This window comes from Dipodomys spectabilis, unplaced genomic scaffold, assembly GCF_019054845.1.
Source record: "Dipodomys spectabilis isolate Male_0828 unplaced genomic scaffold, ASM1905484v1 ptg000018l, whole genome shotgun sequence".
NCBI classification, from domain to species: domain Eukaryota; kingdom Metazoa; phylum Chordata; class Mammalia; order Rodentia; family Heteromyidae; genus Dipodomys; species Dipodomys spectabilis.
Genome location: NW_024870695.1, coordinates 2181784 through 2289852, shown reverse-complemented (window position 1 = coordinate 2289852; position 108069 = coordinate 2181784). Strand labels below are relative to the sequence as shown.

Sequence of the window (108069 nt, the reverse complement as noted above, 5' to 3'; positions counted from 1 at the left end):
ACAAAATATAAACATCGGAAAACTGGAAGTAGAAAACTGATCCCTGACAGAAAAGAAACAGAGATGACAAGGTCAGTGACTTGATAACTCACTACCTTGAATGAGCTTGCTGGCTCCAGACCTGGGATAGGAAACCAAAGGGAACTACCTGGGACTTCCCAGTCTTTGCACTTACACTTCTAACACCAAGACTCCATGAGTCCTGAATACACAGGGAAGCCCTGCCCACTCTTCCAACTAGAGACCCATACTCTCCATGCATTGAAAATATAGTGAGGTAGGGCTGGGAATGTGGCTTAGTGGTAGAGTGCTTGCCTAGCATGCATGATGCCCTGGGTTTGATTCCTCAGTACCACATACACAGAAAAAGCTGCAAGTGGCCCTGTGGCTCAAGTAGTAGAACACTAGCCTTGAACAAAAAGAAGCTCAGGGACAGTACTCGGGCCCTGAGTTCAAGCAAGCCCCAGGACTGGCAAAAGAAGAAAAAAAGAAAATATAGGGAGGTGACAGTGGCTACAAGTCAAAGGACTGGTGACCAGAAAAGAGAGCTTCACAGAAGAACATTCCAAAAACATGCTTCTCAGCTCAGTGGTCAGTGTAGGCATTCAAGTAGTCTACCCGAGCAAATCAGGGAAACATTGCCAAACATCTCCTAACGCTCAGGTATCACAAGCTACTCAGCTAGAAAGGACTCGTTTTTGAGAGGACAGCCAGGGTGAAAAAACCTTATCATACATGAGTCTCTACTCAGAAGGGCATTGGCTTAGTTAGTAGGAGCAAAGTAGCCCAAGAATGAGGCTTTTCTGACCACTCCTCACAAAGCATAAATGTCTGAAAGATTAAAGTGTTTGAAATTGCTTTATAAAATGGTTGTTTGGGGGAGAGGAAAAGCCCTAAACATGGTAAACTTTTCAATGTCTAATGTCTGATAAAAAAAGAAATTACCAAGCATGTAGCTGGATGTCACTGCCTCATTACTGTAATTCTAGCTACTCAGGAGGCTGAGATCTGAGGATCATAATTCAAAACCATACTGGGATAACTTTGTTCCAATTACCAGAAGAAAGAAAAGGGAGGGGGGTGGGAATATGGCTTAGTGGTAGAGTGCTTGCCTAGCATGCCTGAAGTTCTGGGTTCTATTCCTCAAGTACCAAATATTCAGAAAAAGCTGGAAGTGGCGCTGTGGCTCAAGTGGTAGAGCTCTAGCCTTGAGCTAAAGACTGAGGGACAGTGCCCAGGCTCAGAGATCAAGCCCCTCAACCAAACAAAAAAAAAAGGGAAGGAAAAGAAATCAATTGTGCCTTATTAGTCATTTATGTCATTTATTCATTAATGGTTTGTGACTGTTGCTCCTGACATTTACCTATATTCATTGTTTTTTGAAATTCATTAATCTTTTTTATTTTGTCGGGCATGGGGCTTGAACTCTGGGCCTGAACGCTGTCTCAGACTTTCCTACCAAGGCTGGCTTTGAACTAGGATCCTCAGATCTCAGCCTCCTGAGAAGCTAGGTTTACAGGCATAAGCCACTGATGTCCAGCAAATTCATTAATCTTTAACTATACTTTTTTTTCCCTTAAGCATTTCTTTTTTTTCTGATATTGAGGTTTGAATTTGGCTTGGCTTTCTGGGCTGTGCTCTACTACTTGAGCCATATCACCAACTCTGCATTTTGGTCATCATTTTGGACATAGAGTCTCACAGACTTTTCTGCCTGGGCTAGCCTTGAATTTCAATAATCTAGATCTCAGCCTCCCAAACAGCTGATATTATAGGCAAGAGACACTGGTACTTCGCTAGACAATTTTTTTCTTTCTTTCCTTCTTTTTTTTCTCTTTTCTTCTCTCTCTCTCTCTCTCTTTTTTGGGTCATGGAGCCTGAACTCTGGGCCTGGGCACTGTCCCTCTTCAACTCAAGGCTAGCATTCTACCACTTGAGCCATAGTGCCACTTCTGGCTTTTTTCTCCTTATGTGATACTGAGGAATCAAACCCAGGGCTTCATGCATGGAAGGCAAGCACACAACTACTAAGCCACATTCCCAGCCACTTTCTTTCTTTTCTTCTTTCCATCTTCTTTCCTTTCTTCCTTCCTTTCTTTTCTTCCTTTCTTTCCCCCTTTGTCTTCCTTTTCCTCTTCCTCCTCGTTTTTCTTCTCTGGGGTCAGGAATCAGCACCTTGTTAGGTGCTGATAGCTCACACCTATAATCCTAGCTACTCAGGAGGCTGAGATCTGAGAATCAGATCGTAGTTCAAAGCCAGCCTGGGCAGAAAAAGTCCCTGAGACTCTTATCTTCAATAAACCACCAGAAAACCAGAAATGGCACTGTTGCTCAAATGGTAGAGCACTAGCCTTGAGCTGAAGAGCTCAGGGACAGCATCTAGGCCCAAAGTTCAAAGAAAGCAAGAAAGGAAGGAAGGAAGGAAGGAAAGAAAAAAGAAATCAGGGACTTGTACCCTGCCCTACAGAAGCCTTGCCTCCAGCCCAACTTAATCCTGTTTTTTTTAAACACAAGTAAACTGAGCCTCAGGGTACTTAAGACTACCACAGATGCAGAGCTATAGAGGCTGTCATCTCCTGGAATGTACAGTGATGACACTCTGAAGTCACAGACAATGTGGATCTGGCCACAATTAACACCTCTGCCTCTTTCCCTTGCCTTCTTGTTTTTGACTTGTTTGGTTGTTTTTTTGTTTTGTTTTGCTGGCTCAAGTGGTAGAATGCCAGCCTTGAGCAAAAGAAGCTCAGGGACAGTGCCCAGGCCTTGAGTTCAAGGCCTTAGGCTGGGTGCTGGTGGCTCACGCCTATAACCTAGCTACTCAATGAAGAACTTGCTTCTCCCCTCTTGGTCCTATTATTTTATGTATCTAAAGACGGAATATGAAGGATTGACCCCCACCCTATTGTCCCAGGCCCATATAGACTCCGGGCAAAATCCTAGGTCTGTCGTTTGAAGTGCAGGCAGGGCAATCCACCTAAGCCCAGCTGTAAACATCCCATTGTGGGTCCAACTGAAAGGCCCCCACCTTCCTTGACCTAGTGGCTTTTTCATTAACCTCTGCCTCCTTGCTTGGACCTCCTATAAAAACCTAGCTCCTGTCCCAACTCTCAGGCACAACCTCCAAACCTGGGGGAAGGTCTGTGCCCCTCCCTGTTCCTCAATAAACAGTCCTCGCCGGTTGACCGAGTCCTGCCTATTGCTTTTCTGATCTCCATTATCCTAACACTCAAGAGGCTGAGATTTGAGGATCATGGTTCAAAGCCACATGGGTAGAAAAGTCTCCTTGAAACTTCTATCTCCAATTAACCACTCAAAAAGGAAGTAGAGGGGCTGCAAAGGCAGCTCAATGGTAGAGTGCTTGCCTTGCATGTATGAGGCCTTGGGTTCGATTCTTCAGCACCACATAAGCAGAAAAAGCCAAAGTGGCACTGTGACTCAAGTGGTAAAGTCCTATCCTTGAGCTGAAGAGCTGAGGGACAGCACCCAAGCCCAGAGTTCAAGCCCCAGGACTGGCAAAAAACTAAAATAAAATAATAAAAATAAGCTGGGCACCAGAGGCTCCCACCTATAATCCTAGCTACTCAGGAGGCTGAGATCTGAGGATCAAGGTTCAAAGTTCAAAGCCAGCCAAGGTAGGAAAGTCTAGGAGATTCTTTTTTTTTTTTTTTTGGGTCCGGTTGTGGGGCCTGAACTCTGGGCCTGGGCGCTGTCCCTCAGCTCTTCAGCTCAAGGCTAGCCCTCTACCACTTGAGCCACAGCGCAACTTCCGGCTTTTTTTTTTCCTGCTTATGTGGTGCTGAGGAATTGAGCCTAGGGCCTCATGCATGCAATGCAAGTGCTCTACCACTGAGCCACCTTCCCAGCCCCAAGTCTAGGAGATTCTTATCTCCAATAAACCGCCAGAAAACTGGAAGTGGCACTGTGGCTCAAGTGGTAGAGAGCTAGTCTTGAGCTGAAGAGCACAGGGACAGTGCCCAGGCCCAGAATTCAAGCCCCAACATCGACAAAAAAATAAATAATAAAAATTTAAAAATAAAAAAACAAGCCAGATGCTGGTGGTTTATGCCTGTAATTCTAGATATTTAGGAGGCTGAGATATAAGGAGAAAAATCTATATGAGACTGTTTATCTCCAATTACCCACCAAAAAGCCAGAAGTGGAATGAATTGTGGCTCAAGTGGTGGAGTGGTAAACTTGATCACAAAAGCTCATAGACAGCTAGGCACATTGGGTTACACCTATAATCCTCGCTATTCACAAGGGTGAGATTGTAGATCATGGTTTGAAGACAGCCAGGGCAGCAAAGGTCTGAAAGGCTCTTATCTCCAATTAACCACAAAAAGCCAGAAGTGGAGCTGTGGCTCAAGTGGTAGAGGGCTGACCTTGAGTAAAATTGCTTAGGAATAACATGCAGTCCCTGAATTCAAGCTCCAGAATCAGCACAAAAAAAAAAAAAGAAAAGCAAAAAATTCATAGCATCTAGACCCTGAGTTTAAACTTGGGACTTTTTGGACTTGCACCAAAAAATAAAAAATAAAATTTTGTGTGTGTGTGTGTGTGTGTGTGTGTGTGTGTGTGTGTGTGTGTATAATGACAACATAGGACTGCAACATCACAATGGGGCACCTTTCCAGGACTAAATGATTCAATTTGTTTAACAAATAAGTGAGAAGGAAGGCAAAGTCAGGGGCTGAGACAGCAATGCTTTAAAGATCCTGTGGGCTGTACATCTGATTTTCAGAGCAAGCAGAGTGAATAGTAGTATTTTGAGAGTAGTCACAAAAATCCCATTCTGCACACAATGGAGAGTGATGTGGGCATTTAGAACCACCCACGGTGATCAAAATAAATCTTCCCTTGCAAATGTTTTGTGAATATAGAAGATTGTTTCAACCATGATAATTAGGCTAGGAATGTAAGCTCAGAGGTAGAACACTTGCCTAGCAGGCTTAAAGCCTGCTATATAGCTGGGCACAGTAGTACATGCCTGTCATCCCTAGCAACATGGGAATGCTGTGCCAATCATAGATGTGTGCCAGAGAACAGGAACATCTGATCTAAACAGAACAAATGAGCCCAATGAGCCCAAGAAACCAGAATGAACAAAAGCCAGCAGCTTTGGAGGATAGTCAACACCTGGGAGAAGGGCCAGCTGGGAATAAATTTACCATTTTCATAGCTGCTAGCCTGAGAGCAAACCAAAGCCGGTATGACATGGGTCGATGAAACTCTAGAAGATTCCAGTTCAGTCTTTCTGACCAGACAAGTTAATAAGTCAGAATTCAGGTGATCTGTAGCAGAAATTGAAGGAAGAATCTGGAAAAGATGAGCACGAGGCACAAACTCTGTGCTCAGACTATTCCTCAGTGGCTGGGAATCAAGCATACACAGGAAGATTCAAAGCAATCCAGCAGAGAAGATGTGATATTTGACCTACCACCCAAAAGACAGACCTAAAGTTTATGTTCAACTATGTACAAAGCTGGTGCCTACTAATGTAAGACCAATTAAAAGCCAAAAAATAAAAACAAACACTAACACCAACACCAAAAATGGTATCACGCAGAGTTTGTTAAAGAGTTTAAGTTCCCCAAACATAATATTAACTACAGGGGCTGGGAAGGTGGCTCAGCGGTAGAGCGCTTGCCTTGCATGCATGAGGCCCTGGGTTCGATTCCTCAGCAACACATAAGCAAAAAGAAAAAAAGCCGGAAGTGGCACTGTGGCTTAAGTGGTAGAGTGCTAGCCTTGAGCTGAAGAGCTGAGGGACGGCGCCAGACCCAGAGTTCAGGCCCCACAACCGGACCCATAAAATAAAATAAATATTTTAGGCTTTATAGGTCACACGCAATCTCTGTTGCTGTTACTCAATACGGATGTAGTGTAAAAGTAGCTGTACTCACATACAAACAAATACTGTGACTGTGTTTCATTAAAACCTTAGGCTCTTTCTGGGTACTGGTGGCTCACACCTGTAACCCTATCAAGAGGCTGAGATCTGAGGATTAGCCAGCCCAGGCAGAAAAAAAAGGCTTTTTTTTTTTGTCGGTAGTGGGGCTTGAACTTTGGGCCTGGGTGCTGTCCCAAAGCTCTTCAGCTCAAGGTGAGTGCTCTACCATTTAAGTCACAGCACCACTTCTGGTTTTCTGTGGTTAACTGGAGATAAGGGTTTCATGGACTTTCCTGGCTGGCTTTGAACCATGATCCTCAGATCTTAGCCTCCAGAGTAGCTAGGATTACAGGTGTGAGCCACCAGCACCCGGCCAGTGAGACTCTTATTTCCCATAAGTTACAAAACAAAACAAAAAACAACAACCTGGAATTGGAGCTGTGGCCCAAGTGGTAGAAAACTAGTCTTTTTGTTGTTGTTGTTGTTGGTCATGGGGCTTGAACTCTGGGCTTGGGTGCTATCCTTGGGCTCTTCAGCTCAAGGCTAGTGCTCTACCGCTTGAGCCACAGTGACACCTCCGGTTTTCTAGTAGTTTATTGGAGATAAGAGTTTCACGAACTCTCCTGCCTTGGCTAGCTTTGAACCTTGATCCTCATATCTCAGCCTGGTGAGTAGCTAGGATTACAGGAGCGAGCCACCGGCACCTGACTGAGAACTAGTCTTAAACAAAAGAATCTCAGGGATAAGCAGCCAGGCCCTGATTTCAAGCCCCAGGGCCAGCAAAAAAAAAAAGTGTTTTTGGTTATTTACTGCTGAATAAAAAAAAAAAAAGGGCTGGGAATGTGGCTCAGTGGTAGAGCACTTGCCTTGCATGCAGGAGGCCCTGGGTTCGATTCCTCAACACCACATAAGCAAAAAGAAAAAAAGCCGGAAGTGGTGCTGTGGCTCAAGTGGTAGAGTGCTAGCCTTGAGCTGAAGAGCTGAGGGACAGTGCCCAGACCCAGAGTTCAGGCCCCACCACTGGACCCCCCAAAAAAATCACCCCAGAATTGAATGGCTTAAAACAGCAACCACTTTGTTATATTTTGTCATAGTTTGGAGAGCTGTTCTGTCTGGTTCATTTGTTCCATTCCTCAGCACCACATAAGCAGAAAAAGCCAGAAGTGGCGCTGTGGCTCAAGTGGTAGAGTGCTGGCCTTGAGCTGAAGAGCTGAGGGACAGCACCGAAGCCCAGAGTTCAGGCCCCAGGACTGACAAAGAAAAGAAAAAAAGAAATGACATAGCCCCACTTTCTCCATAGTCACAGTTGTCCCTAAGCATCAAGTCCCATTGAAAGATGAGGATGTGAGATGAAAGAGACCAACAGAGCCATTTTGGACTAGTAAATTCCTAAATAATAGAGATTAAACTCACCTGTGAGCTAGCTGCTACTTATCAATATGGACTTCCATATTCTTTCATGTTTCTTTTCCATGCTTTTTTAGGGATGGGGGTGGGTGCCAATCAAAAATTGTGTCAAGTACATTCTGGCTGTCTCTCTCAGTCTCTGTCTGTCTGTCTGTCTGTCTCTCTCTGCCAGTCCTGGGTCTGGTCTTGAACTTGGGGCCTAGGCACTGTCCCTGAGCTTCTTTTGCTCAAGGCTAGCACTCTACCACTTGAGCCACAGTGCTACTTCTGGCTTTTTCTGTGTAAGGGGTGCTGAGGAATAGAACCCAGGGCTTGGGGCATGCTAGACAAGCACTCTACCACTAAGCCACACTCCCATCCAACTTCTGTTAGCAAGGCCTGACAAATTGCATTACTTTATGTAATTTCACTGTAATTTTTTTGTAATTCCTGCCCCCTCCTACCCCCTGCATCACCATTCCACAAAACAGGGAGTGACAGAGGCCAAAGCCCAGGGATCTGTACATAGTCTCAGCACACAAAACCAAGGCTTCCGCCCACAAGGACGTGGGAAGCTGTCCCAGCAGGATCTCCAAGCAAGCTGGGAGGCTGGGCCTTTTGTTAGGGAGCCATTTGTTAGAAAGCCAGGTCTTTTTCCAATAGTGTTGATAGATGTTTCTTCCTGTTGCAGTAACAACAAAAAAAAAGGATGTTACAGGAAAGAAAGGACAGAGAAATCAGGATCAGAGCACGGGTGCACCGGAAGGTCTGCTAGAAAACACCAACCTCTCCCACTCCTCCCCCCCTCCCTTTTCTTCCCCCTCGGCCTCTCACGCAAATGCCCTAGAGACAGGGCCTGATTGGCCAAGAGCCTATTTGTGCTCAGCCATTGGTCGAGATTTCTTGATTGACGTGCTACTCTTAGAGACCGACTGGCTTTGTATTCTGGACTGTGTGGAAGCAGTACGAGACAATGGTCATGGAAGGAAAAAAAGTCTCGAAAACCCAAATACCCATCCCCAAGTCCCCAAAGGTTTGGCTTCTGCTGTGTGCTTCCTTAAAACTCTTCAGGCATTTTAAAAGTCATTGGCTGGCAAGTGGAGCTGTCTCTTCTTAATATAAAGTGGGGAAAAAAAGAAGAGAAATCAAATCACTCATTGTCATCAAAATGTGACATCTGGTCCCTAATAGTTATGGAGGACGGTACTGTCATATAGAGATAGTAAACCCACCCGGAGAAAGGAAAAGTAGTTTAATTCTCAGCATAAGCATTTTCTGTCCCTCAGGTAGGGAGCCTGCCTCCATCTGTCTGCATTATAGTAATGCACTAAATTACATTGGGGGTGGGAGGTGGGGTGGAATCACCATTAATAACAGAACTGGGCATTTTGCAATCTTTATGGCAGATAAATATCATCCAGATTGACTTTATAGGTAAAAAAAAAATCCTATGTCTTCAAAGATCAGTACCTAAATTACTAGAGAAATTACTAGAGGAAATTAAATAATCCTACACTGCATAACACCTAGGTAAATGATTTACCATGTAGAATGTACTTGCTTAAGATATGGCCTAAGGACATGCTCATCTTCTTAGTTTGTGAACAGATTCTCAGTAATATTTATACAATATGAACTGACCTAATGAGGCATTTCTCAGAATGCACCCCATCTTTTCATTGCTATTATTTTGTTGGTGGTGGTGGTCAGGGGTCTTGAACTTAGGTAGTGTGCCCTGTCCCTGAGCTCTTTCCCACAAGGCTAGCTAGCGCTCTACCACTCTGATCCACAACTTCATTTCTGGTTTTCTGGTGATTAACTGGAGATAAGAGTCTCATCAGCTTTTATACCTGGGCTAGCTTTGAACCACAATCCTTAAGTCCCAGCCTTTTGAATAGCTAGGATTACAGGTGTAAGCCAACAATGCTCAGCTCCATAGCTCTTTTTTTTTTTTTTTTTGCTGGTCCTGGGGATTGAACTCAGGTCCTGGGCTCTGTCCCTGAGCCCGTCTGTGCTCAAGGCTAGCACTCTACCACTTGAGTCACAGCTCCAATTCTTTCTTTCTTTTTTGTCCGGTCGTGGGCCCTGAACTCTGGGCTTGGGTGCTGTTCCTCAGATCTTCAGCTCAAGGCTAGAGCTCTACCACTTAAGTCACAGCACCACTTCCGGCTTTTTTCTTTTTGCTTATGTGGTGCTGAGGAATCGAACCCAGGGCCTCAGGCTTGCAAGGCAAGTGCTCTACCACTGAGCCACCTTCCCAGCCCAATTCTGACTTTTTTGGTGCTTAATTGTAGATATGACTCTCACATCCTTTCCTGCCCTGGCTGGCTTTGAACTGTGAGTCTTAAGAGCTACCAGCATACCCAGCATTAAGATGGTTCTATGTTTAGTTTTTTTAGGAATCTTCAAATGGCCTTCCAGAGTGGTAGTACTGGTTTCCATTCCTACCAACAGTGTAATAGGTATCCTTTCCCCACATCCTCACCAGCATTTATTATTGTTTGATGGTGGCTACTCTTGCTGGGATGAAATGAAATCTCATTGTTTTGATTTGCATTTCCTTTATAACCAGGATCATTGAGCATTTCCTCATGTGCTTATTGGCCATTCTTCTTCTGAGTAGTCTCTATTTAACTGTGTTGCCCGTTTATTGGTTTGGCTATTAATTTGAGGGAGTTTGTTTCTTGAGAATTTAGGGTATTAGACACTTGTTGGATGTATTGCTGGTAACGATCTTCTCCCAATCTGCTGGCTGTCTTTCTGGTTTAGTAACATCCTTTGGTGTTTTGTTTTGCCAATCCTGGGGCTTGAACTCAGGGCCTAGGCACTGTCCCTGAGCTTTTTCCTCTAGCACTCTACCACTTGAGCCACAGTACCACTTCTGGCTTTTTCTGTTTATGTGGTACTGAAGAATTGAACCCAAAGCTTCATGCATACTAGGCAAGCCACATTCCCAGCCCCAGAAATTTTTTAGTTGGATATAATTTCATTTATCAAGTCTCTCTCCTATTTGCTGTGCCTTGGGACTCTTTTCAGAAAGTTCCTGCCTATGCCAGTAAGTTCTAATGTATGCCATCTTTAAGTGAACTGTGACTGCTCTTAAACACAAAAGAAGGTAATAGGCTGTGTGTGTGTGTGTGTGTGTGTGCTGATATTTGGGCTTGAACTCAGGGCCCTCAAAATCAATCTAGCTTGGCTTTTTTGTTTAAGGCTGATATTCTACCACTTGAGCCACACCTCCACTTTTGGCTTTTAAAAAATATTTTATTTGAAGGGGAAAAACAAGTCGTTTAAGGATACAGGTGGACCCGTTGCAACAATGAGAAGTACAAGTTGTCATGTCGAAAACAAACTTTACAACTTTGGTGGGGGGGGGGATTAAATGGGAGGGCGGGTGGAGGCTGGGAAGGGATGTGAAGGGTAAACAAAGGAGGAGGCTGCAATGCTTGATAAGAAATGTACTCATTATCTTGCCCATGTAATTGTAACCCCTCTGTACAGTATGTTCACAATAAAAAAAAAATTTATTTGCTTTTTGTTTATGTGGTACAAAGGACTCAGGGCTATGAAGCCCTATGCTAGGCAAGCACTCTACCACTAAACCACATTCCCAGTTGTTTTTTTTTTTTTTGGTGCTGATCTAGGGGCTTGAACTCAGGACTTATGTGCTGTCACTGAGCTTTTCTGCTCAACGCTAGTGCTCTCATTTGAGCCACAGCTCCCCTTCTGGCTTTTTTTTTTTTTTGGCAGCTAATTAGAGTTAAGAGTCTCATGGGTTTTCCTGACTGCGGTGGCTTCAAACCATGATCCTCAGATCTCAGTCTTCTGAGTAGCTAGGATTAGAGGGGTGAACCATTAGCATCTGGCTATTATTAATGTTTAATTGGTGTCCTTTTACCAGTGTTTGTGAATATGCACTAGCTGGGACACAAAGCAGACAGGACACCTATATTTTCAAACACAGTTGCAGCAGGTCTAATCAGTATTCTTCTGAGCTCTTACAGTAACTGAGCCGAGGCCTGAAATCCCTGACTCCCAGTATCTGCTTGCCTTACATTCCCAGGCTTTCTACTAACTGTTTCAAGGATTGAATCCAGGACCTTGCACGTGCTAGGCAAGCTATCTTCCACTTGAGCCATGCTTCCAGCATAAGGCCATTCTTTTTTCAAAAATCCAAAATACCTTCTCACTGGCAGAGTATCTCTTAGTTGCTAAATGGCAGGTGCTGCAACCTCCTGAGTCCCCACAACTCAATTCCTTCCTCGGATAAACCTTCTTCTTATCAAAGCTCAGTCAGAGTTTTCCTGCCTCAGAGAATATGATCACCTCAGGAATGCAAAAGACACTAAGAAACCCATGTCCCCACCCGCTTTATTGGTGAAGCTGGGATCTGTGGGAATATAAAACTTTGAATTAGCTGGGCATCAGTGGTTCACACCTGTAATCCTAGCTACTCAGGAGGCTGAGAGCTGAGGATCACGGCTCAAAGCCAGCCCAGGCAGGAAACTCTGTGAGACTCTTACCTCCAATAAACCACCCAGATAACCGGAAGTGGCACAGTGGCTCAAGTGGTAGAGCACTGGCCTTGAGCTGAAATGCTGAGGCACAGCGCTCAGGCCCAGAGTTCAACCCCATGACAAAAAAATAAAAGATAAAAACAAAAACAAAAAAAACTTCTGACTGTGGGGAGATAGCTTTTCCTTCACTATAAAGAAAAGACACTCAATTCAACTTTTTTGTTGTTGTTGTTGTTGTGGGACTTGAACTTGGGCCTGGGCACTGTCCCTCAGCTCTTCAGCTCAAGGCGATTTCTCTACCAGTAGAGCCACAGCACCACTTCTGGTTATCTGATGGTTTTATTGGAGATAAAGAGTCTCATGGGCTTTCCTGCTCAGGCTGGCTTTGAACCTTGATCCTCAGATCTGAGTCTTCTGAGTAGCTAGGATTATAGACATGAGCCACCATTGCGCTGTGAGTCAGAAGTTTTTATACACAATACTAGAAGGGGCTTGAAAGGTGGGACTTCGGGCAAAGAGAGCCAAGGGAGAATCAAGGTTAGTCACTTCCCTGAAGTGCTCAGCGCCACCTACTGGACGAATTTAGAGCATGCCTTTCTGCCAGGACCCATTGGAAATTGCAGGCATTTATTCTGGCATTTGAATTTTAAAAGGCTCTAAGCCCGCAACAGTGGCTCACACCTGTAATCCTAGCTATTGAGGATCGCAGTTCAAAGCCAGCCTGTGAAGGAAAAGCTGGGAGACTCTTATCTCCAATAAACCACCAGAAAACAGGAAGTGACACTGTGGCTCAAGTGATAGAGAGCACTAGCCTTGAGCTAAAGAGCTCAGGGACCTCACTCAGGCCAAGTTCAAGCCCCCGACCCACAAACAAACAAAAAGGCTCTAAACTGGACACCTGTGGCTCATGCTTGTAACTCTAGCTACTGAGATCTGCAATCCTACTGACTTCTGAAGATATGGTTCAATGCCTACTTGGGCAGGAAACTCTCAGAGACTCAAAAGATGGAAGTGGAGCTGTGGCTGAAGTGGTAGAGTTCCAGCCTTTCATGGAAAACTGAAGGACAGCACCCATGCTCTGAGTTCAAGGCCCAGTATCCCTAGTACTGGCACACCCTCCCCTCATCTCCCCCACACAAGGCTTTCATGCTGGGCGCCAGTGACTCACACCTGTAATCCTAGTTGTCCCTCACTATTTTGGGTTCACTAATTGCAGCTTCGCTGTATCACGGACTACTACTACTACTACTACTATTATTATTATTATTTTGTCTGTCATGGGACTTGAACTTGGCCTAGGCACTGTCCCTCAGCTTTTCAGCTCAAGGCTAGAGCTCTACTACTTGAGCCACAGGGTCATTGCCGGTTTTCTGGTGGTTAATTGGAGAAAAGAGGCTCATGGACTTTCCTGCCCAGGCTGGCTTTGAACTGATCCTCAGATCTCAGCCTCCTGAGTAGCTAGGATTACAGGCGTAAGCCACCAGTGCCCAGCTATCATGAGTGTTAAAAAAAAAATCTAATTCGGTATCATGGAATTTTCGCTATATTGCAGGATTTTTGCGGTGTATAGGTATTTATATGATATTTATCATTTTAATTATTTTTGCCTAAAAATTTAAAAACATTAAAATATAAAAGATGTAAATTCAAACATATTAAAATAATATTAATTTGAAATAAAATGCAATATGCATTTTATCAACGGATGAATACTGTACTGTACACAATGGAAATGCAGTACAACACTACTGCTTATGCAAGTTTGCCAAGGTGAGATTGTACACAGCACACTATTGGCTGATGGAATGGAAGGAGACCAACCACAGCACTATGTTCTGTATACTGGGCGCTGATTGGCTCAGTGACCGTAGCACCGGTCTGTTTGCTCTCCCACATTGTGCCCACAAGTTCAGCATCTCTCCTTGTCTATTACACATCGACATCTGATCATTGTGTGTAGTGTTGCTTTGCGAGGTGTTTTTGTGAAATTTCTGTAAAAGTTTGAATTTAGCCGGGCGCTGGTGGCTCACGCCTGTAATCCTAGCTACTCAGGAGGCTGAGATCTGAGGATCGCGGTTCAAAGCCAGCCCGGGCAGGAGAGACCGTGAGACTCCTATCTCCAATAAACCACCAGAAAACCGGAAGTGGCGCCGTAGCTCAAGTGGTAGAGTGCTCGCCTTGAGCTGAAGAGCTGAGGGACAGCGCCCAGGCCCAGAGTTCAAGCCCCACGACCGACAAAAAAAAAAAAGTTTGAATTTATTTCAAGCCCCATGATGCCACCCAAATGTTCTGCACCTTCTAAGGCTTCTGGAAGTGAATGCAAGCACCAGAGAAAGATGCTTACCATCAACAAAAATGTGGAACTTCTCGACATGCTAAAGGAAGGCAAAAGCTACTACTCAGCTGTAGGCTATCATTATAGGATCAATGAATCTACTGTTTGAGCTACCTAAAGAGGAGAAGAATATTAGGTCTATGGTGACTTTTTAACAACACTGCAAAGAGGGTGGATACTTCCTGCAATAAGGCCATTGTGAGGATAGAGTATGCATTGGACCTGTGGATAAATGACTGCAGGAAGAAACACATCTCCCTGGATATCAACATCGTCTGAACGAAGACCAAGAAACTGTATAATAGTTTTTGGAAAGCATGGATGTGAGGATGAAGATAAGGACAACACACAGACCAACCCCATTCAGTGCCAGCAAGGGCTGGTTTGACAAATTTCAAAGACACTTTGGACCCCAGAGCATTTCTCTGCATGAAGCAGCTCACTCCGTGGATAGAGCTGGAGCCAAGGAGTATGGGAATGATATGTTCAAATCCATCATCGAGGTAGGAGGCTGTAAGCCTGAACAAGTTTTTAACATGGATGAGACGAAGTTAGCAAGTGAAGAAGATAAGGAACAAGACACACTACGGGTTGGAGAAGAGAAAGAGGTTGGCCAAACACTCCATTGCCTTGCAACCATGGTCAAAATGGCCAAAGAACTTCAGTGAGTGGTTGAAGAATGAGACTCCCAGATGCTTCGTTCATTGTACTTCATAAATACGATGGAGAATGGCATGTGAGTTTATAAAAACCTTCTGATTCAGAAGAAAAAGCAGCACCAGCAACTCACCATAAATGTTCATCACTTGGATGAAGCCATCAGTTATGCTTATGCTTTTAGTGGAAATAGAAGTTATGGTCCAGGGCTGGGAAGGTGACTCAGTGGTAGAGCGCTTGCCTTGCATGCCTGAGGCCCTGGGTTCAATTCCTCAGCACCACACAAGCAAAAAGAAAAAAGCCAGAAGTAGCACTGTGGCTCAAGTGGTAGAGTGCTAGCCTTGAGCTGAAGAGCTGAGGGACAGTGCCCAGGCCCAGAGTTCAGGCCCCACGACCGGACCCCCCCCCCCCGAAAAAAAGTAGAAGTTATGGTCCAGGATAAAGATACTGCACCACCTGATGAAGCCCCTGAGGAAGTGGTGCCTTCAGAAGAGCTGTAACGCTCGTCTTGGCTGTGAAGTACGTACACCTCATCATCATCGCCTTCATTACCATCAGTACTACACAGCTACATAATTCATGATCTTCATTGTTCAAGTTGTAGTACACTTCACTGGTGAGTACCCATATAGAATTTTATCTGTTGTTAAAAATATGTAGGTTTAAGAGTATAGAGAGGACTGGGAAGGTGGCTCAGTAGTAGAGTGCTTGCCTTGCATGCATGTGGCCCGGGGTTCAATTCATAAGCAAAAAAGGCCGGAAGTGGCGCTGTGGCTAAAATGGTAGAGCGCTAGCCTTGAGTTGAAGAGCTGAGGGACAGCACCCTGGCCCAGAGTTCAGGCCCCATGACCAACAACAACAACAAAAAAAGATTGTAGAAAGTGTTTTAGAGCATGTTGTGTTTATAAGAGCTGAGTGCTAGTGGCTCACGCCTGTAATCCTAGCTACTCAGAAGGCTGAGATCTGAGGATCACAGTTCAAAGCCAGTCCAGGAAGGAAAGTTTGTGAGACTCTTTATCTCCAATTAGCCATCAGAAAACTGGAAGTGGTTCTGTGGCTCAAGTGCTAGAGCACTAGCCTTGAGCTGAAGAGTTCAAGGACAGTACCCAGGCCCAGAATTCAAGCCCTACAACCAACAACAACAAAAAAAGAGAAGTGTTTATGAGAATGTGGAAAAAGTTAATAAGAGACTGGGAAAGGTATAGGAGAATGGGAAAAATTTATAAGGCCTTAATATTATATATATATATTTTTTCTTTATATATCTATATCTATCTATCTATATCTTTTTATTTATTTTTATTTTATTTTATTTTATTTTTTTGGGTCCGGTTGTGGGGCCTGAACTCTGGGCCTGGGTGCTGCCCCTCAGCTCTTCAGCTCAAGGCTAGCGCTCTACCACTTGAGCCACAGCGCCACTTCCGGCTTTTTTCTTTTTGCTTATGTGGTGCTGGGGAATCGAACCCAGGGCCTCATGCATTGCAAGGCAAGCGCTCTACCACTGAGCCACCTTCCCAGCCCCTCTATATCTTTTTATAGGGGTTGGGAATGTGGCTTAGGGGTAGGGCGCTTGCCTAGCATGCAAGCACTGGGTTCGATTCTTCAGACCACATACACAGAAAAAGCCAGAAGTCACGCTGTGGCTCAAGTGGTAGAATGCTAGCCTTGAGCAAATGAAACTCAGGGACAGTGCCCAGGCCTGAGTTCAAGGCCCAGGACTGGCATATATATATAAAACACTTCTACTTTGTGGATTTTCACCTATCATGGCAGGGGATACTCTGGAATGTAATTCCTGTGATAGGTTTGTTCAACAGTGATTTGTTCAACATAGATTTGTTCAACAGTGATTTGTTCAACAGAAATGTCATGAACATTCCACAGACAGCTTTATGCTGAGTAACATAAGCCAGGTATAGAAAGATAGATTCTGCATGTTTTCATAAATTTATGAAATCTAAAACAACTGAATGATCCATGCAGACAGTACCTCTTCCCAATTCATGCCAGTGCTGCATAACAAACCTCCCTTCTCTGTCCTTTACTACTTATCTCTTTATTTGGTGTATTAGTGGTGAAGGCTGGGTCTGACATGTGGAACTTCTAGAGTTGGGCCTTTGGCCTGGAAATCCAGTTAGGGTGGCTAAATAAATGTGTAAATATCTATTGTATAAATGAGAGGGAAAGAGGGAACAGCTGACACTAAGCAAAAGGAAAGAAATGTAAATATCACCTGATGTGAAAGAAATAATTGTATTGTCAAAGCTCATAGAATTCACAAACTTTATAGACCATGATAATGACAATTTGCCTTGTGAAGGTTAAAATGTGTTGATTTTAACTAAGTTTGACTATTCCACAATACTGTGAAATGTGTGAAATTTATGTAATCACCTAATCTCAATTTTTTAAGAAAAAAGTGAGAGAAGGGATGCGTTAGGAGCAATGGGTGACAATGTTGTCAGACACCTTGTATTCATATACTGTTTTGTAGAATGGGAACTTCTTTGTACAACTACTTAAAGATAATAAAAAATATCTATTTCATAGTAAGTGTAGTTAATAATAGTACATACATTTCAAAATGGTTGAAAGCTAGGTGCTGGTGGCTTATACCTATAATCCTAGCTACTTAGAAGGCTGAGATCTGAGGATCAAGATTCAGAGCCAGGGCAGGGAAGGTGGCTCAGTGGTAGAGCGCTTGCCTTGCATGCATGAGGCCCTGGGTTCGATTCCTCAGCACCACATAAGCAAAAAGAAAAAAAAAGCCGGAAGTGGCACTGTGGCTCAAGTGGTAGAGTGCTAGCCTTGAGCTGAAGAGCTGAGGGACAGCGCCCAGGCACAGATTTCAGGCACCACGACCGGACCCTCCCCCCCTCCCCCCCAAAAAAAGATTCAGAGCCAACCTGGACAGGAAAGTCCATTGGAGACTCTTATCTCCAATTAACCACCAGAAAACCGGAAGTGGCACTGTGGCTCAAAGTGCTAGATGAAAGAGCTCAGGGACAGTGTCCAGGCCCTGAGTTCAAGCCTCAGGACTGGCAAAAAAAAGTTGAAAGACAGGTTAGGTAAGAGGGTGCAGCCAGGTTGGAGTGGTGACACTGGCGTTAGAGCCTGCAGTGAGTGCCAATAATATTTCAATGTGAACAGAACCTTCCAATTGGCACTGCTGGTAGAGCACCTGTTGAAGTGGCTGCCCCCAGGACAATCAGAGAGTGGGCCTTTTCTGGAGGTGGTATTCCATCTGCTGACGTTCTTCCATTGCCCAAGGTCCCCAGCGTTATGCTCATCAAGACAGGTGTTTGCGGCATCACAAACATGAAAGCTAAGTGCAACACCCACTTGGCCAAATTTCCAACCTTATGGAACATCCTGGGGTTGGAGGAGATGTACAGAACAGAATGGCCCAAACAGGGGCCACATTGCCACTGATGTGGCCCAAAACAGGTTTGTGCTTGACTGAGGTCTTCCTCAAGAGCATCAGAGATGCAATGAGGATCAACCAGATCCATTGGTGTCCATTCCACCAAAGCCTCAGGAAGGACCTTGCCGGATTGGTCAGAAGACCCTCCAGTGTTGCAGGCAGGACCCTTGCAGCTCCACTTCCTAGAAATCCCTTTCCATAGGAAAGGTGTGATGTGAGGAGGTGTGAGCCCTTGGAGACCTTTTTCCTCGTTACTCAGCCACCATTGATGTCCTCTACAAGCTCTACTCTCAAGATGAACACCTCAGAACTACTTCCAACACATAGCTACTCTCATAAGCAAACCCAGTCACTATGAGTCAAGCCAGTGAACTCTGGGGTGTGCAAAAGATGCTTTTTTGTTTAACTTTCTCTGTGCTTGCTTGCTTGCTTTCCCGCTTTCCCTCTTTCCCTTTGTTTTTTTTTTTTTTTGTCGGTCATGGCACTTGAACTCTGGGCCTGGGCGCTGTCCTTCAGCTCTTCAGCTCAAGGCAAGTGCTCTACCACTTGAGCTACAGCGCCACTTCCGGTTTTCTAGTGGTTTATTGGAGATAGGAGTCTCACGTCTTTCCTGCCCGGGCTGGCTTTAAACCGTGATCCTCAGATCTCAGCCTCCTGAGTAGTTAGGATTACAGGCCTGAGCCACTGGTGCCTGGCTTAGACCTCACTCTGGGCCTGGGCACTGTCTCTCAGCTCTTCAGCTCAAGGCTAGCGCTCTACCACTTAGAGTCACAGTGCCAGTTCTGGCTTTTTCTGCTTATGTGGTGCTGAGGAATCGAACCCAGAGCCTCAGGCATGCACGGCAAGAGCTCTACCACTGAGCCACCTTCCCAGCCCTCTCATCACTTTTATCTCGCCTTTTCCTTCCCAAATCAATCTCAGCAAGCCTCCTTGTGCTATTTTCACACGTGCACATAAAGTATTTTGACCATACTCACCATTTCCATTTTCCTTTGCAATTAGCACCTCTAGCACTTCCACCCCATTTGTTATGTAATTGTATTGTAATCATTTGAAGACATTTCACCTTATTTCACACTGTATGACTCCTTGCTCACTTACTTTCCCAGTACCTACTGCCTTTGTCATTCAATAGCTCTGTTAAGTTTATATATATATAAATATATATATTTATATATATAAATATACTATATATATAGTATATTTATATATATAAATATACTATATGTATATATAGTAAAGGATGGAGAATAGAAATTACAATGCAAGCTATCTCCCCACAGTCAGAAGTTTTTTTGTTTTGTTTTCGTTTCTGTAGGTCGTGGGTCTTGAACTCTGGGCCTGGGCACTATCCCTGAGGTCTTCAGCTCAAAGCTAACACTTTAGCCGGGCGCTGGTGGCTCATACCTGTAATCCTAGCTACTCAGGAGGCTGAGATCTGAGGATCGCGGTTCAAAGCCAGCCCGGGCAGGAGACTGTGAGACTCCTATCTCCAATAAACCACCAGAAAACCGGAAGTGGCGCTGTAGCTCAAGTGGTAGAGTGCTCGCCTTGAGCTGAAGAGCTGAGGGACAGTGCCCAGGCCCAGAGTTCAAGCCCCACAACCGACAAAAAAAAAAAAAAAAAGTTAACACTTTACCACTTGAGCCACAACTCCACTTCCAGTTTTCTGGTGGTTAATTGGAGATAAGACTCTCATGGATGGGCTGGGAAGGTGGCTCAGTGGTAGAGTGCTTGCCTTGCATGCATGAGGCCCTGGGTTTGATTCCTCAGCACCACATAAGCAAAAAGCCGGAAGTGGTGCTGTGGCTCAAGTGGTAGAGCACTAGCCTTGAGCTGAAGAGCTGAGGGACAGTGTCCAGGCCCCACGACTGGACCCCCCCCCCAAAAAAAAAAAAAAAGACTCTCATGGACTTTCCTGCCCTCGGTGGCTTTGAACCATGATCCCCAGATCTCAGCCTCTTGAGTAGCTAGTATTACAGGCGTGAGCCACCAGCACCTAGTTTTTTTTTGTTGTTTTGTTTTTTGGTGCCAGTCCTGGGGCTTAAATTCTAGGTGCTGTCCCTGAGGTCTTTTTTTTTTCTCTTTTTTTCCTCAAGGCTAGTGCTCTACCTCTTGAGCCGTATCTCCACTTCTGGCTTTTTGCTTTTTAGTTGGAGATCAGAGTCTCATGGAGTTTCTTGTCTGGACTGGCTTCAAACCTCTTAGAAATCTCAGCCTCCTGAGTAGCTAGAATTACAGGAATGATCTCAGTGAGTTTTGTTTTGTCATCTTCATTTACAAATATAATATTTTCCTCCACCTCCTCAAACAGTTCTACCATTAAAAACATATATATGTAATCCAACATACATATGCATGCTGGACGCCAGTGGCTCATGCCTGTTTTCCTAGCTACTCAGGAGGCTGAGATCTGAGGACCAAGGTTCAAAGCCAGCCAGGGCAACAAAGTCCATAGAGTCTTATCTCCAATAAATCACCAGAAAGCCAGAAGTGGCGCTGTGGCTCAAGTGGTAAAGTGTTAGCCTTGAGCTGAAGAGCTCAGGGATAGCGCCAGGCCCAGAGTTCAAGACAAAAAGAACCCCAAAACAATATATACTCATATATGTGTATAAAATCCTGTGTGTGTGTGTGTATGCATGTGTCTGTTTACCTATTCCCTGGAGCCCAATCCATTGTCTCCTGAATTTCCCTTGGGAACCTGAAAGGGGTCTCCTAGGTCTTTCTTGCCCCGACCTACAGGCGCATGCGCATATTGAGCCCTGTGATTGGATGGAGTCTAGTCGGCTGGGTCGCGTCACTTCCGAGGCGGGAGGATGAAGTTGGTCCACCATGGTTTCTTTCAAGTCCAGGTAGAGGCCGCGGGGGGCGTCCTTGTGTGGGGGACGGAGTCAGACTGTGAGCTGAGGGTTCACTTGAGGCGTGGCTTGCCCGGGTGAGGGGCGGGAAGCGGCGTGGAGGCTGAGCGCAGGCTGCGGACCCCGCGGGGCCCGCTGCGTCCTCGGGGGCCTTCCGGTTCCCCGCGACGCCCCCCCACTTCGAAGGAGGCTGAGCCCAGCTCTGGAGGCCGGAGCGCCGGCTCGGGCGCCGAGGCCCTCCTGGCCTGCGCTGTCGTGGCTGGAAACCCGAGTGGCGGTGCGGCGGTTTTCCCCCACCCCCCTCCCTCGAGGCTGGGCGGTGCCTGTCGGAGGCTGCGACGCCCCAAGTTCGCACGCGCGCGCCGGTCGGGCCTCAGTTCCGTCGCGGGAGCCGCCTGCAGCTGAGCGGGAAGGTGTGGGTGGACTGACCCGGACCGGGGCTCTGAGACCCGTGGCACACCTTAGCTTGGTGACAGGTACCAAGACCATACCGTTTTTCGGAAGGCAGGGGAGGGTACTGATGGTTAGTTGACTGAATCTCCAACCCTTGTCAACTTGGGCAAATATCTTAAGTCCTTAGCGTCTGTTTCCCCCCCCCCCCCCCCAGCGGCAACTTTGCGAAATAATCCACCCACCCGTAAAGCTGTAGATGAATATAAAGGAGATACGATTCTGTTAGGTTCTTAAGCATTTGCTATAGTGATTTGAGTTTATTCTGAGAACCAGAAGTGGCGCTGTGGCTCCAGGGGTAGAGTGTTAGCCTTTAGCTGAAGAGCTGAGGGACAGCGCCCAGGTCCCCCCCCCCAAAAAAAATAAATAAATAAAAGACTGATGTCTGAAGATGTACCTCAATGTAGAACATTAGCTTAGTGTGTGAATCTGGGGTTCCATCTCTAACCTGCCCCCCCAGGCATGTTTGGCACACATCTGTAGTAGTCCTAGTTACTCTGAACTCCGGGAGCCGACACAAGAGAGTCACTTGAAGTCAGGAGCTCAAGGCCAACCTAGTGAGATACCATATATGATAATTTTTAAAAATGAAAAAAAAAAATGGAGTCTTGCTGTAACCTGATCCATCTATGGAGGCCCTCAATTTTGTCCTTAGATAATGCTTTTGTGTTTATCCTGAGCCTTATGCTAGGAGCAAGTGGAAATGGAAGAGTCTATGGCTAGAATTTGGTCAGGGGTGACTACTCCGGGATTTCCCTAGAGTGGCGTTACAACAGCTTCAAAAGCAGCGTGGTAGCGGAGCACTGGTGGCTCACCCTGTAATCCTAGCTACCAAGGGGGCTGCGACCTGAGGATCGCGGTTCAAAGCTAACCTGGGCAGAAAAGTCCATTAGACTCTTACCACCAATTAATCACAGAAAAATCTGGAAGTAGCGTCGTGGCTCAGATGGTAGAGCACTAGCCTTGAATAAAAGGAGCCCAGGGAGATAGCACCCAGGCCCAGAGTTAAAGCCCCAGGACTGGCAAAAAAAAAAAAAAAAAAAAGCAATGTAGTGAGGCTTGATTAATAGCTGACTGAAAGTTATGTAGTACAAAATATTCAGCAGTGAGTGACTATTGAGATAAGTGTTACAAAGTTGCATGTCAAAGCCAGTTCCAAGGAGCTTGGGAAAAGAAATATGGCCTAACATACTTATTGAAAAAACACTACATCAGCTCTAGTCCACTAGTGATGGCTGTCACTTGTACACAACTGTTCTAGAGCAGACAGATGCCTGTCCATTTAGCGGGAAATTCAGGGCTTCAGTTCAGTAATATGGGTAGCCCATTATTATTAGAGGCTATTTTACCATCAGAAGAGAAGCCAGCCTGAAGGCAAGACTGTGAGGTTGATAATATCTCATTGAAATCATAGTAATCATAACTTGCATCATTTCTGCATTTTCTGATTAGATAAAACAACAGATTCCTTTTTGTTCTTAAAAGATTTCTTTGGCTGGGAATGTGGCTTAGTGGTAGAGTGCTTGCCTAGCATGCATGAAGCCCTGGATTTGATTCCTCAGTACCACATAAACTGGAAAAACCAGAAGTGGCACTGTGGTTCAAGCAGTAGAGTGCTAGCCTTGAGCAAAAGCAGCTCAGGGACAGTGCCCGGGCCCAGAGTTCAAGCCTCATGACTGGCAAAAAAAAAAAAGGGATTTGTTTTACTCAAACATGTAACAGAGTGTTTGCAGGAAGGGAGCTGTTTATGTCCTCCCTACCATGTTTCTGTCCTCTGCTTCATAATAATAGAGATCAGAAGCATTTATTTATTTTGCCAGTCCTGAGACTTGAACTCAGGGCCAAGGCTCTGTCCGTGAGCATTTTTTGCTCAAGGCTAGTGCTCTGCCACTTGAGCTACAATGCCACTTCTGGCTTTTTCTGTGTATGTGGTTCCGAGGAATCGAACCCAGGACTTCATACATCCTAGGCAAGCACTCTACCACTGAGCCACATTCCCAGTCCCTGAAAGTAATTTTTTTTGGTTGTGGGGCTTGAACTCTGGGCCTGGACACTATCCCTCAGCTCTTCAGCTCAAGGCTAGCGCTCTACCACTTGAGGCACAGCTCCACTTCAGATTTTCTGGTGGTTAATTGGAGCTAAGAGTCTCATGGACTTTCCTGCCCAGGCTGATTTTGAGCTGTGATCCTCAGATCTCAGCCTCCTCAGTAGCTAGTATTACAAGCATGAGCCACCGGCGCCCAGCTTGAAAGTAATTTTACAAAGTATTTTTAGTGAACCTTCATTTTTATGTGGCTGTTTATACAAGTCAGGTGTGTATTTTTCACTGTGGTAGTGTCAGTTTTGCTCCTCAAGGTCTAGATTAGAGCCAGGTGTGGTGGCTCATACCTTCACACCTGTAATCCTAGTTACTCAGGAGGTTAAGACCTGGAAGATAATGGTACAAAACCAGCCAGGTCAGAAAACTCTGAGAGATTGCATCTCCAATGAATCAGCAACAAACTAGATTAGAGATACTGGTTCAGGTGGTAGTCAGCTGAGAAAGCAACCCCATACCAGTAAGATAAAAATAAAAAGTTTGGATTTGTGGGTCACTTGGATTTTCAGATTAGGGCCACTCAGCCTGTAAGAGTTAATATTTGATCCACTTAGGCCCTCTGGCTAGAGGGAACTGGCTGCTTGGAAACACAGCCTAGATGGGAAAAGCTATGCGAGGAACACATAGCTCATGTGTGTAGTCATAGTTACTGAGATTTGAGGATTGGGGTTCAAAGCCAGTTTAGGCAGGAAAGTCCATCACACTCTTACGTCCAGTTAACCACCAACAAACTGGAAGCGGAACTGTGGCTCAAGTGGTAGAGCAAAAAAAGCTCAGAGACCGCACCCAGGCCTTGATTGTAAACCTCAGGACCAGCACTCCCTCCCCCAAAATGTTAATATATGTAATAGTTTATTGAGCATTTGTGATTTGCTATGCTAAGAACTTCATTATAGCCGGGAGTCAGTGGCTCAGGTCTGTAATCCTAGCTACTCAGGAGGCTGAGATCTGAGGATCACAGATCAAAGCCAGCTTGGGCAGGAAAATCCATGAGACTCTTATCTCCAATAAACCACTCAGAAAACCAGAAGTAGTACTGTGGCTCGCCTTGAGCTGAAGAGCTGAGGGATAGTGCCCAGGCCAAGTTCAAGCCACATGACCAAAAAAAAAAAAGAACTTCATTATAGGTTTTCAAGACAGTAAGCTACTGTATTTATTTATGTAGGAATAAATGGCCTGCAAGATGGTAAGAATTTTATGCACAGGCACACAACTATAAAAGAACAGAGCCAGGTTCATGTCACTCCCAAGCTCAGTGCTTACCTACATATCACGTTCATTTCTCTTCTTCCTCCTCCTGCTCCTCCTCCACCTCTTTTTCCCAGGCAAGTGCACTGCCACTGAGCTACACTTCAGCCCACCATTCCTTCATTTAACAGGTATTTATTGAATTCCTATTGTGTACCTACAATGTGCTAGCTCTTTGGGGAAATAATAGTGACCAAAAGAGATACAGCCATTGTCCTCAAGTTGTAAATAGATCACAAAGGTAAACATTAATTTCAATTGTGATGTGTGGTGTGGAGGATTGTAGAGTGTGCTATGAGGATACTTGATGGGGTCAGTGATAGGGGAGGGAATAGGGAGAGGCTGTCTCCAGCGGTCTTGGAGTAATTGGGCAAAGAGTTACAAGGCTGTCTTGGAGTTAATTGGGCAAAGAGCTACCAGTGGCCATGTGGGAAGCCTTGAGACCTTGACACAAGCAGGAGCTTGAGTATTATACTGTATTACAGTGACTGGGGGTGGGGAAATTGGGTGAGGTAAAATCCTGTACTGCTCCTTGACTAGTTTGCTTTTCAGAACATGCAATCAGCTCCATAGTTTGCATCTTATTTTCTAGCTGTGCGTCAGAGCCCAGTTTCCTGTCTTCAAATATATGGCTAGACTACTTGGTACCCACAGGATGGGATATGGGGATAGGAATGGGATAAATATCTAAGTATGAGACCTTATCAGCATGTGGTAATTTGCAGTGGGCAGTCAATTCAATGCCAAGTGCCAATATTGTATCTCATCATGTGTGTCTCTGGTTTAACATTGTTTCATCCTTCCCTGCTTCAAGCCTGTTGTTAGCTTCCAAGGATACAAACATGTATAGACTCTTTACTTCCACTGTGGTACTTCAGTATGTCACTTGCCTGCTACTTAAGATGCTACAGAGGTTAGTTTTGTTTTTCAGCTGTGGGGCTTGAACTCAGGGCCTGGGCTGTTTTGCTCAAGGCTAGTGCTCTACCACTTTGTTTTTTGTTTTTTGTTTTTTTTGGGTCCAGTCATGGGGCCTGAACTCTGGGCCTGGGCACTGTCCCTCAGCTCTTCAGCTCAAGGCTAGCGCTCTACCACTTGAACCACAGCACCACTTCTGGCTTTTTTCTTTTTTCTTATGTGGTGCTAAGGAATTGAACCCAGGGCCTCTGGCATGCAAGGCATGCGCTCTATCACTGGAACCACCTTCCCAGCCCTTCTCTACCACTTTGATCCACAGTGCTACTTCTGGTTTACTGGCAGTTCTTTGGAAATAAGTCTCTCACAGCCTTTTCTGCCAGGGCTGGCTTTGAACTGAGATTCTCAGATCTCAGCCTCCTGAGCAGCTAGGATCACAGGCATGAGCCACCGGCACCCAGCCAGTATTTTTTATTTAGCATGTGCTAGGGTTACAGTGGTGAAAAAGTAGGGGCATGATCTCTGCCCTCTTTAGCTTAAACTCCCAGAGAAGGGAGAAAGGGTTGGGACTGTGAGACTCTTAACAGTAGAGGCCAGGGGTATTGGTCTGGTGGGCCATGCCAAGGACTTGGGTTTTTCTGAGAGTGGGAAGCCATAGGAGATTTTCAGTGAGGGAATGGTCTCATTAGGTTTGTGTAGGAAAGATCTGGCTCTTCAGTGGGGACCCAAGATATGGATTGAGTGCTATTTACCAGGTAGGATTGCCAAACAAGGAAGAAGGGGATTCTCCTCACTTCTCAGTTTCCTTGCAAATCACAGATACTTGAAATCCACAGTGGAAAACATTTTTAGGAAGGAGCTTCACAAAATGGGGAGTCTCCCAAGGTAGAAGTTTAGCAAAGATTTAGTACTGGAGGGAAAGTAGGAAAGGGAGAAAAATAGATCCTGCTTCCCACACTGGAAATGGGAGTAGATGGTCAAAATGGTAGTTCTTATCTGGAATTTGAGCTGGGGGGGAGGGGGCTATACTTGGTCATGTGGTCTAGCCACTCCTAGTTATTAAACATAATGGAAAACATGAGCTGGGCACAAGTGGCTCATGCCTGTAATCCTAGCTAGTCAGAAGGTTGGAATCTGAGGACCGTGGTTCAAGGCCAACCCGGGCAGGGAGTTCATGAAGCTCTTATCTCCAATTAAACAGCAAAAAGCCAGAGTGGAGCTGTGGCTCAAGTTGTAGAGCATAGCTTTGGGCATAAAAGCTCAGAGACAGTGTACAGGCCCAGAGTTCAAGCCCTAGACCTGGTACAAACGTGAAGAAGTGATATTAGGCTTACCCAAACAAAACAGAGGTATTATTAGTGTAAATATCAGAACATGCATTTGCCAGCATTCCCTCCAATTTTGTCTCTACCTCTTTTTTTTTTAATTTTTTTAATTTTTTTTAATTTTTGTCCGGTCATGGGGCCTGAACTCTGGGCCTGGGCGCTGTTCCTCAGCTCTTCAGCTCAAGGCTAGCGCTCTACCACTTGAGTCACAGCACCACTTCCGGCTTTTTTCTTTTTTCGTATGTGGTGCTAAGGAATCGAACCCAGGGCTTCATGCATGCAAGGCAAGCGCTCTACCACTGAGCCAACTTCCCAGCCCTTGTCTCTACCTCTTATAGTTCTTTTTTTGGTTGATCTTGGAGCTTGAACTCTGGGCTTGGGCGCTGTCCCTCAGCTCTTCAGCTCAAGGAGAGCACGCTACTGCTTGAGCCATAGTGCCACTTCCGGTTTTCTAGTGGTTTATTGGAGATAAGAGTCTCATGGACTTTCCTTGCCTGTGCTGGCTTTGAACCGTGATCCTCAGATCTCAGCCTCCTGAGTAGCTAGGATTACAGGCGTGAGTCACTGGCACCCCGCTTTCTTTCTTTTCCTTTTTTTTTTTTTTTGGTCGGTCATGGGGCTTGAACTCTGGCCCTGGGCACTGTCCCTTAGCTATTCAGCTCAAGGCAAGTGCTCTACCTTGAGCCACAGTGCCACTTCAGGTTTTCTGGAGGTTAATTGGTAGAGTCTCATGGATTTTTCTGCCCAGGCTGGCTTTGAACTGTGATCCTCAGATCTCAGCCTTCTGAGTAGCTAGGATTACAGGTTTGAGCCACTGGTGCCCAGCTATAGTTATTATAACTTAACATCTGAGGAGAAGATGGTAGGTAGGGAATTTCTGTTCAGCTTACTTCCTGGTTTGAATTTCTTAGTCTAGTGCTGTTTAAAAAATTGACATAATTTGGGGCTGGGAAGGTGGCTCAGTGGTAGAGTGCTTCCTTGCATGCCTGAGGCCCTGGGTTCAATTCCTCAGTACCACATAAGCAAAAAGAAAAAAGCCGGAAGTGGCGCTGTGGCTCAAGTGGTAGAGCGCTAGCCTTGAGCTGAAGAGCTGAGGGACAGCACTCAGACCCAGAGTTCAGGCCCCATGACCAGACCCAAAAAAAAAAAAAAATTGACATAATTTATCATATCAACAGGCTAGAGAAAAAAATTCACATGATCATATTAATAGATGTAGAAGAAGTATTTAACAAGTTCCAACACTGTTCATAAGGACAATTCTCAGCAAATTGGGAATATAAGACAGTTATCTCAACTATAGCTAAAATCTTTTTTCTTTTTTTTTTTTTTTTTGCTTTGTGCCACTACTCTGTATCCAAGAGTTGTCCCTTTGCTTATTCTCTCAAGACTGGTGCTCTACCTTCTTTCAGTCTGTTGGAGGTTAATTGGAGATAAGAGACTCACAGACTTTCCTATCTGGACTGGCCTTGAACTTTGTTCCTCAGATCTCAGTCTAGCTTCCTGAGGAGTTAGGATTACAGGAATGAACCACAGACAACTGGCTTCATAATACCTTTTTTTTTTTTTTTTGGTCGGTCATGGGGCTTGAACTCTGGGCCTGAGCACTGTTCCTAGGCTCTTAAGCTCAAGGCTAGCTCTCTACCACTTGAGCTACAGCGCCACTTCTGGTTTTCTGGTGGCTTATTGGAGATAAGAATTTCACAGCCTTTCCTTCTCAGGCTACCTTTGAACCGAGACCCTTAGATCTCAGCCTCCTGAATAGCTAGGGTGGCAGATTTGAGCCACCGGTGCCCAGTTTTTTTTTTTTTTTTTTTTTTTAAATCAGTCTAGGCTTTAACTCAGTGCTTGGGTACTGTCCCTGAGCTTCTGTGCTCAAGGCTAGCGTTCTACCACTTGAGCCACAGCTCTATGTCCAGCTTTTTTTTTTTGGGTCCGGTTGTGGGGCCTGAACTCTGGGCCTGGGCGCTGTCCCTCAGCTCTTCAGCTCAAGGCTAGTGCTCTACCACTTGAGCCACAGTGCCACTTCTGACTTTTTTCTTTTTGCTTATGCGGTGCTGAGGAATCGAACCCAGGGCCTCATGCATGCAAGGCAAGCACTCTACCACTGAGCCACCTTCCCAGCCCCCTATGTCCAGCTTTTTGCTGGTTAATTGGAAATAAGAGTTTTCTGCCTTGGCTGGCTCAGTGCTCCTCAGATCTCAGCTTCCTAAGTAGCTAGGATTACAGGCATGAGCCACTTGTGCCCATCCTTTGTGTGCACGGGCGTGTATGTGTGTGCTGGTACTGGAGTTTGAACTTAAGGTTGGCATTCCACCAGTTGAACCACAGCTCCACTTCTGCCTTTTTGCCGGTTCATTGGAGATAAGAAGTAAATGAAGAGATATTCCATGTTCATGACTAGCCACCTCATTAATGTCTCTGGTAATGATAAGATCATAAGTGAGCATGGTAGTGAGTGGCTGAAGTATGATGCAAGACAGGATGATAGGGGACAGGAGGTCAAGGAACTGAGAGGGCAGGGTACTGGAAGAAGTATCCATATCAATACAAATTACTAAGAATTATGACAACAGGGGAAGTTCAGGAGAGAGGAACTCAAAGTCTCCAGATAATGGATGGCAAAGGGGGTGGCCAGGGGGAAGATGCATGATTTGAATGAAGGGTAGTGGGCAGTAGAGCCTGACTGGTTATAGGAGCCATCATGTAGGGGTGTGGAGAGTACACAGCCACCACTGCACAGGACTGCAGGAGAGCCTGTCCTCAGGAAGCACCAGGCATTGTTGGAGCAAGAGGAGTAAAGGTACCATTCTGAGTAGAGGCTGAAAATGAAAAGGATCTTTCTGGGAATAGACCACAAGGGCTCAGAATAACGGGGTTGAGAGATGGGGTAGTAAAGGTTATATACAAAGTGGTTTGGGATTCAGGAGCCAGAAGATATCCTAAAATTTTTGGTCTGCTAATAGTGACTGATGTAAGGGCCTGGTGAGATTGGTCCCAGTTGTTTCCAAGCATTTGGAGTGGTGGGGTGCAGGTAGGAGGCCTGGGGGAGCTGCCACCAGACTCCTGACTGAGGCTAGAAGAGAGGCAATGTCAAATCCTGTCGGTGGAAGTCAGCAGATCATCCTGGCTAATAGCTACAGAGATATTCAGGGTCTCCAAAGTTTAGTGTTCATCAAGCCCACCAGAGGAGGACCTTGAGAGCCAGATTCCCAGATCTCAACTCTTCTGTATTAGTGGTCTTCAGTCTGAGTAGGGTCCTGGATCTATATTTTAACATGCTTCTGAAGCAGGTAGTGATTGGACTACATTGATGCAGTGTGACTCTGAGCTCTCTGGTGCATAAAATGTATCAGGAACTGAATGAAGTGTGGAAATCTGATGATATACTCTGTAGTCACCTGTCTCAGGTCCCACCTAAAGTCCTGTTTAAGACCCTACCCACCATGCTACTCACTATTGATGTCATAGTAACTTGACATTGGTCAGTTTGTTCCTTTTAGTGTTCTAAATTTCATAGAGCTGATTATGGACACTAGCATCATTTGAGTGAAATTGAACATGAGAAATGGAAATGGCTGAGGTACACAAAAGAACAGTACAGTAAAACTCCACATATCCATCATCCCACCTCAACAACCTTCAGCATTTTTCCATATGACAGAAAAGACACTCAGATCCTGCCTTTTCTGACTCAAATGCGCTCCCCCCCCCCCCCCCCCCGGGTTGTGGGGCCTGAATTCTGGGCCTGGGTGCTGTCCCTCAGCTCTTCAGCTCAAGGCTAGCACTCTACCACTTGAGCCACAGTGCTACTTCTGTTTTTTTTTCTGCTTATGTGGTGAAGGCAAGCTCAATGGTAGAGTGCTTGCCTTGCATGCGTGAGGCCCTGGGTTCGATTCCTCAGCACCACATAAGCAGAAAAAAAGCCGGAAGTAAGTGGTGCTGTGGCTCAAGTAGTAGAGCGCTAGCCTTGAGTTGAAGAGCTGAGGAACAGGATCCAGGCCCAGAGTTCAAGCCCCACAACTGACAAAAAAAAAAGTCTAGCTGGGTGATGGTGGCTCATGCCACCATCTAGTTTCTCAGGAGGCTGATATATAAGGATCCAAGTTCTAAGCCAGTCCAGGTAGACAAATCCAGAGATTCCTTTTTTTTTCTTCTGGTCCTGGGGCTTGAACTCAGCCTGGGCGCTGTCCCTGAGCCTCTCTGTGCTCCTGAGTCTCTGTGCTCAAGGCTAATGCTCTACCACTTAAGCCACAGCGCCACTTCCAGCTTTTTCTGTTTATGTGGTACTGAGAAATCAAATCCAGGGCTTCATGCATGCTAGGCAAGCACTTTACCACAAGCCACATTCCTGGCCCCCTCCCTGCCTTTTTTTGGCTGGTTCTGGGGCTTGAATTCTGGGCCTGGGTGCTATTCCTGAGTCTTTTGCTCAAGGCTAGCATTCTACCACTTGAGTCACAGCACCACTTCCAGCTTTTTCTGAGTATTTTATTGGAGATAATAGTCTTATGGACTTACCTGCTCAGGCTGGCTTCAAACTGATCAGATCTCAGCTTCCTGAATAGCTAGTATTGCAGGCATGAGCTACCAGTGTCTGGCTAGGTAAGGCTATTTTTAAACATAAGTGTAGATGTTGGCAATGGCAGCACTATTTCAGGTTATCATGTGTTCCTTCAATTAAGTGGGTCTCTGCTTTCCTGTGTATTTCCTGGCATTAAAGTCAGTATAGTATAGATTTTAAGTAGAATCATCATATACTTTTTCTTTAAAGTGCTGCTTCAGAGTAAAGGGCACTTCCCAGTTAAATTTCACAATTGTGTTTTTCAGTTCCAAAAATAACTTGGAATTCAGGGTGAAACATGGTCCTAGATAAATTACAGTAAGGCAGATTGAGAGAGACAGTGGGCAGCGGCAGATTGTGTATCTAAATCTGCCACTGTTTAGATATAGTTTATTGCATTCCAAAATAATCAAGAATCCAACCCTGAGACTACTTGAAGCAACATTTAATTCTTCCTGGATTGTAACTTGGCTTTTATTTGTTTAAGTAATCTTTCCCAGAAATGAAGCTGCAGGGACTCGTTACTGAGAGAGTATAGGCATTATTTTCTAATTTTTATTTATTGTTGGCTTGTTTTATTTTTTTGTTGGTAATGGGGCTTGAACTCTGGGCCTGGGTGCTATCCCTGAGCTTTTCAGTTCAAGGTGAATGCTCTACCACTTGATGCACACACAGCACCACTTCTGGTTTTCTGGTGGTTAATTGGAGATAAAAATCTCACAGACCTTTCAGCCTGGGCTGGCTTTGAACCATGATCCTCAGATCTCAGCCTCCTGAGTAGCTAGAATTTACAGGTGTGAGCCAGTAGCCCCTGGCTTGCCTGTTTTATTAACACATCTTGGCCCCGGGTTTTCTGTTATCCAAGAGGACTGGAGTGGTTTATCTTCATGGTTCAGTTTCATGCAAGAAACCTGTATAAGATTCTCTCCACAGAAAAGGTGTGGGAGGAGGGAGGTGTGCCACATTCTCTTCTCAGAGAACTGCCTTATCTAAGGAGGAGGCAACTGTGTGAAAGGTCGTGGTGGAGAGGTGAGGGAAAAAGGCTGAATAGGAACCAGGAAAGCAAACAGACAGCCATTGGCCTCCATAGACCCAGGTTTCCCCCTATTTTAATTTTTTGGTGCTAGTACTGGGGCTTGAAGTCAGAGCCTGGACATTGTTCCTGAGCTTTTTTGCTCAAGGCTAGTCCTCTACCATTTGAGCTAAAGCTCCACTTCCCAGATTTTTTGGTGATTAATTGGCCCAGGTTGGCTTCAGACTGTAATCCTCAGATTTCAGCCTCCTGAATAGCTAGGATTATAGGCGTGAGCCACTGGTTCCTGTCTCCTCTACCTTTTACTAAAATATTTATCATTGCAGGTAGGTTTCCTATAGCACTCTTTTTTTTTTTTTTATTTTTTTTATTTTTTTATTTTTGTCGGTCGTGGGGCTTGAACTCTGGGCCTGGGCGCTGTCCCTCAGCTCTTCAGCTCAAGGCGAGCGCTCTACCACTTGAGCTACAGCGCCACTTCCGGTTTTCTGGTGGTTTATTAGAGATAAGAGTCTCATGGTCTCTCCTGCCTGGGCTGGCTTTGAACCGCGATCCTCAGATCTCAGCCTCCTGAGTAGCTAGGATTACAGGCGTGAGCCACCAGCGCCCGGCTTCCTATAGCATTCTTAAAGTATCATTTCCTATTCTTGAATATTCTCAGCATATTTAATGTAAATATGGAGTTATGGGTTTGTTAATCTGCCAGGACAAAGATAGGATATTGACTCTGAGTTGTCAGTTCTGAGTCTTTTTGCTGACCACTGTTATATATTTTAAATAGCATCTTTTTAGTTAGCCTAGGCTGGCATTTGAACTTGTGGTCTTCCTGCCCTTTCAGTCCTGAGTGCTAGACTTGCCAGGTATGCTACCATACCCAGCTTCCAACTTCATTTTAAAAAGCATATTAGCCAGGTGCCAGTGGCTCATGGAAATAATCTTAGTCACTCAGAAAATTGAGATCTGAGAATCTAGATTCAGAGCCAACCTGGGCAGACAAATCTGCAATATACTTATTTCCAATTACCTACCAGAAAACTGGAAGTGCCAAATGTGGCTCAAATGGTAGAGCTCCAGCCTTGAGTTAAAAAGCCAGGTGAAGGGCTGGGAAGGTGGCTCAGTGGTAGAGTGCTTGCCTTGCATGCCGGAGGACCTGGGTTTGATTCCTCAGCACCACATAAGCAAAAAGAAAAAAAAAACCAGAAGTGGCACTGTTGCTCAAGTGGCAGAGTGCTAGCCTTGAGCTGAAGAGCTGAGGGACAGCGCCCAGGCTCAGAGTTCAGGCCCCACGACCGGCCCCCCCCCCCCCCAAAAAAAAAAAAAAAAAAGCCAGGTGAAAGCACAAGGCCTAGAGTTTGAGCCCTAGTACCAGCAGGAAAATAACAATCAAAAAAATAAATCGGGCTGGGAAGGTGGCTCAGTGATAAGAGTGTTTGACTGACATGTATGAAGCCCTGGGTTTGATTCCTCAGTACCACATACACAGAAAAAGCCAGAAGTGGAGCTGTGGCTCAAGTGGTAGAGCACTAGCGGTGAGCAAAAGAAGATCAAGGACAGTGTCCATGCCCTGAGTTCAAGCCCCAGGATTGACAAATCAAAAAACAGGCCCAGAGTTTAAGCACTCAGTATTGACACAAAAACAGCATAAATCAGTTAGTGGCACAGTGCGTGTAGTCCTAGCTATTCAGCAGGCTGAGATTTGAGAATCATGATTTAAAGCTTGCCCAGGAAGGAAAGTCTATGAGATTCTTTTTTTTTTTTGGGGGGGGGGTCAGTTGTGGGGCCTGAACTCTGGGCCTGGGCCTGTCCCTTAGTTCTTCAGCTCAAGGACAGCACTCTACCACTTGAGCCACGGTGCCACTTCCAGCCTTTTCTGCTTATGTGGTGCTGAGGAATTAAACCCAGGGCCCTCATGCATCCAAGGCAAGCACTCTACCACTGAGCCACCTGCCCAGCCCATCTGTGAGACTCTTACCTCCAGTTAATCAGCAAAAAGCCAGAAATAGCTAGGTGCTGGTGGCTCATGTCTGTAATCTTAGCTACTCAGGAGGCTGAGATCTGAGAATCGCTGTTCAAAACTAGCCTTGGGAAGAAAAGCCATGAGACTTTTATCTTCAATTAACCACCAGAAAATGGCAAGTGGAGCTGTGGCTCAAAGTGGTAGAGCACTAGCCTTTTTTTTTTTTGTCAGTTGTGGGGTTTTGTTGTGCTTCTGTTCCTGCTGCAAATCTCCCTGATTCTGCCTATTGTAAAGTTTAATGCTGAACTTCCTCCTTTCTCCCACTTCCAGCAGACCCCTGTGAACAGGTTCCTGGGTATTTTAGTAGAAGGAAAGAGCAATCAAATAGCCAGGTTTGCTAAATGCTTAAAATAGCATTGGCTGGCCATCTTGTAGTTCTTGTTGCATGGTAATCAAGCGTTTGTTTACTAGTCGTGCTCTTCCCTGTCACAGTCCCAAAACCCTGTAACAGCAGAGTTTGTTTATTCACAATGTGGCCCTGGCTTCACATCCTCAATGGGTACTCAATATTTGTTGGCTGATGGCAAAAAGAAAGAAATATAAATATATAATTATATACTATATAATATTTATTTATTTTTGGTCAGTCATGGGGCCTGAACTCTGGGCCTGGGCGCTGTCCCTCAGCTCTTCAGCTCAAGGCTAGCACTCTACCACTTGAGCATCAGCCCCACTTCCGGCTTTTTCTGCTTATGTGGTGCTGAAGAATCGAACCCAGGGCCTCATGCATGCAAGGCAAGCACTCTAGCACTGAGCCACCTTCCCAGCCCTATAATGTTTAAATGAATGGGATCTATTTGAAACAAATACTGACTCAGAATTACATTCATCAGCTAGAACTTCCTACAGGTCTTCCCCTGCTGGCTTAACTTTTGCCCTTACTTGCAGTCTTCAGGTTATATTTATTTATTTATTTATTTATTGGGTCCGGTCATGGGGCCTGAACTCTGGGCCTGGGTACTGTCCCTCAGCTCTTCAGCTCAAGGCTAGCACTCTACCACTTGAGTCACAGCGCCACTTCCGGCTTTTTTTTTTTCTTCTGCTTATGTGGTGCTGAGGAATCGAACCCAGGGCCTCATGCATGCAAGGCAAGCGCTCTACCACTGAGCTACCTTCCCAGACCTATTTATTTATTTATTTAGTCCAGTTGTTGGGCCTGAACTCTGAGCCTGGGTGCTGTCCCTCAGCTCTTCAGCTCAAGGCTAGCGCTCTACCTCGAGCCACAGTACCACTTCCGACTTTTTTCTTTTTGCTTATATGGTGCTGAGGAATCGAACCCAGGGCCTCAGGCATGCAAGGCAAGCACTCTACCACTGAGCCACCCTCCAAGCCCTTCAGGTTATATTTAAAATGGACATTTTATTTGTCTTTGTTGCTTATCTCTCCTGTTATTTCATGTCTACTCCTTTATTTTTTATTTATTTTTTATTTTTATTTTTATTTTTTATTGTGAGAATACCATACAGAGGGGTTACAATTACATGGGCAAGATAACGAGTACATTTCTTATCAAGCATTGTTGCCTCCTGTTTGTTTCCCCTTCCCATCCCTTCCCATGCTCCCCCCTCCCCCCCAGACTCCCCTCACCCCCAACCAAAGTTGTAAAGTTCCTTTTTCGACATAATAACTTGTACATCTCATTGTTGCAATGGGTCCACCTGTATCCCTAATTAAATGATTTGTTTTTTCCCTTCCCCTCCACAAATTATACCAACATACTCATTTATTTTGTTTTTGCCCTGAGTCTGGAATAGCTGGTACATGGTAGGTGCTCAGTAAATATTGAACAAGTATCTGCTATGGCCACTCTATTGTGTAATTGTGTTTAGTCTCTAGTGCAGGTGTCATAAGTTGCTATATTTCATTCTTGGCTTTTTTTTTTGTTTTGTTTTTGGTTATGGGGATTGAACTCTGGGCCTGGGCACTGTCCCTCAGCTCTTCAGCTCAAGGCTAACAAACTACCACTGAAGCCACAGTGCCACTTCTGGGTTTTGTTTTTTTTTTTGCCGGTCGTGGGGCTTGAACTCTGGGCCTGGGCGCTGTCCCTCAGCTCTTCAGCTCAAGGCGAGCGCTCTACCACTTGAGCTACAGTGCCACTTCTGGTTTTCTGGTGGTTTATTGGAGATAAGAGTCTCACGGTCTCTCCTGCCCGGGCTGGCTTTGAACCGAGATCCTCAGATCTCAGCCTCCTGAGTAGCTAGGATTACAGGCGTGAGCCACCAGTGCCCGGCTTGGGTTTTTTTTTTCTGCTTACGTGGTGCTGAGGAATCAAACCCAGGGCCTCATGCATGCAAGGCAAGCGCTGTACCACTGAGTCACCTTCCCAGCCTTCCTGTTTTTGAAACCCATCCTTGCACCCAGTTACTGTTACTCTAGTTTAGGTTCTGGCCACTTCTTTATTTTTGGTTGGTCATGGGGCCTGAACTCTGGGTCTGGGCACTGTCCCTCAGCTCTTCAGTGCTCTACTTGAGCCACGTGCCACTTCCAGCATTTTCTGCTTATGTGGTACTGAGGAATCCAACTCAGAGCTTCATGCATACAAGGTAAGCACTCTAACACTGAGCCACCTTCCTAGCTCTGACCACTTCTTTTAAGCATGGTTTACATTGGCACCTTGTCTGTCTTGTTGCTGATGTTGTCTAATTTTTTTAATTTTTATTTTTTTGTCGGTCATGGGGCTTGAACGCTGTCCCTGCACTCTTCAGCTTAAGGCAAGTGCTCTACCGCTTGAGTCACAGCGCCACTTCCACCACTGAGCCACCTTCCCAGCCCTAGTACTCTACCACTTTAGCCACAGTACCACTTCCAGTTTTTTCTATTTATGTGGTACTGAGGAATCGAACCCAGGGCTTCATGCATGCTAGGCAACAACTTTACCACTAGGCCACATTCCCAGCACCTAGACTGGTTATTTGATAATGATGATTTCTTTCATCACAATTTTTTTTGGGGGGGGGTCGGTCGTGGGGCCTGAACTCTGGGCCTGGATGCTGTCCCTCAGCTTTTCAGCTCAAGGCTAGCATTCTACCACTTGAGCCACAGCGCCACTTCTGGCTTTTTCTGCTTATGTGGTGCTGAGGACCCCGCCCCTCTCATCACAATTATTATAATTTTTGTTTGTGTTTCCTTGTTTGTTGTTAGTCTCGTCAAGGCTCTGAATGCCCCTGAGGCCAAGCAGCAATCAGGAAGCATGTCTTGTTCACTGCCTTACAGGGATCCTACCCTGGGACACTTAGGTGAACAAGTGCGTGCCCTCCTGGACCAAGTCATAGAGTTGGTGTGTGTGTGTGTGTATATGTGTATGTATGGTTGGGGTTTGAACTCAAGGCCTTGTGCTTGCTAGAGACACTGTACTACTTGATCCACATCTCTAGACTGTTTTGCTTAGGTAAATTTTTTTTACTTTATTGTTGTTATAAAGATGATGTACAGAGGGATTACAGTTACATAAGTCAGGTAATAGGTACATTTCCTTTCATACAGGATCATCCTTTCCCTCACTCCCAGTCTTTCCCTCCTGTCTCCACCTGCAAGTTGTATAGTTCACTTTCAACACAGTGTCTAGTGAGCATGCTTAGGTAATTTTTGAGATTAGGTCTTATGTTTATGCCTGAGATAACTTGATCTGTGATCCTCCTATTTATGTTTCCTGTGTAATGAGAATGACAGGTGTATACTACCATATCAGGTTCTTATTTGGTTGAGTGGGGCTCTTTGCTGGCCTGGGCTGCCCTCAAACTGCAGTCCTCCCAATATCCACCTTCCTAGTAGTTAGGATTATAGGCATGAGTCACTGTACTAGGTTTAGAATTTGTGTTCCTACCATACTTATACTCTGAAAGTCTCCAGGTTGTCTGCTCAGAATTCTTCTAAAGCCGGACGCTGGTGGCTCACGCCTGTAATCCTAGCTACTCAGGAGGCTGAGATCTGAGGATCGCGGTTCAAAGCCAGCCCGGGCAGGAGAGACCGTGAGACTCCTATCTCCAATAAACTGCCAGAAAACCGGAAGTGGCGCTATAGCTCAAGTGGTAGAGCGCTCGCCTTGAGCTGAAGAGCTGAGGGACAGCGCCCAGGCCCAGAGTTCAAGCCCCACGGCCGACAAAAAAAAAAAATTCTTCTAAAATCCTGTGGGAGTTTACTTTTTTAGTTGAGACAAGTTAGTAGCATGAATTCAGGATATACACATTAAGGGTGCTTTCCCATGTGATTCCTCATTGACATGGACAGTTAGTCATGGGTAGAGGATACATTTGCCTATATTCCACATGGAGCAAGTGCATACCAGTGGCCTTAAACGCAGCTCACCAATGTTGATCAGGTCCTTTTTCTTTTTCACCCCTCTGTTCAGAGAGGTCTGGGCTGCTTGTGTGTTTTCCAGATTGTTTCAGCATCTTCAATAGCATGAAATTCACATTGTGCCCAAGGCTAGCGCTCTACCATTTGACTCTTCTTTTTTTTTTTGTCGTTGGTCGTGGGGCTTGAACTCTGGGCCTGGGCGCTGTCCCTCAGCTCTTCAGCTCAAGGCAAGCGCTCTACCACTTGAGCTATAGCGTCACTTCCGGTTTTCTGGTGGTTTATTAGAGATAGGAGCCTCATGGTCTCTCCTGCCCGGGCTGGCTTTGAACCGAGATCCTCAGATCTCAGCCTCCTGAGTATCTAGGATTACAGGCGTGAGCCACCAGTGCCCGGCTACCGTTTGACTCTTAGCACCACTTCCAGCCTTTTCTGAGTAGTTTATTGGAGATAAGAGTCACAAATTTTCCTGCCCAGGCTCGCTTTGAACTGTGATAATCAGATCTCAGCCTCCTGAGTAGCTAGGATTACAGATGTACCAGTGCCTGTCTCTAAAGTCACTTTAAAAAGCACATTTGAAACCCATGTTTTCATAGTGCCAGTTCTGACAGCTGATACTTTGGACTAAAGCAAGGAGGAGCTCATTGAGTACTCTGCCTCCTCTTGGACACCATGCTTCCAGGAGGCCATTTGGCAGGGCTGAGGCTAAGCCCCCTCCTCCTTCTCCGACAGAGGTTGTTGGAAAGCACTGGCTTCGTGTTTTACTGTAGAGCAGAGCTTGCCTCATGTGAAAGTAATCTTGAGCCTTCCTTCCAGGGTTTTTTGTTTTTGTTTTTGCCAGTCCTGGGGCTTGAACTCTAAGCCTGGGCATTGTTCCTGAACTACTTTTGCTCAAGGTGAGTGCTCTACCACTTGAGCCACAGTGCCACTTCTGGCTTTTTTGAGTAGTTTGTTGGTGATAAGAGTCTCACTGAAGCTGAGCTCTGGTTGCTTATGCCTATTATACTAGCTACTTAGGAGTCTGAGATCTGAGGATCAAGGTTCAAAGCCAGCCTGGGCAGAAATGTCCATGAGCTTCTTATCTCCAATTAACCACCAGAAAACTGGAAGTGGCACTGTGGCTCAAGTGGTAGAGCACTTGCCTTGAGCTGAAGAGCTAAGGGACAGTGCCCAGGCCCTGAGTTCAAGCCCCATGACTGATTAAAAAAAAAAAAGTCTCACTGAGTTTCCTGCCTGGGCTGGCTTTGAACTATGATCCTCAGATCTCAGCCTCCTGAGTAGCTAGGATGACAGGCATGAGCCACTGGTGACCAGTTTCCAGGGTTTTACCTGACACCAACCTCATTCTTTAAACTAGGGGTCCTCAGGCTGGCATCCCCAAATACACTCCATAGCACATTGTTACAGCATTCCACAGTGGTCCTGCTGAAGATTTCTTCTGGCCCCTAACGCCAGTCACTCTGCCATGGGAAGATGCTAACACTAGAACAGCTAGAGGCAAAGTAGCTGCCTCTGAGGCAGGTGATTATTTTTTCCAGTCAAAGACAACATTGACTGTCGCATCTCAGACACTTGAGACCAGAGAAAAGCATCTTTACTCTTGCTTTCTGAAAATAGCTGTGAATTTTCAGAGAGCTGTTCAGATATGACTCATAACTTACGTCACTCTACATAGAGTTGGGTAATCTGGTTGGAACAGATTATCTATGCAATAGAAGAGGAAGCAGAGGCTGGGGAACAGAACTTCACCAGAACATGACCACACCAGTGCTTTCTGTTCCTAAGCCACTCCTTGCCTGGAGATTTCAGCATCCTGGCTTCCATTTGGAACCCTCTCTGCCCTTTAGCCTGATTCTCTCCAGTTTTAAACTGAAGGGTTCTTAGATCCCTTCCTTTGATTCTCAGAAAAAATTGTTTTAATTTATGTGTGTAGTTTTCTGAGTAGCCGTCAACTACTTACTTTTCTTGGTGATTTTTTTTTTTTTTTTAACACGTCTTGGGTCTTAAACTCAGGGCCTGGACACTGTCCCTGAGCTTCCTTCCCCCCCGCCCCCCTCGCCAAGGCTAGTGCTCTACCACTTGAGTCACAGCTCTACTCCTGGCCTTTTGGTGGTTAATTGGAGATAAGAATATCACAGACTTACCTAGGATCACAGGTGTGAACCACTGGTGCCTGGCTGATTTGTTGTTTTTCATTGCTTGAGAGAAGGAAGGAGTCTTAGGAACATTGTATCTGTGCATCACAAAGGAGAATTTTGACTGAAGTATGAATGGAGTAGATGTCATAAAGGGTGACATTTCTGTTCAGATTTCACTTGGGGGTGATAATTCATTACTAAGCTGAGATTCTGGAAGGCATTGAAAAGAACCTCTTGAAGGAAAATATGGAAGGAACTAAGATTGAGGACCTGTGAATCTCTGGCTACTGGGGCCTTGAACCACTCTTGAAGGGACTTTGCTTCCTATATACTCTTGTAATGTATATCTCAACCTCATTAATATATGAGATACAAGTAGAGAGCTGTGCTGTGTGACCTCTGAGCTCTCTTGCTTCTTTGTGCCAATTTATGTGGCTCAATAGTGCAAGTCCACATCTCCAGTCCCTCCCCCGCAGTGAAGAACATGCATCTCTCGTGCAAGCGGTATGTTCTTACTTCCTGATGATGTGTGATCTGTGGTTTCTAGTAAGGAGGTCTTCTCCTCCCTTCTCTGTCTCTCTGTCTCTCTCTGTCTCTGTCTCTCTCTCACTCTCTCTCTCTCTCTGTGCAGGTCTTGGGGCTTGAATTCAGTGCCTGGGTACTGTCCCTGAGCTTCTTCAAGGCTAGTGCGCTCCTTGTCTCTGTCTTGCTGCCCACTATGGTGCAAAAAGTCCAGGTAGACTGGACTTTTCATCCAACTATCTCCAAATGCTAGAAATCACAAACAAGATACTTCTCACTCCTTTCCATGCTGTCACTCTTACCATCCAGGTCCATGATCTGGTCATAAACTGAAACCCAGAGTTAAGTATTTTGGTATGAAATGCATAATTTATATGTGTATTAGTTTTTCTTACAAGCCATTTTCAAAGAAAATAGGCCTCGCTTAGATTTTTGCTACATGTAGAAAATGTCTAGAGTTTCCAGCTAGAAATGTAGCCACAAGGGCAGTTTCTTTTTTTTTTTTTTTTTTTTATTCTTTTGTCGGTAGTGGGGCCTGAACTGGGCCTGGGTGCTATCCCTGTACTCTTTAGCTCAAGGCTAGCCACAGCACCACTTGCTGCTTTTTCTGCTTATGTGGTACTGAGGAATTGAACCTAGGGTCTCATGCATGCAAGGAAAACACTCTACCACTGAGCCACCTTCCCAGCCCCACAAGGGCAATTTCTTTATTTTACTTTATAGCAGTCTCCCTTGCTGGAGGAGTCCTGGATGCCATAGCGAGGCAGTAGAGCTGCCTCATCTGCGTCTTTGGACACCTTGGTGCATCTGTTTCTGAGAGCAGTAGCCTACCAGTCCATTATTTTGGCCATATACACTGCTGAGGGGGAAAAGTTGGGAAGTTCAAGAACTTAAAAACTTTTCAGCTCCATGTAGTCAGGAACATGATGCTGAAATTGACACCTGATTCTTAAGTAAATGGCTGGCTGTGAGTGTGATTCCTACCATCACCCTGGGTTGGGTGGGAGGATTGGTGCTGCTATTTCCCATGCTGTGCAACTGGTTCTCCTACCAGTTTCCAGACTGAACGCTGCTGTGCACTCTCCTCACAGATTGGGGCTGCAGGCTGAGAATGGATTCCATTAACCCTGTCCCATGCCTACCCCAGGCAACATGGGTCTCAGGGCCTGGGGATGGAAACTGGCCTGTAGTATTAGGTCAGTGGCTCAAGGAATCCCAAAAAACTACAAGGTGTGTAGTTTTCTCTCTTTGCTTCATGTGCTGGCATGATTTAAGTTGCATGAAAAATGGAATTTACTGAGAGTACGATGGTATCTTTTACTGGGAGTCTTGCTGAACCTGTTTGCTTTTATCCTGCTTTTCTCTGGGTGTGGTACAGTTTGGAGACAGCTAAGTGTCTATGTTCTTTCTGTTTTGCTGACCTTGGTGACATTTTCTGACACAAAAATTAAGACATGGGATAACTGACTTCTAACATTGGGTTTTCCTGTTTATTAATTAAACTAAAGGTTTATGATTGATTTTTATAACGAGGTCCTATTTTTTTTTTTTTTTTTTTGTCGGTCATGGGGCTTGAACTCTGGGCTTGGGCGCTGTCCCTCAGATCTTCAGCTCAAGGTGAGCACTCCTACTGCTTGAGCCACAGTGCCACTTCCGATTTTCTGGTGGTTTATTGGAGATAAGAGTCTCATGGACTTTCCTTGCCCAGGCTGGCTTTGAACCTCAATCCTCAGATCTCAGCCTCCTCAGTAGCTAGGATTACAAGAGTGAGCCACTGGTGCCCGGCTAACGTCCTATTTTTTAATGAGTTTCTTTTTTCTTTCTTTTTTTTTTTTTTTTTTTTTTGGTCGGTCGTAGGGGCTTGAACTCTGGGGCCTGGGCACTGTCCTTCAGGTCTTCAGCTCAAGGCGAGCGCTCTACCACTTGAGCCACAGTGCCACTTCCGGTTTTCGAGTGGTTTATTGGAGATAAGAGTCTCACAGACTTTCCTGCCCACGCTGGCTGGCTTTGAACCGAGATCCTCAGATCTCAGCCTCCTGAGTAGCTAGGATTACAGGCGTGAGCCACCGGTGCCTGGCAGAGAGTTTCTTTTATTTGGAAACAACCAGTGTTGATAAACCAGGGACTTCCTGAAACCTTGTAAAGCCACTTACATGGGTCAGGATCCTGCCCAACTGTTAGTGCTACTGCCATTGTCACATTCCCTATGACTTAATCTGTGGACACAGATTAATTAATTTTGGAAGCTGGTATTCAGTACTTGACCTTCAACTCCATTTGATAGAATTGGGGCTCAGCTCTAGGTTGTAGGTTTTAAACAGACCAACTGCTGGCTCCCATAGGAGACCCTAGTGGACCTAGGGCATCTCTGGTCCTGGCCCAGATGCTGAGCCCTGCTGTCCTTCCCTGAGCAGTTTCCCTTCCCCCTGTCTTCTTCCTCATCCTGGGAAGTGGCTGGATCCCAGACCATTTGGGGTGGGCCCAGTCTGAATGCCTGGAATAAGGACCTGGAGTTGTGGTGAGAGAAGACCTTTTTCCAAGTAACCTTGTGGCTGGATTGACATCCCATTATGTAAACATTCTGAGCAGTGCTTACCGGGGGTCCAAATGCAAGCTTTCTGTCATTTGCTGTAATGATCTAATGAAGCAATCTTACTCTTGGCACTGGACCTGTGAAGGATTATGGAACCTGAGTATGACATGGGCACTGAGGCCTGCTCTGATCTTTACCAAGGTTTGGATCTGGACACTTCCCAAGTCCCAGCATTTGATTAAGACTTAGCTTGGCCTGTAGAATGGAACTTGGAACTTATTTCTGACAGCAGGGATGGTGCCAGCAAGACCCAGGTAAAGAGCATGGGGCTTCACATGCCTCTGATCACAGTTCATCCAGCATAAACCTGGAACAGTGTGGGTAAAAAGGAGACATAATCACTTATCAGATGAGAGCTAAGGCTTTTTCAGAAATGGATAAAGTGGTATGGATCAGAAAGTAATTTTTTTTTCTTTTGTGCAAGTACTGGGACTTCAACTAAGAGTCTTGTGCTCTAACTTGGCCTTTTTGCTCAAGTCTAGCACTCTACTACTAAAGTCACACCTCTATTTCTGCTTTCTGCTGGCTAATTGGAGATGAGTCTTATGGACTTTGCTCTCCAGGCTGACTTTGAACCATAATCCTCAGATCTCAGTCTCCTGAATAGCTAGGACTATAGGTGTGAGCCACGGATTAAGTTTTTTGATTAAGTGTAGTTTAGTTGAAGTGACAGTTAAAGTTCAAGCAGAATCCTTCTTCACTGGGGGAGTTTAGTTTAGAACAGCCACCTGATCATGATATGGATGTGTGCTGGTAGTCCTCTCAGTATTCCTGGTTTCTTTTTTTTTTTTTTTTTTTTTGTGAATTGTGGGGCTTGAACTCTGGGTCTGGGCACTGTCCCTCAGCTCTTCAGCTCAAGGCTAGCACTCTACCACTTGAGCCACTGCACCACTTCCGGTTTTCTGGTGGTTTATTGGAGATAAGTGTCTCATGGACATTCTTGCCCGGGCTGGCTTTGAACCATGATCCTCAGATCTCAGCCTCCTGAGTAGCTAGGATGACAGGCGTGAGCTACGGATGCCCCGAAATACTCATGGTTTCTTAACATCTGTATAGTTACTGTCATCTTGGGAAAGGTAGAACAAGGTTTGTGTGTGTGTGTGTGGCACGCGAGCGCGTGCATGCATGTGCACGGGGGTGGGGGGGGGGAGGGAGGGAGGGTAGGGTGGGGAGAGGGCTTGAACTCAGGGCCTGGGCACTATCCCTGAGCCTCTTTTGCTCAAGGCTAGCACTCTACCATTTGAGCCACGGCACCACTTCTGGCTTTTCTGTTTACGTGGTACTGAGGAATCAAACCCAAGGCTTCATGCATGTTAGGCAAGCACTCTCCCACTAAGTCATATTCCCAGCCCCAATGTTTTTAATATGTATGTTGTGAGGTGGGGGACATAAGTAGTGGGGTGAAAGCTTTGCACAGTTACTGTTTCATTTCTAGCATCTTCTGCACACACAGCACCACAGTCATAAAGGTGGGCTGTGTGGACCTTTCACAGGCTCTGTCTTTTTAAGTGGCCTCAGACATTTCTTTCCCAATGAGAGAATACTAGCCCACCATCAGCCACTTTTACCTCCATATCTCTCTTAGCTGGTGCCTTGAGCAGACACTTGTGTAAGTGGCAAAGAGCAGGGGAGGCTGGGAAAGTAAAGAATTAAGAACAGTTGTGGACAATAGGGAGGTGTTTCCTGTGGATTCACAACATACTGTTGCACAAATGGGGGCCTTCTCATTTCATGTAGCCAGCTGTGGCTCACTAGAGAATGCTGATTTAGAAAATGTCAATGGTAGGTTAGGATGCTTACCAACCTCTTGGCCAGAACAGCTCTGTACTCTATTGCATTTCCATAAGATGTTTGTGAGGCCTGTGGTCATATATTTGTGGCCATTCTGATACCATCCAGGGGCTTCTCCACCCAGAAACATCCATCTCCAGTGTCCTCTTGAAAAAGTATAAGAATTGGTGTAATTTCCTTTTTCCTGTTCTTAAAACAAAAACAGAAACAAAACTTAGTTGTTTTGCAAATATTCAGGGCAGGAAAATAATAAATGGCACAATGTAAGTTCCCCAGAACAGATTTCCCAAGAAGAATCAGGTAAGTGCTGGCAAATTCAACTGCCTGTGACACTGGCCAGGTCATTGGGTCCTAAGCTGACTAACACTGTCTGCTTGTTCTCAGGGGTATTGTGGCTTGCCATCAGCCATGTCAGTGCAGAGAAGAAAAAATAAACAAGTGCTAACCTGCTGAACAATGTAGCATGCAGGCCCTGGACACACACGTGCTATGGCTGGGCTTAGAGCTGAGGTCCACAGAGGGAGAGGGATTTGCATGCAACAGTCAGGGCATATTGCTGAGTTCTCCTCCTGTATCACTAACTGATTTGGTTTTGTTCTTCCAGGAGGAATCTGATGAGGGGGCGGGTCATGGACTGGGTCACCTGTCCATTCATGCTGCCCGTGATGTTTAGCTGCATGGGCATCTTCGGCCTCCTCAAGCTTCTGCAGTGGATTCGCATGAAGGCCTACGTGCGGAACTCTGTGGTGGTGATTACAGGCGCTACCTCCGGGCTGGGGAAAGGTAGGTTGTAAGGGATGCCCTGCACGGGGCGGTGGGGGGGGGGGGTGGGGGTGGACAGCTAGTTAGGCATGAGGAGATACTGGTGGTACAGGGACTATAAAACATTCAAAAGGAGATGCCACTGTTCTTGATCCAGTTGGAAAAGCCCTTATGAAATAGTCAGTCCTCAGTGTCAGTTCCATGTTGAAAGAAGAATGAGGGGCTGGGAAGGTGGCTCAGTGGTTGAGTGCTTGCCTTGCATGCCTAAGGCCTTGGGTTTAATTCTTCAGCACCATATAAGCAGAAAAAGCCAGAAGTGGCATTGTGGCTCAAGTGGTAGAGCACTAGCCTTGAGCTGAAGAGCTGAGGGATAGCGCCCAGGCCCAGAGTTCAGGCTCCACAACTGACCAAAAAAAAAAAAAGAAGAAGAAGAATGAGATATGAAAGCTCTTAGTTTTCAGATATGGACAACTAGTTTAACATGTTTTTAACCTCTTTGAGGACCAAATGAGGGATGCTTTTCTCTGGATTAAGCAGTACCCCTACCCCCTTCCTGAGGCCTCGGCACATGGCCTGGATGCTTGCTGTCCCCATGCCTACCCCTCCTAGGGCTTGACAGGGGATAGGATTATTGGGGTCTCAGCTGCTCTTTAACCAGTCTTTAATTCTGTTCCCCCTCAGTGACACTTTGAGCTTTGAAGCCCAGGATGGTGTGCCAGGGATACAGTGGCATCCATCAAGTTCTGACTCCCTTTTTTTCCTAGACGCTTACACAAATAAGTTGCATTGGCTGGCAGTCTAAATGCAGGACTAATGCAGACACATGGTATGGAGCCCCTATCCTGTTTCCATCAGGCTACACCCACCACACTGCTGCGCACTTTCAGGAAGAGGAGGACAAGCTCCCAGAACCTAACTTCCTGCTTCTACGTATTGGTTGGTGGAAGCATGGCTAGCACCCCACTCTAAGCATCTGCTCAGAGTGAGGCTCTGGGCCAAGTGCTAACCCCACAGAAGACACTTCGACAGGTCCCTTTCCTTGGTGAGGTTACAGTCTCCTGGCAGAAGGCCAGGCCTATCTCTATATAAGGCCACTTCAGTTGTGGATGTTCTCAACCAGGCCAGATAAAAGAGGCATCTCCCCCATATATGTGTTTATTTATATATGCCTTTGCATCGATGTTAGACATGCTTTTTGTGCTGATCATTTCTGGTATGTGAGCTCATTGCATCTCACAGCTGTAAGGCCTAGGCATGAATTGCCTAGGACTTCAGCAAAAAGCACAAAGCTAAGTGTCAAACCTGTGTTCTCTGAACCCAGAACTCAATCTTTTTTTGTGTGTATGTCAGTACTGGTGTTTGAACTCAGGGCCTGGGCACTGTCCCTTAGTTATTTTTTTTTTTTTTTGGTCCGGTCGTGGGGCTTGAACTCTGGGCCTGGGCGCTGTCCTTCAACTCTTCAGCTCAAGGCTAGAGCTCTACCACTTGAGCCACAGCATCACTTCCGGCTTTTTTTCTTTTTTGCTTATGTGGTGCTGAGGAATCAAACCCATGGCCTCATGCATGCAAGGCAGGCGCTCTACCACTGAGCCACCTTCCCAGCCCCTGTCCCTTAGTTTTTTTTGCTCAAGGCTAGAGCTCTACCACTTGAACCACAGCTCCACTTCCCCAGAACTCAGTTTTATGACCTTATCTGAGGGGGAAATTGTCCTGAAGTGGTGTGGGACGTAGGGACAGCATTCTAGATGGGTGTAGATGTAGATCTTTGGAACACAAAGGAGCAGACAGGGCCATCTCTAGGGTAAGAGGCCTGAAGTCAGCCAGGGAAGGCTTTAGAGTGTGGAGTCATTTGTACAGCTAATGTCATGGCTGTTGCTTGAGGTCTCTGATGGTGAACTTAGTGTCTGCCATTGGATATCCAGATCCTTGCAGCAGCAGCTGCCTCTCTAGGCCTTTTGCCATCACTCAGTCCTCTGACCTTACCCAGCTGCTATAATTAGAATGGTCAGGAGCCGCTTCTCTTAATCTCAGAGCTCTCTCTGAGGTTTTGGTTTTTTTTTTTTTTTTGGGTCCGGTCGTGGGGCCTGGGCGCTGTCCCTCAGCTCTTCAGCTCAAGGCTAGCACTCTACCACTTGAGCCACAGCACCACTTCCAGCTTTTTTCTTTTTGCTTATGTGGTGCTGAGGAATAGAACCCAGGGCCTCATGCATGCAAGGCAAGCGCTTTACCACTGAGCCACCTTCCCAGCCCAAGAAGCAGTTTTTTAAAGTCCTTGAAGAGCATTTGGGAGTTGGCTGGTGGGGTGGCAGGTACACTGCTGGTGCGTGTGGGATATGTGGATGTCTCAGAAGGACACTGTCCTTTGTCATTATTCTGCATCTCCTCTCCTGACACCTAGACTGAGTCAATAGGAAGTGTCTGGAGGGAACCATGCCTATGTGTGTACTGTATGTTGGCAGGTCATTTCAGGTCCCAGTCACCCTGCTTGTATGCTGTCCCATTTACCTACCTAGGGACAGGAGTCTCTCCTTCCAGATAAAGCAGGAACAGTTGTAACCTGCAACATCCTCAGTTGTCATTGCCAAAGAAATGCTGCTGTCTCTAGCTTTCTGGGGAAGAAGTGCTACATTGTCTTTAGTGGCCTGCCATGGCCAGCCACCCTGCTCAGAGGTTACGTGAGAGTCTTCAAACAGCTTTCTGTATTCTGTTGTCCTCTACTTTGACCTTGAAGAACAGTAGTTTCATTGACTAAACAGAATGTTCTGGATGCCTACTTCAGCCTGAAGCAAGGCTGAACACAGCTGTTTTGATTGACAGCCCAGGTGTGCTGGCAGTGCTGGGGCCCTGTCTGCAGCTCTGACACAGCCTTTTCAATTTGACCCTCCTCTCTCCCTGTGTCAGCTCCTGAGAGGTGAAGACAGAACGCCTTGTAACTTGTTTTCAGTTCTGTTACTCCCTTATACAAACTTTAATTTCCTCCTTTTGGCTTTGCTAAGAAGCAGAGCTTAACCTTTTGTACAGAAGCTGTTTGTATAACAGTATAACCCTCACCTTTGATCCTGTGTGTCTATCATGTCCACCACAAAATTTCCTGTATGTTAGTAAGGGTAGGCCAGGAAAGAATAGGGTGAAGAAACCAGGAAGGTTTGGGGATCATCTTTGGGGATGATTCAGTAAACCAGAGAAGTAATTCTAGCCTCAGGAATGCTGGCAACTGGTTTGGTGTACAGAGGTAGGCCTGCCCATCCTACCTACACAGTGGTGACCTTTGCCACCCTTCTATCAGAGCCAGGCAGAAGCAATGGCTTCAGCTTTCTTGGTGTGTCTGTCCTTCATTAGAATGAGCCAACCAAACCTTCAAAGGTGTTGGGCATTTTATTTTTTTTGGTCCAGTCATGGGGCCTGACCTCTGGGCCTGGGCGCTGTCCCTCAGCTCTTCAGCTCAAGGTGAGTGCTCTACCACTTGAGCTACAGCGCCACTTCCGGTTTTCTGGTGGTTTATTGGAGATAGGAGTCTCATGGTCTCTCCTGCCCGGGCTGGCTTTGAACCGCGATCCTCAGATCTCAGCCTCCTGAGTAGCTAGGATTACAGGCGTGAGCCACCAGCGCCCGGCTGGTGTTGGGCATTTTAACGCAATAGTGGCTAGTGCCTGTAATCCTATCTTCTGGGGAGGCTGGGAAGGAAGAAGCAAGATGTAGGATTCTCCACATCCCCTCTGCCTTCTGTCCTCCCTTCCACTTTGCTGCCTGAACCCCACCTCCATCTACCTTCTGTCCCAGTATCGCCTGCTTTAGCTCTGGAGAACTTTGTTCAAAGGTCCCTTTGCCTCCAGCACTTTGTGGGAGCCAGCCCCTTGAGCCCCAGAACTTGTGGGAGAGCTCTGATGCCCTCTCACACAGAGTCCACTATCCTGATTTTCTGCAGGACGGCACCAGTCCCCTGTAGTTCTGTGCTGATTGCACTTGTACAGCCTGAGGAACAGGTCAGGTAGTGTTGGATACAGCCTCTGGGGCCATAGTATCACAACACTTGGCTCCACCTGACTCTCCCAATTGGGGCTGGCTGAGCCTCAGGAACCTTACTTAACCTTGCTGGGCCTCCTAGTCATGAATGTGGGGGTGATGCTGAAAGGATTATTAAATAAGAGAACCATAGAAAGTTGTGACACTAGTACTTCACAGATCTGTCCACCTCTGTCATCTTCCTCTTTGCTGGGCAGATGTATGTCACATATCTAGACAGGGGCTTGCTACAGTGGGCCCTGACACCCAGATCCAGCCTTAGAGTCACACCTTGTAATATTGGGTAAACTGGAACTGAACTGCTTGAGGTAGTATAGTGTTGGTATCTTCAATATCAAGGTTCTTTTCTCTTCCCTTAGAATGTGCAAAAGTCTTCTATGCTGCGGGGGCGAAGCTGGTGCTCTGTGGCCGGAACATAAGGGCCCTGGATGACCTCACCAAAGAGCTTGCTTCTTCTGCCTCTCAGGTAAGTCCAAGGCAGGTTTTCTGTGAGAAAGGAAGGGTCATTGCTGCCTGTCAGTCATGGGCAGCTGAAGAGACAGTGGCCTATAACTGGGCTGCTGAACAGGACATCCACATGGTTATACCATGCCAGGGAAGGATGCAAGGCTCCAAGTGAAGTGAGCCACAGGCAAGCAGAAGGAAGAACCATCCTGTGGCTTAGCTATCCCCAGACCACCACTGGCAACTAGGCTGTGTTAAGGGAAGTCTGCTCAGGGAATGGACTCCCCTTCCTTTCTAATTGCTACTCACCTGGTTGACCAGGAGCGGGCAGTGGATGATGACTGTAAGGTTTTTGTCTTTGTTTTGCCAGTCCTGAGGCTTGAACTTTGGGCTTGGGCACTGTCCTGAGCTCCTTTTGCTTAAGGCTAGCATTCCGAGTCACAATGTCAATTCCAGTTTTTCTGTGATTTAATTGGAGATAAAAGTCTTAATAGCTGTGCGCCAGTGGCTCATGACTGTAATCCTAGCTACTCAGGAGGCTGAGATCTGAAGATCTCAGTTCAAAGCCAGCCCAGGCAGGAAAGTCCATGAGATTCTTTTTTTTTTTTTTTTTTTTTTGGTCGGTCGTGGGGCTTGAACTCTGGGCCTGGGCGCTGTCCCTCAGCTCTTCAGCTCAAGGCGAGCGCTCTACCACTTGAGCAACAGTGCCACTTCCGGTTTTCTGGTTGTTTATTGGAGATAGGAGTCTCACGGTCTCTCCTGCCCGGGCTGGCTTTGAACCGCAATCCTCAGATCTCAGCCTCCTGAGTAGCTAGGATTACAGGCATGAGCCACCACGCCCGGCTATCTCCATGAGATTCTTATCTCCAGTAAACCACCAGAAAGCTGGAAGTGGTACTGTGGCTCAAGTGCTAGAGTATTAGCCTTGAGCTGAAGAGCTGAGGGTCAGTTCCCAGGCTAAGAGTTCAAGCCCCACGACTGACACCCCCCCCCCCAAAAAAAAAGAACAAAACAAAACTCAAAGACTTTCCTGCCCAGACTAGCTTTGAACTTCGATCCTCAGATCTCAGCCTCTTGAGTAGCTAGGATTATAGGCATGAACCACTGGTGCTCAGTTGACTGTAAGATTTTTAATGGTTTTAAAATGATAGGAGCTGGGAAGGTGGCTCAGTGGTAGAGTGCTTGCCTTGCATGCATGATGCCCTGGGTTTGATTCCTCAGCACCACATAAGCAGAAAAAGCCGGAAGTGGTGCTGTGGCTGAAGAGGTAGAGAGCTAGCCTTGATCTGAAGAGCTGAGGGACAGTACCCAGGCCCAGAGTTCAGGCCCATGACCGATAAATAAATAAATGTGCATAATATTGATTGTTTTAACTATCTGTAAGTTTATAGCTCAGTGGTATTAATTGTATTTACAATGTAACTTTTACCACTGAGATGGGGATCTTGCTCTATAGTCCAGGCTAGTTTGAAATTCATCCTTCTCCTTCCTCAGTCTCCTGAAGGAAGAACCATCCTATGACTGCAGGCACACACCACCATGCCCAGCCCTAAAACTTAAAATGTTCCCAATAAAAGCTCTGTATTCATTAAACATCCCTCCCTTCCCTTAACCCCTAGAATCTTGTCTTCGGCTTTCTGTCTCTGAAGTTTGCCTGCCCTAGGGACCTCATATAAGGGAGATCATTACGGTATTTGCTCCCCTGGGCCTTATTTTATTTAGTGTTATGTCCTCAAGGCTTATCCAGGTTGACTACATACTGGCATTTCCTTCCTTTTAGAGGCTGGACAGGTTCTAGTGTGGGTGACTGCATTCTATCATTTATCTGTCACAGACATTGGGTTTGTTCCCTCCTTTTGGTGATTGTGAGGAATAATATGCAAGTCTGCTAGAGACCCTGCTTTTGATGCTTTTGGATGTGTAGCTGGGAGTGGCATTCCTAGATGATATAGTAGTTCAAATTAACCTTTTGAGAAGCTGCCAGACTGCTTTCTATAGCAGCTACCAGCAGTGCACAGGGCCCCACTTTCTCTACCGTTGATACTGGTTGTTTTTTCTTTCTTATCCAGGGAGGCAGGAAGTGAATCTTTTTTTGATTTTGAGCTTTTTTGGGAGAGGGGACGGAGGAGAAGGTCAGTCCTGGGCTTAAACTCAAGGGCTGGGCACTGTTCTTGAGCTAGCTAGCTAGCTAGCTTGTCTGCTTGCCTGCTTGCTTGCTTGCTTGCTTTCCTTCTTTTTTTCATGTTGGTCATGGGGCCTGAACTCTGGGCCTGGGCGCTGTCCCTCAGCTCTTCAGACCAAGACTAGCACTCTACCACTTGAGCCACAGCCCCACTTCCAGCTTTTTCTTCTTATGTGGTACTGAGGAATTGAACCCAGGGCCTCATTCATGCAAGGCAAGTACTTTACCACTGAGCCACTTTCCTAGCCCGTCTGTGAGCTTTTTTGCTCAAATCTTTTGCTCTGCCACTTGAGCCACAGCTAGACTTCTGGGTTTTTGTTGTTGTTGTTGTTGTTTCTTTCTTTTTTCTTTTTCTTTTCTTTTCTTTTTTTTGGTGTTGGTCCGGACTTGAACTCAGGATCTCACGATCTCCCATGGCTTTTTCTCTTTGTCTGAGAATGAGACTTGAACTCGGTATCTGGTGCTTTTGTTCATTGCTTGGTGCTTTACCATTTGAGCCACACCTCTACTTCTGTGGTTTTGGTGGACTTTCCTACCGATGCTGGCTTCAAACCATAATTTCTCAGATCTTACTTAGCCTCCTGAGTAACTGGGATTACAGGCATGAGCCACACAGGCCCAGCTTGTTGGGAGGTTTTTGACTAATGATTCCATATCTTTAGTTGATTTAGGTTTACTGAGATTTTCTTTCTTCTTGAGTCAGTTTGGATAATTTGTATTCCAAAGGATCTGCCCAATTCTCCTAGGAAATCTAATATGTTGATATATTGATTTATTCATAGTACTGTCTTATTTCGATCTTTGTTAGTTCAGCAGTACTTTTCATTGCAGATTGATAGTCGCATAGATTTGTTAAGCCAAATATGGTTTACTATCTTGTGCAAAAGCTCCATTTCCTGTTGATTTATCTGTTATTGAAATAGAGTATTTGGCTGGAGGCATAGCTCAGTTGGTAGAGTGCTAACCAGTGAGTGACAGTATCAGGTACTGAGTTTGAGTCCTGGTCCCAGACCTAAAAAAAATACAAATAAGATAGAGAAATATGAAAAAAAGCAAAAAAGAAAATACGGTGAATTCTTTGTTTCTCCCTCTAGTTCAGTTTTGCTTTATCTATTTTTATGTTTATGATTGTTGTGTTTTCTTTTTATTGTGAAAATACTGGTTGTGTTTTCTTTTTAATGTTTATTATATAATATCCTTTTTTCCTGGGATTTGAATTCAGGGCCTCTCCTTTCTTCAAGAAAGTTTTCCAGAGAATTGTGTGTAAATTTGGATGCTCTCCCCACCCAGTAAAAGCAGGCAAAGGTCCTTGACATCTACTGGAAGCTGCTTCAGTGGCTGAAACAGTGCTACCCCATCCTCATACTGCCACTTCAGTAATAGGAGTAGCAGATTACTCTTATCATTCACCCTGGCCCAGAAACTGCCTTTCCCATAGCTGACTGCTGGGCTGTGGATAGCCACCACAAACCTATGGCTAAAATGAACGGAAGTTAACTGCAGTTTGCCAGACAAGTCACAAGTTTCATTTCTCTCCACTTCATGCTGAATCTCACCAGCCTTTACAGATGCAAAATTTCTCTGTCTTCCCCTGCTAGACTGCTTCAGGGGTCAAGAACCTGCCTTATCCCAGTGCCTAGCATGTAAGGAATATGTAATAATGTCTCCTGAACAAATGAGTAGAAATGATTTAAGCTGGGAAGGATGGCAGCTGTCTATGGCATCACTGTTGAGCACCATTGTCATGGGCAGCAGAGGACAGAGGGGGGGTGGCTTTGGTTAACAGCTCCCTACCATGCATGACATAGCCTGTGGGATTTACAGTCTGCCTGGTGAAGGAAAGAGGGGCATGTGGTCACATCTGGGGTATAGTCACCTTCAATTCAGGAGAAGAGTTGCGCTTCCCCCTCCCCCCGGGCCAGCTGTGAGAACTAGAGCCAGGAAAACCCATGGCTGTATCCCTGGAAGAGGCTGGTAGTGGCTTATATCATTTGTGTCCACCAGGCCAGCCCTAGGACTCTGAAAAGCGAGGACACAGAGCTCAGATCACTGTTGCTCAGATTTACTTGTTGTCTTGTATTTGACCAGGGGCAGACATACAAGCCTTCCACAGTGGCCTTTGACCTCACAGACCCTCCATCCATCGCAGCTGCTGCATCTAAGATCCTGCAGAGCTTTGGCTATGTGGACATCCTTATCAACAATGCTGGGATCAGCTACCGTGGGACCATCGTTGATACCAAAATGGATGTAGACAGGAAGGTCATGGAGACAAACTATTTTGGCCCTATTGCTCTAACAAAAGGTAACTGGCTAGAGTTAAAAAGAGAAGAGCACTGGGGCTAGAAAGGTGGCTCAGTAATAGAGTGCTTGCCTTGCATGCATGAGGCCCTGGGTTTGATTCCTCAGCACCATATAAGCAAAAAGAAAAGGCCAGAAGTGGCGCTGTGGCTCAGCTAGCCTTGAGCTGAAGAGCTGAGGGACAGTGCCCAGGCCCAGAGTTCAGGCCCCACGACCGGACCCAAAAAAAAAAGAGAAGAGCACTCATCCATTGAGTGCTCACTTGGTTTCTTTCGAGTGAGATATCACCTGTCCCCATCCATCAGTTCATCCTGTGGTAGGTGCCATTACAGTTGGAGTGTTTGCTGTTTACTGTTTCCAGGCTGGTATTTGCATTTTATCTGCCTATGCGTTCCTATCAGTAACAGCCTCACTGGCACAGCATGGCCTGCATTTCAACCCTCCATGGTGTCTGTCACAGATTTCAAACTAGGAACTAGGCTTTCTCTGCAACAAAGGGCCTGGGCTGTGGAACTTGGTGGTTAGGCTGTCTGTTGGCTCCCTCTTGCCTTCTCCCCCTTGCATGGCTTTCCATGCTGAGGGGCCATGACTGGTCACCCCAGCAGTATCATGCTCCTTAAGTCCTTGCCCTTTTCCCTCAGCACTCCTGCCCTCCATGATCAAGAGGAAGAAAGGCCACATCGTTGCCATCAGCAGCATCCAGGGCAAATATAGCATTCCTTTCAGATCAGCCTGTGAGTACCTCACAAAATATTGTTGTATTTTCTTGATTATAAAAAGTAGTGTGTGAGGGGCTGGGAAGGTGGCTCAGTGGTAGAGCGCTTGCCTTGCATGCCTGAGGCCCTGAGTTTGATTCCTCAGCACCACATAAGCAAAAAGAAAAAAGCCTGAAGTGGTACTGTGGCTCAAGTAGTAGAGTGCTAGCCTTGAGCTGAAGAGCTGAGGGTCAGTGCCCAGGCCCAGAGTTCAAGCCCCATGACTGGACCAAAAAAAAAAAAAATAGTGTGTGGGGCTGGGAAGGTGGCTCAGTGATAGAGTGCTTGCCTTGCATGCATGAGGCCCTGGGTTCAATTCCTCAGCACAACATAAGCAGAAAAAAGCCGGAAGTGGTGCTGTGCCTCAAGTAGTAGAGCGCTAGCCTTGAGCTGAAGAGCTGAGGGACAGCACCTAGGCCCAGAGTTCAGGTCCCATGACTGACCAAAAAAAAAAAAAAAAAGATTTAAAAAGTAGTTTTGGCCAGATACTGGTTGGTCATAACTGTAATCCTAGATACTCAGAAGACTGAGATCTGAGAATTATGATTTAAAGCTAGCCCAGGCAGGAAAGTCCATGAAACTCTTATTCCAATTAACCAACCAAAAAAATGGTCCTTGAGCTGTGGCTCAAATAGAGAGTGCTATCCTTGAGCAGAAAAGCTCAGGGACAGTTCCCAGGCCCATTCAAGCCCCAGGACCAGCACACACACACAAAAATACAATTTTAGGGCTGGGAAGGTGGCTCAGTGGTAGAGCACTTGCCTTGCATGCTCGAGAACCTGGGTTTGATTCCTCAGCACCACATAAGCAAAAAGCCGGATGTGGCGCTGTGGCTCAAGTGGTAGAGTGCTAGCCTTGAGCTGAAGAGCTGAGGGACAGCGTCCAGGCCCAGAGTTCAGGCTCCACGACCGGACCCAAAAAAAAAAAAAATACAATTTTAGAAGTGGAGCTGTGGCTCAGTGGTAGAGTGCTAGCCTTGAGCAAAGAAGCTCAGGGACAATGCCCAGGCCCCCAGAGTTCAAGCTTCAAGACAGAAAGAGAGAGAGAGAGAGAGAGAACCAGCAAAAAAATCAGACACACAAAAATTAATTTCATGAGCTACTATAGTAAATTTTATCTTTATTTCATATTCTGAAAGGCAGCACCGACATGGGACAGTTGTATTTGCTGTCACTACCTCCAAGGCCTGACAGCATGGGCAGCCACAGCCTTGTCAATGAAGAGGAGCTGAGCTATTTCAGACAATTCCATGATAGTTGTAGCCAGCCATTGAATAAAAGCTTATTCTTACTCCCAGGTCTGACCCCAGCTCTTCTAATTGGTTTTGGTTGTGTCCTGGACTGTCCTTGGACCAGTCACTGAATTTTCCTGACCTGAGGTTTTTAGTGATCATCCATGCTTCCGAGGGTTAGTTCTAAGACAAAAGGAGGCAACTAAAGACCTTTGTAATCAGAAAGAATGCATCCGTGATTGTTTATCCAGTTATTTGTTTGTCAGTATTCTGTTTCAACTTAAGACAGCATAGGGTGCCATTGAAGACTGCTCAAATGGCTCAGGGAAAATAGTCCTGTGTATAATCACAAAAGACAAAGCAACTGAGGTGAACTGTTTACGAAATCAGATATGCAGAGTTCTTTGTACTATTTCCAATGACTAAATCCCACTGGTTTGGTTTGGTTTATCCCTGGCCAAATCCCCCATTGATTTTTATTCTCTCTTTTTTCCTTTTTTTTTTTTTTTTGGCTGGTCATGAGGCCTGAAACTCTGGGCCTGGGCACTGTCCCTCAGCTCTTCAGCTCAAGGCTAGCACTCTACCACTTGAGCCACAGCGCCACTTCCGGCTTTTTCTGCTTATGTGTTGCTGAGCAATCGAACCCAGGGCCTCATGCATACAAGGCAAGCGCTCTACCACTGAGCCACCTTCCCAGCCCCCACCCTCCCTTTTATTTTTTAATTTGTCAGTCATGGGTCTTGAACTCAGTTTGGGTGCTGTCCCTGAGCTCTTTAGCTCAAGGCTAGCACTCTACTACTTGAGCTACAGCGCCACTTCCAGTTTTCTGGTGGTTAATTGGAGATAAGAGTCTCAACAGACTTTCCTGCCCGGGCTGGCTTTGAACCATGATCCTCAGATTTTAGCCTCCTGAGGAGCTAGGATTATAGGCATGAGCCACCAGGGCCCGGCTGATATTTATTCTCTTAATTACTGATTGCAGTAGACATACGTAGATGATCCAGGTGGTGTGTGGTGACCAGAACAAATCTGGCTGAATCTCACCCAGTGAGCGGCAACCTTCTCACCCATTAACTCTGGAGAACAGCCTCATCTCCCTCTGGTGCTGCGTAGGGAGCCTATGTCTGAAGCCTTCTGCCCAGTCCTAGGGTGGGGCTCAGCCCCTGGAATCATGGCAGATAGAAGGTCTCCATCCACTTATCACCAGTTGCTCACTTAACCCAGGACCTCTGCCAGATGTATCCTGACTTGGATGATACTTCTTTTCTTTTTCCTTCCATATTTTCTTGGTTGATGAAGCATTTAGGACTCTCAGTTGGAGAAAACTTGTTTTGTGCAATGGCTGATTTGGTCCCCAAGGACATCACTAGAGAGTCTCCAGTTTCCATGTACCAGCTTGGGGAACTGTTGCTGAGGGCAGAGGTGGCTCTGCACTCTTACTCTATGGCCTTCTGTAATATTTGAGTGTTTTACTCAGTATACATTAAACTGTTGCTTTTGTAATTTTTTTTTTTATTGCTGTTGTTGGTCATGGGGCTTGAACTCTGGGCCTGGGCGCTGTCCCTCAGTTCTTCAACTCAAGGCTAGTGCTCTACCATTTGAGCTACAGCACTACTTCTGGTTTTCTGGTGGTTTATTGAAGATTAGACTTTACTGCTCGGGCTGGCTTTGAACTGTGATCCTTAGATCTCAGCCTCCTGAGTAGCTAGGATTATAGGTGTGAGCCACTGGCACCTGGCAATTTTTTAAAAAAATTTTGGTATTACTAGAGGTTTAAGTGCTTTGCATTTGCTAAGCAGGTGTTTTACCACTTGAGCCATTCCACCAGCCTTTTATTGGCTGGTCCTGGGGCTTTGAACTCAAGGCCTGGGCACTGTCCCTGAGCTTTTGTGCTCAAGGCTAGTTAGTGTTCTACCACTTCTAGCCACACCTCTACGTAAGACTTTTTGGTGGTTAATTCAAGATAAGAGTCTCATGGACATTCCTGCTCAGGCTAGCTTTGAACTGCAGTCCTCACATCTTTTTTTTCTTAAACTTGGAACAATTTTAGACTTAGAAGTTATAATAGGGCTGGGAATATAGCCTAGTTGTAGAGTGCTTGTCTAGCATGCATGAAACCCTGAGTTTGATTCCTCAGTACCACAGAAAAAGCCAGAAGTGGCACTGTGGCTCAAGTGATAGAGTGCTAGCCTTGAGCAAATGAAGCTCAGAGACTGCCCAGGCTCTGAGTTCAAGCCCTAGGACAAGCAAAAAAAAAAAAAAAGAAAGAAAGAAAGAAAGAAACAATTCCCATGTACCATTCATGCAGATTCCTCAGTAGCACATTCACTGTCTATGCATGTTGGTTGTGGGGCTTGAACTCTGGGCCTGGGCACTGTCTTTGAGCTCTTTAGCTCAAGGTGAGCGCTCTGCCACTTGAGCCAAAGTGCCATTTCTAATTTTCTGGTGGCTTATTGGAGATAAGAGTTTCACAGACTTTCCTGCCTGGGCTGGCTTTGCACCATGATCCTCAGGTCTTAGTCTCCTGAGTTGCTAGGATTACAGGTGTGAGCCACCAGCGTCCAGCTCTTTTTTTTTTTTTTACCCCTCTGAGCCATATGAGAGGAAGCTAGAGGCATGATGCTGTTTATCTCCTGACTAGAGTGTTTCCTAAGAACAAGTACACAGGAAAGCTATCAGTCAGGACGTGAACACTGCCATGATGCTGTAGTCTTAACTGCTAAGCCCAGGCTTTGGGCCTTATCATGCCAGAGCTCTCACTGGCTCTGTCCACATCTGCAGATGCAGCCTCCAAGCATGCCACCCAGGCATTCTTTGACTGTCTACGTGCAGAGACGGAGCATGACAAGATCGAGGTGACTGTCATCAGCCCCGGTTACATCCACACCAACCTCTCCTTAAATGCTATCACTGCTGATGGCTCCAAATATGGAGGTAAGGCTGGTTTCTTGCTTTTTTTTTGTCATTTGCGGGGCTTGAACTCTTGACCTGGGTACTGTCCTTGAGCTCTTCAGCTCAAGGTGAGTGCTCTACCACTTGCGCCACAGCACCATTTCCAGTTTTCTGGTGGTTAATTGGAGATCAAGAGTCTCATGGCCTTTCCTGCCCAGGCTGGCTTTGAACGGAGATCCTCAGATCTCAGCCTCCTGATTAGCTAGGATTACAGGTGTGAGTTACTGGCACTTGGCTGCTTTTTTCTTTTTTTAATGAAAAATTATTGGTTAGCCACAGAGACATGCTGCTCTTACCTCAGTTGTTGTTTACTTTTATTTGGAATATAATAGAGATTGGTTGACCAAGAACTGCCCTTACCTAAGCATCTCCACTATAGCTTTTATTCAGAATACTGTCTCTGTAGGCAGAGGACTGCAAGGCAGAGGACTTAAGATCAAATGCTACCCAACACATGTTAGCACATGTTAGCACAATTAGGACTAAGTTAATCTCATGGCAAGAGGGTGGAGTGGCTCATTAGATTGTCTTTATCCAGGGCCAGCCTTAAAAGGTGAGGCTGGGTATGGTGCAGTGCCTCTGAACCTCAATCTGAGGCAGCTCTGAGCTGACCTGCAGTTACCACTGTGGTTTTTGCCTCTCACATCAGCTGGCCAAGTGCTGCTGCTATTAGAGCCAGCTTTGACTTCCTAAGCTTGGTATGGGCCTGATGGTCTATACTGCAGTGACTGTCCAGAGCTGTCAGTCCTGCACCTGCCCAGTCAGGCTCAAACTAAGACTGTCGAGGCCTCGTTGGCAATGTCCCTGCCACAGAATGCTACAGAGGCAGGCCAGACAACTCCATGGCTGTTTATCCCTGGAAGATATTGCTGAAGCAGCTCTCTCTTTCTGGCACATAAGCAGCAATCAGAAACTTTCCATCGTTCTCTGTTAAACACAGTGAGAGGCAAACAGCAGTGAGGGAGCTCAGGTATCAGGACAGCTATGATGGTGTTCTGGGCTGCTGACTGATCCTGCTTTACTGGCAAAATTATTAGATCAATAGCAGAGAAAGCTGCTATCCTCATACTTCCTAACCCTCCCAGCTACCTCCTTCAGCACCTACAGCAAACCACATGTTTTTTCCCTGCCCCTCATTCAACTACAACCTGACATCAGGAGCTGAGACTGTCTATTACTGTTGACTTAGTGCACTGGTGGTCAAATGGTCTCCCTCTGAAGCCCAGCTACAACACATAGTAGATGGTACAGCATCCTCTACTCGTTGGTTCTCCTAGAGGCAAACATTTCCAAAGCCAGGAAGCTCCACAGAAATAGTATTAAGGGCTCACTCTTTGAGGGCCACCCACCTCTGCTAGCCTTCTGCTTTTGCCACAAACCACTAAACACCAACTGGGTCCCTACTCTGTCCTGTCCTCACATCCTGTCCACATCTCCACTCAGAATGGCAAAATAGTTCTGCATTTCCTCAAAGCATAAAAACCACTTGGGATGGGGCATGCTGCCTGTAAAACACCCAAACTCTGGAAGAGCTCTTGGTGGGACTGCAGCAAGCTGGCCTAGGGGTCATGTCATGTCAGCTCAAGTCCTCCAAGGGGATCTTTGTCTCCCAAGTTCACATGTCCCTTTTCTTTTGTTTACTGTAGTTATGGACAAAACCACAACCCAGGGCCAATGCCCTACAATGGTGGCCCGGAATGTTCTTGTTGCTGTGGGCAAGAAGAGGAAAGATGTGATACTGGCTGACTTACTGCCATCCTGGGCCATTTATCTTCGAACTCTGGTTCCTGAGCTCTTTTTCAGAATCATGGCCTCCAGAGCCAAAAAAGAGCAGAAAACTAAGACTTCCTGATGCTGGTCAGAGCCGACAGCTCCAGCCAGCCTGGCCAGGCCAAGCAGCACACCTCTGTGGGTGTGCTTGCTCCACAAGAATAGCATATTAGTGGAGGTCTGTCTCCCAGGTGGGAAGAGACACGTCTGCAGGACTCAGGCCTGCTGCAGAGAACTAGAAGCAAGAACCAGCAAGCTTCTTCCCGGGGTGAGTGGCAAACAAAGAATAAACATGGAGCTGTGCTTTAACACTAAAATACGAAATAAATGACTAGAATGTAAGAGTCAGTCCTCAAGGACTGTGTCCTTTGCATTCATGCCCCACCTGCACCTAGAAATGGGGTTTCAGGCTTGGCATCAGATGTGCTAGCAATGGACCCATTTTCTCATGTCTAACTTACCCAAGACCACCTTTTGTGCTCAGGGGAGACGGCCTTAGGCTTAGGAAATTATTATTCATGTTTCCAGGTTCTGTGATTACCCATTCACTGTGCAAAACTGGTAAATGCATAATGGAAGATTCTCCATCTCCTAATGAAGCTGGCCTTAGTACCAGGAGGAGTTCCCCATGTTTGTTTTGTTTTGGTCAGTCCTGAGCTGCTTTTACTCAAGGCTAGCATGCTACCACTTGAGCCACAGCACCACTTCTAGCTTTTTCTGCCTGTATGGTACTAAGGAATCAAACCCAGGGCTTCATGCATGCTAAGCAAGCACTCTACCAAGCTACCTTCCCAGCCCTGAAGACGAATTTATAGAGACAGTAGAGTCCCTGCCTGGATCTGTGCTTCCCCTAGAAAGTGAAGTCCACAGAAACTGGCCAAGCAGGCAGAGGTTCTGAGGTAGCACCTGGCTTCTTGGGGGGGGTGGGGGGGTAGGAGTGGGGCTGTGGAGAGATTCTGTAGTGGTTTTTTAGTTGGGGCAGAGATAGAACATGTTCCTTTTTCTTTTTTTGTGCCAGTCCTGGGGCTTAAATTCAGGACCTCCGAGCTCTCTCCTTTAGCTGTTTTTTGTTTTGGGTTGGTCGTGGGGCTTGAACTCTGGACTTGGGTGCTGTCCCTGCACTTTCCATCTCAAGGCGAGTGCTCTACCGCTTGAGCCACAGTGCCACTTCTGGTTTTCTAGTGGTTTGTTGAAGATAAGTCTCACGGACTTTCCTGCCTAGGCTGGCTTTGAACTGAGATCAGCCTCCTGAGCCACTGGTGCCCAGCTTCCCTTAGCCATTTTGCTCATGGCTAGCACTCTATAACTTGAGCCATAGTTTCAGTGGTTTTTTACTATTTAATTGGAGATAAGACTCCTAAATTTTCCTGCCCATGCTGGCACCAAATCTCAATCTTCCAGCTCTCAGCCTCCTGAGTAGATTAAAGTGTAAGCACCCAGCCATAACTTTTTTTGTTTTTTATGGATGTACAAAGGAATCAAATCCAGGGCTCATGCATGGTAGGCAGGCATTCTACCACTACACCATATTCCTAGCCCCTTAGATCTTAAAAGTGTGATTTTTAAAAAATTGGTTCTGCTTTCAGATACCTGATAAATTTTGTTTTCCACTTTGCTCTAGGGTCTGGTTTGTGGGCAGGAGCAAGGCACCTGTTTCCTGACTCAGAGCAACCCCTCAATAGCTTTCAGTGCAGTGTACAGTGCATGGAGAGTGCACACTTCCTAGGCTCACAGCACATGAGCCAGCTGTGAAATCTAAAGCCCAGAGGCAGAGGAGACACAAACGCAAAAGCTCACCAAGCTCAGCCCTTCCCAGTTCCTGTCAGCTGTCCTCTAATGCAGACCTCTTTGCTGCTCTGAAAGTGACTGGGGTAGGAAGTCTTGACCCGTGGGGTTACCTTCCCACAAGATAACCCAGATCATGTGGCCTTTATTTCTTCTCAACTGGAAAAAGCTGTATGAAGCCTTGTGGTCTGTCACCGAAAAGTAGAAGGTACTTACTAGAAACTATGTGGGGGTTGCTGGTTGTGGTGGGAGGTAGGCAGATGCACATTTGCTTCCCCTCCCACAACCTTGCCTCAAGCCATACCTACTGCTGTCCTGTTGTACTTGCCACCTGGCCCTGGCTAGATAACCAAGATAGCATCTAAGAATCTGGGTTAGTCCACACAAGCCTCTTTGTTTAGTGCAGCGTAGGGAATGGTGAACAAGCCGCTATTTGCGCCTGCTTACTATTTTGGATGAGGGCATTTGCCCAGCTGACTGCAGGTCTTTGCCCTGTCAGGCCCCAGCCACCTCCTCCATGAGATCTGATGTACAGAAAGAACAAGGCCAGGCCAGGTGAGACACAGAGCATTTGTTACAAAACCAGTTACCATGCTATATCTGCCCATAGGCTTGAAACCAGTGCTCAAGTACCAGAGGTCATGGGCACTAATTTCAACTCATCCTACACAAAGGAGATGGGGCCTTTTGGGACTACCTGTTGCCAGATCAGTTCATTGTTCCTAATGACCAATATGTCACATAAACAATAGGTACCCAATGTCTTCTTGCCAGCAAGCACTCAACTGAGCAATCAGCATTTCTAGACCCTTGGGATTAAGTTTAAGTTTCTTAAAACTTGCTGGGGTCATGAGCCACATTTTGTGTGTGTGTGTGCCAGTCCTGGGGTTTGAGCACAGGGGTTGGCTGCTGTCTCTGAGCTCTTTTGCTCAAGGCTAGCACTCTACTACTTGAGCCACAATCTTTTTAAAGCTCTGGATCTTCTCTACCAAAAATGCCTTCCTTCCTCTGCATCCCGGGTAAGCACCCCTTCATGACTTCTCATGTCTGTACAGTGGGTGAAAGTTAACTGGTGTGTCTTAAATTCTACCCTTTGGAAGTGCTACACTTCACCAGGCGCTAGTGGCAGCCAGTACCCATGTACACACCCTGCTACATGGCTCTTTGGAACAGCTGGAGATAAAGGGAGCATGCCAGACTACACAATCCACCTTTTGATAAGGGACAAGCACAGGAAGAACTGGGCTTCTGTGGACAAGGCAGCCCCCCAGCCAGGATGCTTCACAGACTGCTGTGAGGGCTCTTCCTGTGGCCTGGGACCAGGGAGTGAATTCTGTCTTCATCAGGAACTTTAGAAAAGGCAGAAATGTTAGCTGTGTCCTTGTAAATCAGACCTTTGGAGGAGGGCTGGACCCAAGGTCTCCAAGTAAACCAAAGGAAGCCAGCCCCTGTGGCATTTCTACCTTATTTACCTTGACTAAACAGCACATCAGCAGTGCTGGCAATGATGAGAGCAAGGCAAGCTGTGAGACTGGCGGGCCTCATTTGAGACCTAGGCCTGTCCTCACCACAAATGCTGACAAAGGATTGCAGCAATAAACAGGTCATGACCCATACATATATAGCAGCAGCTACAGGCATAGGCATAGAAAGAGAACAGCAAGAGTTGAAATTCTCATAATTTTAATGGTCAACAGCTTCTGGTTGGCTCTGAATGGTGCAGTTAAACAATACACTTAAAGACATCCCCCCACCCCCAAGCGCGTTCACACCCATCAGTAGCATTGGCCTCCATCCACACTCCACCACCTAGTCAGACTTCCACAGCCACGGACCCAGTCCTGGGTTACGGAAATCCATACCTTAGTGTAATGAGCTGAAAAAACCCTTGGTATACCCATGATCTGTGTTATTTTTAAAAAATAACAAGTATGAAACCAAACACCTTTCCAGGCTCTGCTGCCTCACAGAGCCCTAAGTGTTGCTGTGGCGATCTGAGTCCTCTCGTCTCTTGTGGGCTGTGTGGTTCTGCTCCGCGTCCTGCTCTCCTGCAGTCATACGGCGTAGAGCTCGTAAACCTTCTTTACACAGTACACCAGGGCGGCCAATGCTATCGTGTTATGCAGTCTCTTTCTGTGCAGGTCGTCCTTCCGGACCAGCACCACTGGGGTGGAGGAGGTGAGCGTGTGCAGAGGCAGGCGGGACAGTTTATAGGCGTCGTACTCCACCTGGTACTTGCAGCACGGGTCAAACTGCCAGGAGATCCCATAGAGGGTGCAACAGGCCAGGCTGAGCACACCGGCAGGCAGGGAGATGTAGTGGGAATAATCCCGGGGCAGTGCCAATGGGGTGAAGAGGCAGGTGGTGCCCGCCAGCACAGCCGTCTTGTGCAGGCAGTTGCCCACGGTGATCCAGCGCGCTGTCTCGTCACCAATGCGGGTGGGCTCTATCACAATGTACTTGTACTGGGCTTCCAGGGCCTGCTCCAGCTCGTACTCAAACTGGTCCTGGGCGTTCTCCCCATTGTAGATCTCGTGCACAATGTAGCAGTCCGTGGCCGACAAGCTTACCCTTTGGTGAAGGGAGAGAGACAAGGAACTTAGGGTGAGAAGCATGAATTGTGTTTGGTAAGGCTTGGGGACAGATGCCAGAGAGCATCTTGTCTGTTTATCTGCTTCAGAACCCAACACACAAGATCACTAAAGATTTTTTATGTGAAGGCAAGAAATAGTGAAACAGACACAGAAGAGCTGTAGTGTTGGAGATGACCAGCTACTGTACATGCACAGGGCATCAGCATGGGCTCAAAGGAAAGCCCTGTCCACAGTGCTACAGACATGGGAGCATAACAGAAGCACAGGCTCAACAGTGTTCCTGTTTCTCCAGATACCTACAAATGGGAGGAGGCTTTTAGTGAGAAGAGACTCCGGGACAACTAATGCTAACCCACCCTGCTCTTTGCCTACCACAGGCCACCCTTGGCCTGCAGAGCAAAAGGTAAAGAAGGAAAGCAGCTAAGGTGAGGAACTCTACAGAGCATAGCTGCTCATCACTGCAACAAGGGCCCTTTTGGGAGACCAGGAGAGGTGGTGGACCCAGCCACTTCAGAGGATACACAGCCCTGAGCAGTAGCTCTCAACTTAGGTGGGGAAAAAGGAAGAACCACCACCTGCCAGACCTCTCCACAAACAACCCAGGACTGTCATCTGGAGAGCTGCTATCACTCACACAAGGGCCCTGTAAACTGTGCATGGAGATCTACCCCAAGGCCAGTCTGATCCCAGCTTCTTCCTGGCACTTAGATGACATGAGCCTGACCAAGTGAAGATAGGGGTATCCAGTGCTGTGCCTTAGCCCCATCAATGATCATAGGCTGAAAGGTGTACTAGGCAATTTGAGGATTCCACTTGAGGCCTCACCAGTGTAGAATTCCCACTAACCCAGAATCTTCTCCACCTGTGTCAGGCAAACCTAAATGCAGAGCTGCACATTCCTTGACATGTGTTAAGACTGTGTTGCTCTGACAAAAGACCTGAGAGAAACAGTTATAGAGTAGGAAGGGTTTATTTTGGTTTAGTTCATGGTAAGCAGGTTCCATGTTTGTGGGCCTGTGTGAGGCAAGACATCATAGTGGAGATAGTGTGGTAGGTGAGAATGTTCACCCCACGGCATCCAAGAAGCAGAGGCAGACAGGAAAGGGACAGAGCAAGACAGACCCCTCAAAGACACTTCATCCCTTGACCTTCCACCCTGGCCCTACTTTCCAATCTTCCACTTTCCAATAAGTGTATTCAGCTCACAAGTCCATTCATCGACTAAGCAAACCACTAACATGCTGCTTTACTAATCTCCTAGGTAGCCCTCAATCCAGTCAAACTGACAAAATGAGCCATCATCATCATGAGGCTTGCTTCAGCCTGTCTGCATCTACTTCTAGTTTGATGTCACCAGTTGTCTGCCAGGAAACCTTCCTTTTCCAAGTCTCACAGGGATACTTGTATACCAGGCAGGATCAAACTTTAACCCACAAGGTCCCCATGTAGAACCATCTCTATGAAATGTTTCAGTGAAAAGCAGCCACAGGTCCTTAGCTAGTCAGACTGGCTCAGGGAGCTGGAATGTCACTGCTCCTCTACCCAAGTTCATGTACCTCAGAATTCTCTAGGAGAGAGTACACTAAGTCATAAAGATCACCTATATGTAGCTGATCATTGGCTAGTAGTAAGAGCCCAGAGACATAGAAAGTACAGCCACTTAGCCTGTCTTGGGCAAGCACACTACAGGAAACTGCTACACATCAGTGACCACAGCACAGAAATACCTAGTAAAGATGCTTAAAACAAGATCGTCACCAGTTCAGCCCAGGGTGATCCCAGTTCCCCAACTGTCCTTCAAAAATGGAAGAAATAAAATAGAGTCAGGAGGGTAACAATCAGACTAAGGGCAAACTTAGAAGATGGCTGGGAATGTGGCTTAGTAGAGTGCTTGCCTGCCATGCATGAAGCCCTGGGTTTGATTCCTCAGTATCACATAAACAGAAAGGGCCACAAGTGGCATTGTGGCTCAAGTGGTAGAGTGCTAGCCTTGAGCAAACGCAGCTCAGGGGCAGTGCCTAGGCCCTGAGTTCAAGCCCTAAGACTGCCCCCCGCCACCCCCCCCCTAAAAAAAACGGGCTCCTTACTGGACAATGTGATGAACAAATCCTTCTTCTTGTCATTTCTGGGCTAGAGCTGACACTTTTTAATGCCAGTCCTGGGGCTTGAACTCATGGCCTAAGTACTGTCCCTGAGCTTTTTTGCTCAAGGCTAGTGCCCTACTACTTGAGCCACAGCTCCACTTCCGGTTTTATGATAGTTTCATCAATTTTCCTTCTTGGGCTGGCTTTAAACCATGATCCTCAGATCTCAGCAACCTGAATATCTAGGCTAATAGGTATGAGTCATCAGCAGCAGCTAGCCTAATGCTTTACTTTTAATTTCACTTATTTATTTGGCATTGGTTTAGACTCAGACAATACCTTCTAATTAAATAACAAACCCTGATTTAACTGTGCACTAGGGAAAAAGCTGCTCCCTGGGGTCCCACCAGAAGCCTCAGCAAGGGGACTGGGTATACCTCAGTGGCAAAGCACTTGTCTACCATTTGTGAGGCCCTAGGCTCATCCACAGTACCATCAAATATACATATAAAATATAGAGAGGGGAGAGAGGAGGGAGGGAAAGTGAAGAGGAGAGCTCAGCCTGCAAGAAGTCCAAAGCAGCCAGGCATGCCCATCACAGACACAGGGTTTCCTATTAAGGCTCTTTGTGGAATTTCTCCCCTTGGAACAAGTTCAAAGGAGAGGAAGGTGAAAAGGAGGTCACTGCAGTTGTTTCTCCCAAGCAGGATCCAGCATTTTAAGACATCTTTAGGAAGCCCGAGGCTGCCTTTCCAGCAAGAGGCTGAATAATTCTCATACAATCACACAGAAATCAAAGTAAGTGCTAAAGCCAGGAATGGTGGTTTACACCTATAATCCCAGGAACTGTTAGTGGGAAGACCTTGAATTCAAGGCCAGCCTATACTACTTGGCCAGAAAATGCCACAAAAGGGAAAAAAGGAAGAAGAAGAAAAAAAAAGGCTGTGCTAAGTAACAGAGTGACTTCCCACCCCACCCCTGCCCAGATAGGAAGGGACAAAGGGCTCCACTCCCAAATGGGAGCGTCCCAGGAGAGATTTCCTTCATATCTCAAGTCCATCAGAGGCTGAGGGCCAATGGCACCCAGCCAGAGTAACCAAGCACATACCTGAGAAGCCACTGCTTCCAAGGCACTTTAGCCCTGCTGACTTTCAGGTAATCCCAGAACACCTTGCTGTGCAAAGTGTCAGAGGTGAGCACTCATCCCTATGGAACACTCAGCAAAACATGGTGTCAACTTGGGGTTACAGAGTGTTCTAATCAAAACGCTAGCTGACTGTGTGTCATCCCAGCCACTTCATCCCAGTAAAGAACAACCAGTTCAACAGACCACTCCATCTTGGAAACACATCAGCGAGCAGATGCTACCTCCCCTGACTCCTGACCAGTCTCTAGCTCCTTCTGTATGTCTAGCTGGCATCCACATCCACCCAGAGCCATGCTGCCCCAGCCACTCTGCAGAGCACCACCCCCAAGGCCTTGGGCAGGTTCCAGGAAAAAGATTTCTCCTGACATTTGTCAAGACAGATTAGTGGGTATGTGCCTAAGTCTCAGCATGCCTGGGACCCCTACAGGTTGGAGGTCAGTGGAAGACTCTGGCACCCTGTCCTCACTGCAGGAAGTCTTGGAATACTCGCTTAGTATGTGTACATCTAGGTGTGACCACCTAGTGCTCAAATTCCCAGAGAAGATTCTACCCACAAGCTCCCCAATGCCTGTTAAGGTCACCTCAGCTGTCTGGAGCCCCAGTATACCATATCTGCCATGGATGGACTTAGCCCAACTATAAAGAGTGAAAACGGGCAAGGCTGGGAATGTGGCTTAGTGACAGAGTGCTTGCCTAGCATGCATGAAGCCCTGAGTTCATTTCCTCAGTACCACATAAACAGAAAAGGCCAGAAGTGGCACTGTGGCTCAAAGTGGTAGAGCACGAGCCTTGAGTTGAAGAGCTCAGGGACAGAACCCAGGCCCAGAGTTCAAGCCCTAGGACTGACAAAACAAAATGTGAGCAAACCCAACCAAGCAAGCAAGAGCATCAATGGATAGACACTGAAGCTGCAGAACAAGCGGTTTCCTGCATATCTATCTGCCTGGTAGCAGGAACAACTCAGAGCCAGGTAAGGAAGAAGTCTCAGGCTCCACTAGGACAAGATAGAATCTTCAAGAGTAGATCTCTAGGATCTCATTCAAAACAGAAGGAAGGAGATGGCAATGGTCAAGCCAACACCAACAATGCATATGAAGCACAGGAACTCCTCTGTCCTGAAATAGACAAAGCTGTCAGGACCCCACTTCCTCCTACACCTGGGTGGAATGGTATGCTCTCTGCACTGCACACATAAGTTCTAGAGGGCATGGGTCTGTACCTAGAATGCTCATATAGACTCTGAACTATTCTACTTAAAAAACTGGTGGCTAACCTCCCCAGGAGAGCCAGCACCCAGCTCAAGTGGCTTGCTTTTGCTTCTGCAGCCTGGGCAAGAGCCAGTTAGAAAGAGGCCTTGAACTACTGAAGGCATCACAAGCTCACCGTAACTCCTAAGGGCATGCACTTTAGAACCTGAGTGGCCTGATGGTGTGGACATGGGGATTTTTTTTTTTTTAATGTTTTTGTGTGGGTACTGCAGCTCTGAATTCAGGATCTTTCCCTGGCTTTTTGATTCATGGCTGGCATTCTATCATGTAAGCCACACCTCCACTTCTGGCTTTTGGTGGTTAACTGGAAATAGAAATCTCACAAGCTTTCCTGCCTGGGCTAGCTTTGAACGTCATTCAATCCTCAGATCTTAGTGTGCTGAGTAGGTAGGTATGAGCCCCTAGTACCTTGCTGGAAGTATCTCTCTCTTTTTGAAAAGCAGTACAGGTTGAAGATTCTCTGATTTCCTTGATGAAGAAGTGTTTGATTTTGGTTTTTGATTTGGAGATAATTTCATATGCATATTTTGGGAGTGGAAGCCAAGTCAGGAGTTCATTTATGTACACTTATACCCAAAGGACCTCCTGGGGCTTGAACTCACTGTCCCTGAGTTGCTTTTGCTCAAGACTGGCACTCTACCACTTGAGCCATAGCACCACTTCAAGCTTTTTCTGTTTATGTGGTACTAAGGAATTGAACCCAGGGCTTCATGTATGCTAGGCAAGCATTCTACCACTAAGCTACATTCCCAGCCCTATCTTTTTTTAATTTTCATTGCATGTGTAAAATGACCTCAACTAAGAGTCTACATTGATGAGACTTTTATCTCCAAGAATGTTGAAAGAGGGACATTATCAAGATATACTGTATTCATAAACTGGTTTGTTAAATGGCAATTCCTTTGTAGAACTACTTAAATAAGTGAACTTAAAAAAAAAAGTCTGGCTGAGAATGTGGCTCAAGTGGTAGAGTACTAGCTTTGAGCAAAAGTAGCTCAGGGGCAGTGCCCAGGATCTGAGTACAAGTGCAAGGCCCAAGACTGGCAAAAAAAAAAAAGTATCAATGAATTTCCTGCCCCAGCTGGCTTTGAAACTCAATCCTTAGATCTCAGCCTCCTGAGTAACAAGGATTACAGAGGTGAGCCACTGGCACCCTTTTTTTTTAAAGATATGTATTTGCTTGTATATAAACCAAACATTTCTGGAAGGAGATACAGACCTGATAATGTGACTGTCACTAGAGATGGCACTAAGTGGCTAAAGAAAGAAAAAGGAGTCCCTTCTTAATGACCTTTGATCCTTTTAAACTTGCAATCTCTGAAACTTAAGGAACAGGGTCATTGTCCTGAAACACTACAACAACAACCTTGTTCAAGCACCTCAGTCCACTACTTGTGACTGGCCCTCAGCTTACCACTACACTACAATAAACTAGCTCAGGTGATAACTGGCAAAGGAATGCCCCAGCTCTAAGCATTCACACAGAGTAAAGTAAAGGAGGATACCCTCAGGGCAGGAACCCAAAGGTGTAATTCCTCTGAATATTTAAAATACTATTTATCAAAAAGAATTACAGCTGGGTACTGGTGGCTTATGCCTGTAAAACTAGCTACTCAGGAGGCTGAGATCTGAGGGTCGTGTTTCAAAACCAGCCAGGACAATAAAGTGTGTGAGACTCTTACCTCCAATAGACCACCAGAAAACAGGAAGTGGTGCTGTGGCTGAAGTAGTAGAGCGCTAGTCTTGAGCTAGTCTTCACAGTGCCCAGAACCAGAGTTCAAGCCCCACAAGTGACACACACACACACAAAAAAAGACTGGCTTCAATGGGTAACTATGAAGAACAAGAAGATGGGCTGGGAAGGTGGTTCAGTGGTAGAATGCTTGCCTTGCATGCATGAGGCCCTGGGTTCGATTCCTCAGCACCATGTAAGCAAAAAGAAAAAAGCCAGAAGTGGCGCTGTGGCTCAAGTGGTAGAGTGCTAGCCTTGAGCTGAAGAGCTGAGGGACAGCGCCCTGGCCCAGAGTTCAGGCCCCATGACCAGACCCCTCCCCCCCCCCCCCCCCCCCGCAAAAAAAAAAAAAAAAAAAAAACTTCACCAGTAAGGTGGTTTCTGACTGGGGGGAGCTCCTATGGGCCAAAGCAAGTAGTTTTCCACTTGAAAAGCTGCATGGCGAACACAAGCTTTTTATTTATCTAACTGTGGTAAAACCCACCAAGCAAAATTAACTACCTTAATCTTTTGAAGTGTACAGTAAGTAGTGTTAAGTACATTCACACCTATTGTGCCACCAATCTCTAGAACTTCATCTTGGCAAAACCAAAACTTTACTCATTGAACAATAACTCATTTTCCCACTCTAACCTCTGGCAGCCACATTCTACTATGTGACTACCATAGTGTGTCTTGTCTTTTTGTAACTGGTCATTTTATTTCCATAATATCTCCAAGGGCCAGTCATACTGTACCTTGTCCAAAATCTCCTTCCTTCCTTGTGGCTGAATGAAATGCCATTGTACAACTACTTCACATTTTGTTTATCCATCCATACATATGCCAATGGATACTTGGGTTGTTACTCCCTTTTGACTATTATGTAACACTGCTATAAACACAGGTGAACAAGAATCTATTCAATTCTTTTGGGTGTGTTTCTGAAAGAGGAATTGTTAGACTATACAATTCTATGTTTAATTTTCTGAGGACTCGATACACTGCTTTCCACAGCAGCTGTAATACTTTACTTCCCCACCAGCAGCGCACCAGGGTTCCAACATCTCCGCAGCCTTGACTATACTTGTTATTTCCTGCTGAACAGTAACTATCCTAATGTGGTCTTTTCACTGTAATCTGGATTTACATTTTTTCCCTTTTATTTTTTCTTCAAGGCTGGGCTGGAACCTAGGGCCTGACACATCTTAGGCAAGCCCTACTCCCACTGATTTGCACCTCTAACCCCTAGAGTGTGTGTGTGTGTGTGCACCTGTACATGCCAGTCTGGGGACTTGAACTCAGGGACTGGATGTTATCCCTGAGCTTTTTTGCTCAAGGCTAGCACTCTTAACATTTGAGCCACAGCTCTACTTCCTGCTTTTGGGTGATTAGTTATAGATAAGAGTCTCATAGGGTTTCCTGCCAAGTTTGGTTAGGGGTGTGTATGGGGGGTGGGGGGAAGTGTTGGTCATGGGGCCTGAACTCTGGGCCTGGGTAATGTCCCTCAGCTATTCAGCTCAAGGCTAGCACTCTACCACTTGAGCCACAGCACCACTTCGGCTTTTTCTGCTTATGTGGTACAGAGGAATCAAACCCAGGCTTATGCATGCAAGGCCAGCACTCTACTGCTGAGCCACTTTCCCAGCCCCCTTCTCTCTCTCTCTCTCTTTTTTTTTTTTGCCAGTCCTGGGACTTGAACAGGCCTGGGCACTGTTCCTGAGCTTCTTTTGCTCAAGGCTAGCACTCTACCATTTGAGCCACAATGCCATTTCTGGCTTGTTCTGTTTATGTGGTACTGAAGACAGGAACCTAGGGTTTCATGCATGCTAGGCAAGCACTCTACCACTAAGCCACATTTCCAGCCCCTCACTGCCTTCTTTCATTTAGCATATTTTTAAGAAATAAAATGTTATAAGTGGCGCTGTAGCTCAAGTGGTAGAGCGCTCGCCTTGAGTTGAAGAGCTGAGGGACAACGCCCAGGCCCAGAGTTCAAGCCCCACGACCGACAAAAAACAACAACAACAAAAAAAAACTATATAGAGCACTCAGAAATAAATGTTATAGTACGTTTACTCTGTCACATTAGAAACCTAACTTGTGTGTTTAACATACAGTTTTTCACAACCCAATGTAGATATATGAGAAAATATCAATGGTGTTATACACCAAAAAGCTTTTCTGTTTAAAAAAATAACAAAAACAAAACAACTGCCAGTTGTCAGTAGCTAATGTCTATAGTCCTGGCTACTCAGGAGGCTGAGACCTGCTGACAGGATATGAGATGACAGGATAGAACTCTGCACTATTACATCTCTAGTTAACTAGCAAAAAGCTGTGTAGCTCAAGTAGTAGAGCACCAGCCAGGAGCAACAAAACAAAGCTTGAGGCCCTGAATTCAAAAACAGTGATTTTTCTAATGGAGGAAAAAAAGAATTATAGCTGGGCATCAGTGGCTCACATTGGTAATCCTAGCTATTCAGGAGGCTGAGATCTGAGAATCACAGTTCAAAGCCAGCTTGGGCAGGAAAATCTGTAGACACTTCTCTCCAATAAACTACTCAGAAAATGCTGAAAGTGGCACTGTAGCTCAATTGGTAGAGCACAATGAGCACAGAAAGGCTCAGTGACAGAGCCTAGGCCCTGAGTTCAAGCCCCAGAACCGGCAAAAAAAGAGTTTAATTGTGTGCAGTGGCACACACCTGCAGTGCCAGATACTTAGGAAGATCACTTGAGCTAGGGAACTTGAGATCAGCCTGGGGAACATAGCAGCAATCCTCTCGAATAAGAAAAAAGAAAAATCCCACTTGATAACCTGTATCTCTTGGAGTGACCAGATACTTGGGGCCTCCACTTCCAAGGACAGGAGGAGGTGGCTCACTTGTGCTTTGGGTTCTTCCCAGTATCTGTGGGGAAGCCACAGGGAAGATGCCCAACCCAGCATAATGAGAAGGGTCTTTTTGTTTGTTTGTTTTTTTGGGTCTGGTCGTGGGGCCTGAACTCTGGGCCTGGGCGCTATCCCTCAGCTCTTCAGCTCAAGGCTAGCATTCTACCACTTGAGCCACAGCGCCACTTCCAGCTTTTTTCTTTTTGCTTATTGGTGCTGAGGAATCGAACCCAGGGCCTCATGCATGCAAGGCAAGCGCTCTACCACTGAGCCACCTTCCCAGCCCCGAGAAGGGTCTTATGTGAGGATGTTAGCCTCACACCCTGCAGTCTTAACTAGGGAAGAAGGAGGCAACACCAATTCCCTGTTGTATGTAAGCAAGCTTTGGCCACGTTGCCCTGTAAGCCTTTACCATCCTTGCTTCTTGCAAGACCCAGAAGAACCTAACTGCTGTGGAAGCTCCTGGCTGTAGTGTATGCCATTTACTGGACTGTGGCCCTAGGCTCTCAGGCAGAGATCAAGCGTAAGCTCACATCTACAATACAAAGCAGGGCTCGCTGCTCAAGCTCCAACAAGACCAGACCTTCCCAGCTCTGGGACTGAATGTAACAAGTTCCCCAAAGTCACTAGCAGAAATATTTGTAATGAGTGGCAGGAAGAGAAAAGCTATTATGGTAATTAGGGGAAGTGGTGCCTGAAATTTTAAAGAAGGTGGTCTGTCAGGCTACTTTTTACTTCATAAACATGTGGTCACTTGACATGTGCTAGACTTTACCTCTACCCACAGGATCAGGAAACCATGTTGCCTAACAAAGTATTGCTTCCTCAGGACACAGGAGAAAGCAGAAAGATGAAGCAGTCAAGTTAAATCCCACAGACTTAAAGATCAACATAAACATAGGCACAGAGAGAGAGGCCCAAACACTAAGAAGTACCTGTGTTGCATGGCACCTGATACTGCCTTGGTCTCAGAGAAAATCACATGTAGGAGGCCACCCTCCTACTCTGCAGTCTGCTGACTATGAGTGGCTCTTCTGCCTCAGCAACAAGGACACAGCGCTCCAAATGTGGGAGTCTAGAGGCCAGGGTTCAAGTTGCCTCTTACTCACTGGCTCTGTGTCAAAGGGCAAAATACCTAGCTCCTCTGAGCCAATTTCTCTCCTGTCAAATAGAGCCAAAGGCCCTGGCTTACTCAAAGCACTGCAGTGACCTCAGGACCTGAGCCAGGTGTGTAACCAAAGGGGGAACTTGCAAAGCACCACTCAAGAATCTGTAGCTGTTTAAGATTAAACAACAACAACAGGCCGGTACTGGTGGCTTACACCTGTAATCCAACTCAGAGGCTGAGATCTGAGGACTGTAGTTAAAAACCAGCCTGGGCAGTAAAGTCCATGAGACTAAACTACTTAGAAAAAGCTGGAAGTGGCGCTGTGGCTCAAGTGGTAGAGCACTAGCATTGAGCACAAAGAGGCTCAGGGAGAGTGCCCAGGCCCTGAGTTCAAGCCCTTCAACCGACAAAAACAACACACACAAAAACCAAACCAAACAAAAAACCCGCAACTCAGGCACTCAGGCATGCTAACATTTCAAGACCTGATAGCCACAAGTGGCTCAAGGTTGCCCTGATGCACAGCAGAGATAAAGTTGTACACAGCCCCTATCTGAAGGGCTCTTAGGACTACATGATGGTTATTGCCTTTTTCTAAGAACTTTGTGACTCACAAATAAAAGGAGGAAGGGTGAAAAAATGCAGTCATTATATTCAGTGTTTATGAACTACAAAACTTGAGGGTAGGGATGAGAAGGGGGAAAAGGAGAGACCACTGATCAAGATGCACTGAACTGCCAGGCACCAGTGATCCTAGCTACTCAGGAGGCTGAGATCTGAGGATCAAGGTTCAAAGCCAGCCTAGGCAGGAAAGTCCTTGAGACTCTTATTTCCAATAAACCACTAGAAAACTGGAAGTGGTGCTGTGGCTCAAGTGATAAAGTGCTCGCCTTGAGCTGAAGAGCTGAGGGACAGCACCCAGGCCCAGAGTTCAAGCCTCATGAGTGATCTCCCCCACCCCACCCCCAAAAAAAGATGCATTGTACTCATAACTTTGACTTCTGAAACTGAAATCCCTTTTACAACTATTTAATAAAAATAAGCATTTTTTAAAATTATGAGAGATGACTTTGAAAAAAATTCTAAGCTGGGGAAAAAAAAATTCTGTGCCCATTCAGTTGCTGCTAGCACCAGAGACAGAACATGGACGTAGATGGGAGGTTCCTGTGTGTCCTTTACTCACAGAGCACTTGCTCCTTCAACCCACTGCCTGTCAATCACTGAAGACAGGCTCAACCCAGGCCAGGTAGAGAAGTCCAACTAAAGCTGGGCCTTAGCCTATCCCACCTCTCTGGAGACAAATGAGCCCCTTCTCCTTAGATGCAACTTCCTACATTCGGCCTGCAGCATGGAACCTCAGAAATACAAAACAAAGCAACTAGAAGCTACACGGCTTGAGTGAATCAAGGAAAATGGAAATGTCAAGACAATGAACGCCAAAGAGGCTGAACCACTACAGGTCCTAAGATACACATCCAAGTCTGCAAGCACAATGTACTGCCCAGCCCAACTGTGGGCACTGACCCATTTTTCATTAACCAGCTGGGCAGAACACCATAGCCCACAGTGGCTACACATTGACAGACTTAATGCCAGGTGCTAAGCCTGCACATCTCACCTAAAACCCAAGGAAAGGACAACTCCCACATTACATGAGCCAGAATGGAGTCACTTGATAAATGAAATATACTAAGCTTGCCAGGCGCCAGTGGCTCCTGTCTGTAATGCTAGCTACTCAGGAGGCTGAGATATGAGGCTCTTGGTTCCAAGCCAGCCCAAGCAAGAAAGGCCCATGAGACTCTCTCCAGTTTACCACTAGAAAACAGGAAGTGGTGCTGTGGCTCAAAGGTGTAGAGAGCTAGCCTTGAGCAAAAAAAGCTCAGGGACAGCTCCCAGGCCTCCCAATGACTAAAAAGAAAATATTAAAAAAAAATCTATACATCTGTATATCCCTGGCTCTAAAAGGAAAGGAAGAGCAGAAAAGGGTTTGATCACCCTACGAATGTGAATCAACTCTCCCATATGGGCAGTTGGAGCCAGCTGGAGTAGCCTCTAAACCCTTCATGTCCATCTAGACCTCATCCACCTGGATTCACAGATAAGGCACATTCCTTCAACAAAATGGCATAGCAGGGAAGGATATGCTGATGACCCCACAGCAACCCTAGGGAAATGGCTGCCTAACAAATGCCAGGGTGGTGACTGCATAGGTTGCAGAAAATTGTCTAACCCCCAAATATCAACATCCCAGGCCACCCTACATCATGATCAGATGAAGATCAAGCACACCTTCACATGATTATAAAAACAGGAACTCAGGAACACACGGCTATACTCACATTCCGACAATCACGGAGAACTCAGGGATGCTCAGGGGCCCTGAGAGTGACACCAAGCAGCCCAAGTAAGATAGTCTGTCTGTGCGCTGGTCCAGGCTGGCACACAGGTGGAAGTACACACAGTATACAATCTGTGCTTTCCTAGATGGGCAAGTGTGCCTCAAAGATGCCGCAGGACAAGTGGTACTCTGTCTGATGTGCTGGCTGCCAGTATGCTGAATTTTGGACAAGAATTCAGGTTACAGCTCAGAGTCTGATGTTCTTCATTATAAATACTGTTGGTTCCCTAGATTTAATGGAGTGGAGAGAAAAATCAACATGCAAGCAGCTATCAATTCGCTATTTTCACCCCTCCTATTTTAGTATAGACCAACACAGTCTATATCTATAGAACGTTCAGCAGTGATGGTAATATTCTCCAGTATGTCCAATATGGTAGCCACTAGCCAAAAGTGGAGACTGAGCACTTAAAATGTGATCAATGAGACTGAAGAGTGGAATTCTTTACTGTACTTATTTTAACTTAAATGTAATCACCACATGTGGCCAGTGGCTACTGTCTTGCTATGGTAGTTCATTCAGCTTTAATGCAAGAGCAGTTCCTACATTCAAGAAGCAGATAAAGCAAGACCCCAGAATCAGAGGAAAAGGACTACAAGCCAGCCAAAGCCTAGGGACTAGAGTCTAGGGCCCCAGACAGACGTACCAAATTGGCCAAAGCACTGCCCTGTTCCAGCCCCTGCCCAGACCATTCAATTCCTTCAGTTTCAGCCTGAGGCAGACTCTCCTACCAGGTGTGATCCACAGCTCTGGTAGTGCTCTTAACTTGGGAGTTGAAACTTGAGTCAGCTTGAATGTGACACGGAACAAAGTCATTTAGAGCCATAAACAGCCTACCTCCAGCCTTGGAAGCCAGTAACACTCAGGCCCCATATTCTCTGGTGCTAGGCAATCAATTAATCTAGCCTACTCCACCCAAACACTCACCCCCCCTAGTGAGCTGGAATGGAGGTGTGCCTCAGTCAGCTCCCCAGGCAGGAGGCAGGTTCGTCCAGGGAGGATCTTAGGAGAGGCTACGGGTAGTGACTTCCCACAGAAGCTGGCTAGGATCTTACAGCCAAGGCAAACAGAAGGTAGCCTCCAGCCACTCTCCACATTATCTGGAAGGAGAGCAGATGGCGACTCTCAAGCCACAAAACAAGAAACCCCACTGCTGGCTGACACACAGAATCTACATGGCTGAGTAGAGCCTTCAGTTCCTGGCCGAAGGTTGCAACCTGAACACTTACAGAGCTAGGCAGGTAACAACAATGAGTCAAGCTGTCAGGTGAGAATGATGAACAACTAGAGAGCACTGGCCCTGACTAAAGAGAGTCAGCCACTATCCATCTTTGCTGGGAGTTTTATGTGAAATCTGTTGGCACCTAACTTAAATTCTCTTCAGACTGTGAAGGACTGGATTCAGCTTGTGGGCTAGCTGCTGGTTGGCAAACTATTTGAATTAACACTTGTTTCAAGACAACAACAAAAAAAAACAATTCTATTTTCTTTGGTCAATAAAAGCTTAACTTCTGTTGCCAAGGCTCCTTACCATGTCTGAGGCACCCCTATTTGACCTCATAGATATTTGTATCCAGAGAAAAGAATCGCCTTTTCTGACACCCAGTGTTCTAAGCAGGTCATTCCCTATTGCTAAGAGATTAATGCTTAAAGATCTTTAAAGTGTCCAGTACTTTTTTAAGGCATCTAGAAACCAGAGATAACTTCCTTTCATGGTCCTATTGGTCAGATAAATACGAAATGGTGCTAGAAAAATAAATGATTTAGCACTGCTTTTCCAAAGAGGAAAGGCAAAACATTGGATTAAGCTTTGAACCAAACAATAAAAAAAGCAAGCCATCACAACTTCCAAACAGGAGAATCCTGTGGGCTGGGAAAGTCAGCTTCAGACAACAAAGAGCAAGGGATTGAATCAGAGAAAAGGGATAATGCACTGTACTTGAGAAAAAGAACTTTTCTGTTTGTCGAGTCTCACGAAAGAAAAGGCCCAAAGAACAGCAAAGCCAAAACTTTCTTCTGACCTCTATACTAGTCAAAGCCATGGCAAAATGGATATAGGACAGTTTAATCCAGGCGGTCCCACCAATGGAGACTCGTCATCAAAAACTTCTAAACAGCTTCGAGTAACTCCAAGCGGAAAATGCTTTCCAGAAGCAAAAAAACTGCAACTTCAACACCAAACACGCCAACAACTCCACTCTTGCCTCTCCTGGAAATCAGTTCCCCAAGTCGAGGCCCATCTTGGAATAAACAAGCCCCTAGCGCTTTACCCGCACACCCTCCATAAGGAAAGGTCACTTGAAAGGACTTTACGGCAGGAACGGGTAGAATCCTCGGGAAGGCGCGAGGTTCGCCCTCAGAGGGGGCGGCGGGCCCCGACCAGGGAGACGCTTTGGGGGAGGGTGGAGGCCCCAGCAAACGCGCGAGTCGCACGCCCTGCCCGCGGCCCTTGGCCCAGACGAGCTTCCCTTCCCTTCTCCCCCGAGAGCCCCGTGCTCGTCTCGTCGGGGACAGCGACCCAGAAGGCCACGTGCGTGGCGGGGCGGGCGAGAGCTCAAACGCCACTTTGGGCCCTGGGCAGCTGGGCGGCCCCCGGGCCTGCACGGCGTCCGGCTTCGCCCCCGCGCGCACTACCAGGCCCACCGCACCCGCCGCCGCCCCTCCGAGTCCCCGCTCCGCCGAGGCCGCGGCCGGCCCGCTCCACCTAGACCCCCCCCCCCCCGACCTCCCAGAACGGGTAGGGACAGGAGCCGCGGCCTGGTGAAGAGGACGCACAGCCTGGAAGTCCCATGGCAGCGGTCCCCGAGCCACCCGCACGGCAGCCGCGAGCCTCCGGCCTCACCTCTCTCGGGAGCTGCCGCCGCTGCTGCCTGGGCCCAGACGCCTCCTTCCCCACGCGGCCATCTTGGAGACACTCGGCTCGCCCCGGGCTGGCGCCGAGGCGGCTCGGAAGGGCGCGCAGGTCGAGGGGAAACGTAGTCCAGCGAGCGGCCTGGGCGAGGCAGACGACGGGGCACGGACTACAACACCCACAATGCTATGTGCCGGAAGTAGTCGCCGAGACGCGGGCGCGCAGCTGAGCGCGGGGCGGGCGCCACTGAAGGAGCTCGTCCCACCGTCGTAGCCTGCAAGTCGGGGTGCCCACCGCCTGGACGTCCTTGGGCTTGGAGAGCTAGTGGCTGAAGGAGAGGGGAAAGAAAGAGCCTACAACTCCCAGAGCGCCACGCGGGGAAGCCCGGGCCCGCTCCCAGTGCGCGCCCGTCGGCTCGCTCGTTCGACTTGCCCGCCCTCGCGGCCCGCCAGGCCTGGGCCTCGCCTCCCCTGCCCTTCAAGGCCGCCTAGTCCTGCTGAGGTCATCGCGGGGCGGAGGCGCCACTCAGCCCTCCTTGGAAGCAGTCCCTGGCTCCCCCCTCCCCCCAGTCATCTGGATTTGGGATACTTGGAAGACCAAGCCGACGCAGCCCCTGCTGCTTGGAGGTTCCTGTTTAGGGGTGCAGGCTGTAGGAGGAAATATGCCAAAAGCAAAGAAGAGAATTAGCGATGACACTGATTCTTGCTGTAAAGGAAATAGGGTTTCTTTGGTAGGGATTCAATCTCTTTCCAAGTCGCATTCTTACACAGCATCACTATCTTTGAGTGTCTTCGAAGGCATGGATTGGACAGCCAGTCAGCACACTTGCCCAGTCCCTGCTTAGGACTTGTCATTTCCCTTTCAGGATACTGTTGTAAGTTGCTGCCACCTCCGATCTATGGACTACTTGGGGGAATCCTTACATGTTATGAACATCTCAGTCCCTCTTTTGCCTCCACAGGCAACATAATTACAGGAGCTAAAGTACCAGAAGTTTCCAGATCCAAAGTGAGTACTCCACTCTACTTTGGTGAACCCAACAAGGTAGAGCAGGAAGCCAGCAGGTAAAGTGGTGACTCACTGAGAAGCCCTTTACCATTTGCAGACAAAAATGTGGGCTTCTTGGAGCTCCCAGCAGTCCCTCCTCACCTGCAGACCGAGATCCTGCTCCCCAACACAGTGTGCCCTCTTTAGTTGTTTTCTGACTCTGCAGCTGCAACTGTTTCCCTTCTCTGCCTAGAATTTGCCATGCTGGCAAATTCTGAGGAATTGTGGGTCCACAGATGTGTCATGCTTTGCTTTAAATGCCCTTCCCACCCAGTCACCTTGCAAGACTCGACCTGTCTGGTCTCTTAACAAGTTCCTGTTTTGTTTTGTTTTGTCGATCCTAGGGCTTGAACTCTGGGCCTGGGTGCTGTCCCTGCGCAAGGCGAGCGCTCTACTGCATGAGCCACAGTGCCACTTCCAGTTTTCTAGTGGTTTATTAGGGATAAGAGTCTCATGGATGTTCCTGCCCAGGCTGGCTTTGAACCGTGATCCTCAGATCTCAGCCTCCTGAGTAGCTAGGATTACAGGCGAGAGCCACTGGCACCCTGCAAGTTCCTGTTTTGTTTTGTTGTTGTTTTTTTAAATTTTGTGTGTGTGTGTGTATGTGTTTGTGTTGGTTGTGGGGCTTGAACTTTGGGCCTGGGCGCTGTCCCTTAGCTCTTCAGTTCAAGGTGAGTGCTCTACCACTTGAGCCACAGCACCATTTCCGGTTTTCTGGTGGTTTATTGGAGATAAAGAGATTCAGGGACTTTCCTGCCTGGGCTGGCTTTGAACTGTGATTCTCAGATCTCAGACTCCTGAGTGGCTAGAATTACAGGCATAAGCCTCTGGCACCTAAGTTCCTGGTTTTCAAGTTTCCTGGTTTCCAAATGTCAATATGTAGCACATGCTAGAAATCTCCTAATGAATGCCATGTTATCTTGTCACTACCTGTGCATGTGTCTCTTTGTTGGACTGGGGTGGCAATGAAGAGGGAGTCCCAGGAATTCTAGAACACCAAGTGTTAAGCATGGTGCCACACTTCAGGGTAAGCTGCTTATGCACCTTTTCTATATCAGCTTCCTTTTTTTCTTTTTTTTTTTGTGACACGGTGGTTATATTCATACCTCTTTTCAGAGGACAGCTGGGAGTGTTTCATGAGATGACACATGCATTGAACCTAGAAAAGGACCAAGTCCAAGGTAACAGTAACAACTGGTTGTTATGGGTTTCCCAGTGCCAGCCTATGTTTTGAGTTACCTCTTGATCTTAACCCTATAAAGTGATACTGTTGTCAGTCTTGTCATTTTGCAAATGAGGAGAACAAGACACCAAAGATCTAAATGACTTACACAGAGGCCACTCTACATAAGGAATACTGGAAGGATTTGAACCCAGGTCATCCAGGTGTAGAAATAATGCTACTGTGCCTCCGGAAGTTAATTTGTTTTTGTTTTTTGCCAGTTGTGGGGCCTGAACTCTGGGCCTGGGTGCTGTCCTTCAGCTCTTCGGCTCAAGGTTAGCACTCTACCACTTGAGCTACAGCACCACTTCTGGCTTTTTCTGCTTATGTGGTGCTGAGGAATTGAACCCAGGGCCTCATGCATGCAAGGCAAGCACTCTACTGAGAACCTCACAGCATGGTGTCTTGATCACTATTAGTACGTAGACACTATTTGGAAGATTCCTGGGCAGGTTGACTCACTCAGCACATTACCTGAGTGCTTACTGAGGGTACTACCTAGCCATAGAAATTGGGATTCCTGGGGGTGACTGCAGAGGTACTCTCTGGATAGCTGACAGGTGGCAGCCAATGGAAAGGGCATGTCCCTCTAACTGCTCATAAATAATAGACCATTTCTCTTCCCACACTTTTCACTCATTCATCATTAACAAATAATGGTGGGGCAGACTGTGCCAGGCAGCTTTTTTCCACGCACACAGGTATAACATTTAGCCAGACAAACATTGTTCCTGGGCTCAGGAACTTTACATTCCAACCAGATGAACAACTGAGTGAATGTGTACTTTCAGAGCAATAAATACCAAGAGGAAAAGAGACACTATGATGTAATGGGGTGACTGAGTTACAAAAGATGTCTTTTGATTGGTAACACTTGAACAGGATCTGAGTAAAGACAGAACATGTAGTTGTAGAGCTACACACAGAATGTTCCAAAGTGGGAATGTGTATGGATCATTCTACTTATAAGTGGAACACAGTGAAATAGAATAGGTATTTTAGACCTTTGGTTGTTAGTTCTTGTCTATGAATTTCAGCTTTTGTAACTATAAAGGGGGGGCTATTTTATATTACAGTATCTAATTAGGAAAATATAGTCTAGGTATTTCAAACAGAAAGAGTGAATCCAGGGTATTGTTGACAAAGTTGTTAGAAGGATAGGAAAAGCAGGAGCAGAAGGATACTCAGAGACAAACAACTAGAGTTAGCTGTTTCCTCCAGCTAAAGTTAAAAAAAAGAGAACGGAAAACTATTTCCAAAAGCCAGGTTCCTGAGCTGCCAAACAGGAACCCTTACCAAGGTGTTACTGACAGGCAGCTGATGTCAGCTCTAGAGAATGGCATTAATGACTTGTCCCTTTCATTTTTTAACATCCCGCCAAGGCCTCTCATTGGCAGAAACAGTTGACAAGGGCATCTGGGAAATGTAGTTTGCAGCTGTACCAGTGACAAGTGATCACTCGTAGATCTGTAGAAAGGTGAGTGTGGGATGAAGACTGCAGACACCATTGGCACTGCCCATCTCACAGAACTGTTAGAGAAGCAGAAACGTTATGCTCAATAAATTGTACTTATTTTAGCTTTGTAGGGAAAGGAGAATCTTCCAGAAACATATTTTTGGTATAGTATTTCTACAGAAGGCTTCAAATTTTCAACTAAAAGCAACAAAAATGAGTTTCAAAAATACAATTTTAAGGGCTGGGAATATGGCTCAGTGGTAGAGTGCTTGCCTTGCATACATGAGGCCCTGGGTTCAATTCCTCAGCACCACATAAGCAGAAAAAAAAAGCCGGAAGTGGTGCTGTGGCTCAAGTGGTAGTTGCTAGCCTTGAGCTGAAGAGCTGAGGGACAGCGCCCAGGCCCAGAGTTCAGACCCCACGACCGGACCCTCCCCTCCCAAAAAAAAAAAAATAGAATTTTAAGCTGTGTGCCAGTGGCTCACACCTGTAATCTTAGCTACTCAGGAGGCTGAGATATTAGGATTGCGGCTCAAAGCCTGCCTGGGCAGGAAAGTCCATGAGACTCTTATCTCCAATAAACCACTAGAAAACTGGAAGTTGCACTATTGCTCAAGCGGTAGAGCACTTGCCTTGAGCTGAAGAGTGCAGGGACAGTGCCTAGGCCCAGAGTTCAAGCCCCACCACCAATTAAAAAAAAAAGTGTGTGTATGTGGGGAGGGTAACACTGGGTACCAGTGGCTCACACCTATAATCCTAGCTACTCAGTATTCTGAGATCTAAGGATCACAGTTTGAAGCCAGCTGAGACAGGAAAAGTCCATGAAACTCTTATCTCCAATTAGACACCAAAACAAGGGCCGGGAAAGTGGCTCAGTGGTTAGAGTGCTTGCCTTGCATGCATGAGGCCCTGGGTTTGATTCCTCAGCCAGAAGTGGCGCTATGGCTCAAGCATTAATCTTGAGGTGAAGTGGTAAGGGACAGCACCCAGGCTCAGCGTTCAGGCCCCATGACCGGTCAAAAAAAAAAAAACAACACCCCAAAACAAAACAAAACAAAAACCCAGAAGTAGAGCTTTGGCTCAAGTGGTAGAGTACTAGCCTTGAGCACAAAAGCTCAAGAATGGCATCGAAGGGGCTGAGAAGGTGGCTCAGTGGTAGACTACTTGCCTGGCATGTATGAAGCCCTGAGTTCGATTCCTCAGTACCACATACACAGAAAAAGGCGTAAGTGGGTGCTGTGGCTCAAGTGGTAAAGCACTAGCCTTGAGCTAAAGAGCTGAGGGACAGTGCCTAGGCCCAGAGTTCAAGCCCCATGACTGGCAAAAAAAAAGAAAAGGAAAAAAGAATGGCACCCAAGCCCTAAGTTTAACCCCAAGACCTGAACAACAACAGCAACAAAAAGGTGGGGTTGGGAAAGATAATAATAAGTTGGATGTCAGTGACTCGTACCTGTAATCCTAGTTCCTCAGGAAACCGAGATCTGAGGACTGCGAATCAAAGCCAGCCAGGGAAGGAAAGTCCATGAGACTATCTTCACTACTAAAAAGCCAGAAATGGTGCTGTGACTCGAAGTGGTAGGACACGAGCCTTCAACAGAAAAGCTCAGGGACAGTGTCCAGACCCTGGGTTCACACACACAGACACACACACACACACACACACACACACACACACACACACACACACACACACACACGACGATAACAATGACAATGATAAAGAGAGGCTAGAGGTCTGATTTGGAAGTAGAGTGCCTGCCTAGTCCCTGAGTCCCTGAGTTCCAATTCTAGTACCACCAAGGGGGAAAATAAAGGTATGTAGGCCAGACATGGTGGTGCAAATTTGTAATCTCAGCTGCTCCCAAAGGCAGAATAGGATTATAAGCTCAAAGCCAACTTGGTCTACATAACATGACTCTGTCTCAAAAACAAAATACAAACAATAGGGCTGGAAATGTGACTCAAGTGGTAGAGTACTTATATTTGTCAGGCTCAGGTTCATACACACATGAAATAATCCAGTGGGCTGTAACTCAGTGTCAGTGTGCTTGCGTCCCATCTGTGAGGCTCTGGTTTTGTTGCCCAGTAAACATTCCCAGTATGTACCTAGAGTCCCAGCTAATCAGAAGGCTGAGGCCCGAGAATCACTACAGTCAGGAGTTCAAGTCCAGCATGAGCAGCATAGTGAAATCCTAGCACAAATAAAAACAAGGCTTAGGGCTGGGAAGGTGGCTCAGTGGTAGAGCTCTTGCCTTGCCATGCCTGAGGCCCTGGGTTCGATTCCTCAGCACCACATAAGCAAAAAGAAAAAAGCCGGAAGTGGCGCTGTGGCTCAAGTGGTAGAGCGCTAGCCTTGAGCTGAAGAGCTGAGGGACAGCGCCCAGGCCCAGAGTTCAGGCCCCATGACCGGGCCAAAAAAACAAAACAAAAAAAAAAGGCTTAATGAAAGGTATGTTCATAAAATTTTCATGTATCTTGTGAGCAAAATGAAGCCTTTCCTAAGATGGTCTCAGTATGTTATACCAGCTGATCTCCAACTTCTGGACTCAAGCAATCCTACTGTGTACCTGGGACTACGACTACAGAAGTGTAACTTGGTTTCCTTTTTTTTTTTTTTTGGTCCTGGGGCTTGAGCTCTGGGCCTGGGCATCATGGAGGCACTTCCAGTTTTCTGGTGGTTTATTGGTGGCTTTGAACTGTGACCCTCAGATCTCAGCCTTCTGAGTAGCTAGGATTATAGGTGTGAGCCACCGACACCCAGTTTACTACTTTTTTATACTAGTGTCTTCCTGAGTGAGTGACATGACACCAAGAAATGTGTTGAACTCCACCAGGCAGGCTTTGGGATTCATGGGCCACATGTTATTCCTTTGTCATCAAAGCCTTGCAGAACACCTGCTCTGAGCAAAGCCTGAAAAAGCCCTGGTGATACAGAAGTGAGTAGACAGTGTTCCTGTTGTCAAGCTCACCTGCCCAGCCAACTCAGAGTAGAGGTGTGTAGAGTGACTGGCTTTCCCTATTGCAGAGGAGGGCTCTCAGGACATGGGGGTTTCTCTACAGGGAGAGCCAGGCAAACTAGGCTAAGTTGGTCATGTGGTGTGGTGAGCAGAGCAAAGATGGTTTGATAATTATACTTTTTTTTTTTTTTTTTTTTGCCAGTCCTGGGGCTTAACCTCAGGGTTTGGCTGCTGTACCTGAGCTTTTTTGCTCAAGGCTAACACTCTACCACTTTGAGCCATAGGTCCACTGTGGATTCTGGTGGCTAACTGGAGGTAAGAGTTTCATGGAGGCCAGATGCTGGTGGCTCACGCCTGTAATCTTAGCTACTCAGCAGGCTGAGATCTGAGGATTGCAGCTCAAAGCCAGCCGGGCAGGAAAGTCCGTAAAACTTTTTTTTTTTTCTTTTGGGTCCAGTCGTGGGGCCTGAACTCTGGGCCTAGGCACTGTCCCTCAGCTCTTCAGCTCAAGGCTAGCCCTCTACCACTTGAGCCACAACACCACTTCCAGCTTTTTTCTTTTTGCTTATGTGGTGCTGAGGAGTCGAACCCAGGGCCTCAGGCATGCAAGGCAAGCGCTCTACCACTGAGCCACCTTCCCAGCCCCAGTCCGTGAAACTCTTATCTCCAATAAACCACCAGAAAACTGGAAGTGGTGCTGTAGCTCAAGTGGTAGAGCGCTAGCCTTGAGCTGAAGAGCTATGGGACAGTGCTCAGGCCCAGAGTTCAAGCCCCATGACTGACCAAAAAAAAAAAAAAAAATCTCATGGACTGATTTTGAAACGATCCTCAGATCTGAGCCTCTGAGTAGCTAGGACTAAAGGTGTGAGCCGCTGGTACCTGGCTAGTCCTTTTTTTAGTTTTTTGGGGTTTTTTTGTTGGTCATGGGGCTTGGATTCTGGGTTTGGGTGCTGTCCCTGCACTCTTCAGCTCAAGGTGAGCGCTCTACCACTTGAGTCACAGCGCTACTTCTGGTTTCTAGTGGTTTATTGTAGAGAAGAGTTTCATGGACTTTCCTGCCTGGGCTGGCTTTGAACCATGATCCTCAGATCTCAGCCTCCTGATTAGCTAGGATTACAGGCGTGAGTCACTGGCTCCCTTTGCTTTTTAGAGCTCATTTCATACCTATGACACTTCATGAGACACCCATAAGCCAGGTGAGGTATCTAGTAGTGTTGACTTCATGATATTGGAAACAAACAGGTTAAGCACCTGTCCACACATGGGGACCAAATCTCCTGCTGATCCTACAGGGCCACACACCTTATTCTCACCTGTCTCTCCACAGGCAAACATTTCCAAGGAAAGCCTTGGCTTGATGATGGTAGTTGACCAGCTGGTTAAATGTAGTTTGAGAGAGTTCATAGAAAGCTTCCATGCAGCCTAGGATATTTTTTCTATCCATTTTGCCATCTCACTCCTGGTTAGCTGGTGCATGCATCAGGCTGGACCAATGGCAGCCATAGTAGGCCAGCCAACCTTCAAGGAACAGAGGTCTCAATGGTACAGGCATTCAGGAGTTTGATATTTCCAGGGAGGTGCTCTGCAGATGAGGTAGCAAGACATTTAATTAGAAGTGGATGGGGGAAGAAGATTGCTATGGGGAAGGGTACTCTGAAGAGGCATCTTAGTCAGCTTATGCTGGGGTACAGATGGCTTAAACTGCACACACTTATTGATCACAGTTCTAGAAGCCAGGAGTCCACAATTAAGGTGCCAGCAGCTGCTATTCCTGATTTGCAAACAGATAGCCACTATTTCATGTGGGGAGGGGGGAGGAAAGAGTCTTAGAGATAAGCAGAGAAATCTTATAAGGACACCAATTCTAAAGGATTAGGGCCCTACCTTTATGACTTCACTTAACCTTAATTACTTCCTGAAAATTAACTATCTAAATATAGTCACATTCTGTGGTACTGAAGTTCAAGTTTATAATGGCTTGGGTATGACTTGCATGTGTCCTCTCCCTCCCCTTCCCCCCAGGTCCACATGTTGGAGGTTGGTGCCCAATGCAGCCTTATGGAAGGTGAGGGATCCTTTAAGAGGTGGGGCCTAACAAAATGTAACTAGACCTGCTTTTAGACATGATTGATGTAATTACCAATTTCTTGGGGTTCTATGCAGTAGTTCCTGTGAGAGAGGTTGTTATAAAGGAGCAGGACTAGTCTGACCTAGTGCTGTAGCTTCCTGTTTTGCCACATGATCTCATCTCCCCATCTCTCATGTGTTCCCTGGATTGTGCCATCTTCCATGTTCCCCAAAAGCCCTCTTTAGAGGCTAAATAGAAGGGCTGGCCTTGAGCCTCCAAAACTGATCTAGATAAACCTCTCTTCTTTTTAAAGCCTTGAGTTTTCTGTGCAAAGAATACAAAGGTTCAGTATATGAATTGGGAGGAGTGGACACAAAATGAAATGGGACTTCTCCTGTCCCACCCATGCCCTGTCTTGACCATCTTCTGCCTCAAAGCGGGAGGCGAATAGAAAGCAGGAATTGGAGACCAGAGAGAAGACTGATTTGCAAGCATGCAGTGTGTCTGGCCGGGGCACAGTGGACTGGCAAACAGTTATGTGTGAAGGAGCTGGAAGCGGAGGGACTGCGATGAGGCCCGGCACACAGGGAAGATGGGGCCTGTGCACACAGCAGGACTGTTCATGTTGTCAAGAGATGGTTGTGCCCAAGTGTTCACCAACAGATGACCAGATAAACACCAGGTGGCTGGTCCAGCCAGTGCAGAATTATTCAGCCACAAAAATGAATGCGGTTCTCGTCCATGCTACAGCATGGGTGAACCTGGAGAGCATTGTTTTTGTTTTTGTTTTTTTTGGTCCAGTCGTGGGGCCTGAACTCTGGGCCTGGGCGCTGTCCCTCAGCTCTTCAGCTCAAGGCTAGCACTCTAACACTTGAGACACAGAGCCACTTCCGGCTTTTTTCTTTTTGCTTATGTGGTGCTGAGGAATCGAACCCAGGGTCTCATGCATGCAAGGCAAGCGCTCTACCACTGAGCCACCTTCCCAGCCCTGGAAAGTGGTATAGTAACAACAATGTGAGTAAAGTCAGTTACTGAAACATGATGGACTTTTCTCTCGCTTATTTCTTTTCCTTTTCTTTTTTGTCGGTTGTGGGTTTTGACCTCAGGGCCTGCGTGCTGTCCCTCAGCTCTTTACCTCAAGGCTAGCACTCTACCACTTGAGCCACAGCACCACTTCTGGCTTTTTCTGCTTATGTGATGCTGAGGAATTGAACCCAGGGTTTCATGCATGCAAGGCAAGCACTCTACCACTGAGCCAACTTCCCAGCCCAGCGTTGTTTATTGTGAGTAAAGAAGCCAGAGACAGAGAAGAAACGTTGATTCATTGACAGGAAATGTCCACACTAGGCTAATCCAAAGAGAAAGCAGATGAGTGGTTGCCAGGAGCTGAGGTTGGGGGAAAGACATAGGAAATGATTGCTCATGGGAATAGATTTCTTTTTGAGGTGATGGGAATGTTTGGGAACTACATAGAGGTGGTGGTGGTTGCAAGTACTACTGAGATTTGTGGTGTGCGCACGCGCGCGTGCTGCTCCTATCACCTGAACTCAGGGCCTGGGCGCTGTCCCTGGACTTTTTTTGCTCTAGGCTAGTACTCCTTCCAGGAGAAGCCAGCTTCTGCTTCCCGTAGCACTGTAGTTGGCGAAGGGCCAACACTAGGATGATGGTGACCGGCCCTCCTAACAGTCATTCTGTGGCTTTGGTGCCCACCATTCTCTCTCTTCTTTCTGGCTTTGAATGGGGAGTGCTAGGGATAGAACTCAGGGCCTTAGGCAAGTGCTCTACCACTGACTTACACCCAGTCTCATTATTCAAATCAATGGATTGGCAGTAGGCCATATGCCATACGCCTAGCAGGCAAGGATGTTCCTGCTTATCCTGATTACTGGTCTGTGGGCTACCAGATCCCTTCCCTTCCTCAGTGTCACAGAAGGATTGTAGCCTGCATACTACATCTGCCCAAGCCTCGGCCAGTGGGCTTCTGATTGGGGATTGGACAGCAAGGTTTCTATGCTTGGCAGTGTTTTTAGTAGGGCCACAGCAGGGAGCAGCAGACACAACTACCTGTGCCTTAGGCAGTGAGCTTCTCTACTGGGTACCCTCAGCTCTGCTGTGGTCACAACTTGGACACTTCCTGTCCCTTCAGTCTCTGTTGTAAAGACAGCTTCCTGTGTTACCAATAAAAGGATAATCTCACCTTTTGACCTCTATTTTTGCTTCCAAGTTTTCACAGCCAATCCCTTACACCAAAATTCTGTTTGAAGCACCTGGGAAGTCTCCATTTCTTCTGCTTCTGTAATTAGCTGATATTGTTCCTGGCAGCAGGAGCGACTTCCTAGCAAACAGTCCCTCAAAGCTGGGAACCTGAGTATTTAGCTGGCTGGAACTTAGGAATTACGTCATTATTAGGAGGGATAATGGGTACCTTAAAGCTTGGAGTATTCAGTGCTGCTGTGGTTCAAATGTGTCTCTCAAAGGTTAGGTGCTAGCCAGGCACGGGTGGCTCACACCTATAATTCTAGCTACTCAGGAGGCTGCCATCTGAGGACTGCAGTTTGAAGTCAGCCTGGGTAGGAAAGACCATGAGATTCTCCAACTAAACAGCAGAAAATTGGAAGCGGTGCTATGGCTGCAAGTGATAGAGTGCTAGCCTTGAGCAAAAGAGCTAAGTAAGGGACAGTGCCTGGGCCCTGAGTTCAATCACACAATGGAAAAAAAAAAGTTATGTTATGGACACTTAGTTTTCAATAGACATTTAGTCTCAGCACTGGTAAGTGCTGAGAGACCTTTAAGGTAGGACTCTAAGGTAGGGCTCTGCCTTCAGGGATGGGTTAATGTCATTATTGCAGGAATGGCTCACTTGTGAAGATGAGTTTGTCTCCCTCTCTCTTGCATGCACATACCTTCTTGCTTTTCTGCCATTCCTCATGGGATGATGCAGCAAGAGCCCTGTTGGCTCATTGGCCTTTCCAGCCTCTACAACTGCAAGATCTCTATCTCTGTTCTTTGTAAATCAGTCAATCTCAAGGATTCTGCTGTGACAGCATAAAATGGACCAAGCGGCAAACCCAGTACTAGTAAGTGAACTCTGTATGTATATGTGTGTTTGTGTATGTGCTGGTTCTGGAGCTTGAACTCAAGGGCCTGGCTGCTGTCCCTTAGCTCAAGGCTGGCATTCTGGCACTCTACCATTGAGCTACAGCTCCACTTACAGCTTTTTGATGATTAATTGAAGATACAAGTGTCATGGAGTTTCCTACCTAGGCTGGCTTTGAACTGCATTTCTCAGATCTCAACCTCCCGAGTAGTTAGGATTACAGGGATGAGCCACCAGCTCCTGACAGTGAAATGTCCTTTGAAAGCAAAGCCCAAGGGCCTGCGTGGTGACTGACTACAATTGTAGTCCTGAGGCCAACACCTAGTATGATCCTGGAGTGGCTGATGGTTGCCAACCACCATAGACATTCAGCAGGAAGAATATGATCACTCATTTTGCCCGAGGCACCAACAGAAAGCCAGAGAGCATCTTTGACAACCAGAAAAGCATCTTTAATATCTTGTAGCCATAGGATGGATACAACTGAAAACACAATACTAAATTCAATCCTGCAGGCCGTGGGTTACAGTACAAGTTGAATCCACAACCTTACTGGATCTTTTATGTGAATGTTAGGCATTGATCTGGAAGGAGTGGGACCCTGAGAATATTAAAGGGATATATGGGTGAACTTGAACCAACTCAAGTCCTGAGCTGAGGACAGTGTATGTGGCCAGGTGGTCCACAAATCTCCATGTACGGCCTCAGTTTTAGAGTGTCACCCAGCCTCCTCCATGCTGGAAAGGTACTCCAGATAAGCCATACACTTAGCTCAAGACAAAAGCCCCCATCCTAACCTTCTGAATGAGCAAGGAAGTTGCTGTTAGTCTGATCTATTTATTGCTTTCTGAGACCATGTCACCACATGCCAGCCCAGCACTAGAAAGGACAGGAACTGGTTTTGGATCCTGGTCCCTCAGGCTGTGCGGGCCATAGGCTAATGACTTCTGTCACTCTGACCCTCATCTATCAAAGAGGCCTAATAACTGATCTGTCCTGGGACTGCGGGGGAAAATTGAAAGGAGTAAGGAAGAGCAGCTAACTGCTGTGTCTCTTCCTATTTTGGTAGGTGGAAAGTGTCCTGGCCCTCAGCCTGTGCCAGATTCCTGCCTGCTTTTCCAGGTGTTTACCAAGGTCAGGCCCCAATCTCCTAGCTCTGGGCCAGAAATCCCAGAAGTACTAACTCACTAACTAACTTGGACTTTTGCGTCTGTGTGATATCTGGCCTCTTCCTAAGAATCTCTATAAAGCTGTCATTCAGGGGCTGTAGTGTGGCCTGGAAGGTGGGGAGGTGTAGGTGGGCCATGGTAGGGGATCCAGGATGGCTCAAATGGGCTACAGATGACAAAGTCACCGAGATCAGTGTTGGAATCCTGACACCAGCAGCAGCACCACGGTGCTGGGAGACCTGAGCTGGGCCCTCGTCAATGCCTCAGAGGCTCATCTTCTCTGGAGTGTGGCTGTCCCCAGCAATGCAGGTGGCATGACAATGAGAAAAGGGCTGACACCGAAAGAGCACAATGAAGGACCCCTCCAGGTGGCTGGTCTGCCCTCCCTTCCTTCCCCTGGGGCTCTATGTCTGTCCTTATACCTCAGCCTCTCACCAGCTAAAACAGGATAAGGGACATGTATGTCATGCGATGTCTGTCTGAGAAATGACCAGGGAGCCCAGACACCAGTGAGGGTGGGTCCTGAGTAGGAAAGGCACGTGAGTTATCACCTATGAAGACTAGGGAGAGAACAGAACACCTCATCTGCTTGGGGGAGGGGGGGAAATCGTGTCCTTCTGCCCTGCATTTACCAGGACCCCGAGTGACCAGCACCTGACCACGGACTCCTGGAGTGTTTCAGGATAGAGAGGGGGTAAGACAGGAGGCCAGGCAGATGGGGGGGGGGGGGGAGCGGGTAGCACCAGAGGGACCAGGTTGGGCAGTGTGGGCTGAGATGGGGCTGGGCTCCAGGGTGACCGGGACTTGTGGTTATTGCCACTTCAATAACCAGATCAGGCCAGCACAGCCCTGTGGAGCCCCCAGAATGGTATCAGTGGGACTTTAAGGCAGCCGAGACGGTGAGGATGTCTAGGTCACCCCCCGCAGGAACTTGGGACAAACCCACTGAGGAAGCCCCTGCTGCTTTTCCCAGGCCCAAGGTCCCTCCCCTTCAAGTACTGTGTTATGGACGCAGGCCCACCACAGGAGTCACCTGTGATCAGAACCCAGCATGCAATCTCAGGTTTGGGGGGACAGTCGGGCTAGGCCAGGATGCAGTGGGGTGCTTGGGAAGGCAACCATGCTGGCCCAAGCCAGTGACTCACAGTGGTGGGGCTCAGGGACCCACAGGCCTCTTGGTGCAGATCTGGGTGTGGGAGGGTGTCTGTGCAGGTGTATGGGCCCCTGAGTGGCTATAGCTGGGGAGAGAGTGGGGGTCTTGAAGCTGAGATTGGAGAGTGAGGAGGCGAGTGGAAACGTCACCTCCAGGCTAACCCAACACCAAAGAGAGGGGTTACCATGGAGGTTTGGATGACAATGGACCTCCCTCCTACACCTAGTCCCAAGGTGACCCGAGAAAGCCCAGATAGGCAACAGCAAAAAGGCCAGAGGTCCTGGGGTATGCCACTCCCCAGGTGACCAGTATCCCAGCATCTACTTCCCTGAGCCCCTGTACTGGGAGAGGGAGACATAGGATGTCCCAGCAGCCTCTGGGAACAAGAGCCCAGCCTTGGGTGCCCTCAATCTTGGAAGGTGTAATTCACCCCCAGGGACTGACTACTGGTACTGCAACCTGTAAGGGACCTTAGCTCCTGGGGTCCTCTGCCAGCCCTTCAGAGCAGGATCAGATTTGACCTCTATAGGGGGCCAAGCGGGTCAGACCTCAGAGACCTGAGCAGCCTCTACAAAGACACCACTAGGCCCCGCTGAGCAGGTCCCATAGCACCAAGGTGAGTTTGGTGCATTGCCCAGGTTGTCACCAGGGCAGTGGGTATGGGAAGGGTCTGAAGTCAAGTCAGGGAACAGAATGTGCTCGCCACAGGTGCTCTAACATCTGATGGTAGGAAAGAGATCCCTTGGGCTGACATGCTTCTTCCTTTTGAGTGATGCAAGATGGTGCGTCTCCCTCCCTCTCTCAGTTCCAAGGCAATCCCTCTGAGAAAACCCAGATAGGGATGGCCAAAAAAAAAAACAAACAGCCAGAGAATGCAGGGATGCTACGATGCCTGTCGGGCCCAGAGGGTGCTGGGACAGGGACCAAGGTTTCCTACAGAGCTGATACAGAAGATGGTAATAGATGACGGTACCAAGGAAAGGAAGACATTTACTGCCCCCTAGTCTGTCTCCACCTCCTGCACATGTGTTCATGTATGTTCATGTGTATGTTGAGCCAGAGCTCTGTCCACTACTTTTATCTCCCATGTGAGGGAGTATCACCCTCTGCCATGTCTACACTGCTGGGCCAGGGCACTGAGGTCTGAGAAGAAGAGGCAGCGCTGGTGCAGGTGAAGCTCGGCGCTACCACCCTTGGAAGTTGGCACACGAGGGTTTCTTGTTGCTCCTCTTGGCTCCAGTGAGAGCATCCTCCTCACTTGTAGGAAAGACACAGCCCAGGAAGTGGTGCCCGGGGCCCCACCCTGGCCTCTGCTGATCAAGGAGCAGGGATCCCGCTTGGCCAGGGCAGAAGGCCTCTGAGAAGCTCTGTAGGGACCACAGCTGCTGGCCTGCAATTTGCCTGGGTCCCTGGATCGCTCTGAATCCTTTGCCAGCAGCCCCAGGAACCTGGATATAGGTCTGCAGCTGACCGTCCTTACAAAAATAACTCTGAGCCTGGTCCCAGGGGGAGCAGGGTCCTGAGAGCACACAGCTGGGTGGGGTCCGTGTGGAAGGCCAGCAGGGGGCGCTCCCGCCTGCCAGGGTCATGGCTGCAGGCGTTCCAAGTACTGCGGCAGTGGGTTCTCCTTGACGTACTTCTGGATGTACCAGCAGGTGAGGTGGGCCTTCAGGTCCTCCTCCACCACAAAGTCCAGGGCAGCCTGGGACCAGGCAGAAGGAGAGCAACCATCAGAATCTAAAGCCTGCACCCAGGGGCTACACTGTCCAGCTTGAGCTGGGGGCTGCGGTTGGCCCCCTCTGCAGCCTCCAGGCTCCATGGCTGACCACTCTCCCACTTTGTCTGGGCCTGAGGTTCACCCCCTGGGAATTCAGGATGACTCCACAGATATAGGGCTTTGCAGCCTGGCTCAGAAAGTATTACAGAAGGATAAAGGAGCAGGGGCTGTGGTGGGGATGCAGTCAGTGGAGGCTGCTGACCAGCCATGGGGACACTGAAGGTCTTATCTGCTGCAGGTATAATCACCATGACACCTCAACCTGCTAACCAGGCAACTAGAGGTTTGATAGGCTTCAGAGAAGAAAAGGGGTTGGGACAGGAATGGGGCACATACCCACTGACCAGAACATTTATCTGTCTGGAGCCCCAGGGCAGTCCAGCTGTACCAGACTGTATCAATCAGGGGCCAGTAGCTAGAAACTAGGGAAAGCAAGGAGGCCGTTCAGTGCCCACCTACTGCTTGCTACAACCCATTGACTAGCCAGGTTTGAGGGGCTGAGCTCTGGCCAAGAAGCAAGCTGGAATCAACTCTGGAACTCTCGTCTTAAGAAGGAGTGTGGGGGCTAGGCAAGTGACTCAGTGGTACAGTGAGGGAAGAAGAGCTGAGGGACAGTGCTCAGAAAAGGCCAGAAGTGGCGCTGTGGCTCAAGTGGTAGAGCGCTAGCCTTGAGCTGAAGAGCTGAGGGACAGCGCCTAGGCCCAGCGTTCAGGCCCTGCGACTGGCAAAAAAAAAAAAAAAGGAGTGTGGCAGCCCTTAACCATGTCCGCTGCTCACCTACCTTGGCCAGGTGCTTGGCGATGCCACGCCCGCGGTAGGCATCAGGGACCTCCGTGTGCTGCAGGTCTACGATCCGCTTGCCTACATACTCGTACAGAAGGACGGCCCGGTCATGGCATCCTGAAGGATCAACGACAGAGACCACTGAGGTGTAGACTCCAGGGGCAAAGACTCTGTGGGTCCCAGAGAAGCCAGATGTAGAGGCTGGGGTGGAGGGACAGGCATCTGGAGCCAGACTACTGGAGTAGTACTGTAGCTGAATTCTGAATAACCTCTCTGTGCCTCAATTTGCTCATCCATAAAAGTGAAGATGTGAGCAAATATCCCTCAGAGGGCTGTGACATGCTCAGCACACAAGCCCTCTCTATCCCATGGAGGACATCCACCTCCTCCCAAGACTGGAGTGTTGTGAAGTCTATCTGGGGACACAGAGCAGGGCATAGCAAATCTATAAGAACAGAGAAGGATGAGACCATCACCAGATGCAGCTAGACCCCTGCTGGAGCCTGTCTGAGATGAGCTTCCTCCCAGAGCTGAAGGAAGCTCACTAGTCCACCCTAAATCCTGCTGGGATTTAACTGAAGTTGCTCAATCACAATTTTGGTTCTCCACTTCTCTGTCCGCCTAACCACCCACCTATCCATCTACCTACTCACCTACCCTTCCACCCACCCACTCATTCAATTATCCATCCTTCCATTCACATACCTACCCACTCACTACTTTTATCTAATCATCCATTCAACTATCCATCTATCTGCTCATCCACCCATTGATCCACCCACCCACCCACCCACCCACCCACGCATCCATCCAATGTTTACTAAGCCCAGGCAGTGTTCAAGTGCTAGGTATGGCGTCAGGAGGAAAATGAACAGGAGATATGCCATGACTGACTAAGAGAGATAACAAGAACACTTAATATGCCAGGGGACGGTGGAGGCTTGTGGGCAATGCTGGGTCGGGGGAGAAGTCCAGGAGCAAGAACAACCATGCAGGGCTGGGAAGGTGGTGGAGTGCTTGCCTTGCATGCATGAGGCCCTGGGTTCGATTCCTCAGCACCACATAAGCAGAAAAAGCCGGAAGTGGCGCTGTGGCTCTAGTGGTAGCGTACTAGCCTTGAGCTGAGGAGCTCAGGGGTGGTACCCAGGCCTAGTTCAGGTCCCAGGACCACCACTACCAACAACAAAACAACTATGCAAAGGCTCTGGGCCAGGGTGGCTGTAGTGGAGCAGGGTAGAAGATGGGAAGGGACGTGCCATTGTAAGTGGTGTGTGTGGGTTCTACAGGAGGGTCCTCAGCAGAAGAGAGGCAGGAGAGTGGCTCTATGGGAGACAGCCTGGAGAGAGGCAGGGAGCCCAGTGGGTGGTGTGAGGGGGTAGGTGGAGACAATCAGTTGTTCTGATGAGTGATGGAAAGAGCAGAGGACAGTTCCAAAAATGTTCCAGGCAGGACCTGCTGGTGGGTTAGATGTGCACAGAAAGAAGTCAAGGCAAACCTGAGGGTTCTCCAAATGGAGGGAGCTGTGTGTGTATGAAGGAAATAAGCTGGGGATCCCAGGGCCATGTGGCCAGGGCTGCCAGGGAGGCCTCGCAGGACAGATTCTCTAAGCTGAGAGGTGAAGAATACACAGGTAGCAGCCAAGGGAAGAACAGAGGCGGGACAGGCAAAAGGCTCTGCCTAAGCAAAGGCCCTGAGGTTAGAAGACATGATTCCCTGTCCCTAACAGAAAACAGGGCAGTGCTGAGTCTTTTTCTTTTCTTTTCTTTCCTTTTTTTTTTTTTTTTTTGCCAGTCCTGGGGCTTGAATTCAGGGCCTGGGCACTGTCCCTGAGCTTTTTTTGCTCAAGGCTAGCACTCTACCACTTTAGCCATAGCATCACTTCTGGCTTTTTCTGTTTTTTTTTTCTTGTACAGAGGAATCAAACCCAGGGCTTCATGCATGCTAGGCAAGCGCTCTACCACTAAGCCACATTCCTAGCCCCCTTTTTTCTACTTTCTAAAATCAAATTCTATTTAATGTATTTTAATTGTAAAGCAAATTGCATTTCAAGAATTTTAACTTTATTTATTTCCAGTCCTGGGGCTTAAACTCAGGGCTTGGGCACTGTCCCTGAGCTTCTTTTGCTCAAGGCTAGCACTCCACCACTTGAGCCACAGTGCCACTTCCAGCTTTTTGTGTTTATGTGGTAATGAGCAATCAAACCCAGGGCTCCAAACATGCTAGGCAAATGCTCTACCACTAAGCCACATTCCCAGCCCAAGAAATTTAACTTTAAAGCACCAGAGAATTAGCTCCTACATGTTGCCTGCACTCACAACCCCTTAGGTCTTGCAAAGGGAAGATTGACAGGCAGAGTCCAACAGCAAGTTGGACACCAGAATGGGGTCCAACTGGTTAGGAGGTTTTCTGGGTCTTTGGTACCCTTGAGTCTCCTCCAGGCTTCAAGACGGGAGTCTATGATTCAGCTCCCAAGTTCCAGATGGGCAAACTGAGGCCTGTACAAGGGTGGGGGTGGTGCTGTCTCTACAGGAAGCCCAGCCCAGAGCAGTAGGAGGAATTCAAGGGCAGCTCTAGCTTGTCATGATGCCTGGCCTGCTCAGGCTGCCTGCTCTGGGCAGGCATCACAGGATGCTGCAGGGCACTACGGATATTGGGGGCTCCTGTGGGGGCCACTGTGGGTCACGTAGGACCTCACACAGGGACTGAGTACAGCACTCTGTCTTGCAATTTCTAGAGTGCCAGGGGAAGGGCAAAGGCAGCTGCTGACTCTTTGGGCCCCAGCCCTCCTGTCTTCAAAGTGGGAGGATGTAGAAAACCCCAGGTTGTGGAACCTGAGTGACACTTCCTCTTGTAGTAAACGGGACACTTAGCTCTGGCTGAGGTGGGAGAGAACAGGCTATAAAAGGACAGGACTGGGACTTTTCCCAGCTTCTTCCAACCTTTAGATGATAACTCTCACAGGGAGGCTGGTGGCTCCATCCTAGCTTAGTTGTGCCGTGGTCTTCCAACCTATAAAATGGTCACAGCACAGCCCGCACTTTAGAATCGGCATGTGGGCTCAGATGAGCCTGAGCTGGAGCCTCCTCTCACACACCGTGTCACCAAGTCCTAGCCATGCTTCCTGCCATGTCTGTCCAGAACCTGGACCTTTTCCCCCAACTCTACTCACATTACTTGGATTCCTGCAGTGACCACTCTCTGCCCTATCCTGCCAGACCCCCCCTCAGCACAGCCAGAAGGAGCTGGGGCTACGCCTCTGTTCTCTGCTTGGGACTCTTGAGGGAATCTACCTTGCAAAGAGGTGAAAGCCAGATTCACACAAGTTCACACTAACTTCACCTCCTAGCGTCATCTCTCTATCTGGAAAGGATCCTTGCTGGTCTGAGTGCTCACTAGTTACCCCAGGGCCTTTGCTCTTTCAATTCTCTACTTGGAACATTCATTGCTCAGCTGTTTCTTGTCTCCTCTGGGTCTATACTCACATGCCTCCCTCTTGGGAAGGGGTTTTCTTAGACATCTAAATCCAAACAGCAGCCGGAGTCTCAAGGTCTCTTGTGCCCGGGCTGGCTTTGAACCGTGATCCTCAGGTCTCAGCCTCCTGAGTAGCTAGGATTACAGGCGTGAGCCACCAGCACCCGGCTTCACATTCTTGCTTGGCTTTACTTGCTCAAGGCTGGCACTCTACCACTTGAACCACATCTCTACTTCTGGCTTTTTTTTTTTGGAGGGGGGGGTCTGCTCGTGGGGCCTGAACTCTGGGCCTGGGTGCTGTCCCTCAGCTCTTCAGCTCAAGGCTAACACTTTACCACTTGAGCCACAGCACCACTTCCGGCTTTTTTTCTTTTTGCTTATGTGGTGCTGGGGAATCGAACCCAGGGCCTTATGCATTCAAGGCAAGTGCTCTACCACTGAGCCACCTTCCCAGTCCCATACTTCTGGCTTTTTTTTTTGTCAGTTGTGGACCTTGAACTCAGAACCTGGGCGCTGTCCCTCAGCTCTTCAGCTCAAGGCTAGTGTTCTACCACTTAAGCCACAGCGCGGCTTTCGGTTTTCTGAGTGGTTTATTGGAGATAAGAGTCTCTTACTTTCCTGTGCGGGCTGGCTTTGAACCGTGAGCCTCAGATCTCAGCCTCCTGAGTAGCTATGATTACAGGTATGAGCCACTGGAACCCAGCTCACTTTTGGGTTCTTCATGGTTAATTAAAAATAAAAGTTTTATGGACTTTTCTGTCCAAACTGGCTTTGAACAGCAATCCTCAGATCCCAGCCTCCTAAGTAGCTAGGATTGCAGATGTGAGCCACCAGCACCTGGTCCTGAGTCTTTATCACTTATTTGTTGACCATCAGCCCTGCAAGTCCCCAGTACCTGGAAGAGTTCAGGCACACAGTAGGTGCTCAATAAACACTGTGGACTGAATCCCAGCTCTTCCACCTTGAGATGCAAGGCCTTAGGTGAACCACTCATTTCCTTGTGCCTCAGTGTCAACAGGAACTGAGGGGATTGGGTTTCCAGCTTCCACTCCACTCCCTGTGGCAGAGCACAGGGCCTTCTCCAACTCAAGGGCTTAACCAGTGAAGCAGCTCAAATGTCTCCCCCTACCTCTCCACTCCCCGCCCCTGCTCAGAACCATCATCAGCCTAGCACTGCCTCAGGGACAGCTGGGGGCACATGACTGATTGAAGGTAGAGAATGACAGCCTAGATGTGCTCCTGATTGCTCAAGTTCCTCGGAGCAGTAGAGGTAGCTGCTGCCCTGGAGGCAGGAGCCCCTATCCACACCTGTTCCCTATCTTAGCTCAGCTGGCCAGGCAGAACAGACCACCTGTCTGAGCCCTCAGATACACATCTGCCTGGACAGCATGGCCTGGAAACTTGGGAGGAGGACCTGCCCCGGAGACCAGGGAAGAGCTGCCTGGAGGCTGGGAGGATCCAGGCCACTTTTCTAGTTGGCCACAAGGCAGTGGCTTCCAGAGGGGCAAGTGTATAACTATGGTGAGGTTGGAGGGCTGTCCTTTGGCTGCTATCCCTCTCTCCCTCTCTGAGTCCCTCCCTCTCCCCTACTGAGACTAATGGCCTCCAGAGCCACCCAGAATCTCACAATACCTCAGAAGAGGATCTGAAAAGCCACAAGGCCTCCCTCTCTCCACAACAGTGGACAGGGCCCCCAGTATCATTGGTGGTCCGGCTATTACAGCAGGTCTTACTTCTATGAGGGAAGAATAGGTTGGAGTTGTCACACTTGTCACAAGCATGTCAGTTATATCCTGGAGGCCATGCAAACAGTGGGGCCTGGCTCCACACCCAGGCCACCCAAAGAGAATCCCAGGCTCCTACTGACTTTGTCGGCAGCCACATTTGGGAAGCCAGACCAAGGGAGATGCAATCCCAGCAGACATTAGACAAGCCTCTTCCCTACTGGGCCTCCACCTTTCCTTCTCAGAGATGGGTACAGCAGCAGTCTCTAAGGGGGTTGGCCACTTCCCCAGAGAGTCTTAGTGGGAGATTCAGAGAGTTCCGGGTCCTTGATCTCATAGTTCTATTTTCAACCCCTCAGACAACCTAGGGGAAGGGGGTGTGGGCTGGCACAAACTACAGGAAGCTAAGACTTGACTTGGCTTTGTGGTTTAAAAAATAAGGACCAGTCTATGTTTATCAGCAGCACCGAGCCCCCAGTCTTTCACCCCGCCAGCCAAAGAGAAAGCTACCTGGCGCTATTCCCACCACGGAGATGGAGAAACCGAGGCAAACTGGCCAAACTCTCAGAGACACCTACCTGTCCCCCTCCCCCACGGGACAGAAACCCCTTTTCTCCAGCAGCCCCAGGTTCCCCCACCCGCACCACACCCCCCCCCCCCACTTCGGAGATTCTCCCCCCCCCCCCCCCCGCCCCTCCACGTCTCTTGAGCAGTAAAGCCAAGGCTTCTATGGAGGAGGAGCAAGATGCCCCAGGACCCTCGGACCAGAAAAGGGGCACGGCTGAGTGCTCAGCGGGGCGGCCGGCCGACACCGGAAGCCAGCGGGCCGAAGCAGGTGCCAGTGGCCTGTGGCCCAGGTCCGGGCCGCTGCCGTCGGTCTCCCCGGTGGGGTGGGGGGATCCCCTCGCGCGCCGGTCCTCGCGGGGGCTCCCCCCTCCCCGCGCGTCCCCGCGCCCCCGCGCGCGCCCCCGGGACCCCCCCCCACACCCACCCCACCCCGTGCGGGGGGCCCGGGCCGGGGAGCAACTGGCGGGCAAACAAAAGGCGGGGGCGGCGGGTTACCGTTGAGCCGCACGGTGAACTGGCGGCGCCGGCGGTCGTGCTCCACGCGGATGGGGCAGCCCTGCTCCAGCGCGCCCAGCGGCACGGTGGCCGCCGCGTGCGCCATCGTGCGGGCCGCGGGCCCGGGAGCCGGCGCGGGGCGGACGGGCCGGGGGAGGGGGGCGCGATCGGGCGGCGCGCGCGGGCGCAGGGACCCGGCCGGGAGCTGCGGGCGGCGGCGCGGACACTGACACCCGGCGGCGGCGGCGGCGGCGGCGGCGACTGAGCGGCGGCGGCGGAGCCACAGAAAGAAAAAAAAAAAAAAAAAAAGAAAGAAAAAGGGGGCGGGGGCGGAAATCAGCTGGGAGTCACGTGCGCGGCGCGGCCCGTGCGCGCGCCGCCTCTCTGTTTTGATACATTCCTGTCGCCTCTTAAAGGGGCCGCGCGCGGCGCTCCGCCCCCCCCCCCCCAACCCCGCGCTGCCCCCGCCCCTCCTCGGCGCTCTCGCGTTTCCTCCGCCAGCCGCCGACTCTAGGACTTGCACACCTACACGACTCTTCTCCAGAAAGAGATGTCACCACTGGCAGGGAAATTCTAATGGTTCTTTTCCCCCGCCACCCTCCCCCCCATACTTTTCACACACACACCCGCACTGTCAGCATTTAGTAAGCGCTTTCTGTGTGCGCTCCCCCCCTCCCCGGGCTCCGCCTAAGTTAAGTATACAGCAAGCGCTGGGTGAGATTCTCAACCCAAGCCTGACTCCGTCTTCCAGAGGGACAAACCATCCAGTAGTAAAGACATACCTTAAGGGCACACGCGCCTGCGCCCCTGGCCAGCTGCGGAGCCCACCCCACCCGTGTGCAGTTGCTGGGAAGGGGTTAACCCCAAGAGGCTTTGTTTGGGTTGAAAGCTGTCTCTCCCACCGAGAGGAAGGAGGGCAAGATCCCTGGGGATGGGGGGTGGGGTGGGGTTGGGGAGGATCCGTGGAAAGCAGAAAACCTCAGAAACGACCATTTGGAAGGCCACAAGCCTCTCCCGAAGAGGCTCCCCACCCCCCCCAACCCCCCTCTAGGATCCATTCCACAGCTGAGGCAGTCGCCCGAAGACACGAGAATCCTGAGGACAGGATTCAGGGCTGCTCGGGCTGGTTGACCTCAAGGCACAAACCTCAGCTCCAAGCCCTTCCCTCTTCCTTGTGCCCAAAGCTTGGCTCCAGGGCACTGAATCACATGACTACCGGTTACTGTGTTTACTATTTTGTTAATTAAGGTGCAAACTGGACATTCACGTTCACGTGACCACTACTCAGGGAAATAGAAACACCCTGATTTCAATTGGTGCTCCCCTTTTTCTTTGGTACTGGGCTTGGAACTCAGGGCTTTGAGCTTGTTTTGTTCATGCTTGCTCAGCCTCTTTCTGCTCTACAGCTTGAGCTCTACCTCTAGACCAGCTTTTTGCTGTTTATTTTGGAGATGGAGATGAACTTTTCTGCCGTGTTTCACTTTGAAGCACAATTTTACAGATCTCAGCTTCCTGAGTAGCTATGATTATAGGTGTGAGCTACTAGTCTTGGCTAGGGTCCTCCTTTTGAGGTAACCACGACCGCTGGTCTTTAGCATCACTAACTTTTTCTAGAACAGTCTATGAGTAGAATCAGACTACTTTGACTTTTCAGGGTCCACTCCCTCCTCCTCCTCCTCCCTCAACCAACATATGCCTATGGTTGGCCTGAATAATTGCCTCTTTTTGATCACACGTATGAGCGCATTGTGTGTTTATTCCGGTTGTCTACCCACCTATTGACCAGGCATTTGTAATCGATATGTTCTCTAGTCCTGTCCTATAGAGTCTGCATTGCCAGACTCCCCTGATAGCTACCAGAAATGATGATAGAGTAAGTTCATGTTTAGTTTTGTGAGAGACTGCCACATCTTTCAATTTTAGCCATTTTTGTATGCGAAGCCACAGCTCATTGTGGCTTCTATTGAGCCATTTTCAGCTGCTGTTGTGGCCTCTGGGGATATTCATTCTTCTGCCTGCTTTTTGCCTCATTCTTTTTGTTTCAATCCAATGGAGTTTCTTTCGTTGTTTGTTTATAGGTGTTTGGTCCGATAGAGTTATTGAGAATATCTTCTCCTGGTAGGTATTTAAAAAAAAAATTAAAGCAAGTGTGTGTTGGATCCAGGTGTTTGGAAACAAACCAGGCAGGGATGAGTCATTACATGTTAGGAGATAAAGATCCTGGGGTCAGGGAGACTCCACGCTTAGCTGAGTCAGAGCTGGCTACCACCCTAAGCAAGGATGATAAAACTGTGTGGGTGATCTCAGGTGACTTCCGTCTCTTTGAAGAACCCAAGTGGAAAGGAGAGGTCAAAGCATGTAGCTCAGATATGAGGGCCGCCTCATGTGCTTGCCCACTTCTGGGCCTTTGCACCAGCTGTCTGTGCCCTGTCCGCCTAGGCCTGGGGGAGATTCCTGAGAAACCTCTAGCAGGGAGCAGCCAGGCCAGGCTCCTTCTTTTCTTTGACTCCTAAGACTCCTCTATTTTTTTCATTTTTCATTTCTGGGGCTTGAACTCAGGGGCCTGGCCATTGTCCTTGAGGGTTTATTTTTTTTAGGCCCGAGCCACACATGCTGCTGGGGTGGGATGCTATTCTTAGGCTGCCCATCTTCTCCTCCATCTAGAGTAAGAGTACTGGCTTTGGTGCAGCAGGTCCAGCTCTGCCTTTTCCCTGTGAACCCTGCGGATCCCCTTCAGGCAGGGCGACCCAGCTTTGGAATGACATACTAGTGGTAGAATTACAG

General features: G+C 47.5%; 3 protein-coding genes across 7 annotated transcripts; 1 reads left to right on the top strand and 2 right to left on the bottom strand.

Moving 5' to 3' along the window:
• The first annotated feature begins 21008 nt into the window (after positions 1-21008).
• Positions 21009-62807, top strand: Dhrs7b (dehydrogenase/reductase 7B). 4 transcript variants are annotated; one of them, XM_042674040.1, is made up of 8 exons: positions 21038-21061; positions 24941-24994; positions 46650-46828; positions 51190-51296; positions 55545-55761; positions 56399-56491; positions 60525-60677; positions 62342-62807. In XM_042674040.1, the coding sequence occupies exons 3-8, from the start codon at positions 46660-46662 to the stop codon at positions 62545-62547; spliced, it is 945 nt and encodes a 314-aa protein (XP_042529974.1). In that variant the 5' UTR covers positions 21038-21061; positions 24941-24994; positions 46650-46659; the 3' UTR covers positions 62548-62807. The 4 variants fall into 4 exon arrangements, with proteins under 4 accessions (XP_042529973.1, XP_042529974.1, XP_042529976.1 ...); XM_042674041.1 differs by lacking the exon at positions 21038-21061 and adding an exon at positions 21523-21543; XM_042674039.1 differs by lacking the exon at positions 24941-24994 and having other exon boundaries at positions 21009-21061.
• A 3109-nt stretch (positions 62808-65916) lies between these two features.
• Positions 65917-82401, bottom strand: Tmem11 (transmembrane protein 11). 2 transcript variants are annotated; one of them, XM_042674047.1, is made up of 3 exons: positions 82291-82396; positions 79389-79674; positions 65917-66821 (listed from the first exon to the last, which is right to left on the bottom strand). In XM_042674047.1, coding segments are annotated over exons 2-3 (519 nt in total). In that variant the 5' UTR covers positions 79391-79674; positions 82291-82396; the 3' UTR covers positions 65917-66304. The 2 variants fall into 2 exon arrangements, with proteins under 2 accessions (XP_042529981.1, XP_042529980.1); XM_042674046.1 differs by lacking the exon at positions 79389-79674 and having other exon boundaries at positions 82291-82401.
• A 14666-nt stretch (positions 82402-97067) lies between these two features.
• On the bottom strand, positions 97068-105412 carry Natd1 (N-acetyltransferase domain containing 1). The gene is made up of 3 exons (XM_042674018.1): positions 105286-105412; positions 99027-99145; positions 97068-98170 (listed from the first exon to the last, which is right to left on the bottom strand). The coding sequence occupies exons 1-3, from the start codon at positions 105389-105391 to the stop codon at positions 98054-98056; spliced, it is 342 nt and encodes a 113-aa protein (XP_042529952.1). The 5' UTR covers positions 105392-105412; the 3' UTR covers positions 97068-98053.
• Between the last annotated feature and the right edge of the window lie 2657 nt (positions 105413-108069).

Excerpts from the sequence above, each read along its gene's own strand:
- Dhrs7b (XM_042674039.1), top strand. The coding sequence starts at position 21,042 with ATGGTTTCTTTCAAGTCCAG. Across the intron at positions 46,829-51,189 it reads TACCTCCGGGCTGGGGAAAG|AATGTGCAAAAGTCTTCTAT; the intron begins GTAGGTTGTAAG and ends CTCTTCCCTTAG. Across the intron at positions 56,492-60,524 it reads CATTCCTTTCAGATCAGCCT|ATGCAGCCTCCAAGCATGCC; the intron begins GTGAGTACCTCA and ends CCACATCTGCAG.
- Tmem11 (XM_042674046.1), bottom strand. The coding sequence starts at position 82,352 with ATGGCCGCGTGGGGAAGGAGGCGTCTGGGCCCAGGCAGCAGCGGCGGC. Across the intron at positions 66,822-82,290 it reads GGCGGCAGCTCCCGAGAGAG|GGTAAGCTTGTCGGCCACGG; the intron begins GTGAGGCCGGAG and ends CCTTCACCAAAG.
- Natd1 (XM_042674018.1), bottom strand. The coding sequence starts at position 105,391 with ATGGCGCACGCGGCGGCCACCGTGCCGCTGGGCGCGCTGGAGCAGGGC. Across the intron at positions 99,146-105,285 it reads GTTCACCGTGCGGCTCAACG|GATGCCATGACCGGGCCGTC; the intron begins GTAACCCGCCGC and ends TTGATCCTTCAG. Across the intron at positions 98,171-99,026 it reads TCGCCAAGCACCTGGCCAAG|GCTGCCCTGGACTTTGTGGT; the intron begins GTAGGTGAGCAG and ends GCCTGGTCCCAG.